General features: G+C 39.4%; 2 protein-coding genes and 1 non-coding gene across 5 annotated transcripts; 2 read left to right on the plus strand and 1 right to left on the minus strand.

The window, feature by feature from the left end:
• Positions 1–50,007: 50,007 nt before the first annotated feature.
• On the minus strand, positions 50,008–63,569 carry SUB1 (SUB1 regulator of transcription). Its single transcript, XM_067316730.1, has 5 exons — positions 63,483–63,569; positions 61,481–61,553; positions 59,743–59,862; positions 54,303–54,411; positions 50,008–50,257 (listed from the first exon to the last, which is right to left on the minus strand). The coding sequence occupies exons 2-5, from the start codon at positions 61,550–61,552 to the stop codon at positions 50,178–50,180; spliced, it is 381 nt and encodes a 126-aa protein (XP_067172831.1). The 5' UTR covers position 61,553; positions 63,483–63,569; the 3' UTR covers positions 50,008–50,177.
• A 6,989-nt stretch (positions 63,570–70,558) lies between these two features.
• On the plus strand, positions 70,559–112,678 carry ZFR (zinc finger RNA binding protein). 3 transcript variants are annotated; one of them, XM_067316345.1, is made up of 20 exons: positions 70,559–70,635; positions 70,941–71,025; positions 84,250–84,532; positions 85,456–85,600; positions 86,379–86,597; positions 87,911–88,158; positions 89,206–89,397; positions 91,225–91,525; positions 92,444–92,637; positions 93,141–93,260; positions 94,294–94,439; positions 94,834–94,996; positions 96,619–96,824; positions 97,068–97,218; positions 98,720–98,861; positions 103,851–103,948; positions 104,771–104,866; positions 108,445–108,556; positions 108,665–108,762; positions 109,410–112,678. In XM_067316345.1, the coding sequence occupies exons 1-20, from the start codon at positions 70,599–70,601 to the stop codon at positions 109,587–109,589; spliced, it is 3,216 nt and encodes a 1,071-aa protein (XP_067172446.1). In that variant the 5' UTR covers positions 70,559–70,598; the 3' UTR covers positions 109,590–112,678. The 3 variants fall into 3 exon arrangements, with proteins under 3 accessions (XP_067172446.1, XP_067172447.1, XP_067172448.1); XM_067316346.1 differs by having other exon boundaries at positions 91,225–91,513; XM_067316347.1 differs by lacking the exons at positions 103,851–103,948; positions 108,445–108,556; positions 108,665–108,762; positions 109,410–112,678 and having other exon boundaries at positions 104,771–104,849.
• Positions 81,733–81,869, plus strand: LOC136995462 (small nucleolar RNA SNORA66). The gene has a single exon (XR_010887052.1). It is a non-coding gene; the product is annotated as a small nucleolar RNA SNORA66 (small nucleolar RNA).
• Positions 112,679–115,605: the final 2,927 nt, after the last annotated feature.

Genomic DNA, 115,605 nt, shown 5'->3' on the forward strand with positions numbered 1-115,605 from the left:
TAGCATGAAGTGATGTCAGATAGGTCTCAGCAGCAGCAGGGCATGTCCTAAATTGTGCCATGTGACTCATTTGTCCTGAGGTATTTTGAGCTGCCAACGGTCTGGTCATGGGGAGAGGTACTGCGTTCTAGTTCATTCACGGGAAATATGAAATATCTGTAACTCAGTTGGAACTCATTAGCCACTCATGATTCCTTTGCCTTTTCCAGGAACCAGAATATGCATGCAGAATACAGCTATGATCCTACATACCTGCCATGGTGTATGAAATGCAGCCAAACAGCCAGGGACTGCACTTGGCACTCAGGAAAGGACACGCTTGAGAAGGTTAATAGGCTATCCTTGAAAAATACCCAGCATCACCATCCGCCTGCTCTACCTTTGCCTGGGGGGAGTCAGTGTTGATGGACTCCTCCCCCCAGAACTCAATGAGGGGGAGGTGGTGATGCTGTGATACAAGAAGGAAATGTATCGATGAGTTAATGGCAATGACAGAACAACCTGAGCTTTTTAGAAACCAGGACAATACAATACAGAATAAGATGTTGCTACAAATTTGTCAGTAAACTGAGACCCACATTTATCTGAAGAGGATGAATGCACATAAATGCAGACAAGCAGAACTCAGAAAAGAGCTCTGTAAACTGCATTGTCTGTGACAGAGTATTGAATGCCACAGACTGGCTCGTACTCATAGATAATGAGATCAAAAAAGACTATGAAGCCCATCTGTATTATACCTTATTACATTTCTTGGCTATTGATCCCAACAATTTGCTTCTGGCCAGAACAGGATCCTCCAAAAGGCATTCCACCCTACCTTGAGTGCACATCATTGCTTTGTTTGCAAAGAGTTCGTTATGGGTGACAAAGCAAGGTGTTGGGCTGTGACTGGAGGCAGGGGTTGTAGCTTGACCTTTCACATTACAGGGAAAGTTTGATCCCTTGCATTGTAAGACCCTATTTTCAACTGCTTATAACATTGCCAAACTATAACCATTTGGAATGAAATTTTCCATGCCAGGTATCTGCCTCAGGCTGAAACTTTTGGAAAACGTCCACAAACTCAGCCGTTTCCAATAATGAGGGTAAGAAAAAATTCATTGTTTTGTCCAAGTTAAAAAGCAATTATGACCTTTTCTTTGAAAAGCTCTGGCACCCTTCTTCCTTGGAGCAGGAACTTTTCAGGGGGTTGCCTTTCATCAGAGATATGCCTTTTGCCCTTCTGAAAATCTGCCCAAATTTGGCTAAGTTATAAGTCTTTGGAAAACTGAATTTGCACATGCTCAATGGATATGTAAAAGATTCCTTTTATTTTAGAAATTGAACTCCTGAAGATTTCATCTTTCCTGAGCAGGTTTCAACCTAAGGTCACTTAGGACTTTCCTTGCAATTTCAGCTGTAGATTTCCACAGCCTACAACAGGGCCAGACACCTGAAATGAGAGCCAGGAGTCTGTCCCTTTTGCACTGTCAGTGATATTCATTGGGGTGAGACAAGGTGGAGGAGAAAATTCCTGAATTCAAATACAGAAGGGATGAGAGCCAGACGTGTGGGCAGTGATGAGGGAGGAGAAGACTCAGGAATCCTCCTGACAAAACAAGGAGAAGGAATGGGGACTTGGGGGTGGCACACAGATGTTGAACAAGAAGCCAAGGGGGAGAGTGTTTGGAGGCTGGTATGGACAGGAGCCATCAGTACAACGGATTGCCAGAGTATGGGTGAGAAACAGAGTCACCAAAGAAGCAGAAAGGGAGAGTAGCATTAGGATTGCCTGGGTAAAGAAACAGCCAAGGGAACAGGGAAGGCTGTGAAGGTGTTATGGAAGGACACCAGGACAACAGTAGAAGGATAGAGAGAAGGGCAGTGAGATGAGGAGACAGAAGAGCATGGTGGTTATGGAAGCTGGGTGAAATGAAGCAGAAGGGAAGAGGAAGAGGCCAGAGAGCCTTTTCTTACTTGAGAATATGGTTTTCTGGCACATGTCTTGGAGCCCAGGGTCAGCATCTTCATGTGCCACACCTAACGTGTGAAACGCATGGCCTCCCCCCAGACACCAAAATGTTCCTTATATTGATCTTCATGGTCATACAGCAGAAAAATTCTCATTCCCTTCACCTCAGAATGATGCTGTAAAAATGACTTCATTATCAGTTATGGCTGAGAGCTTGGCTATAAAAATAAGGTGCTATGAAAAAAAGTGCATAAGAAAATCAATAATTCCTGGTTTAGGGAAGAGCTCAAGTGGCAGGACATAGTAAAAATGGCACTTTTATAGCAAAGGACAGAATTAAAATTGCAGAAATAACTTTAATTCTGGTATTTCCTTAGCTGCTTGCTGTTAAGGTATCAAAATCAGGTGTCACACTTGCAATATTGTCTTTTTTATTAGTATCTGTTTTTCTTGGCACTGTTGACATTGTCCTTAGGAACTGACTTGTGCTTAGGTACTAACTTGCATTTCAAAACACAGAACAGCAATAAGCATGGATAGCAGTAGAAGCTGGGATCTAGTGCTGGGTCTGGTTATTTGGAGATGAAGGATCAGAGGCAGAAGTTGCCCAGCAAAGGAAGCAAGGCTAGACTGTATCTTCTAGGAGGCTAAGTTGGACTGGAGAAAAGAGCTGATTACTGTGGAAGAGGGGGTGACCCTGGGACCATTCTCTCTATAGCATTTTCTTCACACCTTATTTTCAGGGCTGCCTAGAAAGGTACGTGGAAGAAGCACATCTACTACCATATTATTAGATTTGCATTCATTGTTTGCATTTCCACTGGAAAATTTCGAAGCTCCTGCAAATTAAAAACCATTTGAAAATACTGACTAAAATTTTTGGAAGAGAACTTTTGACCAAGTGGCATATGTATGCTGGCACAAGGAAGCATTACAGACCTGAAAATATGTTTGCCTGAACTTATTTTTACTGTATTTCCTAAACATGTATTGTGATGGCCTTACCATGGGCATGCAGTTTCTATGCATGAGATTTGGACTGGGAGGGCTAAAAAAACCCAGACGCCTCAGACTTGTAAATTCTGGGATAATGGCAAGATCAACACCTTGTTAATACATGAATGCTGATAGCATAGTTCATGTTTGATACTAAAGAAATAGCTGTATAACGAAGGTAAATCCTGGTATTTCAGTGTTGCGGCTGTCTCATGAAGGGGACTTTCTCATTGCTTGACCATCCGTGGGATGTCTGTGTGTCCTACCTCAGTGACTGGTCACAAGACTCCTATCCTGAGAAGTGACTCCATTCAAGCTCTGCTGCCTCTCTACAGCCTCCTGGGCAGCAATAATTCTTTTAGCCATTTGCTACCTGTGAAAAAAGCCACCTGTTTTTCTTCAGATCTCTTGCAGTGGCTGCCTAGACCACTAACCTGATTTATGGTCTAGAGCCAGATCCAGGCAGAAGAGAGTTGCTTTGTGTCCTGACAGACTTTTCCAAAGGGAGCAAGCTTCTTTGTGAAGCCACTGGGCATTATTTGAGGAGTCTGGCTTGGAGTCTCAAATCTCTTGCCGAGAGGTATAGGCTGACTCAGAAGTTCCTGTGCAGCCATTCTGTATGCTTTGGTCACTCAAGATTTCTTTGAAAACCTCCAGACATCATTAGCATACGTTAACGACTGCTTAGCATATGCTAATAGTTCCCAGATGGGAAATGTTGCTCTGCATTGAGTAGGTCCAAAATAAGCTTAGGAGATTCTGAGCATTACTGAGCTGCTTGACACGTATACCTTATCGGCCCAGACACCAGAGGGCATTTTGACATGTCAGCAAATGGGGTAAGTCAGAGGCAGAAATGACAATTGGGCAAAACATGGATTCAGAGACACACAGAAATATGCAGTCCCGCTTTCAACCATAATGGCACAAGGTCAGAGCCAGCCTGGGAGACTGTTGCATTTTTACCAGTCTGAGAAAACACCTTTTCCTTACATTTATTTCTTGGTTATTTCTGACTGCTTGGAAAGTGCTCAAATATTAGCGTGATGGGAACTATACAAGTACCTAGGCTGAATAGGGGACACATATTTTCTTGTGGCAGGCATGTCTTATATATGCAAGAGTGCCAGTAATTACAGGCAATTTTTACCTTAAACCATCACCACCAAAGCAGCCTTTGTAAACTATTATTTTCCAAGAGGTCTCTGGACCCGGGAGGCTTTCATGGTTACTTATTTGCGTGCCATTGGTAGGGGACAGTAACCATGCTGAATTTGTTCTATCCATCAACTTTTGGGCAACCATCTGGGCTTCTCTTTACCCAGAGGACTAACTGCAGAGGGGCAACAGTTTTTCCTCACTGTCCTCATTCGTCCAGAGTCAGTAAAATATTTCAAAGAATTGAAAGCTCAGAAGTGCAGGAAACTGCTCACACCACAGTCTGGAGTGTGGGTTCAGCTTGAGTGAATATTCAGATGCTTCTCCAAAGCTTATCTGGCCTAGCCAAAACCTCCTGAATTTACAGAATTGGGCTGGGCATTTTATGAGAACAGGATCTCTTACAAGATTTTCAGTATTTCCTCTACTGACTAGAAAATACTGAGATCAGCTTGAAAACCAAAATAATTTATTTTGATTAAAAATGGACCATAATTTTTCCAGATCCTAAAAAGATTCAAAGTGAGTTGACTTCTAGAAATTGGTTGAAGTTTGAGAAGGACGGCTTCTTTTATTCTTCCCTCCTTGATCCAGTTTGCTCTTCTCCAACGGCATGCAAAGAAACTATACCCTTGGCAGTCACCTTTCTCCTTTCAAACCCAGCTCTCTCCTTGCTCCCACAATGCCGTGCTGCTGCAGCACCTTCTCCTAAACTAAATTATTAACAACCTGTAAAGTCTAAGCCAGCAATTATTCTCTAAAAGGTCAGGCAGATCAAATGACTTCCACATCAGCTCAAAGCTCCTCCATCAGAAATGAGACGAAAGCACTGACATGCCTGGTCCTCATTCCAGTCCTGCATCCCCTGGCTTCAAAGGCCACCCTTTGTTTTTGCCCTTAGATGAGGACGGGCAGTCAGCTATCTTGAAGCTTTCCATCCGAAGGGTTTTCCTACAGGGCTGATTGTCTGTCTTCTCTTTTGAGCATATACTTCAGGTCTTTAGCATTTGCAGCTGTGAGGGTGGCCTATTTACTGTGTTCACAACTGTGCTGGGTTTATCTCTGCAGCTTCTCTCTCAGTTCAGTGTCGGGGGAGCTGAAATGTCACCGCAGAGAAGCGCGGATAAAGCTTTGCTGAGAGATGTGGCTGGTATTGGTTTGCCAAAGAGTAAGTGCAGCAGGTATATCACACCACTCGTTACATCTTCACCTTGCACACACCACACAGTCTCCTGGGGTGCATTTCAACTGCAAAAGTTTCTTGCAATTCTGAGAAATGTTCCCCAGAAGAGGCTATTTTCCTGGCATTGCCTGTGAGAAGGAGCAGAGACATGTAAAAGCATAAATCCCAAGTGTGGTGGAGGTCAGCCTTGCTGTGACCCACAGGATGGGGCCAGGAAGTCTGCAGTGGCTGCTCATACCTGCTCTGTCTTCCTATTTTCAACTGGATTTTGTTATTTGTTCCTCTCCTGGTGAGTGGTTGACTTTGATGACCAAGTTGTCCCTTTAATGACCCAGGAATTGGTCAGTACCCAATGGTCATCTGCCCTGTGCACACACTGTAACATTCCCCTGCCAGTGCCAATGGGGGTTAAAAAAGGCGATCAGAATCGGGCTGATTCTGCTTCTTTGTTGGCAGTTGGGTGTGCTGTAAGGAAGGACAGGGATGCATGTATGTACATCCCCTTCTAGGAGGTGGTAGCGGCAGTGTTTGAGCTTTTTTCGCACTCCAAGCAAAGTCAGAGTCAACTGCAAAGAATAAAACACAGCGCTGTGACTACTTCAGAGAACAGTGAGATCTGGCCAGACCTAGGCTGTGTCCACACATCACAGCTAGAGAGGCTGCAGCACTGCCGTAACGAGAAGAAGCAGCCCCTGACCCCACAGAATAAGTTAATGTGTGAAAGCTGCTTGAATACTCTGCTTTGAACTACAACTTTTTATTTTAAAAATGCTGCTCGATTTTAAAACTTGCAGAGATTTAAGAATTTGAGAGGGAAATTGTCCCAGCAGCAAATATGTCAGAGAGCAAGTTTACTGGCCATTTTAATGCATGCAGTATAAGATAACTGTTCAGCAGCGTGGTTAAGCGATCTGCAATCCGTCTGCCAGTGGTTTCATCTATTCTGGCTATGGAAATGCTTCTGCTGGCTAGAGATGAGGGTACCCTGTAGATGTACTTCACTCCAGTCTACTTTCTACTCAGTGTAGTGAAGCAGCAAACTGTAACATCAACAGGTGGAAACCCAAAAGATGGTACACCACCAAGCCTTTGGGAAACCACTTTGATGTGTGTGTTGGGGGGCAGGGGGCAGTTTGGTGATGATAATTTAAGGTGAACAAATTGCCATGGGGTTAATTCCACTCCCACATATGCAAACCAAGTTTTTCTTAAGGACAGCAGGGCTAGCTAATGATATACATATACATATACCTACACCTCTACATACATATTTATATATAAAAATAAATGGGGACTCTTCTGGCAAGAAATAAAGCAATAGGGGAAGCTTCCTTCAGCCAATGGAAGGGTCACCCATCCTCATCCAAAGCTGAGGCCAAAGGGATTAACTTCATTATTGGATGTATAACCTAGAATAAGGGCATTATACTGACCTATTTTAGACTCCTATCAGCAGTGTGGAGCTGTGCTGCCTGCAGCCTCAGAAGGAGAATAGAAAAAAAGCCTGGAGAAAGAAATTCAGTGGAAAAAAAAAATTCACTGTAAAATGACCAGACAAAGGGAGAGCAATCTGTACAGCCTATTAAAGAGAAGGTTTGGGGAAACTTCAGTGCAATCTATAGCTGCCAGTGTTAACATGGAGGGTAGGCATTTGAGACAGGGCTGTTCAATTTAGTTGAGACAAAATGAAACCCAGTTACTGAAAACAGATACTAAACCAACTTCTATTGGAAATGGGGATAAAGGTTTAATAAGGAACACAGATATCCACCAAAATGGTTATATTAATGAGGTGGATTCTGTGTCACATGAAATTTAAAATCAAAATGATTTTCCTTTAAAAATATCCGCTAACTCAAGAACAGCTAATAAAAAAATATTCATACAGGGAGTTTTTAAAATATGAAATAAAATGAAAATCTCAACACTTTCTAATCTTAGAAAAGAAATCAGTGAAAGAAAGCCAGCAACAGAGGTTGGTTTGGGTTCAGGTTGCCTGGTTAGTCCCTAATGCTTGATGCTGAAACAATGATGTCTTTAAAATTCAGGGGGATTACGCTGCTGAGTAGGTGTTAAGAAGGCATGTAGCTAAATACCAAGTATTTATCCAAATTCCATCCCGCTGTCTACTTGAACCTGGTATGGCTCAAGCTGTTAGACAGAGACACACAGCATTCCCTATATATGACAGTGTCATTTATAAAAAACTGTCAGCACATAGCAAATAACTGCTGGCGACAACAGAGCCTCAAGTCAAATATATCCGGGCATGATGAAGTCTCAGTAGAGGTGCATTCTTTCCCTTCTTAAAGTTTAGATATGAATGCTTTAAATATGCAAGTTAACAGCAAGTCCAGTGTCTCTATTCTGCAATCATTCCCTTCAAAGGTAAAGAACTGCGTCCCCTCCGAAGAAATGCGAGCAAGAAAAAGGCAAAGCTTCAGCAAGCAGAGGCAGCTCAAAAGACAGAACTATAAGAAGACAAGAAGAAAACAAGCAGAAATTTCACTCTGAGGCTTAAAGGCAAGAGGGGCTGTAGGAAACTATAAGAAGGTATTTTCTGCAGTTTCCCCCTCTATCAGTCCCAGAAAACCTGTTTCAGCAGAAGCGTGAAGCCCATAGGTGCAGCTGGGAGCAGCGGGCTGAAGGTAGCAGGCTGCCCCGGGGACCTTCCAGTGCCAGGCAGGGACCTGCGGCTCTTCCCTGGTCCCCTCGCCCCTGGGGGCTGCTGCACAGAGTTGCCTTCATGGAGGAGATCCCACAGTCGCACACAATTTCATTTCTCTGGGCTTATGTTGGATTCTGCTCATTATCAGTAATGCATAGTGAGGGCATCAAGGAAAGGAGCCCTTAAATAGACCAACTAGCCCTTTGTTTTCCTTCCTAAGAGTATGGAGATTGAGTTGCCTTTATTTAATTATGCTTTGTAGAATATGTTTATACATAGTATGGCCTATTTTGTATCCGAGTCCTGTTAGTTACTCATCTGATTAGAAATTTCCATCTAATTGGGTGAAGCTAGAAGAAACTTGATGCCTTTGAAACTTCATCTTCCTTTTGAAAGGGATACAGGCCTGGAATGCACTCCCTAGCATGTCTGAGCAGATCTATAAAGCCTTGGTCCTGCTCACCCCACCAGTGCACTTTCAGTCATAGTGGGTAGATGTATATGGAGTGATATGTGCATGCACAGTGGCCACTCCAATTAAAACCACAGTCCAGGTGAGTTTTCACACATTGGAGGAACAAGTACAATTCAGGAAAAATGATGTATTTGTAAAAGTGTTATATGAGGGAAAGAAATTCTGTCACAGAGGTGCTGAGTGATAAATTAATTCAGATAACTGAGGGTTTTTTCCTCATAAATGAGGGAGCCATCATGGTGGTAAGGCCCTAGTAAAATCTGTCATTTTCATTTCCACATTAAATAAATCCTTTTTCCTGAAATTATAGTGTCCAGATGGACAGAAGGCACTTCATGAGATCGTGGAGTTACAAGATTGCAAGCAGCAGAATATAGAGAGCAACTAGTGGAAAGTGGGTGTTTACAAGGCATAGGGACATTAATATAGGGCAGCTAAAATTTCCCCTTGACCAAACTACAGTGAAAAAAAATCTAAAATATTCAGAAAATACCTGCAAGACTCAAACAGAAAGAAAGAGAAGAATAAATTAATCCAACGAAATTAGCTACTAGTGGAAATTAGGACACAGTGGTGTGATTCAGTAACAGAGCTGCAGAACTTCTAGCTGCATGCGCATCTTCTCCTCCCGGAAAGTTTTGCCGGTGGGATGGCATTATCATAACTAGCTGTCTTCAAACCTGTAGACTACTTTTATGCACTTTGGTAGCTAGCAGAGATCATTTCACGCAGGACTGCTTTTCCTCCACAAAGCTATCTCACCAGCCTCCAGGGCTCTCCACCACCATGCCGAGCTGAAGGTATATCTAAGTGGCAGTGATTACAGGGTGCTAAAAAAATTCCCGGTCAGTTGTTGAATTAGGCAGCCGGAGTACCAGTGGGAGTCTAGACAGAGCGCATGGTGTAGTTTAACAAGGCGCTCAGCCTGTTTGCAGCCTGTGCTGAGCCCTGTGTTGTTACGGCTGGATTGCTACCAATATCCAAAGTAGCTGACGTAAAGTTAGCCTGGATCTCACTGCGCCGCAGTTTCTGCTAAGCTCAGTGTAGATATATGTTGAGTTTCCATAGCCGGCTGCCTGCTTACCTACAAAATCAGGACAATTGTTCTGGAAAGAAATCTTCCTTGTAGCACGGCCGGACCTGCGTCACCCTCCCCACCAGCTGCCTGTCGTGTGTCCTGTCTGCACACAACCTGAATCACCTCCCTGCTCCTCCTCTTCCAAACACCTTGGCAACAAAACTGGTTGACCAGTTTAAGGATCCAGGTGAAGTTTTTGGGAAATGACATTTTTTGTGCCCTCAGATGGTTCACAAACCTCACAATTTTTTTGCTAATGTCCAGCTGGGACCTTTTCACTGGGAGCTGATTGTTAATGTGGATTTCACACCACTGAGAGAATGTGCAAAGTCTACAAAGAAAGACTTTGTCTGCTTTGTTTAACAAATGACATTATTTCCCTTCTGCCTAGCAACCCATAACAGGGCCAGAGGATTTGTAACAAGGGCCTCAAATGAGCTAGCAGGATAGATCATTTCAAGCTAACAAATAGATCTCATGCTTTCATTGGACTTTATAGCTTAGACAAGAACTTGTAAAAGGATAAAAAAAGAATGGTGTTCTTAATCTAATAACTGTAAAAGAACTCCATAAACTCAGGTACTAAGCATTTCATCAGAACTATAAGACAATATAGCTTTCCACAGCATTTCAAAACACATTTTTTGGAAAACCTAATTGCTTTGTATATATTTTTCTGCAGACAATAAGTTTGCCACCTTACTATGCCCTTGATTTCCATAGTTAGAACTAGTATAACAATATAATAGTGTTACTGTAAACATTAACAGATCCATAGATCCGGGCTGTTTTCTCACACTTCCTTATAATCATCATAATTCCCTCTGACATGCTGAAACTGAACCGATACCTGCATTTTATGCAATGGTTGAATTGGTGGTCTTGCACATGCGGCGGAGTTGGTAAGGGGAAGGGGAGGACATCACTGTGAGACACTGCCATAATATACAGCTTTGTTAAGCATCCAGAGCGATTTGACTAGCTGATCATGCACTGATGAGGCAAGAAAGCAGGTGTCTGGGAGCAGCCAGAGCGGGCTGCCCTGTAAGGGACAGCGAGCCGGGAGCCAAAGGTGACGGCGAGGCTGGCCGGGCAGTGACCGCACCGGTCACACCAGTCCCAAAGGGCCCGAGCCAGGTGAGCAGGGCGGGTCGGGGATGGCAGCCAGGCTCAGCCCCAGCAATCAGAAGAGAGCTGGGCTTGAGCCCAGGCAGCAAAAGCCCCAGGAGGTGGGCAATGAGGCTGCCGAGCCCCTTGGTGCACGCAGGGCACTGACAACAACTACTGTTTGATGCCTCTCCAGCTTCTTCCTGGGATGGAAAGGCTAAAGAGGGACTAACTATGTTCACCATCTCTTTAGGTGACTAGACTTAAAGATGTCAGATGAGGTTCCTGGCAGCAAGGTTTAAAACACTGACATGGAGGTGGTGCTTGATGCCCCCAGAGACCTCATTGCCAGCAGATGCTGTGACACATGTGAACATGCAGCTGGCTCAAGGGGACGCCAGACAAGTACATGGAAGAGAAGTCCATTGGGGGTTACTAAATACACAGAAAAGATGTCCAGCTGAAGAAATTCCTGAGCTGAAGACAGAGGTTACGAGACTACTCTGGGGAAGCATCATGTTTGCTTTTTCTGGCTTTGCTCTTCCCTGTCTATCACTTACAGCCCCTGCTGGAGACAGGATACCGAGCTGGATGAAACCTTGGTCTGACCCAGGACAGCCTCTTTGATGAACTTCCTAGACATAGAGCACGCTAAAGGATCAGATTCATCCTTCTTAAATTAGGAGCAATTCAGGCTCCCTACACAGCCATTAGAGAAAGATGCAACTGAGAGAAAGGCTCAGCCTACCCGAGACCAGGACCACGTCCTGGAGACAGCTGTCTTCCTCCATTCATCACAAGCACTCCCTCAGAGCCCTGTGGCTATATAGGATGAATCTGGGTCCTAGTATCTTTTTCAATCTTAGCATTAAAAATAGTATTAATTTTAGCACTAAAAACTGATTTTGAAAGTCTTTATCTCTTTGAGAATACACACGGTAGTTTAAAGAACTTATTTTCTCAAACAACTGCAAATTAGGCACCAAATTTGACTCCTGGCATAAATGGTATAGTATTGTAGAGAATTCATCTGAGAAGAGGTCTAATAATAATGTTGATACAAATGATTCTTAGATGTATACATAACTTATTGGTTGTACAGACAAACATTCTGCTTTCATGCACAGCTCTATATGTGCAGCTCAGAAACTTTTTGCAGAGATATGTCTATATGCTGTATGCATATTACTTTATCTCCCACGTGTTACAGATATGTTTTAAAGCCTGACATTGTGGTTCTTCAGGAACACAGTAGAAGTCATGTAACAGGCCAGTCTATAACCTAGCATGTTTACAGATTTGCAGTGCGTGTTTTGTCAGAAATGTGCACCTATATTCAGAAAAATAGTGCCCAGTAGTCAACACTCAGTCAAGCTTTCTGTGGTTTTCACTGGTTTGGCGCAAAACTATTGCAATGGATCATTCAATTTATATATGTAAAAAGGAGATGGACAACTGGTGGGTAAACCACCACTTATGACTTCTCCACTAGACATGAAAAAGAGATAAAGGTCCTCCCACCCAAATTAATGCTCCTCAATTCAGCTTCTCAGGGCAAGGAGCTCTGTTCACAGCCTCAGCTTCACTGTTGTTTACTTCTGCTCTCAATTAAAAAACTGAAGTGAAACCAAATTTACATGACGTGGAGGTAGATTCAGAACCAAAATGGAGCCCATCTGAGGTGTGATCCTTTCATGATAAGCTTGAGTCAATACGATAAGGTGTGCTTTCTAGCGGGGTTATGTGCGGAAACAGAGAATATTAGATAGTGAATTATTAAAGCGTCGTTGGCATGATTTGGGATGACAGTATCCCTCAAGCAACAAAGCTAACAATTTAAGTGGTTCAGCCTTAAGGTGTAACAACAAATAACAATACTGCATTAAACGGGAATGGGCCTGTGAAATATTACAGGGTCCCTTTTACCAGAACTGCTTCTCATAATCCTCTGCCCAAAAGACCAGGTAGCTCAGTTGCCCCTCACAGCAAGCTGCATCAGGGGCAGGCAAAGCCCAGCCGCAAACAATCAATTAAAAATCTTGCTACACATGATCTAGTGCAGATTCCAGCTGGTACCCTCTGCACCTGCTAGTCCATAAGACATCAGAAGGCATCTGTAAAACAGCTAGAAAAAACAAGCAGCACAAATACGTACTCACAGACACACACAAGCATGGAAACAAAATGAGGGGAAATACAAGTATTAAACAAACATTCAAAGCTTGCCCCAACTTTCCTTTAATTGTACATGAAAACTATTATTGCAGTACTGCACAAGATGGCCTCAAAAAAAAAATTTTTTTTCCAAAATGTAGGACAGTCCTGTGGGGCTTTTATGCACCAAAAGAAAAATTAAAACAGAAAATCACAGCGTTCAAGTTCTCTCTTAAAAATTGGGATAATCTAGGTCAGTATTTCTCAACTGTTTAAAATTAAGGAAAGTTACTTACTCAGGAAGGTATCCTGAAGTCCCTCTTATCCTTATCCTCAAGCAGTGGTAATTTTGGAGGAGGGAAAATGCCAAAAACAGTTGCAACAGGGTGAGTTTAAAGATATATATATATATCTATAAAAAACATAATGTAATGTAAGAAAACTACAACAACAAAGCAAACCAAAAGGCTAGTACCTGTTTGGAGGAACTCACTATTCAGAACCTTAGATTAAAGTCGAAGTAATGCAGCCCCAGGTGTTTGATAGTAAGCCTTTTACATTTGATTTCTTTGTCACGTTTGTAACACAGCTATAAACATGGGTCTGGGTCCTGCCCATACACGTGAAGTAGTGGTGAACTTCATTTCTGTCCCCCACATCACACAGACTCTGTGATTATTTTAACAGCACATTTGTTTTTCCATATTTCCATTGTTTAATCGGAACAAAAACAACCTGCAGCCTCATTCGCAAAAAATCATAAATCTCTCTGTTGGGTAGTCTGTTCAGTCCGAATTGTGTTAGACCTCCTGGGCAGTATGAGAACTGGGGCAGGCCAGGAAATGTTTGTCCAGATAAGAGACTTGCAGAGAGAGAGAGAAAAAAAAAAAGAAGAAGAAAGAAAAAAGAGCACTTGATTCACGTGGGATTTCGGTGCCTCGGTGGCTTGGAGGGACACCGAGCGCTGTGTGCCTCGGCAGCAGGCATGGCAGCCCCGCTCCGCCCCAGCCCTCTGCCTGAGCCTTTCTCCCATTTAAGATACTGGACGGACGCACGGTGTAAGCAGCTGTGCAGGTTTGGTCTCGTGTGCATGCCTGGACACGAGGCTGACGGTCCCGTGGCGGAGTCGGTATCCTGCAGGCGGATTAATAGCGGCTTTAGCAAGCATCAAATAAAGACTGAGGAACAGGCAGCGCGAGGGCAGGTGAGCACCTTTCGATTGCCCCGAAAGCCTGTGATGGAAGAGTTAAAGAAATTGGCAGCATGTTGCGTGGCTTACAAACAAAAGCCAAAGTAAACAAACAGCAATAATTTATCTCTCAGAAGTCATTGATTTCCCCTATTCTCACACCAAGCGCTGCAGCGTCAGGAATTTGCTGCTGCAGCCAGCACCAGGAAATCCTGACTGCCGGGGTCTAAAGCTCCAAGGGATCATTAACTTCAGGCAGAATAGCAAATAGACGGGGGCACGGCTGGGAATCAGAGATACGCAGGAACCTCATGTGGGCAGAAGGAACCCTATAGAGAGGACAATACAAGAAAGAGGACATCAAGCTATTCCTTTGCTGCTTTCATACAGGGAACGTGAGTCACAAGTTAGAGGGAAATGGGCAGAGGGATCAGGAAAGAGCTGTAAAATAATGTGTCAAGGTGCTTAAAGCTTGAATTCTGGGACATTGATTTTATGCAATTACATTTGTACGCAGCAGAGAAAAGAGGACCTGTAGCTCTTTCTAAGCTGGCAGAATACTAAAGGAAAGCTTAATATCAAAGGAAATGTAACTAAATTAAAGGAATACTTCATCAAAGTTTCTAAATAAAGTTGCACTCTGTAAGAGCAGAGGATTCAGGTGACACGGGCTTCTTTCCTACTTGCACATGGTGAGCAAGTGCTTTAATTAAATGCAACTAATACAGGAAGTTTCTTTAACCCAGCCAGAGGACATGTTGGGCCCCTGAAATGGAAGATACTGAAGGAACACCAAAACTGCATAAATTCCTGATTTCATCGTCCCTTTTAAAGTTATTAATGGCCAACTAAACAAACTTGTTTTCCCGATAGCATGACTATAGTGGGAAGTGAAAAGTTTATTTTGATTTAAAATGCACAGAAACACTTAGAAACTATGATAAGGTCTTTGCCCATGCAAATGGGGTATTTTTAAAAGCATAGGTCCTGTAGCCATGTTGCCTAGGCTGAATGAAATGAAAAGTCTTTAAGGACCTGCCAGGATATCTGGTTCAAAGGTCCACCTGGAGATTTGTAGGTGTCACATATATAAGGCTGCCTGATGTCTTTCAAAAGCAAAGGTTAAAGTAAGTGTTGGCTGGATTATCAAGATTAACAGGGAGGATGTTGAGATGAAATAAGAGCACCAAAGGGTAGCACAGAATCACTAGGAAGCCCTGGCTTCTTTATTTGTGTAACTAAATAGCACAAATGCAAAAGTAAAGTTTCCGGTTTTGCTATTTAGACACAGCAAGATTTCAGCAAATCTCTAGTCAGATATAAAAGGATTTAAAAGTCTATCCAAGTATTTGGACCAAATAGCTAACAAATATAGTCCAGAAGAGATAATTGGGGGACAATAAGGCTGGAAGCAAAAAGCCGCAACAGGAAATTTATGCTTAATACGCAGGTGCTATATCTGATCGACTAGGGACATAGATTGAGTTATTATAGACAAAGCCCTTAATTCAGTGTACAGCTGCAGAACAGAGCTACTCTCGAGATGATGCCAAAGATATTAGATTTTTACATTTAAAGAGATAGGTTTTAAGTTGATTAATTTCAACTGTGTTTTTAAGGGTCGTCACGCCATGAATCCCACATTATGGCCTTCCCAGACCTGTCTCACTGTAATTGGCTCCCTTATTTATACAGCTGAAATGAAATGGCTGGTGATCCAGGACATGTCCAGGTCACCCTCTTGAAGGCCGTCATGGGGCTCCTGGATCGTTTCAGATCAGCCTGTGACTTTCAGGCAGCAGCTTGCAGTGCTGCCTACATTCAAGCAGGCCCCATTTCGCATGGCCAGCACGAGGACCAAGAAAAAGCCAGGCTCTTAATCAGAGAGCTTTAGCGGACTATCATCTTCTCTAGGCTGTCCACAGGGAAGGGGGCAAAATGCCTGCTGGCCTCTAAGTTACATGCATATAGGTTTTGCATGTGTCTCAGGAGCAAAGCAGCCATTTTACTTCATCACCAGACTTCCTCAGCTTTGCCTCGCAAAGGAAATTGGCTGGATGGGAAAACAGCAGCCACGATCCCCCTCCGTCTTCAGGACGTTCCTCTCTGCTAGCTGTGTGCAATGGGTCCCCAAACTCTACCCTTCACCCACTTCTCCCCTTTCACTTCAGGCTGGTGTCTTCCTTCCAACCCTCTCCCAGGTCCTGATGAGGTTGGAGTGAACTCCTTACTCTTCAGCTGAATTGCAGGGACCTCTAATGCACATATCACCTAGGGCTATGTTTCCTATGCTGCCTTCTACTTTGAAGGTCTCCAACTCAAAGCAGTGACTGTTACAAGACACTATCAGGAATACACACCTAAGAGCATGCTTGAGGCCCTGCAGCCTGTGACCTGCTGTTGCAGAGTCCCTGGCTCCTTGTCGCTGGCTCTGGCTCCTTTTCTCTAAGTCCATCTTCAGGCTGGCTTTTTTCTGTTTTACTGTTTACAGAGCAGCCAGTGCATCTGTGCTTTCCCCATCTCTAGAGCAGGAAATTACCCAGCACCTGACTGCAGAAAGGACAAAATTTAGTGTTTGTCAAGTGCTTAGAGAGCTTACAGAGGATCTACAGAAATGCCGCAGCTCTTCTGCGTTGTTCTGGATAAAACCAGAGCCTGGTAGCTGAGCCCAGCAGAACAACTCGTTTCATTTGTGTGTTAAAAAGCATTCAGCCTGAAAATCCAGGCAGCAGCATGCTGCTCCTACCACTAACATCACCCTGCAAATGAATGTGTTCATTGGCGTGCTCGCCTGTTTATTTAGGTGTGTGACAGGCTTCCGTTGTTATTTGGATCAGACCTGCCTCGTTATGTTCATTCCAAGGTCTGCTTGCTTGCTGTTTTGTAGACATCTCCTAGACATGCAGGGCACCAAGGGGATTAATAACGTTCATCCAAATGTTTTCCCAGAGGTAGGTGCGAGAAAGAAATATTCGTATTGACCTCACAGACTTGGGATACGGATAAGATGGATTCAGGATGTGGAGGGAGCTAAGGCCCAAGGCAACTGAGGGAGAATATTACACTCCACAGGATTTCAAGCTGGTTTCCTTTTCTGGAGACTCAGAGTTAGTCCCTCTAAGGCAGGACTTCAGGAGAGAACTGCTCTGTGCAGTTTGCAGCCTACGAAGACAAGTACTTGAACATTACAGAAAAACAACCTACGTGCTATGTGTCTCTTCAGAATATCACCTCACTGTCACCTCTGATCTTCAGACTGTAAAGATACGCTCATCCTTCATCCACGCTTTTGGTCTGCAACACCCTAGGTAATACCAATGACATGGCTGTCTTACTTCAAGAGCTCAGTGTTCAAGAGCTTGCATCTCCTGTAGCAGAAACTGCTACAGACTGATCTTAACTTCTTGGAACCGGCATTCCAAAAATGTCATAACTTAGATGATCATTAATAAGACCTTGAGCTGGGACTCATAATACTGTCGTGTCTCTAATAAGAGAAGTAAACTAACACTAGAGTATAGAGCTGATCAAGGAGGAAGATTTATCTACAAGTCTTCAGCCAGGCTCCCAGCATCATCAGGATATTCCTGATGTATTTCAGGACAAACCTTTTAAAAGGCCAGTTAAATTTACTGGAGATGAGTCCCCAACATGTGGACAAGGGTACTCATCATTCTCTTGTTTTTGAAAAAGAAAAGGTTCAAGAGGAGTAGCATGAAGTTGGGATGGATGATCAAGGACAGACTTAAACAGGCAGGAGAGGAGCGTGAAACACTACTGAGGCCACGCAGCCCAGGAAGGCACAACAGGGAGACTCCCAGCTGGTGGTAAAACCACCAGGAGAGGCTGAGCATGCTGTTTGGGGCCCTTTGAGAAGGGCACCCCTAGGCCTGCTGGCCCTGGTGGAGCCCATCGGTACCAAGCAGGGAATCACAGTCAGAAAAGCATTTGAAGAAGTCATCTGAGCATGAATGCAAGCAAGATACAGGAAATAAGAGAAAAACAAGAATTTGTCTTTAGCAGGTGCACTTAAAATCAGCAGGATGGGTTATAGCTTGACTAAGAACGTTTTTCTTGCTCTTATTGGATGGATGTTAAACACTATTTCATCCCATGGAGAAGGAAGAAGCTAGTATGTAATAAATATAGCATCCCCCCTGACTCAGGAGAAAATTAGATGGTGGGGGAGTAAGGTTTTGAGTAGTTCACTTAACGGTCTTTTACTTGGACAAGCACAGTTTAAAGGTGGTTGCTCACTTTCCTTACTGTCTGTGTACAATTCCAGGTCTGCCATTATCAACTCTAGAAGAGAAAGAAATATTACTTACATTATATGGTCAGGTAAGGTTCATGCTATTTTTGGATGAAGACAGGGTGCAAAACCCATGAGTGACTTCATTAAAAAAATAAAGATTTACAAAAGATTTTACCAACATATGGGTGAGTGCAGAGTTACACTCCCAGTGCCAGCTGGGCATGGGAAGTAGGGAGGTTTTAAGCAAAGGGTTTTTGTTTTGTTTCTAACAAGAAGTAATTCAACAAGTGGAAATCATGTTTATGACCCTTTTCATAAGCCTTTAAAGCCACTTGTTAGTGTTGGACACTAAACAGGATTTTGGCAAAGGAGTGACACAGGAATAAGCTTAACACTCAGTAAAAAACACTGCAAGAACAGGATAAAACATATATACCTTGTGACAATTATTAGCCAGAAATAGGTTATTTCAAGCAACAATCCCAAGCAGCAACCATCTGCACTGACAGCTATTAATAATTCATCCGCAGTTAGATGAAGACAGGGACATCAGACCTTTAACTTCAATTCAGTTTCCTTTCCAAAATCAACATTCACCAAACCCTTGTTGAAATGAGCAGGCACAGAGCCAGGATCACACATTCATACAGCTAAGTTCAGCTCCCATTAAAGTTAATGGAAGATCTGCCATTAACCAAAATTGGAGTTTTTCACACATAGCTGATGTCTGGTGAGATTTGGGAGCAGTGTTTGAAATCAGGCAACTCTGAATTTAGGTGATTTGTTGTACTGTTAACATATTATGCTCATGCTTTTGCAATCTGCTTGCAATAGCTGACAAACCGCTGTTTTGCTTCCCCTTTCATTTCCCCCTTTTAGACACCTATTGGCTGTGCTTGCCTGAATCCATAGAAATATGAAAGTAACCAATGCAAAACAGAAGTAACTGAGAAAAATTCCTTTAGAAGTGGAAAGTCAATAATTATCACTATCATCACACTTAGCACACACCTCTTCGAGATACGTAGAGGGCAGAACAGGAATGAACTAGGCTGAAATGTAAGAATTCCTCAATTTAGTCTTGACATGTATGGGTTCCTCTAGTGTATTGGCACTATATATTCAACTGTGACAGCACCATGCTTGCAATTCATTCCTGGACCTCAGCTTTCCCAGAAAAGGCCTAGGAGGGACTGGTTTCTTTAGCTATTTGCTTACATCAAGCAGTGGGGCTCTAGAAGAAGATGGCTCTTCACTGCAGGGCAAGTGCTTGGTTGTTCCCCAAACCTGCCTGTGACATCTGCCTTGTGGAGCCACAGCTGACACCTCCAGCCAGTCTCACCCTTGCTGGCTGGTCTCACCCTTCCTAGAACCTAGAGCCGTTCTAGGAATTGTTTCATGGAACATAAATCTGTCCTTCCAAAACTGCTGGCAAGAAATATCCCAGCCCTTCCAGCACATTGCTGCAGCACACAGGGAGTGGGGATGCTGCATGCTCTTGTAGCTCGTGGCCCAATGCATTTTCCATTGCTTTCATGGGATTATAAGGGATTGAAACTTTATTAAAGCTTCTAATTGAGCTTCCCACCTCTTTGTTTTTTCCCCAAGGACTCACACACTGATGTAGTTTACAACCAAGAACTATTAGAAAACCACTGCATTAAGGACCATTAAAGACATCTCAGCTGCCAGAAAATGAAGTGTGAAATGGTAATAAAATTCGGAAGCGCAGCACACATTGTAAACTCTGCTGCTCAGGGTCGTGGCTCAGCCTGCCTCATGGTAAAGCTATTGCTCTGCTGAGGCCTGGGACATTTATGCATCAGTGAACCGGGTTCATCTGCCTGTGCATGTTTCTAGCTCAGAAGTTTGTGGCAGGGTTTTTTGGGCTACCTGGTTACCCAGCTCGCAAAGTCTCTGAAGTGGCAATGAGAGCTTTCAGCCTGTCACTCCATCACTACCCACCCTCTTTACTCTTCTGCCATGCAATGTCTCTTTCCCTGCCCCCAGGGAATCTGCATTTGGTACCTTCAAACTACAGCTTCAGATAGTCTTTGAACTACAACTTCAGATAGTCTTTCTGCTTTCTTAGAAGCATATCAGTTCATGCTCAGGCTGAGACCTGCACAAGGACTAAAAAAATCCAAGATTTCAATGAAAAAAGGAAGTTCTGTAAAAGTTTGTAGCTCCATAAGTCTAATGGCAACATGACCTGCCATTGACTTATGCTGCACCTTAAACTAATAACCACTTTGCCAGGGAATAGAGTTAATAATGTTCTTCCATCACTATACCACAAGATTTGAAAATTCCAACAGGCAGCATTTCTTCCTGCCACTACATAATTATTTGGTTGTCAACTCAAGGCTGGAGAGGTGGTGGAATGCTTTTTTTCAAAGCCTAATCTTAAAACCATTGAGATTTGTACAAAGTATTGGATCGGTACTGCAACCTAATTCCAGAACTGGGCTAAACATATTCTAAGAGAACACATTGGAATGTCATAAGAAGCAGTAATGAGTAAAATTTGTTTTCATAGTGAAACATTTAATATGCATGACATACACTACACAATTACTCACATTCTTAAAATGAAATGGATAAATGTTTCCAGCAGGCATCATCTTCTAACAATTCTTTCAAGTTCATGCCAAAGAAAAAAAAAAAGAAGCTAGTAAAAATTGTGTACAGAACATACCAATATTGTCTCCAAAGCTATCAGACATGTTTTCATGAAAATTGAAGTCAGGTTAAAAGAAAGGCATCCAAAATATATTTTTAAGGGTGGGGATAAGTAAATAAGTGAATCACATGAGACCACTGTTTCACAGAAGACACTCTGTTTCTATTCGAGAAGGCTGTGGAAGAGAACTGCCAATCAGTATTTATCTATATTTAGTATTCCAATCAATATTTAGCTCAGGCTAAATTCAGATCTGATCAAAAGTCCCATAAGATGTGACCCCAAATGGCAGAACACTTGCAGAAGAGTTTAAAAGTGTGAATGGTGTGTCCTGTTAGCATAGCTGTCAACACCAAATCTGTCCACATTTAGAAAATGTGTTTACCTCCCAAGTTTACAGAACCAAAACTGAAAAAGCTGACCATCTGCTTTCTGGTCATATTTATGACTAGTCCCATCCTTCTTACATACATAACACTTGACCTCCTGACTTATCTTTCCTTCCTGCCCTGAAGCCATCCCAGACACTCTTGACTCCAAAGGCCTCCTCATCTTTCTATGCCCCTTTTTCTGTCGCTTCAGCCACTACCTCTATACCCTTTTCCATGTACTTTTAAAAAGCTCACTCCAATCTTTCTACATTAAGACCTTTGCTAACTTTTCACTGAAAGACCTGTTGTTATTGCCCTCCCCTTGTAACTGTCTGCTTCTCTGTCTAACCAAGCAATAAAGTTTATCATTTCTTGTTTGTCTACAAAATGCCTGATGTGTTAGATGCTGGCACTGACTAATAATAAAGTTCTGTTTTCAGGCTGGGATCATATCTATGTTTTACTGGTGAAAATAAGTCTTTAGCTGTCACTCACTATTACTATATCTATTTCTGAGCAACAGCAACGATTTCAGATGGCGTCTTGGCAATCTTGCAAATGCTTGGACCAGGAACCTTCAAAACATACACATGCCATTGCCAAAATAATAAGTACAGGTAAGGGGGCAGCTGAGCAGCAGTCAGCAGCCAAGGGAAAAACAGGCCATCTTCTGAGAAGCAAACTGCCTTGGAGATATACACAGCTGTGCAAAACCAGGCAGTGATGTGCAATCTCTCTTAATAAGATCTAGCAGTGGGCAGGCCTGGAGACTGCAAGGCTTGGTGCAGATTTGACTAAGTTCATGCATCCAGAGTGTTTATAGGTTCTTTGTTCTGGTCAATTTTTATAGTTTTTCCAGACTTTAGCTTGAGATTGGTAATGTTTTTGCTTATTTCAGGATCTGTTTTATTTTCCCCCAGCTGTTACATTACTTTGTGCATTTTTCCAGGGATACTTTCTTCTCCTTTTCTGTCTCCTTCTGTTCCACTTAGGTAGTCTTAATTTACTTGATGACAGCCACTCTACTCACTGCCTGGAGACCAGTCATGGGTTGTTACCTACTGATTACAGCAGTGATGGGTTGCTTGCCTACACTTCCAAGTGAACACTAGTATAGAATTAAATCATCTTTGCTCTATCCACTGGCCTTCTCCACATGGAAAAGAGGCACAGAGAAATCGCTGCAGTTTCAATTACTTTGACCTATAGCTCTTCCCTTGAGGGATCATCTATCATGGATAACAGCAGGTAGCTAGGTCACCATAGAGATCAAGCGTAAGGTATCTGGACTGGCATAGTGAAACATCTGGTTCTATCACACACAAACAAATACTGAAGTTATCACCGTGTATCATACATAGGTCCTTTTATGATACCTCAAACACTCGTTAGGAGCAATTAGTAGGTAATACATTGCTGAAATCAATAACTAGGAGATATCGCTAATGACACTAAATCATTGTAAAAGTGAATTATCTCATGCTATAAACAGTTGGGTCAGCTGGACCTTTCTAGCTTTATTAGTACAGTTCTCGGCATGGCTAAGGACATGCCCAAAATTTTAGAGAAATGAATTGTCTGTAATTTCCTTCAGCTTTTCTCACTGTAAAAATGCCACATCATAACATTTCTGCAATGTCTTCCATTGCTGCGATGACTCACTATAGCCATGTAAGTAACTGTCTGTGAAACACTGACCTACTCTGTTTTCACCGCATCTTGTTCAACCATGTTATCTACAAAGGTTCATGACAATAATGTCTCCCTGATCTATATTGTTCATTAAGACTACTGGTTTGCACTACTGTGATTCATCCTTAAGTGCTCAAGGAAAGGGCAGCAAAATGTCTAGAATCAAACAGTAATTGACAGTCTCTGCTCAAAACCAGATCTCCACTTCTTCATTAAAGGGTTCAGAGATAATTTCACAAAAGACATGCAAAATGCTAGTAAAGCAGAAATGATCTAGTAAAGGTTGCCAACTGGTAAGAGGCAAAAAAATTGGAATCAGCCATTCCTCCTCTGCTGGTAGTTAACCTCATCGAATTTTAGACCACTTTGATTATAACCTCTACCAGAAGGGCATTATCGCCTTCCTCTGCTAGACTAAAATTCTTTAGCCAGGGAGTATCTTTTATTTCATGTAAGGAATGTGCCTCCTACAACCGTGCCCTCAGGCCACCATCTAGCTTGAGGCCTCCAGACATAAAGAAGTGCAAATATTATTACTAATAGAATAATGAATTGTCCCTAGAAACATCATTGATGCCATATGTCCCACTGCATGTCCTATTTTTCTCACCTCCTTCTGAAAGATGACTGGGCATATAGAAGAAGATGCTTGATTCAGAATTACTCTGTGGAGAGTGGTTTGCTATTTGAATCAATTCTGGGAATTCTAGTGCATTTTTCATCTTGGAAGAACAGGATACAATAACAAATAATACTAATCAAATATTTTGTTGTTTTCTCATCTTTGTTGAGCCTGAAACATTTTCCACACTAAATGAAACTGAATAATCAATAATGAAAGCTTTTTTTGTAAAGGAACACAAGCTAAAAAATGTCCTTTAAAGTTGCAAAGTAAATTGCAGTGTATTTTTTAAGTCACCCATAAAATGTTTATAAGTATTGTTTATTTTCAGTACCATGGACCACTAAATATACAAGAGATGGCAAGGCAGTATCTGGCTCATTTTTATAGATATTTTTCTCACAAAACTTGATTGCATATTCATCCAAGCAAACCACATGCCAATTCTTCTCTGTCATAGTAACCACAGCTGAATGCCATCTCAGCCGAAGTAAAGTGTCCTATGAAGACTGGAATGTATCACTCTACTCAAAAAAATAAGGGATTATAATGCCAGTGGGTTCACTGTTTTTGAAAGGAAAAGCATCATATTTTAAAGTATTCGATACATGCAGGAAGCATACTTTAGGACGCCTCTCACGGTGTTTTTTGTTTCCATTCTTGTGCTGCAGACAGCCCCATGTTGTTATTCCCCCCCTTTTTTAAAAATCCTAAGTGTAGTTTCCCTGCTCTAGATACATTCCAGCGCAATGGGAAAAATATTTTGTCATGTGTTATGTATAGTAATTTCCTCTGAAATGCCTTCCACTGCTGGTAAAGAGAAAGGCAATAAACCAGCCTCCTTGCTGGTGACTGCCCACCAGCCCCAAGGCCCACGTCCCCACCGTCACGCAGAGCAACCAGGGCGCCGGCTGGTTCACAGGCTGTTCATCCAGAAGGAAAACTGGTGTTATCAGTGTGAATCGTAGACTCCAGAATGATGCCAATAAGTTTGCAGGAGCCATCGTCTCCCAGCCCAGACACAGTGAAATCAGCAGGTTAACTCTGAATTTGGATTTTACGGTGGTGGGAATGCGCTGATGATGCAGCTCATCTAGGCTTATCTCCTCTGCCAGGCCAGTTCAAACACATGTCTCTGTGCATGACAGTATATAAGTAAACACATAAATTAGAAATTCTTGCTAGTATGACTCTGACTTCCAGAGAAGCCAGGCCCCAACACTACCCAAATAATCAGGCACTCTGGTCCTCATTTTTAAAAACATTCAAATGCCTAACTCAGGCTCTAATGTGCCTCCTCCTTTGAGACGTGAAGCATCTCCTGGAGGTTATTAAGCAACCTTTAGATGGATCCAGCTGGGTTAGTTTATTTATTATTTGGTTTCCCAAACAACGAGAGCACAACCATTCTCCAGTGTTTTAGAACACACTATAGCAAATATTTAAGATTTAAACCGTTATACAAAATTCAGGGCAATGGATCCTCATCTCCTAAATCTCCTAGATCATCTCCTAAATCTCAGATTTGCCCTCTTTTATCTATGTGCTAGTCATCTGGCAAAGGTTATAAGGAAAAGATTTTCACCTTGCACAAAGCATTTCTACTTTATTATATTTTGTTGTTAGAGTTTTAACAGTTGATTGAAATCTGTGGAGTTTCCAGATTCTCTCCTTTTATTTGCTCTTTACAATGAAGCATAGCTGCACATAGTGAAATGATTTAGCAGCGTGCTTAACTTCAGCCTACTCTGCATCTGTTTTTTTTTCCTGGCGTGCAAGGGGTTGGCCTGGGTGAGAAATTAAACTCTTACTTGGGTGCTGGGAATGACCACTAACATAAAGTGGCAAGCAAAGGGAGACAGAAATGAGATTACAAAGCAAAAGGTAGTATAAACCTATATGGGCTGTATAGAGTGGCAGATTTATCCAAGTGTCTGAGGACCTGTAGCCTCTTTGTTAACAACAAATCTGGGTGGCAAGTGCTCTGGGATTGCTACTAAATCACCCCTCAGGGGACATTGTGGCTTTTGCCAGCCTGGATATATGCTCAAAGCTGACCTAAGATACAAAGGCATTCAGAGCCTGGCTCTGACCGCCCTTACACGAGTTCAAATTGGCTGCTGGACTTTGTGGAGCTATCCTGAGAGTCTACCAGTGCCAGCGAGCGCAGAATGGAGCTGTAGGGTTTGAAGAATTAATGAAGGCCAAAGTTATCTTGCTCAGGAGATAATTAGTCACATCAGAGCAAAAGGTTATACTGCTGCGTAACTGAATAAAGGATTCGCCAGAGGTTGGTTTGCATTGCAAATCTAAATGCTTTAACTCACAAGTCAGAGGATAATGATATAACCTTCACTGGGGGGTGAGCACTGCACCAACCTAAAATTGCAGGCAGCTATGATTATATCCACATAGACATCAGCTGTGCTGGTGTAACTCTCCAGTTCCATCAAAACTCAGACTCTCTGACTGAACTTAGACTGAGGGAGATGCCAAGACATGTGAACCATCTGCAAGGCTCCAATCTTAACTTGTAGCTAAAAACCACTCTCCCCATCCCCTGCAGTAGCCAGAATTCAGGACTCAGCTCTGCATCTGTTTGGCCAGTAATATCAGTAATAAACATATTGTATATGCTATCTACTGCTAGATATTTATTTGACAGGCCCTCTTGCAAAAACTGTAACGTAGGCACTCCAGCAATACATAGCAATATACTTCTTGGAAAGTACATTTTAATCAGATGTGTCTAGGTCCGCAGGCAGAGGGCTTCCTTGGCCAGTGGACACCTTCTGAGCCGGTGTGTGCACCTGGAGGATCCCCAGCCTTCCTATTGCATTAGGAAACAGATGAAATCAATCATCACTTGGAAACAACAACAACAGAGAAGAGACAAGAGACACAGGTGCCAGTTGAGAGATGACAGGAGCTTCCACTGCAGCCATAAATACTGGGGGAAAGCAGATGCCTCACTCCACTAAAACTGACTTTTTCTGATGTGACTCAGGCCAGGCTGTCTCTCCTCTTTTCAAGTGTCAGAAAACCTTTCAGCTGCCTACAGACAGGGCACACAGCAGGAACTACCTGACACACAAAAAGAGAGGGCAGAGGAGAGGTTTGTGAAGCCCCTGATTCCTAGGGAACCTTCTTGTGCTCCCAGATTCTCCACCCAAATCCCATTCCTCCTTCTCTGGGTCTTCTGAAATCCTCCTCTCCTGCTCGCTGGCAGGAGGCACCAAAGGAGGAGAAACAGGAGACGGTGGGAGAATTGTGAAATGCCTCCCCTTTCCTACAAGAAGGGGTCTTACAAAAAGAAGTTTCTTAGACATCTGTAGCTTCTTCTTTTGCTGAATTAGAAGAGATAAGGGGGAACCCTTCTCCCCTCACCACTGTTCAAAAAGGAAACAGAAGCAAAGGGGAGGGAGGGAAAGGAAAGGAATCATGTTCAGCACAATGCACAGAGTGCACACACAATCTCTATTTTGAAATTTATTTGCCAGGCCTAGGGATATTGAGGGATTTCAAGGCTGTCCAAAACAGGCCTCTGACATCAAGGCCACCAGTCGTGGTGCAGCTCTGCACGCTCAGGGGTCACAGTCACAGGGCAGCCCTCGCTGCTCAGGGCACAATGCCACTGCTGCAGCATCTGGAGTTCAGCCCTCTTCCCCCACTCACATATACCTGTACATTGGTACAGGCTGTGCTCCTGCTGAATTTTCAAGTATAGACATGCCCAAGTTGGTTCACTGGGGTAGAAATGTTCCCCACTTCCATCACAAACGACTTCACTGATTTTGATAAGCCCAGAGGACAGTGTAGGGCATTGCTTGGACACTGCTGACATCCTGGAAACAGCTATGGTAGAACAGGTAAGCGATAGATACTGCAGTTTAACAGGGAATTAGAAGTTACAAAGGATGCCATAACAGAACAAAATCATGCAGAAATCTTTACATACTAGCCCCTTCCTTGGATTACAGAGCCTTTTGCCCCATACTGCTTGCCTAGTTTGTATGCTCTCACTCACATCATGACGTCCAGTTTCTGCTTTGCTCTATCCTGCTAGTCTGATGCAGAGAGGAGGCAGAGTCCTATTTGCTCCTCTGCAAGTATACTGCTTTGTTTCTGAAATCTCGCATGGCCTTGTGTCAGCACGCCTGCAAGGGTGCCTGAAAACCTGTGACTGTTGTTTGCATTGTTTTCCCCGTGTCCACAGCTGGCACACTAGCAGTCTACAGCTGGCTTGAACTGCTGTGCACGCCTTACTAATCTTATCTAGCTGATTCATCCTCGTTCAGGCTGTCTTGGTAGCCTATGCAGGAGTGAGTAGTTGAGGGTGCATTGCAACATACCCTAATTTTTTGGTCTCCTGGTCATTGAGACTGAAGATCTGGCTGGAGCATACTGTAGTTGCTTTTTGGCCATGAATTTGGGTCGCGCTTCAGTGCAGAGTTGGAATGTGACCAGGGCACACTCCTGCATGTGGGAGTACAGAAATGCACCTAGGCTCTCTGGGTCAGATTTAGCCTGAGAGCCTGGTTTCCCAGGGAGGGGAACCCAGGAAAGGTCCTGAAACCTGGGCTCAGGAATGAAAGGAGGAAGCCTGGAAATTAAGCTTCCCTGGGTTTCTTGCATGAGAATGCAATGCAATTCCACTGCATTAGCTCTAGTCCGATCTCAACGGCAATGCTAGAGACTAAGGAGAGCCAAGCAAATTATCTCAGCAACAGAGGTATAAATCTGAAGTAAGCTCAGTGACTACGTTCTTCTGACAACTCAAATTACATTGCGTTTCAGTTACTCTGTGATCGAAAGCTGATTCTACTCTCTTAATAGCATTAGCCTGCATATGGGAACAACATACATTTTGTTGCAGGCTCAAATATGTAGGTCATATTAGAGCAAATACAGTGCTGAGAAACCAAAAAATTATAGTATCTTTGAAATATGTATTAAGTAGATAGAATAAAGGCAAGTACTGTAGGCAGTTTGGTAGAGAAATCAGAGTGAAAACATCTTTCAGGATTTCCATTCAATCCCCCTACCAGTGAAGAGTTACTTTGTCATATAATCTAATACTAGTATTCTCTAAACAACAAGACGTACCACATCAGTTGTTATCTCCAAAGACAGAACAAGACTACCATTATTTCAGAAAGCATAGGATTTTATCAAATAAAAATGAAAAAGGTGTTTGAAAATATTTAACCTCCGATTAAGTCTCAGATTTCATAATAAAAATCAGTCATGAGGCTTATCAGCTGGAAAAAGTACTAACATAGTCTGGGCATAGTTAAAGTTCAGTGTAACCTTGGCTAAAGAAAGCTAACAGCCACTTGAACAGTGTTTCAGACAACCTTGTACCCTTGGAGACACATTTCCAAAGAGCCTGGTTTACTGTGCCCAAAGCAGCACTGAAGGCCAGGGAAAATAAAATAATAACCCGAGAGACACCATCTGTCACTGACTTCTGGAGATTCATGTGGCCCAGAGAGATTACATTAAAAACTGCAGCAACTGAGAAAACAAGTTCTTGTTTCAGGAGCGTTTGACTGGAATGGCTAATCAGACACCCGCTCTGGCCTTCCCCGCTGGAACTGCAGCAGATTTTGGTTTCTTTATTTATGTAAAACAATGGCCTGTAACAGGACCTATTTTCAAAGTAGGTAACATAACACCTGTTGCCAGAAGATGAACAAACAATTCTGATCACCGAGGAGCTGTTCCTGCAGCAATACAGTATTTGAGTGATTTAGCTGGTGAGGAATCAAGTGGGAGTGGTGGGATTTAATTCTGAATTCAGTGCTGCAGTCCTGTATGCCGAGTTTGCTGATTTCTTTGAAGGAATAATATTATTAGCGTCAACAGGAAGTCAGGCAATTGGAGACTCATTCTTAGTGATGAGAAAAGCAGCTCTGATACTATTAATTTTTACTTTGGAAAAAATTAAGAAAAATCATTGCATTTCTCTGCAGAGCAATAACTAGAAGGATAAATCCTTTCTCTGGGATACAAATTCTAGACACTAATAAACAGCTGTCTAGGATTACTCCTGACATTTGCAATAAAAACAAATTTAAGTAGCACACTTTAACATGCTAAAAACAAAAGCTATCCATACATGAATCAGTTATTTTACCAAACATAATAGCAAATAGGGATTGAAATCTGCAAGAGATTCTTGAAGAATTAGATGCTCAGTCCCCAGTGAGCTCCACTGCGGTTTGAGCACAAAAGTCTTTTGAGGTCCTTTGGTAAGGGAGTTGAAGATTAGCATTTTAGCTTCTGTGAAATATCTCATTGACCTAAGACCATTCTTAAAAAAAGAAGGGTATACGGTGCTATGTGGCTAGAATTACATCAAAGTAATCTTTTGACTGAAAGAACTGTTGTTTTTTTTCTCATCCCCACTTGAGTCCACAACTGAGTTCCCACACATCTAAGGTGTGCTGGAGGTCAGAAACCAACTGTGTGGGAGAGGGAATAAAAGCAAGCACACTATTTCTCTGTCTTTAGGGATTTCCCATACATAAATACATAAAAGTTTGAGAGATGTCCAGATACACACTTTTGCCGGGACAACAAAACTTCAGGCAGATAGGAACAGTCAAAATACTTAGTTTTTCAGGTTATTGTGTTCCTTCTAAGAGCTTTTATCCCTCTAGCTATCCAAAATATACTATGACAAAGTTGGATTTTACCCCTCCTTCCTGTTTCTTAAACAGATTGAACTTCCAGATGTGGAATACCTTATCACCATGCTCTTCTACATCACAGGGTAGAAAGAGGGTACTGGTTTGTCTATGAGGCATACCAAAATTCTGATACATCTATCAGAATAGGCCCAGAAATGGAGTTTCTGCCTCTCTGGAGCTGATGCTAACTCAGCACCTGCCCACAGAGGTTGTATTCTGCATCTTAATGTTAGCAATCCCTTGTTAATTATGTTCTGTAGACCTGGATAAGAAGGCGAGTCATGGAGCTGTTCACACAACAGCTACAAGCGTTTACGGACACGTGTTAGAAAGGGCTCTGGGAATGTTGCAAGGGATAGGTTCGGATAGCTGCTTTTCAGAGAGAACTGCCTGCGTTGGGACACGCAGGTGAACCTGCAATGCTGGGGAAGTGCCCTCATGAGCAAGAGGAAGCACCAGACTATAGCAGTCTCATAATGGTGGCAATTGAATTGCACTAACAGCATTGTAAATGCAGTCTGCGTGATTACAAGCAGCACTACAAAATTTGTAAGAAGTTAGAGACAGAACTTTCTACTTTAATCCTTGTCTTTTATTGCAATATTTGAGAACCTAAGTTATTCATTTAGGTATCTTATGTAACTGAAGAAAGGAAGGGATTCCTCTAGTATTATTCCAGTATTAAAAATGGACACACAAAAGATTCCTATGAGTCAGATTATCACACAGCTGATAAACTTATTGAGAAAATACCTAAGAAAATCACACAAATAGGCAGTGGTTAAATTCCATCACATCTGCAGATCAGTTCTGCACAGGAAGCTGAATGGAAAGAGCAAAAGACATACTAGTTCAAATGAGAAGAGATTTAACCTAAAACTGGCTATAAGCAAAGCCACAGAAATGCAAATATACATCTGAACATTATTCCATCTGTGTTTAGGATAGATTTTGATGCTTGTTTGATAATATTATTTTTAAGAATGAATTAAGACATTGCTCTCTAGCTAAGTAGGCTTATATGTAATCAGTCATATGTTGCTTAACTTGCAGATCTTCCAAAAATAAGGAAAATATTATTAAAAGCTGAAAGAAAATAAGTTAGAATTATATTTCAATAAGCTAAGAAAAGATATACAGGGCCAAATTATTCTCTGTTGCCATCACACTGACCACAATAAAATTGCATCTGGAAAGTTTTGCATCAGTAGTGCCAGCCATGTATCTACGTCTTAAAAAAAACAAAACTAATGCAATGAGCCAAATTTCTACACTATCTACAGCCCTGCAAATTCATGCTTTCACTGCCACTCAAAGGGAAGTGCTGTACTTCAGTCCTGTCGCTGAGGAGCCCCAACCCACCAGTTCTTACACACATGGACCTCCCTTCTCAGCTTTAGCGAAGAGCGAGCAAAGATATGGGAAGAGATCTTTAACAGCCCCAAGCCCATTATGAAATTGCCCTCCTGGGGCAAATCAAAAGTCCATTTAGCCCAGTATTCTGCATCCAGCAATGGAAAAGGGGAGGCTGTTTAGGGCATGGCCTCATGAGTCTTTCCACTTTCTGCTGTTTCTTCCCAGACATCCAGAAATGGGGGTGTTAGTGGGTACATCCCTCCCTGGTTCTTCTAACATCCCTTTATGGACAGGACTCTGTCCATCCCCTTGGGCCTGCTGGTGCTGCCTGCCTCCACCACCTCCGGTGGCAGCAGGCTCCAGAATTGCCGTCCTTTATCTGTTTTAAACCCCTCTCAAGCTAGTTTCACCTAGTGCCACCTAGTTACTGTATTGTGGGACTTACTGAACAGCAGCCTGCATTTTATTTATCCACTATCTTCAAGTTTCCTAAATCGAATCACAGAATCACAGAATCACAGAATCACAGAATCACAGAATCACAGAATCACAGAATCACAGAATCACAGAATCACAGAATCACAGAATCACAGAATCACAGAATCACAGAATCACAGAATCACAGAATCACAGAATCACAGAATCACAGAATCACAGAATCACAGAATCACAGAATCACAGAATCACAGAATCACAGAATCGCCGAGGTTGGAAGGGACCTCTGGAGATCATCTAGTCCAACCCCCCTGCTCAAGCAGGGTCACCTAGAGCACGTTGCACAGGATTGCATCCAGGCAGGTTTTGAATATCTCCAGAGAAGGAGACTCCACCACCTCTCTGGGCAACCTGTTCCAGTGCTCTGTCACCCTCACAGTGAAAAAGTTTTTCCTCATGTTCAGATGGAACTTTCTGTGTTTCAGTTTGTGCCCGTTGCCTCGCGTCCTGTCGCTGGGCACCACTGAAAAGAGTCTGGCCCCATCCTCTTGACACCCTCCCTTCAGATACTTGTACACGTTGATAAGATCTCCTCTCAGCCTTCTCTTCTCCAGGCTGAACAGGCCCAGCTCTCTCAGCCTTTCCTCATAAGAGAGATGCTCCAATCCCCTAATCATCTTTGCAGCCCTTCGCTGGACTTGCTCCAGTAGTGCCACATCCCTCTTGTACTGGGGAGCCCAGAACTGGACGCAGTACTCCAGATGTGGCCTCACCAGGGCTGAGTAAAGGGGGAGAATCACCTCCCTCGACCTGCTGGCACCACTCTTCCTGATGCACCCCAGGATACCATTGGCCTTCTTGGCCACAAGGGCACATTGCTGCCTCATGCTTAACTTGGTGTCCACCAGCACTCCCAGGTCCTTCTCGGCAGAGCTGCTCTCCAGCAGGTCAACCCCCAACCTGTACTGGTGCATGGGGTCATTCCTCCCCAGGTGCAGGACCCTGCACTTGCCTTTGTTGAACTTCATGAGGTTCCTCTCCGCCCACCTCTCCAGCCTGTCCAGGTCTCTCTGAATGGCAGCACAGCCCTCTGGCGTATCGGCCACTCCTCCCAGTTTTGTATCGTCAGCAAACTTGCTGAGGGTGCACTCTGTGCCTTCATCCAGGTCATTGATGAAGAAGTTGAACAAGACTGGGCCCAGTACTGACCCCTGGGGGACACCGCTAGCTACAGGCCTCCAACTAGACTCTGCGCCGCTGAACCTCCTCAGCCAGCTCACCTCCAAACACAAGTCCCAGTCCGCCCGGGGGCCTCACACAGGTACAGTAACACCATGGAGCACGTCTAGATGTCACAGAGCATCTGCCTTTGAACTCTAGCAAACTACATGTTTTGGGGTAAAAAGAGAGATATGAAATGCAAATCATCATCATTAATATATATGCAGGATGAAACCTAGATAGAGAGTTGACAGGCATAAGGTTTGAAATCTAAATATTTAAGATGACATTACTTTGCAGTATTTTTTCTGATGGCATACAAAAAACCCTCTCTAATTATGGACTTGCACTAAACACAGATTTTGAGAGAAGTTTTATGGTCTTAGGCATAGATCAGATGGTTTTTAGCTAAAACAGCAGGTTTGACATCTCCCATAGGAATGCTGGAAAAGTTGTGATCACAAATGAGTGAGTGGGAATGCCTGCTCTGTTTCAGATCCTTTGGGATTAGATTGCCTTCCTGAACCTGAGTTATGCTGTCAAAGATGATACTACAGTGCCTCAAATGCTAGTCTTGCCCTAGGGAACATTCAAACTGTAATAAAAACCTCCCAGTCCTCATCTTGTCACATTAGGCCTTTGCAGTTGGAGCTAACTAGGCCTTCAGAATAGCCAGGCTCTACCAGGTAACACACTCCCAATAAAATATGATGTATAAAGGTCTAATTGAAACTACTGGTTAAAAGTTTTCAGTGCAACTCAACTATATGGCGTACAGGTTGCAGAGTAATTAACTCCATAGCCATTCTAAAACATATCACAAATGTCTTGACATGGTCCACAGCAAGGAATAAGAGTCTAGTTTAGCTAAATGACCTTAACCTTTACAATATTCTCCAGCTTTTCAAGTATAAAATATTATTTTGTAAAGCAAATGAGAAACCAGCTGGTATTTTTTCCCTTCCAGATTCCCTGTAAAGCCAAGTGTCTAAACCAATTGTACTCACATTTCAGAAAACATCGGCCTCCCAGGCTGAAAACTCATCTGCCAAACTTTAGTCTGAAAGAAATTTGGGGGTGGGGGGCATGATACCAAATGTAAATTCCACTGGGGTTTTTAATAGAAGCACTGACAGCACAATATCATATATGCAACCTTATCTTCCTGGATGGCCCATAAAACAGGATCTCTTTCTCAATTGCTGGTTTGCTTCTGATTCAAAACTGGGAAGTGCTGAGATGTAGCATTTCCTAACATTGCTTGTATTACTTGCACTCAGTGTAAACGCTTCCTCAGGATTTGGGGCCCCATTCCTACAAGCTGATGCCTGTGAGCTTGCACAAACTCCCATTATCTTCAGTGGGCTCTGCGGGGGTGTAAGAGTTTGCCTGAACAGATCAGTTTGCAAAAAATCAAAGCCTAAGAGACTACACTTAAGCTCATTCTCATCTCTGTCTCCTCTCCTCCCTGCAGCTGGGCCTTAGTTATCTCTCCCCCTAAGACATCTCTCCTCTTCAGCTCAATCAATCAAGGCTCTCTTATCCCAACTTTCTCTGCACTGAACTTCACATTTCACAGTCTCCATCTTTTTATTCAGCAGGCAAGATGCTTTACTCACTAAATTTTTCTTTTCCTAATTACCAGCCGCCTCTTTACCCCTATTAAAAGCTCAGTCTGCTCCCAAGCAGGATCATCCTCAGCTCATCATAACTTTCACTCATGAAGGAAGCCAGGCCTGAATTACAGCTGACATTTTCATGAACTAAAACAGAGCCATGATATCAGAGTCCCGAAACAGGATCTGACTCTTCAGGGATATGTTTATGGTCAAATTCTGTACCAGAATAAACTTCCTTCTATGAAATTGCTTTTAAGCTTAACAGCAAAAACAAAAAACTTGTTTGTACTAAATGCTGTAAAACACATTTCTGAAGAAAAACTAGTTGTAGTGTAACCAGCAAGACTGTTAGTCTGTCACATGCCTGTTAAGCCTGGCATATCAGTCTTCTCTTTGACTTTTGTTTCAAGGCCAAACTTGCAAAATATAAACAATTACACCACCCTGAAAATCCTTGATTCTCCATGGTATCTGAGCCTGGTTTTCACCTCCTTACGATGGTAAGATTCAGGCTGGTTTATTGTTTTTATTCACAGAAGTGTTGTTGGAAACTGTAAACCTTTAGTAGAAATTTAGATTTGTTAAATCTTTCACAAAGGGCATGTCTGGCCCCAGCCATTGGATATACTTTCCAGCAAGTCTACATTTTGCAGAACCACAAAAAATGAATGAGGTTGGATGTTGCCCTCTGGCAATCACCTAGTCCAAACCCCCCCCCGGCTCAAAGGTGAGTCAGCTAGAGCAGGTCACCCAGGGTTGTGTCCAGCTGTGAACATCTCTGAGGATGGAGACTCCACAACCTCTCTGGGCAACCTGCTCCAGTGTTCATCAGCCTTACAGGAAAAAAAAGCTTTTCTTATGTCTAAATAGAATTTCTTGCATTTCAGTTTGTGCCTGTTGCGTCTTGTCCTGTTACCGGGCACCACTGAGAAGAGTCTGGCTCCATCTTCTTTACATCCTCCCATTAAGGTATTTATAAAAATTGATAATACCCCCACAAGCCTTCCCCATGCTGAACAGTCCCAGCTCTCTCAGCCTCTCTTGGTGTCAGAGATGCTCAGTCCTTTAATCATTTTTGTGGCCCTTTGCTGGACTTGCTCCAGTCAGTCCACATCTCTTGTACTGGGCAGCCCAGAGCTGGACCCAGCACTCTAGATGTGGCTTCACCAGTGCTGAGTAGAGGGGAAGAATCACCTCCACCATTTGCCATCATTAATAAAGCATCTTCTCGATAGGAACAAAGCTACATAACTGACTCTACCTTGTGGTAGAAGTCCCTATTCTCTTCCTATTAAGACCCTGAAAACCCAGGCCTACGACTAGTCCTTCTGGACACAGCTATTTGCTGGTGTATTACTGGATTGGAGGCTCACACAAAATATTTGCCATTCAGTCTAATCCCAGATCTTGCTTTAATCCAAAGAAACTGTGTTGGCATAACAAATTACAGAACTGTGCACAAATCCAGCACTCCAAGGTGGAAGGCAGGCATGTTCACACACTGTTTCCCCAGGTCTGCTCACTCTTAATTTGCATTCTCAGGCCTGCAGCTCTTTTTCTTTTTTTTTTTTTTTAAACCCACACACATCATCTGCTTTTCCCTTAGGATAAGGCTTAATTTCATTTTTTGATGGGATATTTTTCAGTTTGGCAATTTTAGAAGATATTAGTTTTGTACTTGTTTTGAAAAGCAGAATGAAAGACCCAATACTGTTTGATATGTCACACTGTATGCAAAGTATTCTTCTCTCTCCAGATTGTTTAGAAGCTGGAAAGCATAAGATATTCTAAATCACTGGGTTTAAATGTGGGGAGAACCTGCTTTAGTTTTTCATATTTCACTGTGACAGGATAGTTGCTTTCTTCAGCTTAAAATCTGTTGATCAGTAAAGGTATTTGCCTGGGTATCTTCAGCAATTACTACTGCTAGAATTCCTAACTACTTGGACTACCTGTTTGCTGAAATTCAATATGTGCATCTTTGGCATAATCCCGATTAATTTAACGGATTGTCAGAGTTGGCTCCTAGATTTTTTAGTTTTTTTAAAAAAAGGAATTATATTATAGAATACTTTCAGAGTAGATTGTTTAAAAAAAAAAAAAAAACACACATCTCTTCCTGCTTCTGTTATAGAAAACACTCACCTGGCTTCCCCACAGTATTTTATAGTTAATCTGTTTCCTGATGTTTTATAAAAACTTACATGGTGAGATATACATTCAGCTTTCATATCAATATAATTTTGCTTTCATTGGACTGTGGCAGTGCTTTTTGAAAAAAATCCAAGCAACAAAATACTGCTTTTGTAGCTGTCATCCATCCTACAAAACCCAAGAGTAACTGGAACTGCAGTAAACCAGTTATCACTACCAGAATAGATTTACTTGGAAGCCCTACAAACAGGATCTTCCAACTACAGTTCTCCAGAAACATGCTGGGACTAAGTCTGCAGAGCTCTAAAAGAGCAGCCATAAAAAAGGGCATCCCCCTCCCTTCCGTCCACCTGCTCCTCCCAGGCAGCCTATCTACATGGACCTACCACACAAAATAAATAAATAAAAATATATATAGCAGGGTTGCTTAGTTACACTGCACCTTAATTCTCCATCTATATAATAGCATCTTCCTGCACCGCAGGAAAAGGTACATGTGTTATAAGTTGAAACACGTAATAAGAGGTGCAATAAATTCAGTAGATGGAAGCACTTTCAAATCTCAAATGATGGGATTCGAAGTTCAAAGGAGAGGGGTGGATTTGACATGTTCAGTCCTCACAGGTTTTGAAAAATGCTAATGGGATTACACTTGCAGATCCCCAGGAGCAGGAACTAGATGCGTCGTCTGCCTTACATAATCAGATCTATTTCTCTCCATCTTTCTACCTAATAAACCTATAAATGTACTAAATAGGTTTCAATATTAGAATTTACTACAATTGAAAAAGATTGACAGGTTTTAAGTTTTCCATCATTTAATTAGTCAAAGTATAACATATTATAAACAAGCGCTTTTCCTTTGTTCAGAGCAAAGGTTTTTTTCTGCCTTCCCCTCCCAAAACAACAACATAAATTTTATGGAAAAATCTGTATTTTTTTGTAATTCTGGGCTGAGACCAAGTTTCCAAGTGGAAGCAAATTTCTATGTCCAAGTTATAACCTCTGAAAAACAGCTTATAATGAGAATGCTGACACAATGTTAAGTGGAGTGACATGAATGGCGCCAATATAATGTAGTCAAAACATGTGGGAAATAAAGTATTTTGTTCCAGAAGGATATGAAATTCCCAACTCAGAATAAAGTATATGTCTGGTATTTACTGGATTCTACCAAACATAACTGTTTTGCAAAACATACAAAGGCTTCAGGGAATACAGAATTCAATCACAATTCAAAACCTCTTCATCTCAGATACACTTGAGACAAAGAGATTCACAAGCCACAGGGGCCAACTCCTTTTCCTTCTTTCAGAAAACCAAAGAGGATCCATCCCAAGTGATAACGGTAATATGTAAAATAGGAGTTCAGCAAAAGATCTGCCTAGCAGAAGTAAGTGTTTGAAAGCCCACATAAAATACGAAATGTTACAAACCATTTTAAATGATGAAGTATGTAGCATGGGAACCATAACAATCTACCAAAAAGGAAGAGGGGGAATACATCCTTTGCAAGTCAGCAGAGGTGGTTTCAACACTGATGCGATGCAGAACATTAGATCAGCTATTATCATGTTATTCTTTATTAGTTGTTAAGCACTGATGTTAGTTCAGAGAGCCCATGTCCTAATGGATTTACAGTTGCAGGCCCTCTGCCATTTGTTCCAGCCAGCTCTTAAGTCCTCTCAAAGTCCTAACATCAAGATGGATACAGAGATCTGCCAACACAAACCCAACAACTACACCAAAAAGGCAATGAAGAAATTGTGCGAGGCAGTAAGAAATACACAAAGAGTTAACTGCACTTTTACAAGTCACTTACTGCGGGAAGCATAGAGAAAAGGTCTTTAAGTAATTTGAAAAGGAAAAGATGACTTGGGGAACAGGATGAGGGGTGTTCTGTGCCCCACAGAGGACAAGAACCTGGCACAGACAGGCAAGAAGACACTCGCAGAGCTCTGACATCTTTGGCAAGGCAGAAACAAGAAGGAACAGCCATGAAAAGCAAAAGGATCAAGAGGGGTTGGAAATCAAGGCTCATACAAGACAAGTTAATATTTTCCCCCTTGGGCAATGAAAACCTGATGTCTTGCATTTGTCAGAGTTGCTCCTCTACCTTTTCTTCTCTTCCTGTCCTGGCTGCAGTCTCACTCTTTCCTTGTTGCCGACTCTGGCATTTGTCTGATCAGAGACAAAAATTTTCTTCTCTCCAGAAGAAAACTATTCATTTGTTTTTGATGGGCTAGTTTTCTGACAAATTAATCAGTCAAAGAACAATGAAGGGGAACAGGATCACACCTTCTCTGCATCAGTGAGCCATTAAATTGGTTTAGCCGACTCTCCCCTTAGATGCAGCCCTAATTTGAACATAAAGGTTATTCAGCTTTGCTACTGGGCTAAAGTGATGCAAAAGCATTTTGCCAGCAGGGAGCTACTAATGAGGTGGCTATAACCCCCTTCAGCTCTGATGAATCCACACCTGAATACACGTATAACTGAATTTCAAAAGTCTTATTATTAAATCTTACTTAATTTTGAGCTATTTTAGCAGGCAACAAGGCCTATCTTATGAACGCTAAGATGTGAGGAGTTATTAGGATGAATCACCGTGGTATGCTGCTAGCAAAATGGGTTTCACCAAGAATTTCACAAACATAAGAGTCTGTATATCTTGGTAGCAGTTACCAAGGCTCATATTAAGCCCAGTAATCTAAAAAAACTTTACCTATTATTTTAGCATAATAGACACCCACAAAAACAGCTATCAGTTACTTACTTTTAGCCTAAACATACAATGAAACTCCCACTACTCACAGTCAGAATTCAATTTCACATCAGCACGTTTTAAGCAGTAATGGCCAAGTGTTCTTTCAGTTGATAATATTTAAAATAATGCTGACATCTAGTGGCTGAGCCCTGTCACAGACATCATGGTAGTCCTTAAAGGTACTGTATTGTGCATATATCATCATTTATTAACCTTCAATGGCTAGAGGCTCCAACTGGAAGTGACATGCCACTCCCCATCATGCACTATTCAAACAACAAAAATGGATCCTAGTTCTACGGAGATTATAAATTCAATAGGATGGACAAAAAAGAGGAAGAAAATACCACTTTTCCCATTTTGTACATGGAAATTACCAGGAGGTAAAAGAAATTAGGAAGCAAGATGATTAAAAGCTGATGGGGTCAAGACTGCAGCCAACTGGAGCTTAAGAGAGCTAGAGAAGAGTTCAGCCTTTTCCAGAAATAGCAGGTACTCCAAAATTGTCAGATCTGATGAACTAGAGTGAAGGTACATCAGGCACTAAACCCAGCCCAATTTCTACAGAGGCTCAGCTAACAGATCCCATCTCAGAGCACAGCTGGTGGCTGGCTCTGTACTAGAGCATCACTGCACCTGGTTTGTGAGGGCAGGAGGCTTTCTGCACTGGATTGTCTTAAGTGTTCCATACGCTAAGATAACACATCTGGAAGAAGCAGAAGGGACTTTGGGAGACCCCAAAGACAGCCAAAGAAGAGCCTGAAAACTGGCCAGGGCAATAAAGATGAACAATGCCTTGTCCAGCCTTACCTGGACAAGGAGTCTTCTGTTGAGACCCCTATAAGCTTCAAAGCAAATAGAGCTATATTCTGCAAAGACATCTGAGTGAATCTCTCTTTCCAGTCCAAGATTACAGTTCTGCTAAAATGATCTGCCAGAAAACTGGAAAAATCCAAATAGGTATACTTCCAACAAATGAACATCACTGCCCATGTACCACTCCCACACCACATTTACCTCATGATAGATTAAAAAGCAAGAACAAACCCCTTGTTTACCTAGTACAGTACATTTACACTTTCCAGCATAACCTAAATGAGAAGCCCTTGAAGATGAGACTAGAAACTATACAAACATTTACAATATGTTGACTAAACTGTGAGATGATTCTGTCTCTTCAGGGAGTTATACAAAGACTGTCTGAAATTCTCAAAATCTGTTAGGAGAGCAATTTGGTGTTGAAGATAAGCTCATCCTGTGTCCTACCCAGTGCAGGAGTAGGACAGATACCAGAGATGAGGAAGCCAGCTTTCCTCATCCCATGAATAGGGTTGTGTCATTTCCTAGTGACAAGGGACACACTGTTCCTCAAAACAAGTATTTGGGCTAAAGACACATTTGGCACAGCTGTTCTTACATTCTCTTTCCTGTCAAGACAGGAGTCCAAAGAGAATATTGCAGTACCTTGTAGCAGTACCTTGTCCCTTTTCAGAGCAGACTTCAGTGGAGAAAGGCTCTTCTTCCAGGTGCCAAGGAGTGCTGGAGATAACAGGTACCAAAGCAGACAGCAAGATTTCATAGGCACCATTAATGCTGGTATCAATATCCCAGGTATGCTGGAGGAATAATCATTGGCAATGTGAGAAGCTAACAAGGGTGAAATATATTTTAGAGGGAATTGCAAAAGGTAGACTCATAGTAAGATTGCTGATCATTTAGGAAAATGTGTATTTAGTACAGAGATGGATTCACACTTCATGTGACAAATGCCAACATATATTAGTAGCAGAAGAACAATTATGATGAAAAGAGCCCACCTTGTCACAGGACAAGCCACAAAGCCCACATATAGCAACCTATTTTCACAAATTTTGCAAAGGATTTCTCAAATTTTCGTATACTTTACAGTAGTAAATGCTCAGTGGTATCTGAAATAGTTAAGACCCTAGGTGATAGAGGCAATGCGTGGCCTGTGTGATCTGTGCTTTTTGTCTCATTGCTCTGGCAGTTTCCTTACAGGTTGAAACAACAACAAAAAAATTAAGCAACTGTAAACATTTATCTGTTATTTTAAATATCTTGAACAATTAACATTGTCTTCTTTGAATATACTGCTCAAAATAGTCATATAGCAAAACAAAAAAGCATCAACACAACACTGACCAATTGATTTATCAGATGGAATTGATACAGGAACATTTTTCCTGAGGGCTGAAGACAATTGCTTTCTAATATCCCCTGTCCCATCAGTAACACAGTAAGAGGGTGTTTTCTATGACAGTGCTTTCCATTAGCAGCTGTTTCAACTCCTGCTATTGTAAAAACAACAGCTAAAATCCTTGTCCCAAAGTCAACACATTGACCGAAGGTTCATGTGTCAAGAAGTAAAGGAAAACTCTCTGTGTAACAGATGTTTCATTTCTAAATGCTGCAACTGCCTCAAAGGCTCTGTACTCTTGGCACCCAGCACCACAGAACATACTATGTTTTCAAACAAGTATTCAAAACCATATTTGCCATGATAACCTAATATTCCCTCTGAGTTAACTTCAGATTGTATCCTTCTCGTAACATGATCCTCTAGAAAACATGGAGGTTGACCCCCTCCCCCCCCCCCAAAAAAAAGAACCCCACAAAGTACAGAAAGTATCTAGGAAGTTCAGAAATACCTTCAGAAGGGGGAACTGCAGGAAACATCTAGCATTCCAACCCCATGACAGTCTTATCACAGGCCACACACATGGAGATTTTCAGTTCTGAAGGCTTGCAGTGATCTTTTTACTCTATAACATCCAAGAAATCCAGGTACATAGATTGAGACTTAGTACCGTTTACAAACTTACAGTTGCAACACACACACGCTGCACTCATCTACTGCATTATTACTTAGGTATTATTGTCAACACAAAACTTGCAGTCGAGAGCCACTTATTTTTATAGAGAGATTTATATGGGTATTTATTAGAGAAAATACAACAATCATTAAAAAGTAACTATTGAGGTTTACCCAGAGGTTTACCCAGAAAAAAACACTCACCTCTTTGAAATATCAAATACACCATAAAAGACTTACCAACAGGTTGTCACATAGCGTTACGAGAACAAGATTTTCAATTCAAATCTTGTACCTCTTCAACATGAAAGGCAACTTGAATTCCTTTATTGCACTTCATTACACAGCCCTTCCATACACCTTGCACTCAAAAGTTCCACAATGGAAAGTTCTGTTTGGCAACAGAGATGCACCAAAAAGTAAAGAAGTCAGCTGTGCCTTTCCTTAAGGCAGCGTACTGCCAATACTCAGGTTTTGAGGCAATACTGACCTAAAGCAGATCAAACTCATTGCACAGGGCACACAGCCTCTTTGCCCAAGAACTTCCATGTAAAGTAGTAACAGGCCTCTTCCTTCAACCAAGGATGCAACCTTCATCTCTGCAAGGCTCCAAAGTTATCACACAGCTTTATAGAACTCAGTCAAGGTAAAAGCTTCAAAGTGCCAAGAGTACGAGTAAAAACTCTTTAAAATCATACACTTACAGAATCAGCCTTAAGTTTGTAAACTTAACGTTAGAAACACTTAACGGTGTTTCTAAACACCGTTTATCTAGAAAACGTTTAATTTCATCGTTATAACTTTTTCAAAAATACTGCACAACAAAAGGGCACATCTGATGAACTCATGTTCGAACAAAAGCAGTTCCAAATTTCAATTTAGCATTTTTTTTAAAAGTTTGGGGTTTAGCTTTTCCCTTCAAAACTAGAAAAATAGTTTCTGGAATGCATCCTGGAAAAGCTCAGAAAATACCTTATTTCATTAGCTGCACATTTCCCTCTCCTCCTTGCCTTTTAACAAGGTATATCAAGCTTACAATTTCATAGTCTTGAGAAACCTTTCTATTTCCTTTCAGCAGGTGCTCAGACTACAAAGCACACAGTCTCATCAAGATAACAATATAGGAATCTAAGAAGATCTAGCAAAAAAAAAAAAAAGCATCCAGCCTGACTTTTACAAGCTCATTTTAAAACCTGTGCCTGAAGCATGTTAAAAATTAGGAGCTGCAAAACCCTGTAGCAATCACTGAAAATTCTTCAGTTTTCTGCAAACCAGTGAAACAAAATTAAAATATCAAGGCATAAACATATTTATAGCAGGAGTGGAGAAGAGAGCTAGATAATCTATCTACAAAAATTAAGCATCCTCAAACATTTTTAACAAATAAACCACATTTTCCACAGGTTACTGCAGCTTGTTTTGATAGAAAAATAGGTATTTTCTTGTAGAATAGTAACATAATAGATGCTGTGCCAAAAAGAGAAAGAAAAGATACTCACTTTCCCCACAGCTGTCTCACAGGAGTGATTCACACAGACTGAATAAGGACTAGTTCTCCTAGTACTTAAACAGGACTGCAGAACATATGGTGACAGATCTCTTAATCACAAATCATGCAAAATAGGGTATATGCAAGAACAAGCATGCAATAAATTAATATTGTTCAAAGGTTTCTTTGAACACACAAGAGGATAGTCTTTATTTGCACTGTAAGCACTACTCATTTCTACATGGTATTACAGCACCTTAGGATCTTCTTTCAGGCTATCCAAGTAACTGAGTTTTCTTTCCATTAATCAGATCCAAGTTTGCAATCACGAACACTCACTTATGACAAGGAGATACCTGGAAGATTATTTTCCCACAGGAACTGCCTCATTTTTGCATTTTCCAAGTTGTTAATATTCACTTGAGGGGAAAAATCATTTGTCCAGTACTTCATTATAGATAATAATTAAAACCACCATGACGAAAGCTATTTCCTCTGGGAAGTATGCACGTCTCCAGTGACTCCATTTGGCAAGAGTAATCCAACTAGTTTAAGTGTACTATGTTGCAATGCTTAAAAAATTAACATATGACCATTAATTGGCCTGTGTTAGGAATAGCAACTATACGTTACTATGATTTTGATCCCACTTCTTTAGGTATGTACAGGCAATTTTAAGATATTCCTTATTTTGTGATAATGTGACAGTAACCAAAGATGCTTAACTGTTTCAAGGGATAGAAAGAAGCTTTCTGTCAGAACAAGTGATATGGGGATTGTAAAGGGAGTTGTTCAGTCGGGTCTCAGCTAACTAATGGCAAATAACAAACCAGAGGACAGAGTCTGTAAAGGCATTTCACATTGAGATAGCTAACACAAGGCTTCAAGCACCATGTTAAATCAGTACCATGAAAAGATTGCAAAGTTCAATTGCTGTATACCAGGTAAGCTTTAGTTTCAAGTAGTTGCTTGTTAGGGTCACTTCAATCCCAAGTTTGCTCTTAATAGCCAACATCATTTTCATCTCCCTCAAATAACCTGTGTGATGATACTTTAGTGAGAACAACCACTTAGGTCTTTTCCTAAAATTAAATTAGCTTTATCTTTCAATAGCCTGAAAGTTATTCTTCAGGTATTAGCCTAAACATTTAAATTTGTAATCTGTGAGACTGGGCTATTTATACAGCTATTCTTTACGCAACACAAGAACTAACAACGTTGTGTACAATCTTACCATTTCTGTACTTCAGCAGGTTTGACCTCATTGCTTCTGCTCAAGTGAACTGATATCCAACAATAGTCTACCAGGCATGCCCAGGAAGCATAAAATGGTTTTCCTATTTAGCCTTAAGATATCAAGTACACCTTGAGATTGCCAAGAATATAATCTGCTCATTCCACCAAATTTTCCATTTTTACAGCAATCTATTCACTTTTAGAATTATGGAGAGCCTACCTATTCACAAAGGACAAAAATGCTTTTAAAATTTTGACTCTTCAATTCAGCCTCATAGTTCCTACCTCACTCTCCATCCCACCAATGATTAAAAGGATACACATTCATTCAAAGCTAAAAGGAAGTGACAACAAATATGATTAACTCTGAATTAGGCAGATCTTATAAAAAATAATTTTTGGTTTAACAGTTTTGTTCAATGAGCTGCGATACCAGGGAAGAGCTGCACTTAAAAACCAAGTTCTCAGCCTCCAAGTCAATGGTACATCCCTCTCCTCACAGTACAGCATTATTTAAGCTTCCCTCAATCACCAAGCCAAGGACCATTTCAGTTCTTCAGCAGGTGTCTTCACACTCTTGCATAAAAATATTAAGCTGAGAGCAGGGGGCAAAAGGTTTGAGTCACAGCAGAAAAAACATTGCCCAGATTCCTTGTCCACACAGTCACTGGAGCTACAGCTGAAGACGAATCCTATCAGCAAGCAGAAGGCAGTAACATGAACTAAGCACAACATAATGAGCCTAAGCATCCTTCATCAACCCTGGACTGCATTTCTTCCCTCTGAAAGGCATTTATTTCTGTTTTTATGCCTATATAAAGTGAAATCAGAACTACTTAAAGAAAAATCTGTATGGCTCATGGCTACAATTAATTCACTCCCTACAGATTGCTTCACAGCAAGCATGTGAAAAACATCTTTCCTAAAGAAGCCTCACTAACCTAATTGTGACCAACGAAAAACAAACAGGTGAGAAGCTTCCCCCCCCATGTAATCTATTGTTAATTTATATTGTCAGAGAAAAAAACAACACTGAAAAGATAGTCTTCCATTTTCTTAACAGTAGAGACTTTCATGCACTTCGTTTGGTGTTTGAAACAGTGTTGTATCTGCTACTTCTGCGTTTACACAATCCTTGTGCTTCTCTTATAAGGAAAAACTTCCAGCCTTCTGGGCTACACAATCAAGCCCCCCAGCCCCAAACTTGGAACAAATAAGATGAAGTGTTCAAATTTCCAAATTACAACAGTTTCAAGAAATAAAAAGCAGTTTTCACAACAACTTGAGAACAATTAAGTTTTAGTTCATAGAAATTTCTATTAAAGATAACACTATGCCAACAGAAGTCTTAATTTATTTCCGGGTGTTCAAACTGGTATTACACATACATCATTTAATTATTTTTATTTGAACATTAAGATAATTACAGTTGGAGGGTTCAGATTTCCAGTGGCCTCTCTGCAGAAGATACCACCAGAACAAAACATTCAACATTCCACATGGTTAACAACATGACATTTGAGTTACCAAAATTACAATTACCAATTTTTTTTGCTAACAGATCACATAAAAAGTACGTAAATGGGGCATTTCCTTTAACAGAAATATCAAAGTACTGCATTTGTTTAATTTCAATATGGACATCTGTACATAAGAGCAACATTGTACGTGACAGCTTGATTTAGCACACATATGGTACTTTGGCAGCTCTGTGATGCCTTTTTCTCCTCCTAAGCTCCATAGTAGGTTTAACTTATAAAACATATTGCTAATATGCCCTGCACAAATATCAATAATCAAATGCATCTATCTTTAGCCACTTCAGTGGGAAAAGGGAACAGTGTTTATTTTTATCTCATATTACATATTTGTCTTTTAATATATGCACAATTTTCTTCCATGGACACTTCTGTATGCATCCTAACTACTATTTTGCCTGCAAGAAAATAATCTTCATTCAAAAAATTTTGCATTTTCTTCTCAAATTAGAAAACTACAGCCATAGACAGTACTTATACAACAAATCACAACCAACTGTTTATATCAAAGTAACATTGAATGTGTCAAATTTATAGCAAGTAGACAGTCACCCGATGCTCAATGAATTCCCTCACAATTCAGCATGTCCCATTTTGAGTTCCTTTGGGAAACTGGTTTATTTAGTTACCTTTTTTGTTGGACATTCATGCAGATGTTGAGAAAACTGGCTTAAGTAAAATATAGGACATTATCAATATTACAGGCAGAAGTATAGCTGGCAGATGAAAAACTATTTCTAAACACACAAACTAAGTAAAACCAAACTGCCCCAAATTTTATCAAGTGTCAAGGAAAATGGGATGAACAGCTCCAGTAATCATCGCCACTAAAATTCAGCAAGGCATTTATCTAAGAGGAACTAATAGTTCTTGGTTAACAAATATTTATTTCTTTGAACATCTCTACCATCAGTTTCCACAACAGAACTAGTCACTATATTAAAACTTTCACTTACTCTCCCAAAAAGAATGAATTTAACTCTCCACCTTCCTGAACACAAGTACATTGTACTCTGATTCACAACTGCCATCCAATGACCTGCTACCACAGTAATCTAAGGGAGGAAAATGTTCCCTCTATGATAATCATGCACTTTTAAGTGGTCACATGAAAGTTTTGAGGTAAAACAGGTAAAAATTGGCTGCAAAATTTCAGATTCAAAGGAGCAAATTTTCATATGTACATACTGCAAATAAAGACACCTAGAACTTGTCAATAGTGACCTGAAGCAACTTTTTCATCCACTCATCTGTGACGTTTTAACAGTTTTGGTCCAGATATTTGGACCAGTTTTGGTCCAGATATCCCTACAAGTCAGAGTCATTCAAAAAGGTGCCCAAAATGCAGCTGCTACCACAAAACATCTCTTCACACTTTTAATCACCCTCAACAATTCCTAAAAACTCAGATTTCCTGAGTCATAGAAAACCAAATTTTAACTTTATTTGAAATTTCTCAATGGGCAAGTTAAAAAGCAGGTGGAGATATCTGACATAACAGTTAAATAATTATATTTAATTTGATGAAGTCTCCTTTCCTCACCCTTCATATACCATTTGCATTGAATTATAAACTCTGCAGCACAGGAACAGTCTGTGTATGGCACGTAGCAGAACAGGACTTCCATGCATGTCTGCAATATAAACAATTATATTAAGATATCCCAAAATTAAACAAATAGCAAATCCAGTTTATCTATACAAAATTTAAAAAATACACTAAGTTTAACATCAATGGGAAAATTACAGTAGAACCAATTGTACATTCACTATATGGTCTTGAAATGTCATTTTTCATGAAGCTGTTTCATCTTCTTCCTTCGATTAACTGAATTAAGTCAGAAAATGAACTCTTCTCCAATTCCACTAACAAGTTTCTTCACTGTAGTTATTGTCAGCTAACTTTGATCCTTCACCTTTAATTTCTGCACTGGAGTGCCCTTATCTCTCCAAATGCTACTCAAACATCGTGTTTTCCCCTCTTCATTTGTCTCACAACACCTACCATAATTCCCTTGAGTTGGGACAGCGTTTAGTCTAATACAGCTTCCACCGAAGAGAAGCTTCTCTTACCAGAAGAGTATACTGACAGGCAAGTGAAGTTCGCTAGAACCATGATCTGCTATGTACCAGTGCTCCACTGTAAGCACTAAATATGTTCTGTACAAAAGATAAGAGTTATGCACATGTAAGCCACACAAAGCAAGCAAAGTTAAATGGTTTGAGCAGGCAGTAAGGATAGGGCAGAAGCATGTTAGCCAGCCATTTTGGCTGAAGCAATTTTAACCCTGTTTAACTGTTTAACCTGTGATACAGTCTAGTTCAAACATCTTTGTTTATGCAGTACTTTCAAACATGAACAAAAGCCCTACAAAGGCAGGTTAAGTGTTCTTGTCTATAGAATAACTAGTCAGTTCATGTTCAAGAATGAATTTAATGCAGAGCTTGGAAAGGTTACCCAAATAATAACCAAATTGGGAGCTTTTAAATTCTATCTTACTCTGAGGTATATGTCTATTACTATAAAAGTTTATCCATCACCTTCTAAAATCTAGTGTCCAAGAATAAAGGCTAATTGTATTTTCTAAGTCAAGCAAGCTATAGAAAAATGGGAAGGAATAGTGTGTGGCTTGTGTTCAAGTGTTATTGTTTACCATAATACTTCATGCAAGTAATTCAAAAAAGTCTATATACTCAGGACTGTTTACATCTGAATAAATAGGGTAAATTAGCAAATACAGTATTTAAAATTATCTACAAAAATGTGTTTTACCAGGTATTCACTGTTTGTATCAAGTCTTAAAGAAAAGAACTTCTAGAGAAATACGAAAGAGTATGAAATAAAAGAAAAAAATGTAAATGGAAACATTTTAAGAATCTCCTCAGGAAACCAATTCATATGAACTGTTAACTAAACCGAAACTAAAACAAAGATTAAAACTATCAGGTGGCCTTCTCAGCAAATATCTTCAATCAAAAGGCCATAAACAGCTATGCTTTACATATTATTGATTTGTTTATTTTACACCATGAGGTGGAAGCAACACATTTTCCTTTTAGTAAAGTATACACAAATAGCCTCACTCAGAATACACTTTTAATGCACATAAAAAAAGTATTCATCTTACAAATTGTTTTGCAATCCAAATATACAATAGCTTGGAAAACAATATTTTAGAAAACAAAAGCCAATGTAAAAAGACTGCTTAAAACAACTAAAATGATAAACATTTCTGTATGGCTCTGTCTTTACAGTTTTCTTACTGCATCATCAATATCAGAAATCTGTTCCTTCAGCTGGTTCCACTGTTCTGGATTTAAAGAAATACCTGAAATGCATTAAAAACAAATACTTAGTACAAAAAGAAAATTGAAGCTCAGGATCTTGCATACTTACTATTAAGACTGATTTCATATTCAGACTGTCACAAAAATGTCACAACTATTAATGTTTCAGCTGCTTCAAGTGTAATAGCTATCTCATTAAATTACATAGTAACCTATTTCAATTTAGCTTTAATCCTTAGTTTGCCACTGGACAAGTTTAACTTACAAAGACAACGAGTACAATACAACAAGCTCATTCACAAATGTTATGCTGAACACAGGATGTGAAATATAGCTCTGGCCCTGATAGGAAGCAGCACAAGCCCTGGGTGAGATGTAGGTACCCAACCCTATTTCTGTGGACTATTAAAAGCCATAGCTCTGTGGACTGAACTTCTGTGTATTTGCAAAGTACCATAATTCTGCTTTTATTTTTCTCAAAGCACTGTTCTAAATAATACATACTATATGCAACATCTTGGATATAATCTGTTCCATTCCCTAGAACTCACAAACCAACATGGAAGTTTGGTTTGTTTTTTGTCGTTTTGTTCTGTTTTCCTACAAGTCCACTCTAACTTCTTGTGACATTCAATGTATAAGCATTGAAGTTTAGTCAAACAGCCATGCAGTATGCTGGAAAAAGATTACAGCTATATCCAAGGTCATGAAAACAGTGTTCTTCTAATATATTAATCTTCCCAAATAATTGCTGTTGTGCTAATCATGTAGTAAAGTCTTTTACTGCATTCTTTTTCCATTGTCTCAATGTTAAAGTATCCTGTTACACCAGATTTGCATACTGCCTTCCATTTAAAGAATCCTTTATTTACTAAAATGTGCCATAAAAACATACCAGCTATAACAAATAGCACTAAGGCTTTGCAGTAAGTTTCCTTGCTTAAAAGTCACAAGAGTTTTAGGATAAGTTATCTACTTTTTAGATTTGAGTGGTTAATTTCCTTTAGATCTTAAATCTTAGCCTAGAACTACAGAAATATATGGAAAGTATTGCATTACTCCTTGACCCTGCCTTCATATTTTCAGTAAACTGCATTTAAATAAGAAAAGCACTGAAAATTGTTAGTATTTTTATTAGTCTTCACTGAGCAAAATTCAGGTAGCCAAGGAATGTTTCTCCTTCCTCTTCACCCTTATCACTTATTCAAATCAGCAAAAGAAATATAAATTGAGCAAGTGTCATTTTGATACTGAGTTTTTTCCATTCTGCCACCATTTCCAAGAAAAGTTACCACCCTGACTGTCCAGTCATTTTAGTCACATTATAGATTCAGTTCAGCTGATTTCAGCAGCAAACATCTTGCTTCATTGTTTTCCTAGATCTGCCACCTCCACAGTAGTCATATGACAGATGAGTTTTGTTCAAAGATGTTCATGGCACAGCAGCATTCACTTTACTTGTATGCTTCAGAATTAGTGGGTCTTTTGGATTGACAATACAAAAGAGAAAATGGGTCAAGTGGTTGAAATTCCCAATTTCCCTTTCTTCCTAATACACATCCCTATTTTCCTCTAATTTTTAAACAACAATATATGCTATTTCTAATTTCGTCAAAGACAACAGAAGTCATCTAATATATTCAGCTTCAAATTCTACAAGTCTTTGGTTCCATGTAATACAACAATCACCACTTCATCAGCCCTGTAAAAGCTTGAGGTCAGCTTGGAAAGAAACAGGAGACAAAAGCCACAGGAGCAGTGGATGAATTCCGGTACGTAAATTCTGTCCTAGCCTAACACCAGTTCTCAGTCTCTTTTGAGTGCAAGAGCACAGGAATGAAAGATATTTCCCTGGTGTCCAGTTTAATTTCACCCTAACCTCACATGGCTTAATCCCTTGCCAAAAATACACCACATTATCAGGCCTCTATATTATCACTCAACATGACTCACACTTGCACGAAAATTTTCTGCTTTCTAATCTTATTATGGAGAAGTCTTCCAATAAAATCCCCCAGAATCTTTTCCCAGCTGTCCCTCAATCACTAAGCTAATTCCACAGTCATCCTCATCTAGTGGTGAAGTTATGTCAGTGCTATAGAGTCCTAAGATCCAGCATTACTTCCCAAGCCAACTTCATCACAAATCTGACAAACATACTCCTGTTGCTCTTCTCCCCCTTCTCCTTGGTTCTAAATTCCTAATTCCTCAAGCTCCAGTCCAAGACCATATTTCCTTTGTGCTTCAGTCTCCTCACTCCTCCCCTACAATCTCTGTGCCAACTCTATAGCAGTACAGACTCCCAGGCCTACCCCTCTTATCAGCCAGGCTCTTCTCTATTACCCCCCTGCAGCGATCAGGCTTCTTTCATTGCTTTCTCCCTGTAGGTTGAACAGGATCTTAAAACAGCTGAAATGGAATTCAATTTTTGGGGCTCATTATCTTAGTTTTCTCTATCATTGCTTTATCAGAGCACCACCACAATGATGATGAAGCCAGATGAACTGCATGGAGTTTAGACCTTCTAACTGTTTAAAATAATCTGGCACCACAATTTTAATCTGTATTCTGAAGACAAAGAACTTGTACTTTAATCTTTATCATGTGAAGCTTAAGCAAAGTATTTTACAGCTTCAACTTCTTACATGGTTTTTAGGATAGTTAGATAAGCAGTTCACATGTGCATGAATGGAACATTACATTTATATGCTGTATCAGATTTTATTAATTTTATCATGATAAAATGCAGACCCTTCTGCCACATTGATAAATACCTCCATCTACATCATGTAGCTTTTGATCAGAGTCTATTGAACCACTGATCTGTAGCATAGTTATCAAAAATGAAAAGAATAGGCACAGGACAGCCTTGTCAGCCAACAAAATAGCTTCAATTGATCTTTAGTCACTTCTATGCATTACTATCACTTCACCTACCCATCAAGTCTTAATGTTGTTTCCCATTCAAGAAATAGCATGTACTTTTGATCTCCACCTCTAAACACAGCAGTTTAAAGTCCTTCAAAGAGTAATCTTTTTTGTGAAATAGCAGCAACACATCCAGAACAAGAGGTTTTCCTGTACAGTATCTGTACACACTGTAGGTCCAAACCTATTACCAGTGGTTATCTAATTTTGAAAATACTTCAGGTTTTCCAAACATCTATTAACTATGTTGCTCCTATTGACCATGTTGCTGCTGGACACACTACAAGATTGTAATAACAAACCTTATGTTGATTCTATATTAAATGTCCCCAAGCTCCAAAACTAAGTGTTCTACACTTGCCTCTTTCCTTGGTGTAATATGAAAAAAAATCTGAAAAACTAAGCTTTTCTAACAAAAGCAATGCAATGTTAATAGTTGCACTACTACTGCAACTATTATCTCATCCCCACTTTGCAAGTGGCAAAAAAAAATCTGAAAATGGTTCAGTAAAGGCATGCCATTAGAAGTAGGTAATAAAAGTTATTAAGCATACAATTGCTTATGCTGTTCTGCAGATTGGATTTACAGTACTAAACCTCAAACATGTAAGGTATTTCCACCTCAACTAAAGTCTCAAAACATTTTTTCCAGTTAGTCACACCATTAGATGTTTTAATTATTTTAATCTGAAGTTGGAGAGAAGTTGATGAACATAAGTGGTTTAAAGAAATTAACATTTCTTTACACCTTAATAACCTTAAGAAATTAACCTTTTCAATTAATTTTGAAATAAGTCTTACTGTAATGAGGGCAAGAAATGAAGTAGATAAATGCTAAGTTCATTGTGGGGGAGGAATGGCCATGTTTATATTACCCATAATCAATTTGCTTGTATCTAATGCTTTTTTTCCATAAGCCATGGAAGATTCATTTAGAAAAAATACTCAGGCAGGCAGCTGGAAAACAGACTCAGGCTAATGAAACTGTTTTGCTTTTGATTATAAACTATAGGTAAGACTCATCATTTAAAAAATAAAGTACAGGTATCACTCTAAAAATATATGTTTAGTTACAAAGTATAAGAATCTGAAACACTGGGTTCTCCAGTAAACTGCACACAATATTTTAATATAAAATGGCACGAAGCAAAAAAATACCTTTTCTGCCAGGCTTCATTTCACCTTCTTGATCCATCCAATATTCTCTAATATCAATTAAGACTTTCCCTTTAAAGTCACGAACACTGACATACCTCATTTTGCCAATCTGTCAAAACACATGTAAAGATCTATTAGATATTTTACATAATACAGCATTCACTTTTCCAAACAGTACTATACTTGGACATGTGACATTGCATACTGCAGCTTATTTTAGACACCAGAGAAACAACTAGTTCAAGAGCCTAATCCAGAGTAGTTTGTAGGCTAATAAGAAATGACAACATAAATAGATGAAGGATTTAAAACCCGTTGAGAATTCAATATTCTTTTCTGCAAAAGTGGCTGTCATAGAATAAAAATAATTATATGCCTAACAAGCTAGTTTCTTATAAAAAGGCACTAGTTTACTGTTTTCTGGAATAAAATTTTGCCTCTAAGTTTTTGCCAGTGGTAAACAGAGGGAAAGCAAAAACAGCTCTATTCCCAAATCGAAGCTTTAGTCCATTCCATATCTACAGAAATCAAATTAGATATTCATGTATGAGAAGTACAATTTCTGGAGCCCCCCTCCTTTTTCCCCCACCACAGTAAATACACGTGAAAGTGAAAGGAAGACACCAACTGTCCCATGCCTGCTCATGAGTCCTCATGATATTTTGTTGGTACAGTGGGTGCAAGAGTATCTTGCCGCACGAGATGTCCAAGAACATCTGGTCCTTTAAATTTACCAGCATGTAGCATACAATGAAATTGTCTTGGTTAAAACATCACTTTAGAATTTCATGATTTCTGTAGCACAAGAGTATGCCTGAACTATGGGTTTTGCAGGCTTCTCCCCCCCCCCCTTTTTTTTTTTTTGGGGGGGGGGGAGGATAACTATGCAATACATATTTAGGCTTATTAAAGCTGTTTTTAAATTTGATATCAAAAGGAGTCACACTAATTCAAAGTCTAATGTGAATTTGAGAATCAAAAATTAGATAATGAAAACACTGAATCATGGACAATACATTTAAGAAGAGCTATACATTCTATATTCAGTCTCTGAAGAAGGAACAGATATTCTGAAGTAACCAATTTTAATATAGAATATTTCTTCCTGATAGAACATTAGTTTTAGCTTTCAATTGCCTTAATGTATGCATGTATGTATCCTGCACTTTCACATAGTTTAATAGAAGGACAAACATCTTACTAGCATTAAGTCTGACCAGAAAGCATAAAAAACTCTCCAACCAACTAAAATCAGGCAGAGGTTTAAGTAGTAAGCTGTTGTCTCCAGAATAAACAAACATGCTTTACTTGCTTAAAGTAATTTTTTTCCTTACACAGATCACACTGAATTAATTCCAGAACTGATTTAAAAACAGTTGGCTCACTTTTAGATACTATAAGCCTGAAGCAGTTCTTTTTCCTGCTTCCAGGCGTATTTAAAAAAAAAAGAGGTTACTGCTTCTAAGATAATATTTTGTGATTTATTACTTTCACAGTACTACAAACATAATGTTCCAAAATAAGGTATGATGTCACAGTAGCTGTGCTCTTTCAGACTTAACTTGCTACCATGCCCAAATTTGTCAGCACTGCTGGCACAGGATATCCTAAATGACCTGCATAAACAACGTTCTTGGTTTTACACCATAATGCTTCAGTGATTTTTAGGTTTCCTTGAAAAACAGCTTCTAGTGATACATTCTCCAGAACATCTTGCTCCCCAGGTCTATCAAAGCATGTCAGTGCATTGCTGACAATTCCAAATTTGTTTTAAAAAATACAATGTAGATTAGCAATGCAAATACTGTCAAAGGGTTTAGGATTTGAACATTAAGGATGAGACTAACCATCTTAACTACAGTAAGACAAGGGTCAAGAATATAAAGTGCACATTATTCACTCAATCAGTAAATTTACTTAACTTGAAACAAATCCATATGAAAATCCTGAAATAAAGTTAGGCTTTATACCTCTGTCTACATTTCAGCTGAATGCTCACATTAAATTTAGAACTTTTAGTTGAACTCTATACAAAATGGTTGTCACTGCTAAAGGCTTTAAATAGATTTCTGAAGTACAGTTTTAATTAGCATCTAAGGCTAGAAGACACAACCAAAATCTAGATTAACTATACTTGACGTTTCTTAAAGTTCAGTTGTCTCTATTTCTGGCATTGAATCATTTCTGAACCATTCTTTTTTCACACAGCAACTGATGTTCCTAGAATAACTTCACTGGTGTAAGACACCTTTGCATCACTGTAATCACAGTGGTGTTCTAAGGGTTATATTGCTTTATTTATAACAGTGTAGTTACTGCTGTATAGTCTTCATAGCCAAGTTAATACATTCTTTATTAAATATCACAGCCCTTCAGGTTGAAGATACACTATTCTATTGAATTAATAAGTTAGAGGACATTACAAACATTATTTCCAGGTTTCCACTTCTTAGAATAAAACTCACTGAACTGTGTCTAGGTTCCTTTCACAGCTATGCAACTGACTTCCTGTGTCAGCTTAAGCAAGCATCTTCTTCACAATTTCCCCTCCTATTTCTAGCTTGCTTTGATTAAGCTTTATACACTCTGTGGAAGCAGAAACAACAAAAAAGCATCTTATTCTTAGTTGATGACAATACGCATAGTTAGAAGGAACACAACAAGCTAATATAAACTCCTAGAATACAGAGTCCTGTGAACAGCTGAAATAAGCATCATATCAATTTGGTTTAGCACATTAATTCTGAAACTTATGCGGTCACCAGTTCAGCACTATTCATTATTTCACAATCACCTTTCGAGAGTGTCACAGGCCTATATACTTATCCACTTTCAGGAACCTGACATATTTAGAGATATTATGCTGCAAGACTTAAGAACTTATTTCTCACAAGCCAAACAGCAAATGAACCCTATATTTTCCAAAAAAATAAGAGCAGGCACTGTTTTCTTCTATATAAAAAGTAGAAATTTCTGTCAAATGCTTGATCACATCATGCTGCTCCACTCTGAACAGTCATTAATACTGTACCCAGGCAGCATTAACAAACCTTGTCCAAATCAAGCATAGGTAGACGATAGGATTTGTCAAACTAACCAAAGCACATGATGCAGAGCTTATGTTGGCTTGATGCCATACACAGGAATCTAACACACTAATGCTAAATCCTTCCACATTAGCATGAATTATACTTGTCCAGGACCTCTAGTAATGCATTACAAGTGGAAGTAAGGTAAGTTTTCCACCCTCTTCCCCAATTACATCTGAATCCCATTATCAAATTGAGTGTACTAGGCTACCTATAAAGTTTAAAAAAGGTCAAGATATAAATAAAATATTTGGTCTCTTACACTGAATTAATTACCTACTTACATTTTATTCCTCATACTTAATTCCAGGAATGGTATTACACCATTAGTTTCAGACAAAAATAATAAATCCTAGATCTCAAATGCTAGATCTTCTGAATATGTTGTTCTCAAAGTATACAGCTTCCCTTATTGTAGAGCTCACTGCGAACAAAGCCTGAAAATGTGGAACATTAAGCCACTAATAAGTTTCTCATCATTCGCTACCGCTGTCGCACATACTGAAGTCACAGAACTGCTGACCATCCTATGAATGCTTAATATAAAGCCTGATTTCTATCAGTTCAAGTCACATTTGTAAGTCACACTGCAGAGTCACTTGCACAGAGATCATTTTACTACCTGGAGAAGCAGAAAAGAAAGTTTCTAGTATTACTAAACTGTAATAGGAAGCTGCTGTAAATAGTCCCAGAAGAAACCAAACTGTACCTAAAAAAATAAACACACAACTAGAGCTTTCAGCATGCTCTGCTGGGTAGAGCAGAGGAAGGGAGAGCATCCTCAGGTCTGAATGCTACTGAACAGTTACATATTAGGTAACTCATAAGTTGATACAGCATAAAACTGCTTAGTGCTTAGAGAATAATCAATTTAAAAAACATCTGCTGTTGAGTAACTAGAGGGTAGCCAGAGACTAAGGAGTATCGATGGTTTAAGCCAAGGTGATACTCAAACATTTTTTCTGTATTATACCCCACACTGAAAGGATCTTCCTATCAGACTAATAGGAGCCTGCTATTGACTGTTATTAGCGGTTTATTATCTTAAGTCAAAAAGTTTGAAAGAAACCAGTACACACAAATACTTTTGATTTTATAAAAAAATTTTATTGGAAACGAGGGGACATAAGTTTTAACTGTTTTTAATCAAGGCTGGAATTTGGGAACATATTAGCCACACAGCACAAAGCCTATATGTAGTTTTTCAGAATTCTAACTGCAGTTCACTTCTAAGTATAAGACGCTATCCCTTTTTTCCTACACAGTTCAAAGCATGCCACAGCTGAACTAAAATTATTACATCCTTCCTTTGATAAGGAATTCCAGACATTAATGCCCAGTGCCTTCAATGCAAGCCCTTCCTCCAAGTACACATCAAGAGGGAACTGAACACTGATACACCAGAAACAACTGCCCTGTATTACAGAATCAGTCAAGCAAGCCCTTTTCAAAGCACTTACACCACGTTAATCTCCACAGCTACAGCCCCAAAGCATTTCTTTTGCACTACCCAGTGTTACACCATCTTATTAGGTATCTTTCCCATACCCTTCCACAAACTGAAGATTCTAAGAATTTAAGTTCCTTTCCTATCTCCCGCCCCTTTTGAGCCAGCAAGATGCAGACATTTAGTAACTCTTGACCCACTCCCAAACACTGCCCCTAAAAAAGGTAATTGAGCTACATGTTCTCAGTTTTCAGCACACACTGCTGCAGCCTCAGCTAGCCCTAAGAGCTACGATACCCTGAATTCACAAATTTATCTTGCTACTGAAAAGAAAACATATATCTGTTCCTTAACTTGTCTTAAAAATAAGGATGGTTTGAAAATTACAACCTTCTCAGATGCTCAATGAGAGGAAAACCTGCATCATAAAACAAAGGAACAAGCAAAACTTAATCCAAGATGCTGTTGTATAAGCCAAGAGCGGAGTTGCCCTTGACCTAGTTAAATAGGAATTGAAAAGTCCATACTTCGATTTCTGAGAACACTTCTTCCAAGAGGCCTGATTAAAGAAATGTTTGCATGCAGAGATTGTCCTGATTTAATATTACAATGCAGTCATCAGTGCTGTATTTACAGACAAAAATGACTAACCAAAAAGTTACCATGGGCAAAGACATGAGACTAGATCAATTGCCACAACTCAGATTCTTTTACTTTACTGAAACCTGACTTTGCTTTTTCTAAGCATCTCATCTACATGCTAGCACTGTAATCCTCTTTGGCCAAAGCTTCATGAGACTGAACACTACACTATCAAGATATACAGACTGCCTCTAAAAGATTTATAAAGAATAGGATGTAACATGCTACCTCAACCAAATTCTAAAAGAACAGTCAATTTTACCTGAAACATATTCTCGTCTCTGTTACTGCTTTGCTTAGAAGAAGCTGCACCTTTTGAACTTTCACCAGTCTTTTGTTTCTTTACAGGCTTTTCTGGAGCTGCTTGCTTTTTCCGCTTTGCCTTGGAGCAAGAATAAAAAAAAGAAATGTTTAAACCACAACTCATTGTTGGTTACAAATAAGTTTAAGTTAGAGGCTTACTATCATGCAATACACACTATCACCTTCCTTCCACAAAGGCAGGACTCCAATACTGCACGCTTACACTAGAATTTTTTAAAAATGCTCCAGATTAGCCTAATTCTGTTCCCAGTGAAGTTTACCATAATACTTTGACTCTAAGGAGAGTTGAATTGGGTCAAAAATACATTTCAAAAACCTTACCCTTTTTGCACAGCAATACTGCCAGTTTAGATTTTTTAATAAAAAATTGAAAATCAGATGAAAGTTTTAGCCACCTTTCCACCGAGTACAACAAAAATTACATGACAGCTAACAACTCTTCTAGAAAAGAACAAAAATAATGGATGAGATAATGAAGAAAGGATCTGGAAATCACCTCCATCAGAGGAGCATGTTTGTTTTTATATCAGAGTCCAATCTCAGACCACAACATGATAAACAAAAGTGTTCTTAAACTGCTTAGATGATATCACCTGTGAATCAGATTACTCTATTTGCAGATGCTACAAAGTTACTGTTTTCACTAATAGTTATATAGTAATCATGCTGGGCTTCCTTGGAAACCAATGATACACAGATATGAAAAATTAGCTGCATTAGATAGAGACATATATAGAGGAACAGTTGCAACAAATACAGGAGGTTACCACCAAAAAAAAAAAAACAAACACTGTCCAATGAAGACAGCTGTTTGACTATAACTTTGAGAATACATTTGCCTACCAAAAAAACATTACCTGACCATTTTCTTTTATATTAAGATTTGACATAACGCCTAATTTGATAAGTGCAACTGAGTGACATTTCAACCAATTCAGTAGAGGTACAGACTGAGCCTCTTCACATGTCACATAAAAGACCTGATGACTGCATTACCACATAGTATTTTTTAAGATAAATAGTGATGTATTTGTGTTTTTGTTCATGATTGGTACACCTATGAAAACACAAAGTAAATAGCTATTAAAAATAATTGGGAACACTCAGTTTCTGTGTTTAAAAAACAGTTATCAGCAAACGTTAAAATTAATCAACTTAAAGACATTCTGGTTGGCTTGGCTTGTAAGTGAGAAACTAGCAGATGGTATTACAGTAAACAAAAGAAACTGAAACAGAGAAAAAGAACATGCAAACAAGATAAGCAAGTGGCAAGGGATGACGAGGCAGGTGGAGGTTTTTTTTGGTTTGGACTTGGCAAGTAATCCAGAAACCAAAACGAGGGGGCCTCAAAATTAGTCTGAATTCTTGCCACCAGGGGCAGCTTATACAGAACCCTTCTATCTCTTGCTGCAAAGAAGTGAAGAATTCCAGGAAGCTTGTGGCTAGATATACCATATGGAAAATCCTGAAGTCGTCAAAACACAAACTTAAGAAAAAAGTTCACTTCACAGCAAGAAGCATCTTATCTACAAAATCCCTAATCTTGGTTTTTAAAAGGTCTGATAAGTCATATTTAATGGCATGTGTTTTGTGACATAATGCACACCTACTTCCTTTACCCAAGCCTGGGGGGAAAAAAGTTACTACAGTAGCAATCAACTGCATATAATGTTCACCTTTTTGTCAACTTCACTATCTGAATCACTGGCAGATGAGCTTGAAGACACAAGTTCCTTTGACTTAGGCATTCTAGGAAAAAAAGATAACATTAGAATACCATAGAAGATATACATCCCATTATGGCTGGAAAGCACTCTTCAAACCCATTTGGAAAGTCTCTCTCATTCAAATCCCTCCTACAGACTCGACTCTGCATTTTCATATAAGCTTCAATACATGTTATGGATGTGATCCCAAATGTCATCCTTTTTTATATCTCTTCCCTTTTTTTGCTACAACTGCCTTAAACACAGAGTTTTAGTTTCTGAACTGTTTAGAAAGAGACAATTTTTTTCACCAGGTTTAAGTGCCCCAAGTATGGTAGAAACCACTAAGGAAAAAGTACAGCTCAGCACAGTACTATTCTCAACTTGAATTTTCAATACTACATTCATAAATATAAATTATTGAGGGCCACACCATTACCTACATCTTGTTGGGTATTTTGCTTAGTTGGATTTGCAAGTAACAGCTGTGTAATCAGCATACATGAAGCCAGAAGTTACTAGCAATAACACAGAAGTCTGAAAAAACACCTTAGATTACAATGAACTACAGCATTGCAAATAATTTTTGTACTGCAGCTTTAAAACTTCAGTCACTAGAGCCTATTCATTTGCCAAACAAGCAGACGTACAGCTTTCCTTGAATGCATGCTGCCAGGTGTACTTCCACATCTCTCTACTATGCAAACATGTGGTTAGATACAGCAGTTGAACATCTTGCCTACTACTAGAAACTCTTTGTGACAAAGAAATAGCTCGTTTGTTCTTTCAGCATAAAAATAAGCATCACAGAGAGGAACAGTCTATTGTAAAATACACTCCAGCTAAGGAAGGCTATGAAATGAGTTAAGTAGTGCATGTCAGGAGAGGAAAAGGAATACCACGTACAAAGAAAAAGACTAGGTTTGAATAAGGGCAACGGATAAATGCTGATCTAAAGTAGGGCAGGTTCTAGCATAACAGCTTCGAGCACAATGAGGGAAGCTGTAGCACCGAGAACAAAACAGGGTACAGGAAGTGCACACAGGCCACACTGCAGGATGGAGACAGAGGAGAGCTGGAACGGGACAACACAAAAATAAGCACAGCGATGCCAAGAAATGGGGGAGCCAGACAAGACAGAGACTGATACATGCAGCATTAGCAGGGGATAACCCCAGAGCCCGCCTTAGGATGAGAGAGTGACAATATGGAGGAAAGTGGGGGCGGAAATTGGAGGAAAGAGAAACGGGGGGGGGGGGGAGGTGGGAGCCCCTCAGGAGAGGCTGGCAGGCAGCGCGTGAGGGGCCAGCGAAGCACCGGGGAGAGCAAGGGCGGAATAAGACGGGCCAGACAGAGGACGAAGAAAAGGGAGAGGAGGAAGACAAGCTAGGACGGGCTGGGAACACCAGGTAGGCGGATCCCAGCCGCCATTTTCCTCCCCTCTTCCTCTCTTTTCTACGGTTCGCTTTGCCCCCCAGGGGAAAGGGGCGCGGGCCTGAGGAGAGGGCGCGGGCAAAGACGCCCCACTCCTCCCGGCGCAGGGGGGCAGCGGAAGGGCAGCGGGTCGGCGGCGGCGGCGGAGGAGGAGAGACGGCAACAAAGACGAGGTTGGGGGTCGCCAGCAGGCAGGGTCAATGCCGGCGTAGGGGAACAGAGCCGGGCGAGTCCCCGCCGCCATTTTCTCCCTTACTCAAATCCTCTTTTTTTGCCCCCCCAACATGGCAGCTTCTCCTCGGCCGCGGCTCCTCCTCCCGCCCGGGCCCCTCGCGCGGCGGGGCATCCCTCCCGCGGGCTGCAGCGGGCACTCGAGAGAAGCGCGGAGGCCCGCAGCAGGGCTGCGCAGCGCGTCGCTCCGCGCCGTCCCAGGGGGCGGCGAGCCCCCGGCGGGCAGGCGGCCTGGGGCGGGGGGGTGGAGAAAAGGGCGGTGGCTGAGGCGGGGGGCGCGAGGGGAGGGGAAGACCCCGACACTCACGTCCTGCTCGGCGCGCGGCTCCTCTGCACCACGAGAGAAGCGGAAATGACGCACGGCGGAATCCCCGCCCTTGCCCTGCACCACGTGGGAGGGGCGGTGGGTGGGAGGCGTTTAAAGGGGACGCGTCTCTTTGTTACTCGCTCCCGCCTCCCCGCCCCCTCGAGGGGCGTTGGAGGGGGGCTGCGGCGCGAGGCGAGGCGCCGCCAGGGCTCGGCCGCGGGGTGCCGGCCCGGCCCTCGCCAGGGGGCTGCGTGAGGGGGTGGGGGGAAGGACACTGAGGAGCCTTGATGTCTGTCAGGAATCCTTTAAAAAAAAAAAAAAAAGTAATTTTTCTTTCTTTCGTTCTGTCTTTCCGCGCCGCAGCAGTTCCTCGATCTGCTCGCAGCGGCCCCGTGAGCGGTCGTGCCCGAGGGGGTGAAGAGGAAACGCTGCGAGAGGCCATAGCCGCGCTCGCTTTGCATAACGCGACCGCAACCCGGGGCTGCCGCCCGGACGCTGTTCAGGAAAGCGCCGCTTCCCCTTTCTTAAAACGGGGCGGGGGCCCCCGGGGTTCCGTTTTCTTCCTGCGGGGGGAGGGGGGGGGGGCCACGGGCTTCCCCTTCACCTGGGGCCAAGTGCGGGTCTGGTGAAGCAGAATCTCGGCCTCTGCTCTAAACACCTAATTTCAAAAAATCCGCCTATCTGAGAGAGGAAGGGGGAAAAAAGCTTGAAAACATAACCTGAGTACAGTTAACATTCTGCTCTCTGACGATCTTGTCTATCGCTGTAGTGTGCTAACACCAAAATATACTGCATTTAAAGCACCCTGCCGATGCTGTCTCTCGTGTCACAAGTGGAAGAAGGGCAGTAGGCTTATTTCATTTCAACAAGTGTGTGACAGCTTTTGAAATAAACCAAAATGGCACTTTTTTGGAGGAAAAAGTATCCCCTGCCCCAATCTTTGTGAAAGTGAAAAGAGGGCTTTCAGCAGCCTTTACAAACGGACAGGCCAAGTATGCTGTTGGAGCACCAGTGGTTTCGTGCTGTGTCTTCCTGTATTGCCTAGCTGGAGCATCTACTTTGTTTCAGTAGATGATGAGATTTAATAACGTTAAAATATCGTTGTAGCCAATACAAACAACGCAAAACTAACATAGCCTGTCATTGTTTGCACCAACAAGTCATGTAGTTGTGCTGTAAGCATTGGGATGGCAGTGCTTCAGATACCCTCTATCAGTTGACTTTAGTGCTTTTGTCATCGTTATTACTTCTAGAACTGTGTTTTTGCTACCAACAATGGGAGCTTTTCATAAAAAGTGTAAACAAGCTATCAGAAATAGGAAGTGGACCAGGCCTGGTCTTAGCTTCCAGGTAGATCTGTTGCTGGTAGAGATGGCAGTGGGGTGGTAGGTGATCAGCTTCTGCAGTTCCAAGAACAGACACCTCTTAATGAGGTAATTAAAATCAAAAGTTTTGGCCTTCCTAAATTCCAAAGATGGCTGTTCATCAGCCTGGGCCAGCAGGATATATATCCTCATGGTTCAAGTGGGGATGATCTCCAAAAGTCAGCGTTAGTGGCTGCAAGTCCTGAGCAGTGTTTCTGGAAATGTACTTTCTATAACCATAAAGGGAGGCAGAAGAAGAGGACTTTGGAAGAGACCCATGAGGCCTGTGCTGTCTTCACAATGAGTTGAGGCAATACATCCTTCTGCCCTTTTTTTAATTTAGCAGCAGGAAAACAGGAATACCAACAGTTAGAAGTACCCCCTTTTAACTAATTCTTACATATTACTTGTTTCATATTGCTGTTATGTGTCTTGTAAAAGGGAAACAAAAAACAAAAAATATACAGCTGCTACCACACTCTCAGTCTTTGGAAAATAAGATGTTTGTTTACACGGAATTAGAGCATGGTAAATCATATGCATGTAAATATAATAATTATCACCACTAAGCAAATATCAAACTTGTGAAGACATGTAGTTGTGGAAGATGAATCGGTGATCTTATAATACCACATACTTAACACCAGCAATAGAGAAAAGACGTATTCAACAAAAGATGGTCTCCATATATAAAATATTAATTAGAAAAAAATATTCTCAGACCTTGACATAGCTATTTTTTTAAGGCCTTTACTAACTTTCATACTAGAACAGAAATGGCTGTTAGGGCTTCGTAATCCCTTTCTACTTTGCTTTCTTACAGGTCAACACTTGGTACACAAAGAATGCTAAGCTTTTAAGGGCATCACATACAAATCAACAGTTATTTGTGTATTTTTAATCAAGTTCTTCAGCTTTGAAATAAATCAAAATGATTAAAAGAATTTTTTTTCTGCTGGATCTTAATGGGTTAAATTCTCCCACCTGCAGCATTTCCTCCAAAGCAAGCACCAAATTTATTTTTACAGCCAAATTCCCAAATATCAGGTCAGCTGGAGGAAGGGAGGATTTGCTATGACTGAGGACTTAATATTATCTTTTTCTGTAAAGATGAATTTCTTTGATAATTATTTTGGTAGTAAAGTTTAATGGCTGTTTGAGCTTTTCTGTAAATTACCCTTACTATATGTTATTTTATTTAAAAAGATGAAAAAAAGATACTAGGAAAAGATGCTGGCTTTAGAAAAGTGGGGAAGGAGCCTTTATCTTTTTTCCAAGGTAAATTTCTTCTGTTACCTTCTGAGTGAGTCATCTATCCACCCAAGGGGTATAGTTCACTTTCTGAGCTCTTAAAATAGATTTTTGTAATGGGTTTATTCCCTGCTCAGACACTTTCCTTCAGTAGCTGCCTTAAAAGGACTTAAATTCTTCTAGTTACTGCCTGATTACCTCATTTCATATCACAAATGTCTTTGGCTGAGAAAGATGTTGAAACGTTAGCTTTTTCTTCAGAGAGAAATTTTAGCATGTAGATTGGAACAGGAATGCTGAAAAATGCAAGCTTGTGCTTCTGATCATATAGCAATTATTAGCTCTGTAATTGTTGATTCCTCTAGTTACAAATAGTATAGCTGGCATGAAACATTTGGGGAGGGGAAGGAGGGGCAGCTCTTTTCAATAAAGTTTTAGCATTCAGAATGGCAATAGTATAAAAGGTGGGGAAAGAAACTGGATGAGGAAGGGAAGGTTGGCCTGTAATAAAGATACTAATTTTACTACAGTGGCAGGAAAGAAAGGGTAAAGGATATTACTAGGCTATACTTTTGCTTCTGGACTGTAACCGGTTTGTTTCCTGTGTGTGTATGACATGTATTTGGAGTTTGCATTATCACTTAAATAATTTTGTATTATGCTTCAATATTGGGACATTGGGTTTTTTTTTTTTCTGTTGCACTTTGATATTATAAACACTGATAACTTTCCTATATGATTTAATAAATTGTTTATTTTATTAAAATATATGTTGGTATGGTCACCATTCAGCTTCCAAACCCCGTTGTTAAAAGGTAACAATTCTTTTGTTTTAATCATTTATACCTGTGCTGAAAACATCTGGTCTTTTTCCTCACTGGTTAAAGAGTAATTTAAAATAATAAGGTTGATAAGGCACTGAATTCCTTATGTGTGTATAGCTATCTGAAATAGGTTCCAGGTGGGAAGATAGTACTGGAGTCCTTATACTGATATAAAAAACTCCTTGAATCTAGAGCGTTTACAAAGAGAGCACTAAGTACTGAATTACCTTTTGAGGAGGAGATGTGCAGCTTTTGTTAGGATGTTCGGTGCTTGCTGCGTAGGAAAGCTTTAATCTTCTGCTACATCTGCCCTGCCCTCTGGTGGTCAAACAAAGTCCGGCTGAGACTCTAGTTTTTATATAATCTGCAAGGTTGCCCCTAAGAAATCTTACCTACATCTGCTACAAAAAATGTCTAAATTTGCTCAGTTTTAGTGGCTTATAGAGAGGGTGGAAGAGATTTAGAGTTTTACCCATTGCATTTCAACTGCCATCTTGCAGTCCTGTGGTACAGCAGCAGAGACTTACATCCTGGACATTAAAGTAAAATAGTAGGATTGATGACACTGCATGTTAAATGTTGCTTTCTTTTAACCATACATTGGAGATCTCCTTTCATATGGATGAAATGAAGGCCAAAGATTTGGTTTTCTGAATGTTAGCTTGCCATTTTTTGTCCGTGATATTTTTAGATGCATTGAACTTTGGAGAAATGGAGTAGCTTTACTATTACTACTGAAGTTTTGTGTTCTGGTGTATGTTTTCATTTTGGGAATTCTTGGCTATTCTTCTGTAATCTTAATAGGGACAGAGATGGAGAAGTTTCTTCTTCCTATATGAAAAATTCTTTTGAATGTTTGAGTAAATCTTTTCTTGCCTAACTCCCTCTCCCACGTGCTTTTCACTTTATCACTCCTTTCATTTTCATTCCAGTTAAGGATACAGAAATAGGTAAAGTTCAGAATGCCCTAAAGGATCCAATCTGAATTTATGACTGTTTCATTTTGAAGCAAATCTGATACACATGTCATATAGAGATGCAATCTTGTTTTATAAGCTACTGAGGTTTTTTAAGTATAGACTATGAACCTGATCCTGCGAGCTAGTAGTAACATAAATAGATGTTATGTAATGGTTCACCAAGTCACCAAGAAGCATCAGCTTCTTATTAGGAAGCTGCTGAGGGGAAAGACTTCACCTGCAATAATGCTGTTTTTCTTTCTTTCTTTTTTTTTTTTTTCCAAGAAGAAGGGAAATCTTGAATGTTTTCTCCTGTCATCCTTGATAAATGTGACTTCTTGTAAAGTGTTATGTTATAATCTCTTTAAAGTAATATATGCACTGAGGATTCAATATACAAAATTCAATTGGAACAGTAATCTGAAATTTTTGCTGAAATTGCAGCTGTATCAGGCTGCAAAATGGGAGGTTATGCACAGATATACGCAGGGCTGAAATCACAAAATATAGAATGGGATATCTGAATTAGGACTCCTAGAAATGACTTGCGCTGAGAAGTTACAAAACCTAAGACAGAAATCTGTATTGAGACTAAGAAAGCTTTTTTTTTCCCTAGCTTTTGGAGCTAAAGATTGAGAAAGGGTAAATGTTCCCAATTCACCCCATCAGTTCTGAAGAAATATGCAATTGCAGGTCTACCCACTTTCAAAATACAACTTTAGTGGTATAGTTTTAAAAGGTGTGTGAATGGCCGTGTGTGTGTGTGTATATATATAAAGAAATATGTATTGAATGTTGTATATTGCTGTATATCAGTATACAAGAAGGTTTATAACTGAAAAATTTTGAAAGTCTTTGAAACAAAGAAAACTTCAATTTCTATTTTGTCCAAGTACCATGATCCAGTGATTCAATGTGAACATTTTTTTTATCAAAATGGGGGGGAGGGGATAAGTGTCTCATTTATGTGTTCTGAGCCCCACTGAGGATCTAGTGACATAGGTCATGCACCTGTAAGTTCTTCTGTGAAAGATTTGTTTAGAGCCCTCCCTGGAAGTACTCTTGGGTTTAGCTTGAGGATTAGGGTTTTAGGATTTTATCTTTCAAAGCAATAGCAATGAAATGTCTTTACCCAGCAGCTGCTTTTCTTCCTAGAAAAAGTACTTTGACCAGAAATGCACCATATGTTAGAGAGGTTCAGTCCTTTGCCAGTGCAGATTCCTTTTCCCATTGTGGTTGAGTAGGATAAAAAAAGAACAAGAGGGACAGTACTGTGTAGTTCTTGTGCGAAGCTAATAATCACAAAGTTATGTTCAGTGAATTGGCAAGGATGTTTGGCATGTTAAGGAACTGTACATCATATGTCTGCAATAATGTAAAGTTCAAGTGAGGAAATGGCTTTCCTTGTCTTACTTGCTTTATAAACAAAAATATCTTTGTTGAAGTCTTACTGCCTAAGAAGGCTGCTAGTATTTTGGGATAAGGGAAGGCTGTGCTTTCATGAGAATTGTAGAAGATCCCAAGTAGGGATGTTTTTGAACAACTGCGACTTATTTACCAAAAGCACTTGCTGAAAAACAAATACTTCTGATATCACTTTTGAATTAATCCAGAAGTGAGTGTTTGATGAGTCTTGATTGGTTTAAGTGCACATCATAGTGTTGATGGAGTACACAAATGAGCTGAATGTATTTAAGGACTTTATCTAAATGGCCCCTGTATACGCACATACATGCCAGGTTTTACCTCCCGCACACAGTATGCAGGCAGGAGACATTGCGCAATTAATTTGTGCACGTGCAGCAACGGTGATATCTTGGGGGCAATTCAGACTTGATGTGCACGTGCTTTAGTTGGATGACAGTTATGTTGCTCTTTGCATGTGCTGTTGTGGTGGTGGTACGCCCAAGGGTTCAGGTGAACCCAACAAACTTGTTGCACGTTTTTGCAAGTCTTGGTAAGTCTCGCTGTGAGCTCTGCACGTGCGTGCTGACTGCGCACACTGCCTTCTAGCTCTGTGATCTGGCAAGAATGATGCCTGGGTATTTGTTGTGCATGTCGAACTTGGGTGGGAAAGCCAGTAAGCACTGACACGTGCAGTATGTGCATGGGGACAGACACCAGCATATGGCCAGGGTGGTGGTGACCTAGTTGGCCTCCCTTCTGGACTGCTTTAGCCAACCTCCTTCAGTGTGTTGTGCGTTTGTGTGCAAGAGTGAGAAATCAACCCTGTATTTGCATTGTAGGTACACGTGTATGGGGGTGTGTTGGGGGGGGACTATGGTGCAAAACGCGGGGTAACGCGGGGAGGAAAGCAAGGCAGAGGAGCAGCGCATGGAAGGCTCTTCAGAGCGCCGCGCTCCTCCAGGCCTGGGCCCCGCAAAGGGAAACTACCTCTCCCAAGAGCCTTTGCACATCCCGCGCATGCGCGTACCCGAGACTCGCGCCCTCCCGAGGGCGGGGGCGCCTCGCGCAGCTCCAAGCGCCCTCTTCTGCAGGCGGAGGGGGGGGAGGCAGTCACGGGCCGGACTACAACTCCCAGCGGCCCCTCGCACATCTCGCGCGTGCGCACGGCGCCGGCCTGGCAGCACTCCGCCGTTGTCGCCGTAGGTGGGTGGGTGGGGGGAAGGGAGCGAGCGCGGCGGTGAGGAGGAGGAGGAGGGAGGGGGGGGTGAGAGTTGAGAGTTCAGCCGCCGCTGTCGCTGCCAGCTCGGACTCATGATTCCCATATGCCCGGTAGTTTCGTTCACCTATGGTAAGTAACGGCGCTTCGCGTGTTTGTGTGCGCGGGAGGGGGGAGGGGGGCGGCCCTGAGGCGACGGCGGAGGGGGGAGGGGATGCGGCCCGCACGCGGGGCGGGGGAAGGGGAGCGGGAGGGGAGGGGGGTCCCGCGACGCCGTGTCTGACCTGGCGCTCGCGCGCTCTTTCTGTCTGTCTGTCCCCGTCTTTTCCTCCCCCTCCTTCCCTCTCCTCCGCCTCCTCCTCCCCCCTCCTCCTGCCGGGCCTCCTGTCATGGCCCCGACCGCCGCTGCCGCCGCCTCTCGGTTATCGTCGCCACAGTGCCCAGCCGGCTGGGAGAAGATGCCAAAATGGCCACCGGCAACTACTTTGGATTCACCCATAGCGGGGCTGCTGCCCAGTATAGGTAACGGCCGCGACCCCTCCCGGCCCTGCCCGGCCCCTCCCTCTGTCCGGGCTCGGAGCCCGCTCCCCCCCTTCCCCTCCGGTCCCGTGTCCGTGACTGGGATCTCCCCGCCCCCTCGGGGGGGTGAGTGCCTGCGACTGTTCCTGCCCCCGCCCCGCGTGGGGGCCTCTTCTGCACCCCGCTCCTCCGGGATGCTTCTGCCGGGGACCCCTCTGCTTGTCTGCCCCGCCCGCGGGGGTGTTTTGTTATCCTCCCGGTACGGGCCTCCCGGTACCCCCTGTGGTGTGAGGGCGGGGAGATGGAGCTGGGCTCCACGGAGGAGGAGGAGAATCAGCGGCAGCATCAGGTCCCAAGGCCCTTAAATTAAAATGGCCACTTGAAGTCAACATCACCGGCGAGTTACCGTCTCCCACCCCCGGGCCCTTCTCCAGCTCCAGGGAAGATGGGGCTTGCTCCCCAAGTCTTTGCCCCCACTCCAGTCAGTGTGGGAGGACAGAATCCTTGTTAACATAAGCTAAAATTACACCTACACAACCTCTGGGAGATTGGGTGGATACGGGGAAAGCAAAAGCACCAGAAAATTCAGGGGACTTTGTCATTCCACTGAAGCGATGTTAGAATTAATGTTCTATCTAGGAAGCTAGATCAGGTACTGCTAAGGCCCAGCATCTCTTAAAAAGATTCCCTACTCAGATATCTAAGACCAGGGGCAGGTCTTACAGTGGAGTTCAGGGACCTGTAACTGTACATCTTGCATAGATATACTGCCTTAGTCTTTGTGTGTCAAAGATTATATTTTAGTGTTAAAAAGTGATAATAAGTACCATCTGTTATCTTACTTTTTGTGAATGCAAATTACTAGATTTGGCAAAAAATAGATATTGCCAGGAAAATTTTTACGTATTTGACTGGTATTGGAGTAGCATCTTGAAGCTTACATATGAATCTATATTATTTGTTTCATAAATCTGTAATAAAGACCGTCCTTGATTCCTAAATCTTGGTTAATGTAAAAGAAGAATAAAGCAAATGTATGAAAGTTTATTAACAATCAAATGCAAATATATGCTGCTGTTAACTACATAATCAAACTTGCCCAACTTAGGTAATTTAAGGAAGATACAGTTTTATAGAGGTCTTGGAATGACTCTGAGGATTGTGCTTGCATTCTTTCCTGGAAATGGACTTAAAGTACATTATTTTCATTTACTCACAATATTTAATAGTTAAAGTGGAAAATCAAACTTAGCTCAATCTTCTAGTTCTTTTAAGATGAGCTGCTGACAGTATGTTTATGTTTTACTTGACAAATACAGTGAAATTTGGATTTGGGTCATCACTGGGGATGGAAGAGATTCTAACTAGCAAAGATGGTTTTCTTTTTCTCTGTGGGGGCAGGTTTTGTAAGGAAAATGATCTTTAGGAGAATAATAAACTACAGAGATCTGTATGTCTGCAGCTGAGATATGGAGTTTAATTTTTAAAAATTATTATTCCTTTTAATTTGGATCTGGGAAGTCCATAGACTTCAGAACCTGAACAACTCGTAAAACAACAAGTCAAGTAAAATTTCCTTTTGAGTTGTTATATAAAAACTTATTGCAATAATGCTTAAGTTCAAACCTGTTTTCATAGTTAATCCTAAATGTGTTCTTGAGAAAATGGAAAAACTGATCAAAAGAAGTTTTTTCCTTTCCTGTCACAAGTGCAAGATACTGTTCTGTTTATATATGAGTGAAAGACTCTGTGTCCTCTAAATGATTTGTATATTTACCGGATCTCAAGTGAAGAGGCACAGCAATCGTTGTTAAAGCACTCCTTTCATAAAATACGAAAGACCCCAGTATTTTGAGCCAAAAATACAGGAATCACTTGGAATATCTCACTCTCATGATGAAGTTTTAAGAACCACAGTTAAAATGAATGGCGGAAAAGGGAGCTTACCTTCTTAAAACAGACTTGGCGGGTCCATGTCAGCTTATTTACTGAGTGCCTCAAAGTGTATATTCCACTCCAGTGTATTTGAGAAAGAGATGGCGGAGGCAGAGGAAGATAATAAAAGATTTAATATTACAATAAGGCCTGTAAGATTGTTTACAACATTTAAAGTACCACAGTTTATGGAAGAATAAAATTCTTGCTTTGTTGGAAGCCAGGAACACAGGGGATGATCTGTCCACATCAGTGGATGTTTATGTCCTAAATAATAGGTACATAGGCCTCATAAATCTACAAAATTTTATAGTTTTGATGTATGCCATCCAGAAGTCCTAATGCTCTAGTTTTTATAGTAAATAGCAAAACTGGCAGATTTTTAGATTGCGACTTTAAAGGAATCTCATTCAGTGCTCCCTTGTATATAGAATCCTGTTAGTTTCAGCACGTCTAAGAGTGCAAAAATCTGTGTGGAATTCTTTTTAGGATATAGGCCTTCTTGAACTATCTCAAAGTATGAAACTGTTAAATATTCAGTTGAAGACTTGCAGAGGAAAATAGCTTCTTAACAGAAGGAAGAGAGTCTAAATAGTTTATGAGAAATGATTTCAAAGAGGAGAGTCTGCCCTACCAATTAAATGAGGTTTGAAAGGAGTTTGTAGTAGTGTTTTTCCCTATTTAATTCTGGACTCATAGGAGACCAATATAAACCCTATGAGAATTTCAGTTTCTCAAACTGACAGTATTCTAATTTGCATTAAAAGCAGTGAAGGCACCACATATTAGAACTATTGGATTAGTGGAAATAACATCTTAAAATCAACAATTAAAAAGACAATGAAGTTGTTATTGAGTTAGAAATCATTTTACATCTGGCTGTGAATCTAGTTTACCTATGGCCATTGTGGACCGTTTAAATATTCACATGTTCTTCATATGAAGGGTAAATTAAAATTTATCCAAGGAGTATAGTCTTAACATTAAATACTGAGATTTGAAGTAGGTATAAAGGCCAGATTGGCAGTTGCTCAAATGTTAGGTCTTGGATTTGGAAAATTCACCAGTAGGGTGTGCAGGAGTTGGTAAGGTATTTACTGTTGTAACAGTGTAAGCACTGTAGTTCCCTGAACTGACTAGGTAAGTAAGAGAGGGAAAAGATGTCCCTTTTATTAGTTCATAAATACTAGTTTTCATATAGCACGTTTGAAATCTTGCCTCACTTCATATTTAATCAAAGACAGCAAAAGAGCTGAGTGCCCTTTAAATTTATAAATAATGGATTAGAGGCATTCTTGTTCCTTTTAGTGTTGTCACAGCATAAAATTTCCTGCTGCCCATTCATACAAAATTCTTTATGAGAACTATGGAGTAATAATATCATGACTTAATGAGAGAAGCATTAGATTATGCAAATACTGATAAAGACAATTTCTCTGAGTGTTGTGTTACCTTTACAATTTGTACTTTTTGCTAATGGTGGTATTAGAATGTAAGGTTACAGACTTGCTTGCAATGTTAAACTCATCTGTTACTTTTTTAAATAACTGTATTAATCTATTTGTTTAGGATTTCCAAATAAATGTGGAATTTGGTGATACCAGTCTGCTGTGGGTGGGTGGGTGCATGCATGCTATAGACCACCTGAGCCACTGTGGTTCTGTATTCAATTTGAAAAGAACAGCCTGATTTTGGAATGTCTTTCATGTGTAAAAACATCAGTATTCTTAATTCAGTGCTGGAGAGAGGCATAGTTATGCTTTTATTTTAATGTTGCCTGATTGGAATGTGGAGATACTGGTGGAGAGATGGGTGTATTGAGAAAGGTTTCGACAAAGAAGGGAGTTTTTATTTGCCTACAAATGTGGTGGTCTCATTTAATCAACCTTGTGCTAAGGTTTTGGTTTCTGTTAAGAAGATAAAAATAACTTTGAGTTTCTTCTTAGTGAGTCACTTCTAATGAGGCAGGTCATAGATTGGAGATTCTTGGGTAGTTAGAACTGATTTAGTAACTTTGAATTGCAGTATGTGTGCCCTTAAGTAGCATGAATATTAATCGAGTGTCATGAGCCTTTGGAGCCTTTCCAGATGAAAGCAATTGTAGCTATTCAGGCCCAGAACAGATCATGATGCGTGTGAGTTTAGGATAAGATGTAGTCTTTAGTCAGCCATATGAAAGTGAACTCTTGCTATTATAGCAAGCTTGGAATTCAAGCACAGTGCAAGATGTTACAGGATATTCAAGGATAAGGTACAAATCAGCAAGGGGAGGTGAAATGCTGTGGATGGATAGGTTTGCCAATGACAGAAGGTTGGGCGGGGGGGGGGGGTTGTTTGTTTTGTTCTCTTATGTGCTAGTACTTCTAACTAGCTTTACTTTAGTCTTATCAGTGTCTGCCCCAATTACCTGTTCTTCAACGGGATCATGATTCCAAAAGCTTTCAACCTTTGAGATGTTAGGGGTGTAATCCACACAGGCCTACTAGCTCAGGTTTAAAGTATCACTAAACGTAATTCAGACTTATACTGGTGGACAACAGGAAGATAGGGACAATACTGAGAAGGAGTTATGGCTTATTCTGAAGTGAAGATGTACTACTAGACTTGAACTTATGTTAGGAAAAACAGATATTTGTTCATCTTATGATGGTGTGTCATAAACACCCCACTCTGAAATGCGTGGGGAATTAATTTATTCCTGGTATTATCATAGGATAAACCTACTCGTGTCGTAATGTAAAAACTCCAAATGCTTTCTTTCCATGAATTGTATGCCACTGCTATCTTGAGTTGCATCCTATTTTAAAGGGTATGTATTTTTAACAGAAGGGACTCAGTTGATACGGGCAGCTGCATTGTGTTGCTTCTCCTTTGTTCAATCTATGCTAGTGTTAAGTGCCATCTTAAACATGCTGGTCTAGCTTACTTAGTATACACAAGAAAGCTCCAATGAGCTACTGCTGTTTGTACAGAGATTTTGATAGACTTATTTTCAAACCAGCGAGGTGCCACTCTCAAATGAGATGGCAACATTAGAGAGGAGGTCAGGAGCTCTGGGTTTGTTAACATGAGCTCTATGCCAGTGTTGCAGTGAACTAATGACAGGGAGCCAGACGGGGATGGTAACTGGGGAGGAAAGGTGCCTCAGTAATCAGAGTAGCCTCTGTCACTTTTAGGAGGGAAGTCTGCAAACTGGTTTAAATTTGCAACAGGCTCACATCTTTAAGGACCAAGCATTTGGGGAAACTTTTCTGTTAAAGGTATTAAAGTCCTTTGTAGTTGTAGTCTCAAAATAGACTGATACTTGTAGGCTTAGCTCTGTGATAGTGAATTATGTGTGAAGTTTTGTCTGTTACTTAAATGGAACAATGGCAGGGTAAAGGGTAGTTGCATTATTGGTACCTGGAAAAGCTAAGTAGTGGCTCACGGCAGGAAATACGGACTGTTTTAGGAACTGAATACAATTTTCCATGCTAGTGAAGTTTCTTTGCATTTGTAGAGACCTTGCCAATTTTAGCAATTTTTCTAAACAGGGAAAATGTTAATAATTAGTAGTTTTTCAGGCAGATGTAACATCTCATTTGGCTTGAGCTGTCGTTGTGAACACAGCTATTAACTACATTGTTTAATAAAAGCTATGTTTTGATACAGATAAGGGACAGCAGTGCAGACAATTAGGTGACCATTGTGTGTAACTGAGTAGAGGGAGGTTGATACAAAGCATGTGTAGCACCACCGCTTTAAACACTTGTATTGTGATGTACAGCAGGTGTCACGTGAGGGAAATGTTGCACAATTTGCTTGGATTTAAATCAGGTAGTGAGAATAAATGCGAAGATTAAAAAACAGTAAGGATGTGTTGAAAACATGAGGATATTCATCTTTGAGATGAGTAATTGCTAGTATATATTGCTAGTATATCCAGTTGGATTCAGTATTTTTTTGTTTGTAATGGAATGACACAAGGAAATTTTGAGAAACAGGAAAGAGGAAGGGAAACTTAAAATTGCTACCAGGGGCTTCCTTTTTCAGGCCAAGTGTAATTAGGCCATAGCATATGTTAAATAAATGATGTGTGTTATAAACATGAACTGGTAAAATTTAACAGGATGCAAGAGAGGACTGCACATGCATATACGTTCAGATCTCCCTTGGGTATCCCAGTGAATTGCATTATGAAAAATGTTCTATTCACAAAATTATTATAATAGAAATTGATAATTTTTAGTATAGTTATAACAAGATGTATTGTGAGTACTTCTTACAGGTTTTGGAGAGTTAGGTCATACTTGTTTAAATCTTCATATTCCAGTAAGAAATACTGCAAATTGTATTTTTAAATAGAGCTTTGCTATTCTGTTACTAATAGAATAGCCTATGAAGCTTTGAGAAATGCTGCAGTTATCTCTTAACAAATATATTTTCCATAATACTAAAATGATCAAATGTTCTTAGAATTTTGATTCCAACCAATAAGGCTTGATTAGTCTTTTTTTTTTTTCTAGTTCAAGATACTTACACATGTTACAAATTAATAATTTGTGTGTGTGAGTAGCTTAAATGCCTTGCTAAGCTATCCTAAAATTCACTTCTTTGCATGAAAGAGCCTGGAAGAAACATATTTTAGGAGCTGTGATTTCTGAGGAAGCTGGTAGTTCAGACAGAGACAAAATTGGTTTTAATCCTGATCTTAGCTATAGATCAAATTATACTCTTCAGAAAATTAAATTCTTTTTTAAAAAAAAGGTACTTTGCCTCTAGCAAGAGAGTTTGGGGCACTGTAAAAGCAGCTGGAGTAGCAGCAGCGTTAAACTCCTTGTGTTGGTTTTAAATAGACGTGCTGGAGATCCATGATTTTGTATGTCTTGGGTTTATGTGCCCAGGAATTGTACTTTTTTTTTTTTTTAACAATTATATCAGTTGGTGTGATGAAAAGCAAGGCTTATAGGGAACTTTTATATGCTATGCTGCATTTGGATGCTGTATAAATACCTTTTACATGCTATGTATCCTCATGGAAATAGACTGCATTCTTCTGGAAGTGGATTCCTGTGGTAATAATTGCTACAGGTACCCTATTAGGTTTCTTAATGCATGACCTACTCCACAAATATGCTAACTGTGGGAAATAAAATATCTTACGATCTCAAGTCACCTGAAGTTATTACCTAGCAAAATAGATAGCATTACGTCAGTTTTGCATTCTCTTGATGTTGTTAACTTTAAGGCTTTCTGCCTTCAATTAATTTTTTTTACTTGTTTTTTTTTTCTCTTTAAACAAAGAAAGTCTCAACACTTTGTTACTAGAAAATGCCAACAGCTGGAAATAAAGGAGGAAAACAGGAGACCTCTAGAGGAGGATCCATTATTTGTTTCTCAAATATAAGTGCTCTTTATTCTCTGTAATTCTTGGGCTGATAAGCTGTGGGAAATTCAGACCTTCTATCAGTGTTAGTAACTAATATACTGGATCTAATAATTATAATACAGGTTTGCTTCTAAGCCCTACTTTGTGGAAAAAATGTCATTTAGTCACAAACCTATTTTATTTAGCTATTTAAATTGGACAAACCTGTGTATTTTAGGAAATGGAGAACAAAGATTTGCTAAGTGGACACCAATACTTCAATAATTGCTGTTGATCAGCAGCTTCTGCATCCTAGCCAACTTCTGACTTAAAATAATTTTAAGCATTCTGCCAGCTTTTTTCATTTTTGGAGTCCATCAGAAGTATTTCAAAATATAGTCATATATATCAAAGTATATCAAGAAAACTGCTGCAGTTTCCTTGGCAAAGATCTCTTTCTGCAGTTCAGAAGAGATTTTTAATTGCTTCTTGAATATTCTGTTTTTTGAAAAGGGAAGTAAAAATCTCCAACAGAAATATGAAATTAATCTAGTTCTTCTAATAACTAATTGGGGGGTGTGGGGGGAATAGTGCTCACTTCCAGGTAAGGTTACCTAACACCTTCTGTTTTGAGAGCTTGTTCTTAGGATATGGGTTTTTTTATTGCTTTTTAAATGCACCTTAGGCAAATGTATGTGTTCAGGCTGGAATTCTCCAGGTTAAATATCTGCCTAGAATTATACTTTCTTCTTGTTGTTGTTTACACTATGCTAAAACACTGCCACTGTTCTTGCAGTGTAGAACTGGGCAGGGAGGTCTTCGTAGCTACTTCACGAGAGTCACAATTCTGAATGTACACAATGATATTAAATGTTGACATGGTGAAAGTAGCTGTGGTCTTGGTCTTATGTTTGGGTTGTAAAGGATCGGAGCAAAATACCCACCTGTCCTGGGAAAGCTTTCTTTTACATGATCAAAGGAATTTCATACCCCAGAAAGCAACAAGGATGAGGCTAGTTTTTGCAATGGTCTTTGCTCTGGGATGAATTTTCCAAGATTGTGGTCCAATACATCCCTCCACCCTGCAGAAAATCAGGTTGACATGGGATTGGAGATTAGTGGGGAGAAACACGCATGCAATCACAGCTCACTGCAGACAGTCTTATGTAGGAGATTTAATAGTATAACGGTATTTAATAATATGTGGCACTCTTTCCAATATTAATGTATCAGAAAGATTCAATTAGTGCTTTTCATCACTAATATTAGTAGAAGCTAGTATAGGTGTTTTTCAAAGATCTAAGTCATATATTTTACAAAAAATACTTTTCTCATGCACTGTAGTACAATAATTATGAATAAAGAATTAATTCTCTTGATCCTGAGCTTCCTTAGGTAGGATGTGGAAGACAGGAGCAAGCTAGGTATACACCAAGATGTAAAATGATTAAATAGAGGCAATGTTATTTGAGAGGAGGAGGCAAAGAATATGGGGAAATAGAGACGTGCATATTAGCAGTTTAGGGCAGGTAGGGAGAGACTAAATAAATCAGCTAAGAGGCTGGACTAAGATGTGTGACTAAAACACACATTTACAGAACCTGGAGCAGAACACTTGAGGGCAGCATATAGAACTGGCTGCAGCTGGCATAATGAAAACACAGTGAATAGAAATAGAAATACAAACCAGAAGATGAGTATTGGAGAGTGTGTGCTGTTCCTAGAAAATAGAAAGAAAAGTAAGTGTGGTGCGGAAGCACTCTTACTATTATGGTAGGCTTAAAAAAAAAAAAGGTATGTCATGAATAAAATGTATTGTATTTGAATCAAAGTCACTGGAAGAGGAGTTATTACTAGAGCAAAACAGCAGGAGTACAGTTTGAAGCTGCAAAGTCCCTCACCATTGATGTCTTCAAAAGAGTGGTGCTTATTTTAATTTTGTTCTGACAATCAGTTAAAACACTGTAAGAATTGTAATATGAAGTTACCTTGAATTGAGTGGTCACAAAGTAGGTTGACTTTAAGCAAATAAATGTCGGTCTAGAATTCATTTACCTTTGAAATTGTAGCTTTAATCGACTAAGGAAAAAGTCTTCACAGTGAGAGTGTTCAAACACTGAAATAGGGTGTGTAGAGAGGTGGTGGAATCTCCATTCTTGAAGATACTAAGAACCTGACTAGACAAAGCCCTGAGAAACCTAATCTAACTTCGAAGTTAACTGTGCTTTGTGCATGGGATTAGACCAGATGACCGCCGAAGGCCCATTTCAGCCTAACTTGTTCTGTGGTTTTAAGCTCTGCCTAGTTAGTGAAGCCAGTTGGACTGAGCAACCTTTCATATGAAGAGAACTGGAATTCCTTGAACTCCAAGATGCTAATAAGGATATTAGAATTTCTGTTGGGGAAAAGAAGAATTGACCTTCAAAGAAAACTGATCAAGTTACCAGGTCAATGAGTTCTTCTGTGCCCGCTGTGCCGCTGTAATTGTCCTTTGCGTGTTGTTAGCCCATAGAACGTTCAGAGTAATTTGGTTCAACTTTTGCCCGCTGTGTTGGAGGATTAAGCTAAACTGAATTACTTTCTTTGTTGTGATGAAGAACACACGCATGGACTGTTAGCATAGCTCAGCTGACATACTGTAATTCATTGTTGCTCTGATAACTTGATCATGTGCCGAAGTCTTTTGTAGTTTTATTTATCTGGGCTAAGTTGAAATAATGTGCTGCAGTATGGAAAAATTTAAGGTAGAGATTAGTAGAAGAATTGTAGAGAAACTGCTGGCTAGAGGTGATTAATAGAATTAGAAGAGTATTTATCAGATGGGAAAAATTACCAGTGGGGTTCCCTAGGGATTGAACTTGAGTCTGTCTTAATATTTTCCTTAGTACATCATGCCATGATATTTGATGCAAAGGAAGTATTGTCAATACAGAGGTAACTTTACAATAAGACTGCTCTGAGGAAACTAGGCTGGAGAGAAAGCAGTGTCTGTAGGGGGACAGGTAGCACAGCTGAAACTTCATCTGAAAAGGTACATATAGTTCTTGCCATCCATGTTCAAGAAAGAAGAATAGATAGTACTAGAATGGGTAGAAAGATGTACTGCAAGAGAGAGGGAGGAACAGGGAGCCTGACAAAATAGTTTGGGTGGAGATAAGTTGATGTCAGCAAATGTAATGAGGCACTAAACACCAAACAAGGATAAAAACTTGTAAATTAAATAATAGTTGGTGCAAAAATGTTTTGATATAAAATAATTACATGGAAGTGTCTAGTTGTCTTAGTGATGGAAGTTTTTCAGTGAGACCATGGGGAGAAAAAAGAACCTCATAAATGTAGAAAAGATTGTTCTATGTATTTCTGTAACATAATGAGCAATTCTTCTAAAAAGTAAGAAGCAATCAACTTAGAATATTTTTCATGTAATCTTGCAAACTCGATCACTAGCTCTGCATGATGTTGCAGAAGCAAGGGGAACAGGTTTGCTAAAGTAAACATGGTAATAGAACTATATTAGCCTTAGAAATCAAATGATTGGGGCTGTTAATTCTATACCATGATAAGGAAGTTCGATGATGCGGAATAGCTCAGAAGAATTGAAACTGTCTGTAAGAGAATCTTGTTATAGTCCTGGTGATAATGATCACAATCTTATTACAATACTAAATAATGAAAACTGTTGGGTGGCTTTAATCATACATTCTGAAAACAAAAGCATTTTCTTTGATGTACTGACTGGTATTGCTGCTGCATAGTGTGTGAGCACTGTAGTATGTTTTGTAATACTCACTTTATCATGGTTTCATGGACCTTGAAGAGCCAAATTAATGCCTCCTAGCAATGTCCCTATTGTTTGTCCTCCTCTCCTTTTTCCCCTGCTCTCAGATGTGCACCTTACGCTGATTCTGGCGCTCATCAGACTGTTTTGTGAGCCGGTTTAACTCCAGTGTGTCTAACATTTCTACCATGTTAGAAAATGAGGCCCCCCAAAATTCCTCACAGTTTTCTGCCACATGAATTGGTTAAATCGGTGCACAGCGTAGCCTGACAAGCACCAGAACTAGCATGAGAGGCAGATTAGGATGGCATAGGCAGGTTTGGTGTATGGGAGGAGGGAAGAGTGTGAGTGGACATACAGCAGAGCAGGACTTTTCCTTTTTGACAGTATTGGATGACTAGATCAGTTCAGCTGCAGTCTGAGTAATAATATAAGACTGCCCACTCTCTTGCTTTAATATATTTAGTAAATGTCTATGATACTGTGAGAATATTTTACACTTCTATACTGTTAGATATATAGCTATTGCAGTCTAATAGGTTATCATTCACTTTTACCATCATAAAATACTCTTCCTGAGTTTTCTGGTGGAGTCTGATTTCTTACCTTAAATTGACAAAACGGAGAAACTGTCTGTGTATGTCAAGTAGGAGAAAGTGTCTCAAGCAGCATGGGAGCTACACCAAAGGTTTTTTTAGGTCTTTTCCTTCCACTGTTATTCTAAGAAGCTGAAAATAAAATGAAATATAGTCATGACTCCTGTTAAAGTCTGTGCAAAGAGTCTGAATTAAATTTGAATGGAATGCAAGTGATCTCTTAAGTAATCACATGTCAAGGGCTTAAGATGGGAGAAAAGATGGAGTAAAGGCATGTAAGTCCAATAGTAATAAATTTTTTGTCTGTATATTTCTGCTGTTAGAATGGCTTTTTAATATATTAAAGTTAATGGATTTTTTTGTAATTATGGTGACAAAATCAGATAAAAATACTAGACATAGAGGTAGAAGAGTCATGAAAACATCTTTCATAAGCATAATATCTGCAGTAAAAAGTTACTGTTGTTTCTGGTGGTTGTGTCAGAGAGAATATTGCAGTCTTTAGGAAAAATGTTTTTAATTCTTGTGCCTTTTGGTTTTGAGCATAAACATATTGCAGTTCCACTCTGCCCCAAGTATATTTGCTACAAATGAATTTCTTTTTTTTAATAAGATGGAGGGTGGCGGTGATTTTTTTGCCCTGTTTGCTGTTTTTGTTTAAAAAACAAAATAAGTCCTCCAAGCTTTTGAGCATAATGCCTGGTTACAGGTCAAAATAGAACAATATTATTTTCTGTTCAAATAACTAAAACTTTGGAGGCCATAATTTTCTACTTCCACTGTTAATATTTACTCATTCTTAGTAAATATCCATATATTAATGCCATACCTGCAAATTTTACAAAATCAGATTAGCCTTAACATGTGTCCGAAAGATTGCCAGGGCTGTGGTAGCAGTCTTCTTGCTTAATCTGGCTGGCTGTTTTTCTGATGTTTTATGTTGTGGGGCAGTGAGCTTCTGTATGAATGAGGCCAGTTTATGCTAGTCTAAACTTTTGTGGGAAAAGCCTCTTATCAGAGATTTTTTTTTAAAGTGTCTCTGCCTTAAGTCTAAGAGTTCTGAGCTAATTTTCATGGAAGTCTTTAAAATCTCATTACCTTAATGGTTTATTCAAAAACATTACGCAAGTGCAGCAGGTCAGTAATGAGCTTTCACAGGAAAGTAGTGCTTTTCTTAATTTGACAAGTTAAGTCAATTTTATCAAAGAACTACTGAAGCACTTAACTTGCTCATCATGAAAAGCCCAACAGTTTAAGACTTTTGTGTTATTTTAGATGAAAGACTTTTGTTCCTTTGCTTAAAAAAAAAAAAAAAAAATCAAAAGAGAACTCTCCCCCCACCCTTGGTATATCTTTATGCACAGAAACTTCAAAATGATACAGCCTTTTTAATGGGGGTGGTAGATAGGTAATAAAAGCCACTGAAGTGTATACACAAATAGATAGCTGTTCCAGGTACATTTGTAGAACTGACAAGTGTTAATCAAATTGGGGGGTTTTGAAATGTTTAGGCATTAGCTTAGTATGTCGAATCAATCTAATTATTTGCTTACTGTCCTCTTCCAATATAGCCAGCAGCCAGCTTCGGGTGTAGCCTATTCCCATCCAACTACAGTTGCTAGCTACACTGTCCACCAGGCACCAGTTGCTGCGCACACAGTTACTGCGGCCTACGCTCCAGCAGCAGCTACAGTTGCGGTAGCTAGGCCTGCTCCAGTAGCTGTTGCAGCTGCTGCAACAGCTGCTGCCTATGGAGGCTACCCTACAGCGCACACAGCTACAGATTATGGTTATACGCAGAGGCAACAAGAAGCTCCACCACCACCACCTCCTGTCACTACGCAGAATTACCAGGTAAGTGTGTTTTAAAATATATATATATATACTTGTGCCGTATGATTTTTAAATTATATCTTGTTAAAAGGAGGAGGCCTGTTGGGTAGTTTGATATTAATATTCTTTTTATTCCATGAATCACAGTTTGAGAACAATTCAGGTTATTCAGTACCTGAAACTGATAGAGGGTGTGAAGTGACTGCAGCATCATATGGCCCATATAGAGGATTATCAGCAGTAGTACTGCAGGGTCTAAAATTTAGACATTCACACAATAAGCAATGAACTGAGATTTACCTCCGAGTGGTTTTTGTGAATTGCTGCTGAAAAGGGTAGTACTGTCTCCTCGGTGCTAGCCCAGATATTCAAGTGGCATGCAGCGAACTGGGTCATGGAACTGATTCAGCTGAAAAACCTATTCCAATAAAAATTGTTGATGGGAGACAGAAATATTTCCTTCATCAGAGCACTGGCTGCCACAGGAATTCTGGTATCAAACAAAAGAGGTTAGAAGTTTACACTAGGAGAGGAACTACCCTTTTTGGTGGCTGCCCACACTTGTGAGCTCGCTGCCTAACCTTGTGTGACTACGGGCTGCTACAAAAGGGAACTGTTTGTCTCTCTTATTCTCACCCTGAGCTTTGCTGACACTTCCCTTTTGTTGTGGATCTGGCATTCAGCATTCATTGTCAGCATTTGGATGGGTCAGTTCTGCGTAATGATGCAATGGAAGACTAACCAACCAAAACAAGAGTAAGTAGCTTTCCGTTGGACTGACAGGCTAAGCCAAGTTTCCTTGCCTCTGCACAGCTCTGGAGCCAGTGTGAGAGGTGGAGGTGGAATCATGCAAGGCTGTGAGAAGAGATGCAGTGGTACCTTGGGTGTCTTCCTGTAGTTGCACTGACTTGTGTAGTGTGAAACATTTTTTTTTGAATTTTTAGGATTCCTATTCTTACGTTCGATCTACTGCCCCAGCTGTAGCTTATGACAGCAAACAATACTATCAACAGCCAACAGCAACTGCTGCGGCCGTGGCTGCTGCCGCCCAGCCTCAACCTTCAGTAGCTGAATCGTACTACCAGACAGGTGGGTGGCGTGCTTCAAACTCCTGTCATGCTACAATCAGTATACTGCTTTTATACCTTTAAAAATATGTCTTTATATATTTCACATTATCCTGACTTTTTTTTTCCTCAGTTTTATCATGTAATCCCTGACAACACGTAGAAAAACCTAGAACTTGAACATTAGGTACTTATGCAAATGTCTCACTATCTTTGAGTTTTGGAATATTGTAAAATACACTCAGAATGTATTTCCAGGAAAACTTGACTTTGTTAATATGCCTGAAAAATTTGCTGAACTAGATTGAAATAGTCCGTGGAAGGTTCAGGTGATACTTTGGTTAGAAAATTTTTTTTTCTTTTTCTTGGTAACTCTGTGGTTATTTAATGTAAGTAATTTCTTAATTATCAGTATCTTGAGTGCTACAAAGCATAAATCATATATACGTAATATATATTTGTTTATTTATTTTACATTAATGATGTTTTAATAGGAAAGTTTAAATATACAGTGTACTTTAGTAAAACCATTGAGTGATCAAGTTGTCTGAGAAAATGACTGGATAGTTTAAAAAGGGCTGGGGGGCAATCTGAGGCTTATTAGTGTGAACTGTGGTGTGACTAAAAATTCAGTATGATATATGGCTATGGGACACATAACCATGACTATAAAAAGAAAAGTCCTCATTTGTTATGTGTTTATTTCCCAGCATGTCATTAAGTACCACTTAATATGGTTCACGCTTCACTTAACTAAAATATATGTATGTTTGTACCCTTTTATTTTCTGTCTTAATTAGCTCCGAAAGCAGGATATAGCCAAGGGGCAACTCAGTATACTCAAGCCCAGCAAACACGACAAGTGACAGCTATAAAACCTGCAACTCCAAGTCCAGCTACAACTACATTTTCTATATATCCAGTATCCTCTACTGTGCAGCCAGTAGCAGCTGCAGCTACTGTTGTTCCATCCTATACTCAAAGTGCAACATACAGCACAACAGCGGTTACTTACTCTGGTAAGAATTTTGCATGTTATTTTGCTGGGATCTTTGCAGTTGTTATAGGAGAGGATTTAAACCCTCAATGTTTTAGTAGTTTGTGTTCAGTTACATTGTAGTCTACTGAGAAGTATTCAGCCATTTAAATCATTATATTAGCAGAATATTTTGATATATCTGTGGAAGAGGTTTGTGATTTTTTTTTTATGTGCCTATTTTGTCACATGTGAGAATATACAAAGTGTTGGCATTGTGACATGCACAGTGTTTCACGACTTCCGGTAAGGGACTGGAAAAGAGATGGGGGATAGAAAAAATGAGAAGACACAAATCTAACCTAGTGACATTGGAAGGGAGCATGCTGCCATCAAACAGCAGTTGCAAAGATAGGGAGGAGCAATCCACTTGCTGCAATAAATTTTCCAAGTTTGGTTGCTTTGACCCAAAATGGGAGGAGAATGGGTGCTAAGAAAGGACTTTCCTTCAAACGTCAAAATTCAAAACCTGGTTAAAGATGAAAAAAATCTTTGTTAGCTTTATGGCCAGATGGTTATCAACTGGCATATTATAGCTACCTTGAACTTTTTGTTTTGTTTTGTTTTCTGTTTAAAAAGGGATTTTAATACTTCCTTGAAACAGAACCTGATCAGAGGATTAAAATAGTTGAACCAGTAGATGTAAAAAGTTTATGGGAAAACTGGCTCAAAGGTATGAAAGCCCAGTTTCCTTGATTATTCAACTTTGATAACAAAAATCAAGGAGTGCGTAGTCAAGGTGTGCTGCTGAGGTTGTAGTGGGCAAGCAGCTTCTTTGCACTAAAACAATTTAAATCAGTGGAGTAGGATGTAATAGCACTATCGGTTTGTTTGTTTTATATAAGGTTATTTTTTGTTTTTCCTACATCATGAGTTTCTCTGTCTTCCTTTTCAGTTTGGAACTTGCACAGTAAATCTGATTCTAAAAGACTTTGCTTCAAGTGGCCTTTGATAAATATTTTATAAAAAAATTAGTTAACATCATACTTAGTCTTACCAGATGTACTAGGAAATTTCATGTATTCTATAGGGAAGCTTTGATATATCTAACAGCATAACTGTATGTCCACAAAGATATGTCTAAGATCAAGTATATTCCTGATACAAATGGTATGCTTTATATTTGTGTACTGTGAAACATATAGAAAAATTCAGACTACATAAAAAGATCATGATAAATTGTTTATATCCTGCCCCTCCCCCGACTCTGTTATGCAGCATGCTTGGCATTAGTGTATTATGTAATTGATACATAATGTACAGTGATGTAACATTTATTTTATTTTGATCTTTGAGGTACCTCTTATTCTGGCTATGAAGCCGCAGTATATTCAGCTGCATCGTCCTATTACCAGCAGCAGCAGCAGCAACAGAAACAAGCAGCAGCAGCTGCTGCTGCTGCTGCTGCAACAGCTGCTTGGACAGGGACCACCTTTACTAAAAAGGCACCATTCCAAAATAAACAACTGAAACCAAAACAACCTCCCAAACCACCCCAGATCCACTACTGTGATGTTTGTAAGATCAGCTGTGCTGGACCACAGGTACCTGTATTATGTAATATTCTGCTATATATGTTAATCATAATTTCTTCTGCTAAAAAAAAGACACCTTTAAGACTATTTGTTAATTTTTAAAGAACTGATTCTGTACTTTTACTAAAGAAATAGTTAAATGAAAATATGTGCTGTTATAGAAAGAATTACTATTAGAAGACAAAAAGATGCATCCCCTTAGCTCATACAGAGAAGCTTCAGCTATACTTTGGACTCCAGAAATATTCTAAATCTAGCATTTGATTTGCTGTTCTATCATAGTAAGCTTCCTTACTATCAGGAGAATGCTTTTTTCAAAGCTACAGAATTATTTACATTTTGTGAATGGTAACCCTGAAAATTTACTTGCTTTATTCTTCCTTGTATTCCAGCATCTCAGTTTAATTTTGCAGTGGATACAAGTGTGTAAAAAGTGGATATCAATTCATGCAAAGTGTTTGTATGATTCTTTGGCCAAAGCAGTTCTTGTTCTTTAGGTAAAGCTGTCATTACTTCCCACCCTTTCTGCTCTCTATATTGCCATTGTTGGTATAGGGACAAATCTCAACTTCTGCATTTCCATTTCAACATAGCTTTATTTATGCACTACCTTGTTTTTAACTGATTTTTTTTTTTCTTTGTGATGCACTTAATCACTATGGCCTTGCAGTTTGGGGAAGATTCAAAATCAAGAATAGTTCAGCGCAATGCAGGAAACTGCAGTTGAGATGCAGTTTTCTGATTGTATTAGGTTTTCAGTGGTAATATTTGTAGACCAGTACTTGATTGAGGAAACTGCAAAACAGAGGCGAAAAGCCCATATTGTATTACCTATAAGTGGAATTCTGATATAGGAGAAGAAAATTTCTAGATCTTGCAAGTGGTCTGCTTATGCCTTAGAGCATGGCATATAGCATAAAATGCATGCTTTGTATGAGAAATACTTCCTATACTGAACATTTATGCTATGTTCTATATTACATGTATTCACATGAATGATAGACAAGCAGTGCAAAGGCAGCTTACTGTGTACGTGTTTTGTCATATTTTAAACAGACTTATAAAGAACACTTAGAAGGCCAGAAACACAAAAAGAAAGAAGCAGCATTAAAAGCTTCCCAGAACACCAATAACAGCAGCGCTTCTGCTCGTGGAACTCAGAATCAGTTGCGCTGTGAGCTTTGTGATGTGTCTTGTACAGGAGCAGATGCTTATGCTGCCCATATCCGTGGAGCCAAGCATCAGAAAGTAAGTGCTTTCTCTTGTTACAAGTCAGATACATATATATATGTATATATTTTTTTTTCTCCACAGAGCAGAGAAAATTCACAGAAACAATATAATATAAACAATTATTTTGTTTGGAAATGTTTAGTTCTGCTTTTTGTTTCAAACTCACCTTTAAGCTCACTATTAGGAGGGCCTTGATGGGGAAAGGGGAAAAAATACTTGGGGCACTGTCAGTAAGAAGAGGATGTGTTGAGGCAAGTATGAGAATTGTAGCAGGTAAGTGTAGAATAAGATGAGGACAAGAATTGGTAAGGCCATGCAGTAGCATGCTTGTTCCCCTAAACTCTTTTCAAGTGCTTTCTTGGTATTTGTCTTATTTGTCCAGTACTGTGAAGCTCTCAGAGCACTTTGGACTATTCTAGGCCGAGTCAGTGCCAAGGGGCAGAACAATTACACGATGTGTTCTGCAGTTGCATTACCAAACAAACTCTGGCCATGTCTTGCTGTCATGTCAGGAGAGACTGAATTACACGCCATGTCTGGTGTTCTTTCTTCCATAAATAAGTTGAGCTATTAAATTTTGCGGTAGTGCCCAGTAATTCCATATGTGTATTATTAAACCATTGTTTGTAAACTTTAATAGTACTTTATTATCCCAATATATGTGAATATAGCTTTCTCTTCCCTACAGATAGTTGCTAACACCTGCTAATTTAGGTTGTCATCTGCATAAAAATGAAATCACAAAGGACTCTATTACTACTTTTGTACACTCAGAAGAATCTTGTGGCTTTTACTAAAAAAGAGTTCTTTTGAAGATTGGCTTAAACTTAAATTCAGAGTATTACCTGACACTAACAAATCTGTATTCCAGTGGGAAACACACACACAAAAAAAAAAATCTAAGAGTATGTATACATACTCTTACATATTGTGTACATATTATGACTGTGTATGTGTGTTACAAATCTGCTAAACACGCCATTAATGCATTTTTTTCATTCTATTTTCGCACCTATCCCAATCTTTAATTTTCATTTTGCATGTTTCATTCTTATGGACTATATGCATTTCAGGTGATGGTCAACTGTCAGCAAAATGAAATGTTTTTCTATCCTAAGCATGTTCTGAAAAGGCTTCTGCTTATTATTTTTAAGAATAAGCATGTTCTGCTTATTATTTTTAAGAATAAGCATGTATACTTTTTGCTTTTTTGCTTTCTATGGGGTATTAAAGAGCTCTGAAATACACCTCTTGACTCCTCCTTCACATGCTTTAAAAAAAAACGACAAAATGAAACAAAACCTTTGTCTGAGGAATCTCTTTTCAGTTTTGCTAGCTAACCTACAAATTCTTTCGGTATGAATACTTCTAAAATGTAGTTTTCAAATGAGACAGTGTTGTTGAATCTTAATTACATCACTCTTGTTTATAAATAATATTTGGAACCAAGGTAGTTTAACATACTACTTTTTGGAGGGAGAGAAAAAAGCCACCAGGCAACAAAACCCTCTCATTGAAATGGTTTGAGCAGAATCCTTCTTTGGGTTTTGCTGGCTTATCAGTTCATTGGTCTTCTGTTCTCATCTATGCAGCTTTTGGCATAAATATCTGAATTTCTAATGGGAATAAGTAATCTGAAATAAATGTCAAAGATTATCTAACTATTTACATATTACAGATGATGAAAAATATTACATGTCCACTTTTTTCTGCCTGATCGCTCTTTGTAAAGAAACAATAACTAACTGATTTCTGTGTTACTGTTTCCATAGCTTATAGCAAGGTAATTTTCTGTAGTTGTCCCAGGGAGATCTTATTATGAATTACTCTTTATTCTTACAGGTAGTAAAATTGCACACAAAACTTGGCAAACCCATTCCTTCAACTGAACCAAATGTGGTTACCCAAGCTACTTCCTCAACATCCACATCTGCTTCCAAACCAACTGCCTCTGCTTCAAATATAGCAACTAGCAGCAGTACCGTGAACTCCTCTGTTGCATCCTCTGCAGTGAAAATTCTTACTCCCACGGCAAACACACCACTTAACACGGCGTCCAACAACAAAACATCTTCAGCTGCTGCTAATATACCTGTAAAGAAAATATCTACACCGAAAATAAACTTTGTTGGCAAGTACAGAAGTCAGTCTTTATTTTGAAACCTAACCTATTCTATAACTTTTAAGATCTTAGTGCAGCAAATAGAAATGTGTTTAGCTAACTTTATGCATGAGTAGCTCTTTTATGTTTAAGAGAATTACTGATGGCTGAAAATAAGAATGTATATAAAAACTTTGCTTCACAACTGGTGTTTTCTGCCCTGTTTTTTTTTCCACCTGGCCTCTCTTGGAGGCTTTTCCCTCCTTCATAAGAGAATCTCAGTTTCTTATGTAGTAGCTTCTGCAGTACTGCAGTTTACGGTCCAGTTGGTTCTAATTTCAATTTACAGCCTGGACTATTAAAGCAGTCTGCAGTAGGTCAGCAATTGGTAACTGGGCAGCTGAAACATCCTTGCAACAGTGGAAATAACTTTTGAAACGAACATGACAGACATCTAGAGATGGGAAACAGCTGTTCCAAAATAAGCTGTTATGCTCTTGAAGGAGGAACCTATGCATTTACAACACTGGGGACATAGTACCTTTGTTAATACAAACATTATATGGTTTTGAAGTACTTTTTTGGATCCACTTCCAAAAAAATTATCTGATTATGAAAAAGATTATTAAAATACTTCTTCTGAGTTGTTTCCTTTCGGTTCTGTCTCTTCTGAAAAAGCACAAAAATGAATGATAAAAATCACAATTGCATAAAGCAGTAAAGTTTTTCTTGCTAAAATCGAGAACTAGTATTAAGTGTTCAAATAATTTGAATGTAGTAAAACTTAAGAAAAAAAACTGTTTAAATGTATTTGAATGTGTTTAAATTGTACCTACTTTTAGAACGGTAACACTTTAGCCAGAACATTGATACTTGCACATAAAGTCTTCAGTGTGCGCATTATGTACAATCATATCGTCATTTAATGAAAATTAACAATTTAAACTCTTTGATTTGTAGGTGGTAATAAGCTTCAGACAACAGGAAGTAAACTGGAAGAAATGAAATCAGCTGAAACTGTTAAAACAACTCCTGTTGCTGCAGTACAAACACAGGAAGTAAAACCAGACACAGCGTCTGAACCAGTGACTCCCACAACTCTTGCTGCCTTGCAAAGTGATGTCCAGCCAGTGGGCCATGACTATGTGGAGGAGGTATTAATATGAAAATGTGTATTATCTTTTTAACTAACTTAGTGAAAATTTGTTCTTCAGGAATATGAAATAAGGTGTTGACCCTTCAAAGACTTGTACATATGTGTGCTTTTTTATATTCTATGTGTTTCTTCTGAGCTCAGTTGGGCTTCTTCATTTGGGTGGTTTGAGATATGTGGATGAAGTCTGGAGGATCAGAATCTGATGTAAATTTTTCATCGTTTGCAGGTTTGTAAGCATTAGCTGTAATTCAGTATGTTCATATTGCAGTTTAAAGCTGTGTGCTCTTTGGAATGGAAGAACTGTTACCTAGCACTATGGGGTGTCTGACAGCATTGAAAGTTCTAATTTGAAACTGCCTTCTTTTAATTATTGCATTAAGTTTTTAGCATGTTTTTAGATGAGTAGACCTTATCCAGAGTCATTTGTATGTCAGCTTTGGTTTTTTGTTTTTTTGTTTTTTTTAAAAAAAAGGCCAAATGTGTTATAACTTTATTTTCCAGGTACGAAATGATGAAGGAAAGGTGATCCGCTTTCACTGCAAACTTTGTGAATGCAGTTTTAATGATCCTAATGCCAAGGAGATGCATTTAAAAGGGAGGCGGCACAGACTGCAGTATAAAGTTAGTAGAAATGCTAATGCTTGTATCTGAAAAACTAACAGATGTCAGCTGACTAATTACACTCTTGCATTGTATTTAAAGATTAGTCAAAAGAAGGTACTCTGACTAAACAGTATGTTTAAAAAAAAAAAAGTAGAGAAATATTTACCTGCTGGTTGGTTGGTTGATTGATTGATTTTAGGAGATTAGTCTTTAAAGAAGTAATACTGACTGTGAAACTGTGGTTTATTTTTTAATTGAACACTTTTTGTTTAATTGAACATTTTGAACATTGCTCTTGGGCAACCTTTGCAACATTAAAATGTGGTACAGCATATGCAAGTAGCAGTATGTTCTTCTATGTCATTTACCATGAATTACAAGTAGTGTGAAATACTGGTGCCCAATGTTTTTGGGAGAGACCACATAGGCCCTTTGTGGAGACACTTGAAAACCACATGTTGCAGGTTTTATCAGTCATGATTGGAGAGAGAGCTCTACCAACATACAGTGCGCATTTTGATTATTGTAGGATTATATAGGAAGAATCTTCTCTGGTCACAGGAGATGCAGGAGGCCTGCATAATGATGAAAAGAATGAAAGAAGAGAGAAAATTGCCAGATAAATGTATTTGATAACTCATATTTCTGCCCATGTCCAAGGGACCCTTGAGGAACAGGGCATCAGGAAGTACCTTGCAGTTAAAATAAAATGTTTGTTCAGGCTATAGAGTAGGCTTTCTGCTATAGAATTAACAGCAAACTACTTAACATTTTGTGTAACATTTTATTTTAAATTACTTTTGTACTGATATAGGTGAAGAGGGCATTTATGCTATTTGTAAAAGTTTGTATTTGTTATTTCTTAACTCTAAAATACTTGATGCTGATTTTTCTTCAGCTACTCATTCAATGCAGTTTTAAAACTGCGTTTTACTCCTTTCAATTTTATTGTAAACTAGTTATGTTTGTTAAGCATGTCAGAAAACTTCTGTAACCTTGAGATGACAGGAAGAGGAAAACCAACATTTCATTCATTATATTTCTGAACTAGAAAAAAGTAAACCCAGACTTACAAGTAGAAGTAAAGCCCAGTATTCGAGCAAGAAAAATTCAAGAAGAGAAAATGAGGAAACAGATGCAGAAAGAAGAATACTGGAGAAGGCGAGAAGAGGAAGAACGCTGGAGGATGGAAATGAGGTAATGCATGCTGTTTTATCAATAAATGAGACAAAGCTGCAGTCAGGTTATCTAAATCAACTCTGCTTCTGTGATTAGTTCTCTTGAATGCCTGTTGCAGGAACTCTGTACTGTCTTGTTTTAAATCAAATTGTTATAACCCTTCTGTTTTGGGTTTTTTTTTGTTTGCTAGTATTCAATCCCTCTGAGGAATGTAGACTTATTAGAATTATTTTATTATAAATACAGGCTTGCTTTCAAAATAACCATTCATTTTACTTACCTTGTGGAGTTTGCTGGTGTTTGGTTATGACTACTAGAAATGGGTTAGTGAAGAACATCAAAAAATTCATTTAGAATGGTTGGAAATATTTATCTGCTGTGTAAAGAGAACTCTTTGGTTCATGCTCTTCAGACGATATGAAGAAGACATGTACTGGAGGAGAATGGAGGAAGAGCAGCATCACTGGGATGACCGTCGCAGAATACCAGATGGAGGATATCCTCATGGTCCTCCAGGACCTCTAGGCCTGCTGGGTGTTAGACCAGGAATGCCTCCTCAGCCCCAAGGACCAGCTGTGAGTTTCGTAACTTGAAAACTAAAAAAATGAAAGCTTACTTATCAGGAGGCACAGTTAAGGAGTATAACTTATTCAATGCTGCTTAAGTTGTCTTCAGCCTTTTTTTAATAAAGGATTTGAAAAGATGAAAACATTATATGCTAGTGAAACTGTGTAGATGGACTGGTCTTCCACTGTAAGTCCACTTATATGAGGGGAAGTAAAGGATGTGTTGAAGACAAATATTGATTCTTCTGAAATACGGTCGCTCTGTGTAATTGTGTACTAGGTCTTTTTAATTAATTGCATATACATTGTTTTCTCAAGTGTGGACAACTGGATGGGTTAAAAAAATGGTTGTATGATCAGTCTCAGAGGATAATGGGTAGTGGGTCATACTCTACGTGGAGGTCAGTAACAAGTGGACTACCACAGAGGTCTGTCCTAGGAGCTGTCCTGTTTAGCATCTTCTCAGTGAGCTGACAGAGGCAATGGAGTGCACGCTTACCAAGTTTGCAGTCAACACCGAACTGGGGGAACCAGTCAATACACTTGAGAGCAGGGCTACTATCCAGAGGGACCTAGGCAAGGCCAGAAGAATGGGCCAACAGGAACCTTATGGAATTCAGCAAGGACAAATGCAGACTGCTGCACCTGGGGTGGAATAACCCCCTACACCAATACAGGCTGAGGACTGACAGCCTAGGGAGCAGCTCTGCTGAAAGGGACATGAGGACCTTGCTGGACAATAAGCTGAATGTGAGCCAGCAGCGTGCCATGGCAGCAAAGAAGGCCAACAGCATCTTCGGCTGTATTAACAGTAGATGGAGGGAGGTGATAGTACTTAGACCCCCTCTAAAATAGTGCATCCAATTTTGGGCTCCCCAATACAAGACAGACATTGATTAAACCAGAGTGAGTTCCGCATAGGCCGCCAGGATGGTCAGGAGCAGATGCCATGCAAAGGAGAGGCTTAGGGATCTGGGCTTGTTCAGCCTGCAGAAGAGATGCCTTCAAGGGAACCTAGTAGCCTTCCAAATACCAATGGGGATACAAGAGAGGTTCAGACTGGATACAAGAAATAACTTTTTCACCATGATGACAGAAACATTGGACACTGGTTGCACCAGAGAGGTTGTGCAGTCTCCGTCTTTGGAGATTTTCAAGACCTGACTGGATAAAGCCCTGAGCAACCTGGTTTGGTCTCATAGTTGACCCTACTTTGCACAGAAGGTTGGAAAAGAGACCTCCTGAGGTCCCTTCCTACCTGAATTGCTCTACGATTCCATGACAGCAGTTATGGATACTTTATTTTGCATCAGTGAATAAGTATGCAGCTATTTCCCAGTAAACAGAAAGACAATAGATATATATGCCGGGAGGGGGGTGGGGGGTGGCAACACACTTCTGATCCTGGGACTTCATCCTTTGATTTTTGACACGCTTCATGTTTCTTCAGGTGTGATTGTTTGTGACCAGCATTAAGTTATTAAGGACATTTCAGTTTGTGTTTTGTTACGTTTAATGATTTGAGATTTGAATATCTGTTGTTTAGCCACAATGTTCAGTTTTGGGCCACATGTCTTCTGTGAACTTCCAAATATACACAGATTTCAGAAATGTACTTTTTCTCCATTTAGCCTCTACGCCGCCCAGACTCCTCTGATGACCGCTATGTGATGACCAAACATGCAGCAATATATCCAACAGAGGAGGAACTTCAAGCAGTCCAAAAAATTGTTTCTATTACTGAACGTGCTTTGAAACTTGTTTCTGACAACATGACTGACCATGAAAAAAGCAAGAGCAAAGAGGGAGATGATAAAAAAGATGGCAGTAAAGACAGGTGTATATATATATTTTTAAGAATTTTCATCTTTTGTTTCTGAAGTCATCTTATGTTTTTCCTTGCACCATCCTCAGTGCTTTCAGGGATTCTGTTCTCTTTAGGTTTCGATACAGCATATGTCACTGTGGCCTCAAGAGTGTGTGGAATACTCTGTTTTATTTCACTTCTCTATCTTCAGAATTATTTTTAAAATGTTTATATTATTTTAAATGCAACTTTTAACTGTAATTCGCTTCACAGAGCTTTGAAAGGAGTTTTACGGGTAGGCGTTTTGGCTAAAGGTTTACTACTCCGTGGAGACCGAAACGTCAATCTTGTTTTGTTATGCGCTGAGAAGCCTTCAAAGACGTTACTCAGTCGTATTGCGGAAAGTCTTCCCAAACAACTTGCAGTAAGTAGAGTTTAGATTTTGGATTCAGATTTTTATAAAGGTATTGTAAAAATCTGTCCTAAAGTCAAATACATCTGCAGGGCTGACTCTACTATGTTTCATAGTTCAGGCTCAGTAACTTTGTTTTCATTTCTGAGTACTTCAATCTGAATTTGGTGACCATGCTCCGTGTTTTGCTCTCTGTATATTGTGTGTTAAAGGGATCAAGTTCACAAGTGTGTAGGTGTTTATACTAGTGGTTTAGTATCAGTTGCCGCTGAATAGATTTTATTTAATCTGGAAATAGAAATTAGCACAAGCAGTACTTTCTTTTGTCCAGACAGTTATGACCAGAGACTGAGGTAATTTGTGTATTGTTGCAGCAGTATCAGGAGACTTACTGACTGAAGGTCACTACTCTGTTAATGCCAGTCTCTATGTACTTAAATCTTGTTTCCAATTTGTACATGTCAGCGCTTTGTAGTTCCACAGCTAAGTTAACAAAGCAAGACTTGCAAGTTTTTTAATTTGGCATCTTTAAAAAAAAAAAAAAAAAGTATGGGCAATCTTAGACCATTCCGTTGAATTCATGTAAACTATTTGTTATATTTCCACAAGAAATGAAAGTACAGAATAAAGTCATTTTCTCCATTACTCCCTACTGTACAAAGCCTGTCCACCATTGTTGTAAAGTTTTGCCATACCTTCACTGTCTTGTTGCAGTGTGGTAAAATGCTTGGCAAAATCAGTGGTGTGGTAGAAACATTAGCAGACACAGATAATGAGAAAATAATGTTAGGTTCACTCTTGTCCAAAGTATCAAAGCAAAAGAAAATTTAAAAAGTGCACACTGGTCTTGCTTTACGGAGAAGCCACTTGTCCCTCTAGTTTGTGGAAGGAGGTGACAGAGGTGCCTACAGCTTTCTCTTAAGGGTATTTGGAACTATTAAAGCTGGTTGTAAGAAGCAGCTCAGAATAACCACCTTGTTACGCCTGCTCTATCTCTGGTATTTAACTCGCCTTTTGTTCTCATTGGAGCGTGTTGTGACAGTCAAGGATAGGATGTGCTTAGCAATACCCTGTAATTGAGAGTTGGAAAGAGAAGAATCACTGCAGCTCTGTGCTTTTTTAAAGGCTCCTGTGTTCTAATGAGAAACATATCCCGCTGACATTTCAAGTGGCTCTGAGTCTTTTTTTTTTTTTTTTTTTTTCCCTTCCTTAAGCACTGTCAAGATTCTGGTTATTTAATTTAGTTTGTGTATGAATTTCCTTTCTGGGTAATTTTTTTCCTTTTGCATGCTTGGTGACTACTATGTATTTTCATTAATGATTTGGAAACAGTATGCGAATTCATATATATTTTAATTACTTATACTGTTATTTCTTAGAATATAGAAATGTCTGCTTCATGTACTTACATTGCATTTCTGTCTTTCTGTTAGAAAGACTAGGTTGAAAACAGTTTTCTTTCCCATACTGTTCTTGGCCAAATGCTAATAAAAATTTGTTTCTCAATATTTAGGTAATAAGTCCTGAGAAATATGATATCAAGTGTGCAGTACCAGAAGCAGCAATAATTCTAAATTCATGTGTGGAACCCAAAATGCAAGTTACTATCACACTGACGTCTCCAGTCATTCGGGAGGAGAACATGAGGGATGGAGGTTGGGAAGTTGTTAAAGATGTTGCTTCTTTCTTACCTGTTTTCATACGTTTATCTATTCTGCTTAAGATGGCATTAAGTCCTGGAAGGCAACATGCTGGCACAACTTACTTATTGATGGAAACCTTGTTTTTCAGCAACCAGTCTCAGTAGAGAACAGTTGATTAAAATAAATGCTTATGTGATGCATTTTTTTATTTTTTTAAATTCTACCTTTATGTCCAACCTCAGCTTTCTGGAAAAGGTATAAACTTGACTATTTTTTCCCCCCTCTTATAAAATTATGTGGAAAACTAAATATTTTACAGCAAGTGGCTATAAGCTGGCTTTCTAGAGCAGTCTTGCCCTAAGAGAAAGACTGTACGCTTTAGAAAACCAAATCACAGGTATTGGGGTTTACACTGGATCTGTATTACTATCACTTGCACATTCCAAATGGCAGTGTCACTTAAAATGTGCTTTTATAATATAATACTTTTGATGGTACCAGTGCTTCTAACTTTAAAAGACGATGCGATTTTTTCCAGCTCTCTGAGGTTGCTCTTTGGTCTGCAGTGCTTTTTGAGTATATTTAGGCTCCTGGCATTACAATCAGTATTCTATCCAACTGGCAAACCCAGAATAGTACAATGAGAAATGGCTTTGTCGTTGAGCTGAAGCAGAAGGTGGAGCTTGTAAATCAATTTACATTCCTGAAGTTCGCAATTTCTCTGGTGCCAGCAGTGTTGCTTTAGGGTCTGTTCTGTAACACTTTCAAAGCTCCAAAAGCTTTTAAGCCAACAAGCATGATTAATGTCTGCAGTACATTGGTTCTTTTTGTTTATGGGTCAGATAAAATTAACTTTTGTTTCCTTTTAATCCTGTATTTTCATAGTTGAAAGAGATCGTGGCAAACAGGGTTCTGGTGTTTGACTATGAACCTACAAATAGGAAATCTGAGGCTATCTTAACACTTCTCATGCAGGTTGAAAAAATTGTATGTGTGTATGTATACATGTGCTTGTGTATATACGTATTTATATAAGCCACAGAATTTTTTTTATTTCATCTCATCATTACATGTCCTCTAAAATACTTGAGGTTTTATATTGTATTAGTAAACGTTCTGTAGCTGTGACTAGTGCATCGTAAGCACGCTGTGTTACCAAAGTCGCCCTACGTAATCGGAAAGCAAAATTTCAAGATAATGTGTTCTCTAGTTTGGATGACTTCTCAAAAGTCTTTGAGTGCTGTGTACATGATTTTTAAGCTGCATGTATCATTCCTAGCTATAAACACTTCGTACACGTACTGTCACACCCAACCAATTCTACTTGTCTTTGACAAAAATGAGTGTAACATGACCTTGGTTTGTCTGTGCTGAATCAGACTTAGTGTATCACATAAAGTTGTAAGGAATACTTTAACTTAATAACTTTGATTATTAAATTAGATTAACCGTTAAATGAAGTTAACTTTAAACATCATTTCTTTCTTTATGTGCTGTGCAAAAGTGCAGTATTGATTCCTGCTGCAGTACTCAATTTCAATGAAATTGTTTCTGGCCTAAAATTCTATAATATGGAGTGTAAATAAATTTTAAATGCCTACAATCAATCCCTTAATTTAAGCCTCCTAAAGGAAACAAATTCTATTTTTGTCTGACCCACACTTGAGTTAAAATGATACATTCTGAGTTTATTCACTGCTGAACGCAGTGCTGCCTTTGGGCAAGCAAAATCAAATTAGATTTCTCTTCAAGACACTGAGCAGTATAAAACGGATATGCAGAAAAGTTTACTTTTGAAACTAGAGGAAAATAGATGACTGAACTGCAAATTATGGCAGCAAAGAAGGCTCTGTTATGAAGGTTACTGCTTATTTGCTGCAGAGTAACAGTATGGGTTTGTGTTTTTTTCTTACTGCAGATTCTAATGCTCTGTGTCTTACAATGGTTTAAAGTTTGGGGGGTTTTTAGCTCGCTTGGGGAGCTAGTTCAGGTGATAAGGAAGGCTTTACCGGAAGAACCAGTTTGAACAAAGATGAGACTGAGACTTGCACGTGGAGTAGAATCATGTTTGATGTGTGATAATACCATTACATGATAAAAGGCTAAAAAATACAGCGTAAAATAAAATTGTTAACCGCATAGCTACTGTTCCTTACAGTGTTGTGCGTTTGACAGTTTCCTGAATCTGATATATTCAAAGCGCTCTAACCCCTGCTGTGGAATCCTTCCTTCAGCAAACACCATGTATATATTTATAAACGCATATATGTGTGCGCGTGTGTTTTTTTTTTATCCTTAGCTAACAGCCCCGGTCCAAAGCCTTCTAGCAGAGGGACTTGATTCCTGTCAGGGGTTGCTGCCAAGACATCGGAAGGATTTTTGACCAAGGTTTTCTAAAGCTCAGTGTCACACCTGCCATGCTTTACAAAGGAGGGGGTTTGGATGCATAGTCCTAGCATCTACTGTTACTTTGTGGTTTTTTTTGTTTGTTTGTTTTTTTTCTTTCCGTCTTTGTCTCTCTCCTAGAATTAAGCAGTGTTCACACTAGTCTTGAAATAGTTGACTGGGTAATATGTATTTCACGTAATAAAACTTAACAAAATTGATATACCTGTTAACTTTTAATGAAGAAGTAGTGTGGACACAGCATGTCTAACTGAAGATTAACCCCTTATTTTTAGGCTAGCAATAAATTAAGTTGTATAGGGTAAGAATTTGCACTCGAGTTTTGTAAATTAATTTAGTTTTTGACTTATCTTAAGAGGGTTGTAGGTTAGGAGTCTGAATTTAGTTAAATAGTCTTTAAGGGGTTAATCCTGAAATGTGAAACTGATGCAAAAATCCACAGATTAAATTTTACAAGAGTCTCCGTAATAAATTTTTAGTCAATTTATTCTCAGTGCAAAAGGTGCCTTGGCAACTTCCGACTTTCACAGTATTTTTAAGTTTCAAGGTTATTCACATAATTTCAATTACTAATAGCACATTTCAGATCTGCATTTCCAGCACTGAGTAAGCTTGTCTTCTGTGCACTTAAAATGTAATTGTTTTGTAGTAAAATTATTTTCCAAATTGAAGTTTTTCAGAGCTAGAAATCAAGTAATTGGAGTCTCAAATTATGTAGCAAATTATTGTGCTAAAAGATTGCACAATGTCACCTATTTGCATATTAGTTTTTAGAAGAATATAAATAATTGATTAGGCTACTAGGCCCAACAAACCCATGTTTTTGTTTTAAATTTCTCAATCTTACTTTGCCACTGTATTCCTACTGTGGGTTTTCTCTAAATGTATTCCTTGTCTCTTGTATTCAAGTTGTACTCGTTTCATCAGTTATCTTACCCGGCACTGCTCTTGCATAGGTTTGTTATTTTTTGAATGAAATATCACTTTAAATGTCTTCATTTGGTCTGTAAATGCCTTGTTAGTGCAGTTTTTCTTCATTCCACTTTAACAAATAGTCCATTATTTTGAGTATCTCTGTGAGAAGATATATTTATATGTTCTTCTCAGCTTGGTTCATATTTTGAAATGTTCCTTTTTTAGCCCTATGCTGAGCGATAAAAATATCCTTATTAAAAAAAAAATGCACAAATCTGAATGTAGTGCTTCGGATTAAATATAATCATTACATTGCAAAGTTACAGCACCATCTTTGTAGCTTTTTAACTCTTGGTATGCTAAAGTAGCCTACTTTGATTTATTTATTTGATATTTGTGCATAAATAGGTGGTTTCAGAGCTTCTTCTCTACAGCATCCTTAAAAGCTGCTCCTAGTTGGTATGTTTCATGAATCTCAATATACTTTTAAAAAACTTGATTCTCTGGCTTATCTAAATTTGCATTTTAACTGCAGTAAACTATATTGCTTCATTAGCCCACTCCTGTGAAGTGAGTGCCATTGTGTGAGGTTTTCTGGTTGTTTCTCTTTGTCTGGTGCATCACCAAATATGCTGCCAATATACTTTGTTCCTAGTGACAACAGCCATTTCCATAAATAACAAATCACAGAATTTTTAAAGCTTATCACTGCATTAATATCCCTTTTTTAAGTACCTGAAGATACTGTTTCAGGTTGTTCAGTGGTTCCTGTTTCATTGATTAAACCACTTCCAAAAGGACTTTTGGTCTCTCTCATTTAGTGTAAGGTAACAATCAGCTTGGTATCTTACTTCAGTCCTTTTTTGAAGATTTAAATACACAAGATCTAGTATATTTTCTTTCTTTCAGACATTCTGCTTTATTTTTAAACTATGCCTTGCTTTTCTTTTTCATGCTGAATCTTAAGTAAAACAATCCCTTTTCACAACTTTCTTTGCATCCTAAGTAATGTTGGACCACACATATCATGGGTTGAGGAATTTATTTACACAAGTTAAAAGATAGGGCACTGTAAGGTGATAGAACTCTAATACTAAAGAGTGTTTCACATTCCTTTAGTCAGTTTTTAAAGCAAAATCATTTCCATTTTAAGATTAAATTACTACAAAAATAACACCACTACTAAACATTGAGCTCTTTTAAGACTTCTTTTACTTAGTTCATCTTTCTAGGACTAGGTCCTAAATAACACGTGACCATTCAAATTTACAGCAAACTAAGTTTGAATGTTTCTACTTGGTTAAAGTGGATTTTTGTGTTCCTTCTGTCTTGTGTTCTCTGTGCTGGTGCACTGTGTCCAACCATCCTTCCTTCAGTATTTAATTTTAGGGGAAATGTATTTTTCCAGTGTTAGCTTAAATAAAGAAGTACTAAGTATTGCATAATCTGCAATGCGTTTGATAATATTCTGAGAGCTAAAGTATATTATGCTCTTAATCTTCATACTGGGTTGATGCCCTAATCTTAATTAAATGGATGTTATCGAACACTTACATTTGTTGGTCAAGGGTTTAAGCTTTAAATGGCATGTGTGACACTGAAGCTACTTTAAGGAAGTGTCTTGCTCACCTGGTCAAACACCCATTCCTCACTGCATTTTGCCAATTCAATCCATTTTAGATGTAACCTCGGGTATGGTGAAAGACCCACCGGACGTCTTGGACAGGCAAAAATGCCTTGACGCTCTGGCTGCTCTACGCCACGCTAAGTGGTTCCAGGTTCGGAACATCATTTTACTTTCTTCTTGTAGCCTTATGAGAGATTAGTTCAGTTGCAATATAAATGTTTAACTGTGTGAAAACACTCAGCGTTGTTCATGCTAATAATACTTAATATTTTTCTGGTCCCTAAATTTAAATGTAGAAAGTTGAGTATGGAGGAACTGCTTTATGCAGTTATTGCTGATTTGACATGATTTTTTTTTTTTCCGGTCATGGAGAAGGCGATGTTGAAAGCTTGACTCGCTTGGGGTTATCATATGTTGTATATTTGTTATATATTCCATAAGGCTGCAGAGTAACTTTGCTTTAAATAATGGAATATGTGTTTAAAGCTTTGTGTTTAGATTTAAGACTTTTTTCCTATTTCTTTAAGTGCACTAAGTGTAGGGAATGAAAGGTGAGAAGCAACTGTTTGGTTTAGTGACTTTGCCTTCTGGCAAAGGCACAATAAAGAAACCAAACAGATTTCCTTGACCTTTCAGTCTCTATACCTACTTCTTAGACCTTTACTTTATCCTTTTTATTTCTAATATAGAAAGATATTGTATTTATTGTTACAAGTGAACATAGGTCAAAGTGTACAGGGGATCAAGAAATGTTATTCTTGTATAACCTGTGCACTTTGACTTCTACCACCTTAAATTACTAACCCTGTATAAAATACTGCTGTAAATGGCAGCTCATGGAATAAAGTTGTAGAATGATTTGTTTCCATCTTGCATCTGAGCTTCCATTGAACAGTGGTGTTTTAGTCTTTCAACAAGTCCTATTTGCTGTAGGTGCTGGGATTGATTAATTTGATTTTGTATTGCTCTCAAGGCTAGAGCTAATGGTCTGCAGTCCTGTGTGATTATCATACGTATTCTTCGTGACCTCTGTCAGCGAGTTCCAACTTGGTCTGATTTTCCAAGCTGGGTGAGTAATATTCTTTTGAATGTGCCTTTTTAAAACACATAATACTACAAGTAGAGTACTGGAAAGTGTTGCTACAGTTTTCAAATGAAGACTCTTTCATGAAGTAATGTAGGCTTTATATAGCAAATGATCTAGATTGCCTCTAACAATTTCATTTAATTTACTGAGGTTTTGTCATTTGAAGCTGGATTTTTTTTTTCCAAAGGAATTTTCATTTCCTTTTGAATTCTTCGTGAGCAGCATCCTTATTCTGTAGTTTAACACTTTTTCCTTTATATAAAGGGATGTAATTATTTCTAACCACCTCCTCTGAATTGCTTGGACTCTGCTGAAACTTTTTTAAAAAAATGTGTGAAATATACCTAGATAGCTCTGTGATAACAGAGAGGCTACTTTAAAGAATAAACCTCAGTAATTCCTGCAGTCATTAAGATGTTCCTTCTGCAAGATGAAATACCACAATACTAATCTGTGGATGTCTCAACATTAGCTCTGCAGGAGCCCAGCTTGTGCTCCTAATGTTAAATGGATGTTCAGTCCATGGGACCAGGCAAAGTTAGTCTGAAATAACTCTGAAACACGTATACTGTGGGGGTAAGGTCCTCAGCACTGACTGTTCTGTTTCACAGACCCAATCCTATTGCACCATGCTGCTTGTCAATGTAGACTTTTTAGTTTTGGCAGGAATACTTTGAATGAGAAATAAGTTTTACAAGTGTATTATTAGGCTTGCAGAGAACTTTATTAAATTGTTTCTGGTAATACTATTGATTGCTTCTGGAAAAAACACAGAACGGTTACACTTCTGGTTTCTAAATATTTAACGTGTGTAACATACAATGCCAGTTTCTGTGCTACGTTTCCTGAAAGATGCAGTGTACTAAAAAGAAGGGAGAAGTACCTAAGTGCCCTCCTCATTACCTTCATGATTGTGAGTTTCCAAAGAAAAAAACCCAGCATGCTTTTAGAAAAGCATCCTTACAACTGCTGCGACATACAACAGCCTTTCAGGTGCTAGAGGATGGCTACAAGGCCCAAGAGAGAAATAAACGTCCCAGTAACATGCCGGACTGCAGCAGGGAGAAGGATGCAGTCCATTTGATTTACTCCTGTACTTTCTCTGAATATGTCAGGTGAATTAGTGGGGGTAGACTCAGCCTTGGTTTCCTTTGTTGCTTAGCATCAAGTTGACCTTACTGACTGCAGAAGGTGGTGGTGAGAGTTACTACTTAACAGCTTGACTTTCATCAGATCTTACATGTAAAATACAAGAATGAAGCTTCAACTATTTAAAGTAGAGTTTGTATATGGAAGGTCAAGGAGAAGAATGTTGTTAGGCTTTTTGGACTTCTCTGCAGTTATTGATAGTCTGTAATAGGCTGTCACCCAAAGCCTCTAAGGAATACAGAATCACTCTTTATTCATACATAGTGTGTGTGTGCGTGTGAATCTTCTTTTCCATTCCACTCCTTAACGTAGTATGGATGTACTTTATTGACATGACAGATGTGTTGTTTTCTGAGAGAAACAGATGATTTTCTAGTTGCAAATCTGAGACTGACTGGACTGAAGGCAAATAGTGAATAGAACAGGAGTAAAACTCAGGGATACTCGCTTGCAGCTGACTCATTCCTTCACGATGTGTTCCCTTATATATGGAGTTTCTACTACTGCCATTAACTTCAGTTGAACCTGCGAGTGTTCCACAAGTCTGATTACTAAGCTGCAAGTATATTGGAATAGACAGATCAGAAAATGATGAAAAATTTTAATAACTGCTACTTAATCGAGCAGTGATTTATCAATGTTGTATTGAGAGATGCTGTCAAAGTCAGCAATATAGATTTTTCCAGTTCTGTTTGCCTAATTTCTTAGAGCATCCTTTCTGTGGTATCCTGATGACTTATCTGCATGGTACCAGCCGCTGAAACAAATAGAGCAAGACTCAGAGAGCCTAGGCTGCCACACATCTCAGACTGAGTGTTTTCTAACTCTCTACCCTACTCACTGAGTGAAAGCCCTCTGGAAAAGAAGATGATACGTACTCAAATGCATGCTATGCAATGCATAATTTTCAAGCAGTGATATATTTTACCAGACAACCATGTGGATGAAGAAAAAGGGGTGTCCTTTCCTGTTCCTTACATTACCTGCTCTAAGGCAGGCTCAGAAGGGAAGAGACATATGAAGCAGTGTATCAGGCCTGGCTGTGTCTAAATTCTCTCCAAAAGTGCTCAGTACCAGCCTCCTTACACACTTAAAAATAAAAAGTAATTTAGAGGAATTTTGTCAAGTATCTATAAGGTATAAGGAACTATTATTCAAGGGTTTTTTGTTTTGTTTTGTTTTTTTTTAACTTGAAATCCAGTCTTTCATGCACATAATAACCAGGGCACTGTAATTCACATCTTCCTAGGAGCAAGTTGTAGACTTTATATTAGGATCCAAAAGAAATAGATTTGAGTAAACACAAAAAGAAGAGGCCTTTTTTTTGTGCTTTATTCAGCTTCAAGCTTGAAAATAACTAAATTACCTTTGTGAAACTCAAACATTTGATCCTGAGTGATAAAGTGGGAGTGTGGAAATGCCATGCTTGAAAATTAAAATTTGTCAGTTAAATGGAGCTCAAATGGAAAGAAATGGGCATCCTTAATGAAGGATTGTAATTAACACTGCCTATGATTACTTGCATGCATCAGAATGGGCATATCCTCTTAGAAAATAAAAGTAAAAATTTGAAGAAATGCAAACTTTGCAAGAAAAAAAAAACCAGGGAGATTGTTTGAAAATGAAACTTACCAAGACAATGATATAGAAACATCCATTTAATGCTGGAAAAGCTAAGGAAAACAATTCTTTACTATTGCAAATATCATTTACAGTTCTCTGAAAAAATTAGTAAGTATTTAATAAAAATAAACAATGGAAATACTGAAAATTTGAATATTTAAAGTATAGCTAAACATTGAAACATTTTAATTAATATGAAATGATATGTAAGTTTTAGAGAATCTGTTTATCAGCAAGGTTTTCTGCATGTGTTTTATAAGTATTGGTAGTGTTAGCCTGTATCTGGGAAAAATTTGCAGTAAACTTGAAGCACTATTAATTAGATTGAACATTAAGAGATCATTAAATTTTCCATGCTTTGAATTTCTGTATACTTGTAAAAAAACATATTTCTGTAACATTGTTAATTTCATTGGATATGCTATGTGCTGTTGTTGGTTCGTGTGGCTGACAGATTCAGATGACCTGCCCTGTTTCATGCTGTCTCACAATGCTGTCACATTGTCAACCTACATATATAGGCTACTACTGTATAGATTTCTACAAAACGTTTTGACAACTTGTGATGAAAAGAGGCATGTCAGTAACAGTACTCAGTGTTATTTGTGCACTAAATTTCTCTGTATTCACCTTTTTAAAATTGTTTTCCGTTTTAACTGAAATTGTTTTATGATGTTTAATGTTCTTCAAATTCCTGTATCAAAAGTTTTGTATTAAACAACAGTAGCAGCTGCTTCTTGTTTTAATCAGGCTTTTAAAATAAATGGATTTTCTTGTTGTTGGTCTAGGCTATGGAGTTGCTTGTGGAAAAAGCAATCAGCAGCGCTACTGGACCACAGAGTCCTGGGGATGCACTGAGAAGAGTTTTTGAGTGCATATCTTCAGGAATCATCCTTAAAGGCAAGTTGCCTTTGTTCAGTGTCTATATATTAAGGCTTAACTAATGTAAAATTTGTAATCTTGGTTAAAATAAGGTAGAGATACTGCTAATCAACCTAACTATTGTAGGTGGTCCTGGCCTTCTGGACCCATGTGAGAAAGATCCTTATGATACACTTGCTGTAATGACAGATCAACAACGAGAGGATATTACTTCAAGTGCACAGGTAAGGAAAATTTTGTGAGGTAGCTGAAATTGACAGCAGTTATTTTTAATAAAAAATGGGTCTGTATGGTGAACATGATTTTTCCCTTTTTCAGGAGAATATAGTCCACTCTTTCACATGATCAGTCTCAAGTTAGGCAATGAAAATGTCGCAGAAGAGGGTGCAGAGTAGTACCCTGTTTCACATTAAAATTAACATATTGTCCTGCCAAGGTTGGAGCAATGACCACTGCACTCCCGTCTATACTGACCCATAAAGATGCTCAATCTACAGTAGTACATTACTAGACTTAAAATTACGTTAATTACATTTAAGACGTTACCACCCCTAACTGTTCACTTGATCCTTTTGCCAAGGGTTGCTAACACGTAGTAGTCAGTGGAATGCGACAGGTGACAAGCCTTGGCTGCTTCAGGGCAAGCCCAGCAACTAAAACCCACATACATCATTTTTCAGCTAAGGTGCTGGAGTTCTGTACAGAAGCAGTGACTGTATGACATGCACATTTTAATGTGTTGAGTTTGGGGGAAGGTAGAGGGTGGATAACAAGACAGGTAAGGATGATATCATCTTATACCACTTATACAAAGTCCTCAGAATTAACATTTGTTTCTAATAGACATATCTTCTCTCTCTGTTTTTTCCAGTTTGCACTGAGACTCCTTGCATTCCGTCAAATACACAAAGTTTTAGGAATGGATCCATTACCACAGATGAATCAACGCTTCAACATCCATAACAATCGTAAAAGGAGAAGGGACAGTGATGGGGTTGATGGATTTGAAGCAGAGGGAAAAAAAGACAAAAAAGATTATGATAACTTCTAAAAATGTTTGTCATCAGTGCTAAAATTGAAGGTGATACAAGTCCATTTGTTGCCTTGCTTTTATTTCATTCATAATAATGTCTGTTTAAAACATCCAAAAACACCTGGGGAATTAAGTTTGGAAGAGAACAAGCTTTCTCTTCTGTAAGGTTCTAAACATTTTAAAGGATGTGCTGTATCAGACAAATTATGGATGGAAGGACTACAAATGGAAACTCTGTCATTGGAAAAAAAAAGTTTGAGGTTTTTTCCCTCATTGCATTTTCTTTAAATGTGTTGCTAACTTTAACTTTTCTTCTTCTTTTGTCTTTTTTTTTATTAACAAGTGCGTTGTCTTCTTATCTTGACTGTATTTAATGCAGCATTTGTGCTTCTGTTGCTCTGTGTATTTTGACATTTTATTTAGAAGGATTTTTGTTTGCCTTTGACACTAGCTGTATAAGTTACTTTGTGTTAGATGGTATAAACTGTTCCCCTCCCAATTAATATTTTACAGAACTTTTTTTTGTAAAGTGAGACTGCAGGATTATGTTTTTTCTAAATGTGAAGGGGTTACAACATATAGTTATCCTGCCATTTGAGTGCTCAGAATTAAATGTTTTGCCAATCTTGTGGCATTTGTCTCCTTAGTGTGATATAACGGTGTAATTAAGATGAATTTGTGTTAATCTAATCAAGTTTGCTGTTAGTTGTGCATTAGCAGTATAAAAGCTAATATATACAGTATGGTCCTGCAACAGTTTTAAAGCAGCTGCATAATTGATCAAAGTTTGCATGATGTTTTTGTTTTTAATAGAAGGGCTTTTAAAACTATCATTTTAGGTTAAATGTGTAGGTCTTTGTATGATTGACTTTGTGACATAGCAAGGCCAAAAAATAACTTTCTGAATTTCTTTTCTCGAGATACAAGCAGAAGCGGGCATTTCCCATTTAGACAAAGTCATTCTTTTCAGTCAGCTTTGTCAATGTGATATTAATGCCTCTCAGCCCTTAAAATAAATGTTTGTCATATCAGTGCCTGTGAGGTTATTCCTTATAGCTATTCCTGTATAAAATTTCTGTGATTTTTTTCAATAATTCAAATTTTAAAAGTGAAGTATTACTGACAAAGTGAAGGTTATCAAAGAAAAAACCCAGAAAATTATTTCATGTGGCCATAGTGTATGCTTATGTCTCTTTCAAAAAGCTAAATATAGCAGTGGTGTAAGTAAAGTTACATCATACTGTTGATGTATGCTCTGGTACACAGATGTGATTTGTTGTCACAGCACTACAGTGGAATACGCAAATAAAAACTAAAATTTATTAAATGACTAAAATTCATTATACACTGGAAACTGAAGTTTCACTCATTCTGTTCGATGTGTACTATGCGTTGTTGCAAACCCATGAAAACACACAGAATTAACATAGACTAACATTCCTATAACTATTTTATCAATGGCTGTAGGAGAGTATCAGACATTACAGAAATTGTTTTTTCTGATACCATTTATTAAAAAACAACTTTTGTTCCAGTTTGAGGTCGAATTTGTCTTTGACCTTTTTAACAAATAACTATTGGGTAATTTTGTTTTGCAACACTCATTGCTAACAGCATGGGCCTGTGGAATAGAAATACAATATTTTAGAAAATAGAGGAAATCTTAAAAAAAAAAAAAATTTAATACAGTGTTCTTCGAGCATCAGAATGCAATTTTTAAAAGGAATGGGTAGTAGTGGTTAGTAAAGAAATGGAAAGCTTTCCCGTTGTAGGAAAGTTTTTTCTTAAATAATTTCAGCACCAGAAGTACAGTAATTAGCATGTGCTTTAAAATTACTTTAAAAAAAGATTACACTAGTTTGTTGTCCAGCCTTGACGCTTAGCTTCCATGCATGCGTTTGCTCATACTTTTTTTTTTCTTTTTTTTTTTTTTAAGAGAAAAATGTCTTGCTGTCATGGTGTATAGTTAGCCATTACTATTTATTTTGAAAGCTACAGGTGCTATTCATGTGGCTAGTTCAACTCCATACCAAAGTTTCTTTCCTCATAAAGCATACTTGTCTATTCAGACACGTGACCCTAAACTTCAGGATTAAAAAGGTCAAAGATGTATTTTGGATTTCCTGTATTTTTGTTCTACTGGCTTCTATCTCTTAACCAGTTTCTGGATCTTTTGAAATATTGTATATTTAAAGTGATTCCACATTAAATATGAAGCTGTGACCATGATTTTTGCGCTGTGTGGTGAAGAGTGAATTTGCAGTTTCTTTCTGTTTTTCCTGCCCATTTTTATGGACTATTTTAACTAGGTAACTTCTGACTTCTGTAAAGTTAAGAATGGAAAAAGAAAATTAAAAAAAAGTACAGAACTAGCTTTGACTTTAAATATTGCAATGTGTGCTTAGGAGGGCAAAACTAAGACTAGTTTGCAAGCAAATAATCATTTTAATATCCTCTGTGTTGATAATGCCAGCATTTCACATATAGGCAGTTATTTCCCTTTTTTATTTAACAACCTCATATGTGCTGAATTGCAAAATACTAGACACCATAGTCATAATCTACAAAAGAGAAATGTACGGAGCAAGAGTTTTCCCCTCAGTGCTCCCCTTAGAGGAACAGTCCTGGAGAGTGGGAGCTGGTCTCTTTTGAAGCTTCTTATTCAAACTTTGACTTGTCTGCTTAGTTCTCAAGTGTGTCATCTCTGTATATATAAACGCATCCACGTTGGGATCTTAATGAGCAGTATGGTTTCACGTAGGTCCCTGTAAGGAGGCACAGCCTGAAGTGAACGTCTCATTACCCGGTTATAAAATTGTATGTATTATATATGAATTGTTAATCTTATAGAAACTATCCAACGTGATGGGTGCATTTGAGTTTTGTTCTGTTTTTAGACCTATTTCACATCTAAGAAGTAGTTTACTAGTGCTTAAAATCATTGTACCTAGCAACTTTGTGAGAGTTGGAATCAACCTTAAATATTCCTACTACAGTATGTATGTATGCGTATTTAACATCCTTGTTGAGTATCAGTTGATGGTAATCCTGTTAAGCAATTCACACAGTGCCCAATTCATTTCTTTATTAAACAATTATGACTTGTTTGGACAACCCAAATGGATTTTATTGGCATAGCACTAACAGAAGAAATTATGAGGCTCGATTTGTGATGTTTTTCCACTCATATTGTAGGTTTACGAAGCGCAGTAATAGATTTAACAAAAAGATCTATTTTCCTTCTGTTTTTTTCTCTGAAAGCTGTAAGCCAAAGAGCTTTTTAGCCAAAAAGGCTAGCAAATTAAATTTCTTCTGAGAGATTCTTCTATAAATCTTCTCGAGGGTGGTTTTTGTTTGTTTTTTTATCTTCAGTGTGGTATTTCTCAGCCTTTTGAAAATGAAACACCCTCCTGCCTTTTGGGGAGGGGGAAAAACTCCAAGCAGTGTCATCTGTAGAGTTATCACAAGGGCTTTCATTTACAGCCCAACAAAAAATCAGGCTCAATTCTGAAAATATCTATTAATTTATACTCTCCCATTTTGTTCATTGTGCAGATGTGCATATATGCACAATGCAGGTCAGAACAACATGGAAGAGATTCAGGTGCCGAAGTACAGAGGTTTAATGCCGTTTTACATATTGTAGGGTATGTGCTGCTGCAAAAGGGGACAGATTTCTCAGAGGCCCAGCATCATCTTCCAGCCCCATATGGATGCTTCAGCAGCATTAAGTTCAGGTCATGTGAAGCTACAATCTGAGGTAGCACAAGACAACGGCATTATTTGGTGTCCTGTGGTTGAATTCCATTTGCAACTGAGAATTTATGCTTCTGGTGTCATCTGAATTGCTCTTTGGGCTCCAGGGACTATAAGGAAGAGTTTAGACACCTACTTCACATATAGACACTTGGGGCTCAATTCAGTCGCTCACACATAGGTGCATAGCGCATTTGCATTTCCACAAGTCATCCCCTTGGGACTGGCAGATTTGATACAGGCTCTAGCAGAGATCCACAGCTTCTCAGAATGGCACCTAGAGGCCGAGCTCGATGCCTTAAGGTGTCTCAAGTGTAACCAATTTAGGCAAATAAGTAAAGCCCTGGCACAGAGACACCTAAATACAGTATTTTAGTCTGAATCCCATCACTAATTTCTAATTGATTTCTTTAGCTCAGTTATCAGTATATATTTTTGGTTTGATTTTTTCCCAAATTTTCAGCTACACAGTAGTGTTCTTACTTAAATTAATCTTATATTTGCATTAAAAAGCTATTTCAATCGTTTGTATGTTTATTGCTATTTTGCCAGCCTTATTTCTCTGCCAGTCAAAGGAGTGTGCTTGTAGCGGTAGGAGAAGCTCGAGTAGCTAGGAGAATTAGGGGCCATCCTAATTTCTCCTATTAATTTCAACAATTTTTTTTAGCATCTGTTTCATATAGTGATTTGCACCTGTCTGAGGTTTTGCGAATAAGACATAGGAGGAATTTACTTCATGTCTTTCCCCTCCAGTCAATTTTAATAGCTTTTTATGTGCAATGGTTTTTTTTGGTCAGATTCTGTCGTTACTGCTAAAACAGTATAAGAAATCTCCACTTTTTTCATTCCCGACTGTTTTGCTTCAGATAACGTATCTTCTTTCAAGTTCAGCATAATTTTGGTGCTTTCTTACAGAACCAAAGGCACACACATTTTGGTAGGAAAATGTCTGTTCTTCCCAGTCTTTTTCCCTTTGTTTGTCAATAATCTCAATAGTTGCATTTTCCCAGAGAAAAGAAGTAGTCTTTGAGTGAGTTACAATTTTGAGAAGAAAGGGAAAAGAGACCAAGGAAAACCATGTCAGAAAGAAGAACAGAAGTGGTTAAGTGGGTCTAGCTGAAGAAATAAAATGAGGAAGGCTCTTCGTTAGAGAATTAAAAATCAAAGCTAAATGAAAAATGGAAGAAAAAGTATGTCAAGCTGTAAAACAGGGTAAGGCATGGTTGCAACAGGCAACTACAAACTGCAAAAGTAAGTAGTGCAGAAAAATGAAGAGGAAAGCCCCATTTCATGGGGGAGAGGACCCAGTGCAGTATGCGATTTGCCACCAATGCAGCAGGACCCAGTGCAATACATGGTTTGCTGCCCTTCCAGGAACTGCACTTCTCCACAAAAGCATGGAAGAAAAAATGTGCCAGGGGATTTAGGAGGTGAAGGTTGAAATGTTCTAGGCCAGTCAAACTGAGAAGCTAATAAAGAAACATTGCATGAATTGTCATTGTGCAAATGCGCTGAGGAGAAAGGTGAAGGGAAAGATGAAGAGAAGGGACTGATGATTAATGCAACTACCCTATTTAATGGACACAGTTGTAGCTCTAGTGTTCCTGCCTTGCCACATTACACTTGAATGAATAGGAGAGTATTGGAGCGTTCATGAGCACTGTGTACAATAACTGGGAATCAAAATGAGGCACAGTCAAAAAAAGTACACTCCTCTTATGCAGCAAATAAACAGGCTCAGCTGGGCTAACATTTCACACGGGTTTTGTGTGCTTAGAACAGCAGGGCGCGCTGTGTCATTTGCAGCAACTTCCAGATGGAAAGGCTGAGTTAATTCTCACGTTGCTGTGACAAGCACGAAGCGAAATGGTGTTTCAGCTACTCCAGAAGCCCTCTCTATTGCCAAAGGATGCATAAAAAAAAAGAGAGAAGAAAAAACTTGCTGCAGCAAAGTTGCTATGGCAGCAAAATCCGATATATAGTCGCTGCTCATGCAAAAGAGGAGAGCAGGAGTTAGAAACACCATTTAGTTGGAAGAGTGTCAGGACTATTTCATGAATAAATTGAAAGTAAATAATGTAGGGGGTTAAGAAATAAAACATTTCAGAGAGTGGGAATAGGAAAAGGAAAAAGAGATTAAATTTGTCCAAAGTCACTGGAGGGCTGCAAAGAGGAGATGAGCTCTACGAGTTCTCCCGGGTAAAGATTCTCACTGCAGAAGGCAACCTGAGAAAGAGAAGATATGCGCTAGACAAGTATATCTTGCAACTCGTTTGGG

The sequence above is a fragment of the Apteryx mantelli genome, chromosome Z, assembly GCF_036417845.1.
Source record: "Apteryx mantelli isolate bAptMan1 chromosome Z, bAptMan1.hap1, whole genome shotgun sequence".
NCBI classification, from domain to species: domain Eukaryota; kingdom Metazoa; phylum Chordata; class Aves; order Apterygiformes; family Apterygidae; genus Apteryx; species Apteryx mantelli.

What these genes read in the sequence shown, in the direction of transcription:
- ZFR (XM_067316345.1), top strand. Translation starts at nt 70,599, where the DNA reads ATGATTCCCATATGCCCGGTAGTTTCGTTCACCTATG. An exon ending in CTTTGTTGGCAAGTACAGAA is followed by an intron (nt 91,526 to 92,443) that starts GTCAGTCTTTAT and finishes TTTGATTTGTAG; the next exon opens with GTGGTAATAAGCTTCAGACA. An exon ending in GGTCTGATTTTCCAAGCTGG is followed by an intron (nt 104,867 to 108,444) that starts GTGAGTAATATT and finishes TTGTTGGTCTAG; the next exon opens with GCTATGGAGTTGCTTGTGGA.
- SUB1 (XM_067316730.1), bottom strand. Translation starts at nt 61,552, where the DNA reads ATGCCTAAGTCAAAGGAACTTGTGTCTTCAAGCTCATCTGCCAGTGAT. An exon ending in ATAGTGAAGTTGACAAAAAG is followed by an intron (nt 59,863 to 61,480) that starts GTGAACATTATA and finishes TCTTGCTCCAAG; the next exon opens with GCAAAGCGGAAAAAGCAAGC. An exon ending in AATGAAGCCTGGCAGAAAAG is followed by an intron (nt 50,258 to 54,302) that starts GTATTTTTTTGC and finishes AATGCATTTCAG; the next exon opens with GTATTTCTTTAAATCCAGAA.